This window comes from Oncorhynchus mykiss, chromosome 6, assembly GCF_013265735.2.
Source record: "Oncorhynchus mykiss isolate Arlee chromosome 6, USDA_OmykA_1.1, whole genome shotgun sequence".
Lineage (NCBI taxonomy): Eukaryota > Metazoa > Chordata > Actinopteri > Salmoniformes > Salmonidae > Oncorhynchus > Oncorhynchus mykiss.
This window is the reverse complement of record NC_048570.1, coordinates 29761098-29870675: the sequence shown is the minus strand read 5'-3', so window position 1 is coordinate 29870675 and position 109578 is coordinate 29761098. Positions and strand designations below refer to the sequence as shown.

Sequence of the window (109578 nt, the reverse complement as noted above, 5' to 3'; positions counted from 1 at the left end):
AACAGAAACATGATGTAGCCTACTTGCTTACTGAGATTTTGAATAGATTTGCAATGCACGAATTCGTGTTTTTTTTAATTATCAAGTCAAGGGCAGACTCAAAGAAACTAGATTTGCAATGCACGAATTCGTGTTTTTTTTAATTATCAAGTCAAGGGCAGACTCAAAGAAACTAGATACATTTTGGCTTCTGACGTGTATTTCGCGCCATGCCAATCACATGCTACTAGAGTAGTGTTTAACCAATCAGGGACGCAGTAGCTAGATTTTTAAATAGTTGTTATTGTGGGCACGGTGCGTGGTGGTGACTTGGTTAGTCGGTTTCTGGTTATGCGTTTGTTTGCCAGTGTAACGTAACGAGGAACACGCGAACATTGCAAAAACTTATAACGTAAATTCGTGCATATACTGTCTAGTTTTTGTAGAGTTGAAATGGCGAAAGGTAAGTAGCGAAACAGGCATGTTTTGAGGAAGTTAACTTTAGTCAGTTATCCAACGTTACTTAGTACAGTGGTAGCACGTTATGTCTCTAATTTGACAAAAGTAAGCTAGAGAGAGTCGTTAAATGTATTTTATTTTGATAAAATTGAGAAGTTACATTTGAGATGAATATATATTCATTCGTAAATGTACATTTTCAAGTAACGATGAATTTGTAGTTTTTACTAATAGCTAGTAACAGAGCATTGTGCAGTACAAATAATATTTGATGTATGATGAAATGCGATCTGTCCTCATTTTATTAATATTTTTCTGTATGGTGGTTTTTGTATTAATGTGCTCTGCCTCGGTGCCCTACTTGTTTATTTTTATCCCCAATTTTTGGGGACTAACTAGCTAGCTAAAATAACCCTTGGATATGCTATTGATATGGTTGGCTATATCAAGGTCAACCTAACTAACCTCCAGACATGACTGCCTTCAAAGGGAAGAAAAAAATGCAGACCACCTACAAGAGACCCGAGGGAACCCTTCAGCCCAAACAAATCGAAAAGGAGACAAAGGAAAATAAACCAGAATTTAATGGGGTAACTTGCTATTGTGTTGGAAATATAGCACTAATACAGTCTGGTATTGGTCATCAATACTTCTCAGGTGTTCGCTAGCTAAGTTAGACCAGTGCATGTTGCATACATTCACCCATTATGAAAACATTAATGTGTTGCAGGATGCAGGTAATGGTCAGACCACTTTACCAAGTTTGTGGAGTCCCAGCAAACCCAAATCTCCTCTGTGCAACAACTCAAGTTCTCTCAGCCAAGAGGAAAATGTTCCTGAGAAATTGACTCCACAAACTGAGAAATCAACGCAAGGGAAAGGTAACCCACCATTTGTTATTCCCATCCACCACCAATATTGACAATGGACTTCTACCATCTCGTTTTCTAAACCATGCAATATTGATTATTGTCTGAATAAAACCTTTAAAACCCATCAGATGTCAAAGAAAATAGTCTTGGTCGCATATACGTATTTAGCAGATTTTATAGCAAAATACTTGTTTTGTGTTCCTAGCTTGAACAGTGCAGTAATATTTTTATTTTTTAATTTCACCTTTATTTAACCAGGTAGGCTAGTTGAGAACAAGTTCTCATTTGCAACTGCGACCTGGCCAAGATAAAGCATAGCAGTGTGAACAGACAACACAGAGTTGCACACGGAGTAAACAATTAACAAGTCAATAACACAGTAGGGAAAAAAGAGTGTGTATATATACATTAATACACACATGTAAAATAAATATTCTATCTAAATATTAGAACGAGCAGTGTGTATACACTACATGACCAAAAGTATGTGGACACCTGCTCATCGACCATCTCATTCAAAAATCATGGGCCTTAAATATGCTATTGCCCCCCCCCCCCCCTTCTGCTGCACTATATACAAAAGTATGTGGACATCAGTTCAAATGAGTGGATTTGGACATTTCAGCCACACCTGTTGCTGACAGGTGTTTAAAATTGATCCATGCAATCTGCATAGACAAATATTGGCAGTAGAATACCTTACTGAAGAGCTCAGTGACTTTCAATGTGGCACCATCATAGGATGCCACCTTTCCAACAAGTCAGTCCGGTCAACTGTAAGTGCTGTTATTGTGAAGTGGAAACGTATAGGAGCAACAACTGCACAGCCGCATAGTGGTAGGCCACACAAGCTCACAGAGTGGGACCGCCTAGTGCTGAAGCGTGTAAAATAATAATCTGTCCTCGGTTGCAACACTCACTACTGCATTCCAAACTAACTCTGGATGCAACATCTGCACAATAACTGCTTGTCGGGAGCTTCATGAAATGGGTTTCTGTGGCCGAGCAGCCGTGCACAGCCTAAGATCACCATGAGCAATGCCAAGTGTCGGTTGGAGTGGTGTAAAGCTCGCCGCCATTGAACTCTGGAATAGTGGAAACGCATTCTCTGGAGTGATGACTCGCGCTTCACCATCTCGCAGTCCAACGTACGAATCTGGGTTTGGCGGATGCCAGGAGAACGCTACCTGCCCCAATGCATTGTGCCAACTAAAGTTTGGTGGAGGAATAATGGTCTGGGGCTGTTTTTCAAGGTTCAGGCTAGGTATGCCCCCATGCAGAAAGTGAGGTCCATACAGAAATGGTTTGTCGATCAGTGTGGAAGAACTTGACTGGCCTGCACAGAGCCCTGACCTCAATCCCATCAAACAACTTTGGGATGAATCGGAATGCCGACCGAGCCAGGCCTAACCGCCCAACATCCGTGCCCGACCTCACTAATGATCTTGTGGCTGAATGGAAGCAAGTCCCTGCAGCAATGTTCCAACATCTAGTGGAAAGCCTTCCCAGAAGAGTGGAGGCTGTTATTGCAGCAAAGGGGGGACCAACTCCATATTAACACTTACTTTGGCCGCCTTTCCTTCCAGTTCTCTGCTGCCAATGACTGGAACGAATTGTAAAAATCACTTAAGCTGGAGACATATCTCCCTCTAACTTTAAGCATCAGCTGTCAGAGCAGCTTACCGGTCACTGTACCTGTACACCACCAATCTGTAAATAGCACACCCAACTACCTGATCCCCACATTTATTTATTTTCTTGCTCTTTTGCACCCCAGTGTCTCACTCCAGTGTTAATGCTAAATTGTAATTATTTTGCCTCTATGGCCTATTTATTGCTGTACCTCCCTACTCTTAATACATTTGCACACACTGTACATTTTTTTTTCTATTGTGTTATTGACTGTAGGTTTAACTCTTTTTATTGCTTTGCTTTATCTTGGCCAGGTCACAGTTGTAAAAGAGAACTTGTTCTCAATTGGCCTAACTGGTTAAATAAAGGTGAAATAAAACAATTTGAATGCCCATGATTATGGTATGAGATGTTCGAGCAGGTGTCCACACACTTTTGGTTGTGTGATGGGATGAATAGACTAGGGCTAGAGTATGTAGTATATGTACAGCAGAAGTTATAGGATGGGCCTTGACTAGAATACAGTATATACATATGAAGTGGGTAAAACTGTATGTAAATATTATTTTAATGTGACCAGTGTTCCATGACTATGTACATAGGGCAACAGCCTTTACGGTGCATGGTAGTGTAACCGGGTGGTAGCTGTCTAGTGACAGAAGTTCAGGGCAGGGGCCAACTAGTGGTGACTTTAACAGTCTAATGGCCTTGAGCGAGAGAGAGAAGCTGTTTTTCAGTGTCTTGGTTCCAGCTTTGCTGTATGTGTACTGATCTCGCCTTCTGGATTGTAGCGGGGTGAACAGGCTATGGCTCGGGTGGCTGAGGTCCTTTATCTTCTTGGCCTTCCTGTGACGGCGGGTGCTGTCGACGTCGTCCTGGAGGGCAGAAGTTTGTGGGTCTATGGGCCAAGCCAAATTTCTTTAGCCTCCTGAGGTTGAAGAGCTGCTGTTGCACCTTCACCACCACCCTGTCTGGGTGGACCATTTCAGATTGTCAGTGATGTGTACACTGAGGAACTTGACGCTTTTCACCTTCTCCGCTGCAGCCACGTCGATGGCGCCGTGCTGTCTCCTGAAGTCCACGATCAGCTGTTTTGTTGAGGGAGAGGTTATTTTCATGGCACCACTCTGCCAGGGACTTTACTGTTGTCGTTGGTAATTAGGCTTTCCACTGTTGTCTGCAAACTTGATTGAGTTGGAGATGTCGTGCGTGGCCATGCAGTCATGGGTGTACAGGAGGGGGTGGAGTATGCACCCTTGTTGTTGTTGAGGATCAGCGTAGTGGTGCTGTTGCCTACCTTCACCACCTGAGGGGCAGCCCATCAGGAAGTCCAGGACCCAGTTGCACAGGGCGGAGTTCATACCCAGGACCTCGAGCCATGCAACAATTGCGCTCCATATGTTTTGGTTACCTCTAAATTATTTGTTAGTCAGGAGATCGGCGTTAAGTGACCTTCAGAATAATTTCCTGTGTGTGAATAGCAGCAGTGTCCACTGATCAATGTCTTATGACACTGCCTAAATAAACAATTAGTTGTATGTTTTGCTTATGCAACCAGGTCTGATGTACATTGTGCTTCATTCCAAACTATTCTATTCAGTGAGACCGAATCAAGTTAACTCTCAAGCTGGTGTGTCTCGGCAAGAGGAGAATAAAGCGAAGACCCGCTTGGCTCCTCGAATCAGAGGAACAACTACCTTGAAGGGCGAGGTGGATCCAAAATCGCACCCCAATCCAGGGCTTGCGCAAGATGTCCCCATGCCCAAATCTAAGAGGAGGGCTAGTCAAAAAGCCAAAAAGTAAGTCATGCTGACATGTCAATAAAACATTTGTTTAAATGGAGAACAGTATTTGTTGGTCAGGCCAGCGCTTCATGACCAGATCATCTGACCATTGGCGCATATGCTTTTTTCAGAATGGAATAATGTATTCTCTTTTCATCCAGAGCACAAGGCAGTGCTGCCCAAAACAGGAAGGTCACAGATTATTATCCGATTAGACGGAGTTCCAGAAAAAGCAAAGCTGAATTGAAGGTCAGTATATAATGCCAAAGTGAGTTGTGCTTCAGGATCAACTATACTACCCCCCCCCCCCCCCCCCCCCCCCCCCAAAAAAAAAGTATTGCTCAGAATTGAATAATGTGTAGTAAATGGATGCCTCTTGAACACTAAACTTCCTACAATGATTTTAGTCAGAATTGGACATCCATTCATCTAGTGTGGTGTGTTTTTTTATAATGTAATTCTCAGGTCAAGATTTAAGCAAATGCTCTCAATTCTAGTAGTAGCAGCTTGAACTAGTTAATGTTGGAACATGGTTATGAATAAGTAGCCTAGGCTACATCTAATAGCTAGCTGTATTACATACATGAACTCAGACCTGGCTGATCAGGGATTTTCTTCTGTGGAATTCATAATTGTTGGCCAGGTTTAAATGTTTTCTCCTTATTGTAAACCCTCCAATTTGAACTTGGGAGAGCATCATTTAGAACGGCTGAAGCTTAGACTACTTGTGTGTTCACTCGGGTGTTAAACTTCAAGAACATTGATCCTTTACAATCAAAGCATAGTATGCCTGTAAATGTAACCTTTATTTAACTAGGCAAGTCAGTTATGAACAAATTATTATTTGCAATCACTGCCTACCCTGGCTAAACCTGGACGACGCTGAACAATTGTGCGCTGCCCAATCCGGCGTAATTGTGCGCCAGACTCCCAATCACGGCCGGATGTGATAAAGCCTGGATTCAAACGAGGGACTGTAGTGACACCCCTTGCACTGAGATGCAGTGTCTTGAACCGCTGCGCCACTCGGGAGCAACACAATGCGCTGCTTTTAAAATGGACAAATCTTTCTTTAGGATCTAATTTGAGTAAATTCAAACTACAGAGTCATGTTTTTAATTATCTGTATTGTTTGACAGCCTTAATATTTATTGAGTCACTTTAATTACTCATTAAAAACCACACTCTGCCAACAGAACGAAGAACAACGACAGCTTGATGACCTGATAAAACATGGAGTTGAAGAAGGACTGCAGGTTGGTTTTGAAATGAAAGTCATATTTTACTGACCCTGATCATCTGAACCTGGAATTTGATTTTTACCTACTTAAACCCCAATTAGGTAAAACATATAGAAGGGAAGGGAAGAGGAGTGTTTGCTGTCAGATGTTTCAAGAAGGGTCAGTTTGTAATTGAGTATCACGGTGACTTGTTGCATCTGACTGATGCCAAGAAGAGAGAGGCTCTGTATGCCCAAGACCCTGGGACTGGCTGCTACATGTACTATTTTCACTATCTCAGCAAAACCTACTGGTAAGTCATCTACACACACTTAATTTTCAGTTTATATTAAGTAACCCTGACATACACAGAGTACACAACATTAGAAACACCTTCCTAATATTGAGTTGCACACACACAAATGGTGTGCCTGGCACCTACTACCCTACCCCATTCAAAGGCACCTAAATCTTGTCTTGCCCATTCACCCTCCGAATGGCTTTCGTACACAATCATGTCTCAAGGCTTAAAAATCATTCTTCAACCGGTCTCCTCCCTGTCTACACAGAGGGGTTAAAAAAATATATATAGTGATTTTTGAAGTAGATTTAACAAGTGACCTCAATAAGGGACCATGGTTTTCACCTGGTGTCATAGAAAGAGCAGGTGTTAATGTTTTTGTATACTCAGTGTATGTATTGCCACTATTGTTAGCTAGCTCGTGGATGTTTTCAAATCTTTCATTTCCTCTACAGTGTTGATGCTACAAAAGAATCAACTCGTCTGGGAAGGCTGCTAAACCACAGTAAAAATGGCAACTGCCAGACCAAGCTCCATGACATGGATGGAATACCTCATCTCATACTGGTGGCTTCAAGGGACATTGAGGCAGAGGAAGAACTGGTTTATGACTACGGTGACCGTAGCAAGGAATCAATATGTGCTCACCCATGGCTCAAATACTGATGTTCCACCAGAGTATTCTCTCAAGAGAATGACTAGGTGCAGTCATTTCTTCAAAAAGAGAACCTGTTCTCTTTTTGTTTTTTTAAAAATCCATTCCATTGGTCCTAAGGTGCAAACTGCTTTCCGGTGAGACAAATTAAGTGTGCCTGTTTGGGCAAAACGGTGGCAGTATGAACAAGATGGAAGACAACCTTTTAAGATGGCACATGGGTTAAATTTGTTTTTAAAACTATCAATTTATTGCTGGATTTGGATGGAGTTTTTATACATATTAAGGCCAGTGTGTCCATGATGTGTGAAATATATTTAACATACTAGCTATTGTTTTTAGGTTGCTTTTATATAAGTGATTAATTTATCAAGCTATGTATGGTTCTAGTTGACGCAACAATATGTTGCATAGGAACGTCAATGCTCTCCTGGCTTCGGGGAGAACAGCTTATACTTGATTTGAAAATGTAGCTTTTGTTGCAATGGGTGAAACATCCAAATGAATTTTGAATAAAATGTAAGTTGCTCTTTTTGAACAAATGAACTGTGTACATAGACAAATCTTTTCATAAATCTGGCTAGCATGGAAGCTCATTTTTTTTCAAAGCATAGAAAGGCAAGCTTATTAATATTCAGACGTGCAACAGTCCAGCATCCTTGTATGAGTATTTCACAACGTGCAACAGATTAAATATATTTGGTGTGATTTTATAACAGTAATATTTAAAATTGCTTTCTTTACAGCTGCTCAATTGTTTGAGGTCAAATGGTAGTTCAAAAGCCCTTTGCGCTAGTATAAAAGTTAAGTTCAATCACTCAGTAAATAGCAAAGAAAATGTCTAGAACTTGCATTTAAAAAATTCAGGGTGAACAATGTCAACTCTTTTTATATAGGCTCCTGTGTAGTGTGCTGCCACAGGGGTGCTGGCACATTGACTCCAATGCTTTCCACAGTTGTCAAGTTGGCTGGATGTCCTTTAGGTGGTGGACCATTCTTGATATGAGAAATTATTGAGTGTGGGGGGAAAAACTAGCAGTGTTGCAATTATTTGACACAAACCGGTGCGCTTGGCACCTAATACCATACACTGTTCAACGGTACTGGTCTTGCCCAGTCCCACTCTGAATGGTACACATGCAAAATCCATGTCTCAGAGCTTAAAAATCCTTTAACCTGTCTCCTCCCCTTAATCTACACTGATTTAAGTGGATTTAACAAGTGACACTTATAAGGGATCATAGCTTTCACCTAGTCAGTCTCGTAAGAGCAGGTGTTAATGTTTTGTATACTCAGTGTACATAAAAAGAAAATCCTATTTGCTAAAACATTCCAATGGCAGTAGAGTGCTCATGTAGTCTTGGAGGTCCTGTCTCTACTGGGACTCCTGTTGTAACGCCCGGCTTGAATGTTGGTCTTTGCAAGGTTCCATCTGTCCATCCAGAGTTTGAACCAAGTAGTGATTAATGTTCAACCAAAAAGGAATCCTCTGTTGCAGCTCATTTTTGTACAAAGTTCAAGGAAACATGAGTTGTGTGCATCTACCATGTTATTATACCTAAAGTGCAGAAATAGGAATTTTCCCTTAACTATTAATGACATCTATAAAAACACAATGCTGAGATACTTTTAAAAGGCTTAATTATTCTAGAGTTTAAAATGCCATTCCGTTAAAGTTAAATGATCCTAGTACAAAGGAAGCATAGGAAAAACGTGTGCATAAAAATGTTTGGTTTATCGTTGGTGTTACTGCTTCAGGTCCTTCTCACACCGGTTGTCCTCATTTCCGCCTGAATGAAAACCTACAAATAAAGACATTAGTTCAGAATGCATTTGAGAAAGCTTGCTCTGCAATTTGTTTTTGCCAACACAATTTAGGTCCCTAGAAGTTACTGGTCTTTACAAAGGAGGTGAAGGGGGAGTGCAGACCATAACTGCCAAGCTGGCCTCGAAGTGGTCAGCAACAGTTACATCTGCTTTCTCTCTTCATTCAATCACACAGCATCAGCCCAAACAGCCCGTCGGTCACAAGCAGGTCATAAGGCAGAGATGGACTGTGAAAACAAACTACCCCTGGTTGTCTACCCTGTGATACCATGATGAATGTCTCTGAAATACTTCATGTTTTTTCAGTGTAAATCAACCTCTTCAAACTACATGCTTTTCACACACTTCACTATGGATGTTAAATAGTTATGCAAAGTTCATTTGTGAAAAAAAGCTCATTGCTTACAGCTTTCTGATGGTATTTTCCTCTTTTGGTTCCTCTTCTTTAGTCTCATCTGTTGTGTTAGGAACCGAAGGGGATGGAAATTCCAGGTCAGCCTTTACCATGGCATGCTTGCCCTGTGAGTGCATCCCGCTGCAAGTACAGAGCACTTCATTAAAAGGGGAACAGCAGCAAATTTAGGGAATTTGTCTAACTGCCTAAACTTCTCCGAATTAGTGTTGGACTGTCTCAAAGTGCCTCTCCCCTGAGGAATACAGCAAATCTACTGACAGTAATTACATTCTCTCAGCGAACATACACTGAACAAAAATATAAATGCAACATGTAAAGTGCTGAAATAAAAGATCCCAGAAATGTTCCGCACGCACTAAAAGCTTACTTCTCTCAATTTGTTTAAATCCCTATTAGTGAGCATTTCTCCTTTGCCAAGATAATCCATCCACCTGCCAAGTGTGGCATATCAACAAGCTGATTAGACAGCATGATCATTACACAGGTGAACCTTGTGCTGGGAACAAAAGGCCGCTCTAAAATGTGCAGTTTTGTTACACAACACAGTGCCACAAGTGTCTCAAGTTGAGGGGGCATGCAAATGGCATGCTGATTGCAGGAATGTCCATCAGAGCTGTTGCCAAAGAATTGAATGTTCATTTCGCTACCATAAGCCGCCTTCAATGTTGTTTTAGAGAATTTGTCAGTGAGTCCAACCGGCCTCACAACTGCAGCCCAAATGTAACCACGCCAGCCCAGGACCTCCACATCTGGCTTCTTCACCTGCAGGAATGTCTGAGACCAGCCACCCGGACAGCTGACAACTGGGTTTGTACAACCAAAGAATTTCTGCACAAACTGTCAAATCGTCTCAAGGATGCTCATCTGCGTGCTCGTCGTCCTCACCAGTGTCTTGACCTGACTGCAGTTCACCGTCATAACCAACTTCAGTGGGCAAATGCTCACCTTCGATGGCCACTGGCATGCTGGAGAAGTGTACTCTTTAGGGATTAATCCCGGTTTCAACTGTACCGGGCAGGTGGCAGACAGCGTGTATGGCGTCATGTGGGCGAGTGGTTTGCTGATGTCTACGTTGTGAACAGACTGCCCCATGGTGTCAATGGGGTTATGGTATTGGCAGGCATACGCTATGGACAATGAACACAATTGCATTTTATTGATGGCAATTTGAATGCACAGAGATACCATGACGAGATCCTGAGACCCATTGTCGTGCCTTTCATCCGCCGCAATCACCTCATGTTTCAGCATGATGATGCGTCGCCCTATGTCACGCAGAACTGTACACCATTTCTAGAAGCTGAAAATGTCCCGGTTCTTCCATGGCCTGCATACTCACCAGACATGTCACAGATTGAGCATGTTTGTGATTCTTTGTATCGATGTGTACGACAGCGTTTTCCAGTTCCCTCCAAAATCCAGCAACTTCACACAGCCATTGAAGAGGAGTGGGGCCTAAATAATTTAATTCAATTGACTGATTTCCTTATATGAACTGTAACTAAGTAAAATCTTGAAATTGTTTCATATTGCATTTTTTTGTTCAGTGTAAATTCGGGAAGCCTAATCGATTAAGATACCACAAACATTTACGGGTTCACAACTTTTTACCTTTTCTGAGATCTCTGCCAAGCAAGAGGGGAACAGCAGCCCGACTTTACCACATCACCCAACAAGCCTTTTAATATAGGAGTATTGTCAGAAGCCATTTCTTTCTTTCAATGCCTTTCGCTGTAGCCTAAACCAAGCAGAAAATGCACAAGTCCTGTGCGACACAACACACAACTTTCACTTGAGAAATGTATACTGAAGCAAACATTTCACCTGCCTTTTTAGATAAGAATATATCTGCATACCTTTCTGTCATGTCAACCATCTGCTTGTCTTCATAAATGTTCACTCACGTAGCCTATTATGGGGTAGCAAATCTAGTCCTGTTTCTAGACCAGGGATGAGCGACTGATGGTGGTGGGGGCCACAAAAAATCTGAATGTATCAGTGGGCCGTAGTGGCTCACAGGTCTGAGTACCCACATCCATACCCACACGTGCGGTCAGAACCGGCCATAGCCTTTTGGGGGCCTTAAGTGAAATTTAGTTTTGGGGTCTCCCCTCCACCTTGCGAGCAAAACAGTTTAGCGGCCTTCCTCTCCACAGTGTTTTAAAGTTAATTTCCTGCAAATCTATTTAGCAATTTTATAACTCATTCCATGCAATTCTATACATTTGGCTCAGGGAGATCGTTCAAGATTGACTTCAAAATTGGATGTCTTTCCATGTCCTGAGGACGTCGGGAACTTCCATTAAAACCGGCCACTAGGGGCAACTGTGTGCTATTACCATCAAGTATGCTTGGGTTTGTTACGGAGATGTGTGTAATCCCATGACTCTGGATCAGAAAGTTGGGTGTTCGATCCCAGTTGCAGACACTTTAAAAAAAACTTCATTTTTTTTATCCCCTATCCCAACCCTTACCTTAACCATTTGTGAATGAGTGCATAAACTTAACTTCAAAAGTTGACCTTTGGAGAAATGGAATGATACAGAGCAGCAGCTTCGAAATGTGATGTTTGGAGAAATGGAACGATGCAGAGCAGCAGGAGCAACCCAGGGTGTTAAAAACACTTTAGAATTTGATGTTTGGAGAAACGTGAGATTGTGAGAGCTTGTTAATTTTGCCATAGGGTGGAGAGAAATGTTTGCAGTTTGTAATATGATATCTGAGTGAGTGACTAACAAAGTCAATGGGGGCCCCACAGTAAGTAATTCGACCATGATTACTATAAGTTTAGATAGCTGGCTGCTAGACTAACTTATCAATCTAAAAAATGTTAGCTGACATGGGCTAATTGAGTGACGGTCAGCAGGAAAACTGCTGATGCACAACCAAATTTCTAAATTGCACCTTGTGTATTCTACTATTCTAACTCTCAACAGTAAGTTGAGAACCTGACTGAGTAAATTTGTTTGTCTTGTTAAATTGATCCGCGGGCCTACAAAAGCTGCCAGTTGCCCATCCCTGTTCTAGACAGACATACAAAGTAAATTGAAAGCATGTGAGGGGTTCTGGCGGTTCTGTTATGGCTGTGTGGGGCATTTCCCTGAAAGGTCCAATAGGTCCAATAAACCCCTTAGAGAGCAAGGTAAAAGCCAATAAATACACAGCCCTTCTGAGTGATCACCTTCAACCTATGGTGAAATATTTATATCCTGATGGGAGTGTTCTCTTCCAATGACAATGACCCACTGAATGGCCCACTGAATTGTCACTGAATGGTTTTATGAAAGTTCTAACTGTGTAAGCCATATGCCATGGCCTTCTCAGTCACCAACTCAATATACTTTGTATCCCTCATTTACTCAAGTGTTTCCTTTATTTTGGAAACTGTATATCTGTCTAGAAGCTGGGCTAGATTATCCCATAGTAGGCTATGTGAGTGAAAGTTTATGAAGACAAAAGCTGTGGAATTATTAGACTTTCTTATATAAAAAGGTGGGTGAAATGTTTGCTTCAGTATACATTTCCCGAGCACTAAAGACTCCGGCATTTTCTGCTTGGTTTAGGCTACAGAGAAAGGCCTTGACAGAAAAAAAATGGTTTCTGACAATTATGCCTATAGTAAAAGGCTTGCTTTGTTGGGTGATGTATTTTGAAAAAATCTAGCACACAAAATGTATATGTCGTATCTCACAATTGATTGTGCTTTGGTATGTTCGCTGTAACATAACCTTTTTTCCCTAAAGATTTGCTGTATTCCACAAAGTTACATCTAACTTTGATCTAGCCCTACCTCACTCTCCCTGAGTGAGGTACACACTTTGACAGCCAGTCCAACACTTAAGTCATAGGTTTAGGCACTTCATAGACATGTGTAAATGTTGGTTGGGGGGGGGACTGGCCAGGCCTGGCTCTGTATTCTACCTCTTGTAGAGCTGCAACTCTTCCTGGGCCACCAATAGCTGTGCCTTGAGCTGGTTCCTCTCCTGAAGCACCTCCTTCAGCTCCTGCATTGTGAAGCGTGGTCTGTTGGGATCTTTCATGTCTACCACCAGTTTGTTTGGTCCTAGTGTTTGCTGAGAGAAGATATTGATTAAAGGGATAAACTCATAACAAAAAGGAGTCCACACAACTGTGTTGCAAAGTAGAGTGTATAGCAACCCAGTGAAACGTAAGACAACCTTAACATACCCTGACAGAACCTAGTCCAGTTAGACATGACCACGTTATGGGAAATTAAATGTATCGATTCTGTCCACAACTGTTAAAGATTCCTGGTCTGAAAACATCAAACTCACCGCTTCCTGACTGACAGAACTTTCTCTCACGATTCTATCCAGTTCACTTTTCGAGTTGTCTCGTTCCATTTTCAACTCCTCCAGCGATAGGTTGTGCTTATTCACTAACGTTTCAAACATCTCCAAAACACGCACAATTTTGAATTGCAAATCTGAGACTTCCTCACCTGTACTAATTATTTTCAACAAATCTCTGCCAATGACGTATGAAATGTCTTAAACATCTTCCACTGTCAGCTCAAATGCGTCCTTCTCGAACGCAGAAGCGGGTGAGGACTTGGACTCGTTCAACTCTTCCATTTCTCGTGTTCCAAAAACTCACCGAATTGAGTTGAAAGAAACACGAGTTTGTTTTCTCAACCGGTGGGACCGATTTCTCAAATCCACCGTTATGACATTTAACATAGAATAAACGTATGAACTGTAATACATGTAGTTCCATGCGAGCTACAGTAGCCACTTCAAGTTAGTAACTGAATGGACCATCCTCTTTGAACATGTTTAATGGTTGACCACAGTATAGTGACATACAAATAAGCCAATAGCGATAGCCTTGTAACAAGAGAGCAACGTTTCCATGGCGACCGCGAAGCCATGCGCATAATCGGGTAAACAGCACGTGATGTTTCCCCGTTATTTTCAACTTTGTACTTGGAATTTAAATGTCTGAAGTTAGATTGACATTCCGTCAATCAGGGGTCCTTGTGGGCATCAGAAAGCTTTCAGGAATCCCTGAAAAAGCAGCAATAAAACCATCAGAATTAACAAGGCAAACAAATATGCTAGAACTGACAGGCATTAAAACATTGTGAAATGTTATGTTTGAGTGTCCAACAATTGAGCAAACACTGAGAACAGGTTGAAAACAATATCTATTTGAAAAAATAGCCTGTGATCATAGTCACATCACATTAAAAACACTGTGCATTTTTATATGTTTGAGTGTCGAAAATTGAGCAAACATTGAAAACTGTGTTGAAAACCATATCTATTGAAAAAAATTGCTTCTGATCATATTCACATCACAGGTAGTCAACAATATGCCAGCTTGTAATACAGTCTACTTACTGCTAGTATAAAGCACCATATCTGTACAACAAAACATTTATTGAAAAGGCACAGGATATCTCAGATAGCACATTCTTCTCTCCAGAATGAATCTCTCATTGTCCCATCAGGACAACTTTGTCCTGACAATCGCACTTGGCATAATGCTCTTTATGACTTTCTTCATAGGTTCATCTTACTCACTTTAGGCCTCAAAACACCAAGCTCTCCTGTCAAACTACGCCCTGAATATGAGTCATCTGACTATCCCAGCCCGAGCACATATTTTTGGTACTGTATTCAACCAGTACTCCAATAATTCACCCTCTGGCGCTCCCCTACACCCTCTGGTGGTAACTGGCTGTTGGACATTCCCATGACAATTGTTGGTGCAAGGACTCCCATGACAATTGTTGGTGCACGGACCACAAGCCCATTCCTGTACTGTTTGTACATGGAGACCACCAGCATGGGACATTATAGGTCCCAGCTAATGGATGCTTCAGTGCCTCCTGAGCCTGCTTCATGTGCAAATAATCTCCTCTCTTCCACATATCTGGCACCTCTGGTCGCCTCATGTCTCCGGAGAAGATGCTTATCCTGGAGAGGTGCAATGAGAATAAATGTCCTAGCCAAGCCAATACTACTACTGAGATCAATAGAAATACTTTGGTTACACTTAAGATTGTTCATGAAGTGAGAACAATGAGTTCTCCAGGGAGGACATCATGCATGTGGATTTGAGGCTTGTGGCACATGTGGCCTTCTAAAATGAATGGAAGATGGAGGTAGTAATAGTGAGTTGTGATTAGTATAGTGATAGTGATTAGTATATTGGCAAAGGATATATTGGCAAAGGAGGTGAAAGTATTAATGATCATGGAATTTATTATGATGAGCTGATTAAAGATCTGAATTAAGATCTACACATTATCAGCCAATAAGAATACTCCCACCACACATCATGCAAACATGGTCACAAGGAAGTATTGCATTTCAGATTACATGTGGTACTGTGCTTTGGTACAGTGGAGGTGCTTGGCTCAAGAACAATGACATCAAAAAATGAGAGAAAATACAATTAAAGTTCATACAAAGGACATAATATTCTGATTGGCTGTAACGTTGGATGTCTGCAATCAACCCTGCTGCTACCATCGGCATTACTGCAGTGAATATCCTGTCCAAAGAAGCACAGACGGGGACATAAGTGAAATTACTATTGAGAGTTGTGGTGTAATGTGACTTCTTTTCAGCACTCAGGTTGGCGAGGTAGGCGAGCCAGACCAAGACGAAGTAAGCTACTCAAATAATCATTATCATCCATCACAATTTGTTTGTGGAGTGAGGTAATTTGTCTCCCCTTCGTGAACTTTACAATAATGTTTAATTTACATTCATGAAATTATTATGATAGTTGAAAAATGTCATGTCACAGAAGGGTGCTGAAACGTCATCCCTTCGTCCTGCTACAGGTTCACCCCAAAAAGCATTGTGGAAACCAAGTTTGTTTTATTGGTCAGTAACCACGTTCCCATCCACAGTTTTTTTGCGAGTAGTCATAAAATACAACGACAACTGTGATGGAAACAGGAAGTTTCGGTACAATTTTATAAATGCACACACAAAATATGTTAGTTCGACATAGTAGGATCTTTTTGTGTTGGTAAAATTAAGTGCAAAATGCAAGAAATTGTGGTGGAAACGCCTTTTATGCACAAATATTGATATAATCAATATATAATAATATTGATATAATAACCATCATATCGAAGTACATTTGGAGTCACGCGATGATATGGTGTATGGTCCTCCTCTTAAACTACAGATTAAATAGATTATGATTAATTTGACAGGGTGGTGAAAGTGCATGGTGATGAGTTTGATGCTATTTTCCAATAAATATCGAGGGTCTTATTCTGGCGACATGATTGTTGCACGACTGCCGTTTGGAAAATACAAATATTATCCATAATAATCTCATCATGTAGACTAGCCTACTCGCACTGTATCTGCAAACTGTTGGCTAGAGCTCATGTGCCAAGACCAGAGAAGACGTGCTATTTAACACAACAGTTTTTGTGACAAAACTATTGGTAGAGTTGAAAATGCGACATAAACACATTGAACTTTTGATTTGTATTCGGTACATGAAAATGTAAGCAAAAATAATAATAATCTTGTGTGCATTACGTCATCACACACTGATTTTTATCGGCAACAAGTCAGTTTGATGGAAACACCAATGTTGGGTGTGGAAAGGGCTCTTTCAATTTTTTGGATATGGCTCACCAGGTTACAATCGAAAGAGCAAGTGAAGACTGGTAACCCACCCAAATGGCTGTGACCTGGGGTTTTGGCCTGCTTGTTCCAGTGGGCCTCAAGGTTTTAGGTGGCACATTAAAAGCACGGGCAGCTGCCTTAAAACCCTGCCCATTTTCAATAGCATTCAGGATATAACGAAGCTCATCTTCACCATAGCCATGTACCATGTTTTGTGCTGCTACCATGTTGTGTTGCTACTATGCTGTGTTGCCATGTGATGCTGCCTTGCTATGTTGTTTTGGTCTCTCTTTATGTAGTGTTGTGTTGCCTCTCTTGTCATGATGTGTGTTTTGACCTACAGTGCCTTGCGAAAGTATTCGGCCCCCTTGAACTTTGCGACCTTTTGCCACATTTCAGGCTTCAAACATAAAGATATAAAACTGTATTTTTTTGTGAAGAATCAACAACAAGTGGGACACAATCATGAAGTGGAACAACATTTATTGGATATTTCAAACTTTTTTAACAAATCAAAAACTGAAAAATTGGGCGTGCAAAATTATTCAGCCCCCTTAAGTTAATACTTTGTAGCGCCACCTTTTGCTGCGATTACAGCTGTAAGTCGCTTGGGGTATGTCTCTATCAGTTTTGCACATCGAGAGACTGACATTTTTTCCCATTCCTCCTTGCAAAACAGCTCGAGCTCAGTGAGGTTGGATCGAGAGCATTTGTGAACAGCGGTTTTCAGTTCTTTCCACAGATTCTCGATTGGATTCAGGTCTGGACTTTGACTTGGCCATTCTAACACCTGGATATGTTTATTTTTGAACCATTCCATTGTAGATTTTGCTTTATGTTTTGGATCATTGTCTTGTTGGAAGACAAATCTCCGTCCCAGTATCAGGTCTTTTGCAGACTCCATCAGGTTTTCTTCCAGAATGGTCCTGTATTTGGCTCCATCCATCTTCCCATCAATTTTAACCATCTTCCCTGTCCCTGCTGAAGAAAAGCATGATGCTGCCACCACCATGTTTGACAGTGGGGATGGTGTGTTCAGCTGTGTTGCTTTTACGCCAAACATAACGTTTTGCATTGTTGCCAAAAAGTTCAATTTTGGTTTCAGAGCACCTTCTTCCACATGTTTGGTGTGTCTCCCAGGTGGCTTGTGGCAAACTTTAAACAACACTTTTTATGGATATCTTTAAGAAATGTCTTTCTTCTTGCCACTCTTCCATAAAGGCCAGATTTGTGCAATATACAACTGATTGTTGTCCTATGGACAGAGTCTCCCACCTCAGCTGTAGATCTCTGCAGTTCATCCAGAGTGATCATGGGCCTCTTGGCTGCATCTCTGATCAGTCTTCTCCTTGTATGAGCTGAAAGTTTAGAGGGACGGCCAGGTCTTGGTAGATTTGCAGTGGTCTGATACTCCTTCCATTTCAATATTATCGCTTGCACAGTGCTCCTTGGGATGTTTAAAGCTTGGGAAATCTTTTTGTATCCAAATCCGGCTTTAAACTTCTTCACAACAGTATCTCGGACCTGCCTGGTGTGTTCCTTGTTCTTCATGATGCTCTCTGCGCTTTTAACGGACCTCTGAGACTATCACAGTGCAGATGCATTTATACGGAGACTTGATTACACACAGGTGGATTGTATTTATCATCATTAGTCATTTAGGTCAACATTGGATCATTCAGAGATCCTCACTGAACTTCTGGAGAGAGTTTGCTGCACTGAAAGTAAAGGGGCTGAATAATTTTGCACGCCCAATTTTTCAGTTTTTGATTTGTTAAAAAAGTTTGAAATATCCAATAAATGTCGTTCCACTTCATGATTGTGTCCCACTTGTTGTTGATTCTTAACAAAAAAATACAGTTTTATATCTTTATGTTTGAAGCCTGAAATGTGGCAAAAGGTCGCAAAGTTCAAGGGGGCCGAATACTTTCGCAAGGCACTGTATATTTATATTTTATTTGTTTATTTTTAATTCCAGCCCCCCTACCCGCAGGAGGCCTTTTGCCTTTTGGTAGGCCTTCATTGTAAATAAGAATTTGTTCTTAACTGACTTGCCTAGTTAAATAAAGGTAAAATAAAAATAGCCACCATAATCATATAATTTCTTGTAAACTCTCATCTAAAAATGAAATCTATTTTAGTAATCAAATCAAATTTTATTGGTCACATACACATGGTTAGCATGCAGTAATATGCAGTAATCTATAACTACCTTATACACACAAGTGTAAGGAATGAATAAGATTATGTACATACAAATATATGGATGAGCGATGGCCGAACGGCATAGGCAAGATGCAGTAGATGGTATAGAGTACAGTATATACATATGAGATGAGTAATGTAAGGTATGTAAACATTATATAAAGTGGCATTGTTTAAAGTGTCTAGTGATACATTTACTACATCCCATTTTTAATTATTAAAGTGGCTAGAGATTTGAGTTAGTATGTTGGCAGCAGCCACTCAATGTTAGTGATGGCTGTTTAACAGTCTGATGGCCAATTGTGGAGAATGGTTGAGAATTGACCCCTAATAACTCTAACACCTATTCTGACCCTAACCTAACCCTACACCCTTCTGACCCTAACCTAACCCTATTCTAATCCTAACCGCTATTCTAACCCTAACCCGTATTCTTATCCTAACCCAGCCCCCCATTCTAACTCTGATCCCTAATCCTAATACTAGCCCTGCTAACTGGGGGCTAGTAAGCTATGCTAGCAGACATTAGCTAATACTAAATAGCTGGCTAGCATTTATTTAACTTCATACTTTCTGTTAGTGAGGTTACTAGTTAGTTAACTGGGCTAGCCAGTGCTAGCCCAGTTAGGGTTGCTACCCAAGCCAGCTGGTTAGTTCTATCGGTTTGGTTGCCAGAGACACGACCCAGTCGTTCAGTCTTTTTATTCTGTATCTATGGATGCTTCCCAGTCGTTCATTCTAAATATTGTCTTACTGGCTGGTAAAGTTTTTATCCCTTGCTTGCTAGCTTGCCAACTATGGCTAACTTAAAGTCACGTCAAACAGCAGCTATATTTGCATTTGTTTAAGTAGTTTTCTAGTGACATTTATTTGGATGCATCTATTAACAATGAGCTAATGAGGTGCAATTTCGCCTGGCATCGAAAATGTGCTCTCTCGTCAGGGCACTGTTGTTCAGAGGAGCTAGCCAACAACAACACAACTAACACAATCACTTAAAAACATTTTTTCCCCCAACTTTATTTAACCAGGTAGGCCAGTTGAGAACAAGTTCTCACTTACAACTGTGACCTGGCCAAGATAAAGCAAAGCAGTGCGACAATAAACAACAACACAGAGTTACATGTGGGATAAACAAAAGTACAGTCAATAGCACAATAGAAAAATCTATATACAATGTTTGCAAATGGAGTAAGTAGGTAAGGCAATAAATAAACTGTAGTAGCGAAGTAATTACAATTTAGAAAATGAACACTGGAGTGATAGATGTGCAGATGATGATGTGCAAGTAGAAATACTGGTGTGCAAAAGAGGGGAAAAAAGTAAATAAAAACAATATGGGGATGAGGTAGGTAGTTGGCTGGGATATTTACAGATGGGCTGTGTACAGCTGCAGCGATCGGTAAGCTGCTCAGATAGCTAGCTGATGCTTAAAGTTGGTGAGGGAGATATAAGTCTCCAACTTCAGCGATTTTTGCAATTTGTTCCAGTCATTGGCAGCAGAGAACTGGAAGGAAAGGCGGCCAAATTAGGTGTTGGCTTTAGGGATGACCAGTGAGATATACCTGCTGGTGCTCGTGCTATGGGTGGGTGTTGTTATGGTAACCAGTGAGCTGAGATAAGGCGGAGATTTACCTAGCAAAGACTTATAGATGACCTGGAGCCAGTGGGTCTGGCGACGAATATGTAGCGAGGGCCAGCCGACGAGAGCATAAGGGTCGCAGTGGTGGGTGGTATATGGGGCTTTGGTGACAAAACGCATGGCATTGTGATAGACTGCATCCAGTTTGCTGAGTAGAGTGTTGGAGGCTATTTTGTAAATGACATCGCCGAAGTCGAGGATTGGTAGGATAGTCAGTTTTACGAGGGTATGTTTGGCAGCATGAGTGAAGGTGGCTTTGTTGCGAAATAGGAAGCCGATTCTAGATTTAATTTTGGATTGGTGATGCTTAATATGAGTCTGGAAGGAGAGTTTACAGTCTAGCCAGACACCTAGGTATTTGTAGTTGTTCTCATATTCTCAGTCAGAACCGTCCAGAGTAGTGATGATAGTCGGGCAGGCGGGTGAGGGCAGCGATAGGTTGAAGAGCATGCATTTAGTTTTACTAGCGTTTAAGAGCAGTTGAAGGCCACGGGAGGAGTGTTGTATGGCATTGAAGCTCGTTTGGAGGTTTGTTAACACAGTGTCCAAAGAAGGGCCAGATGTATACAGAATGGTGTCATCTGCGTAGAGGTGGATCAAGGAATCACCCGCAGCAAGAGCGACATCATTGATATATACAGAGAAAAGAGTCAGCCCGAGGCTTGAACCCTGTGGTACCCACATAGAGACTGCCAGAGGTCCGAACAACAGGCCCTCAGATTTGACACACTGAACTCTGTCTGAAAAGTTGTTGGTGAACCAGGCAAGGCAGTCATTTGAGAAACCAAGGTTGTTGAGTCTGCCGATAAGAATACGGTGATTGACAGAGTCGAAAGCCTTGGCCATGTTGATGAAGACGGCTGTACAGTATTGTCTTTTATCGATGGCGTTTATGATATCGTTTATTACATTGAGCGTGGCTGAGGTGCACCCGTAACCAGCTCGGAAACCGGATTGCACAGCGGAGTGGGGAACAGTGGAATTCAAAATGGTCAGTGATCTGTTTGTTAACTTAGCTTTCGGAGACATTGGAAAGGCAGGGCAGGATGTAACAGTTTGGGTCTAGAGTGTCACCCCCTTTGAAGAGTGGGATGAACGTGGCAGCTTTCCAATCTTTAGGAATCTCGGACGATACAAAAGAGAGGTTGAACAGACTAGTAATAGGTGTTGCAACAACGGTGGCAGATAATTTTAGAAAGAGAGGGTCCAGATTGTCTAGCCCAGCTGATTTGTACATGTTTTGCAGCTCTTTCAAAACATCTGATATCTGGATTTAGGGGAAGGAGAAGCTGGGGAGGCTTGGGCAAGTAGCTGCAGGGGGTGCGGAGCTGTTGGCCGGGGTTGGGGTAGCCAGGAGGAAAGCATGGCCAGCCGTAGAGAAATGCTTACTGAAATTCTCGATTATCGTGGATTTATTGGTGTTGACAGTGTTTCCTAGCCTCAGTGCAGTGGGCAGCTGGGAGGAGGTGCTCTTATTCTCCATGGACTTTGCAGTGTCCCAAAACCTTTTGGAGTTAGAGCTACAGGATGCAAATTTCTGTTTGAAAAAGCTAGCCTTTGCTTTCCTAACTGACTGTGTGTATTGGTTCCTGACATCCCTGAAAATGTGGATGTCGCGGGGACTCTTCGATGCTAGTGCAGTCCGCCACAGGATGTTTTTGTGCTGGTCGAGGGCAGTCAGGTCTGGAGTGAACTAAGGGCTATATCTGTTCTTAGTTCTACATTTTTTGAAAGGGCCATGCTCATTTAAGATGGTGAGGAAATGACTTTTAAAGAACAACAAGGCATCCTCTACTGACGGGATGAGGTCAAAAACGGAAGCTGGAAAGACTGCAAACTAGCTGCACTTCGTTTCATTTGACCTTTTTTTAGTTGACATTTCTTTGCATATATCCATAAAAATTATGCCGGTTGATTCATGATTTCGACTGGCTGAGAAAAGCTGCCTGTCTGTCTTGTCCAGACCAACACATTCATTACTATGGGACGGCTGGAGATCGAATTTCAAAATTGAAACTATGTTGCAAATGTCAGAGAGACAGTCTAAAAGAAATGTGAGATAATGTCTAGATACTTTTTATAGTGGAGATCAAGTTTATAAATGCATTAAAGTCCCCTGGCCACTAGGAGCGCCACTTCTGGGTGAGAATTTTATTCTTTGCTTATGCCCTTATATAGTTGGTTGAGAGCAAACTTAAATCAGTTTTACCAATTTTTTTACCAGCATGTCACATGTGCAACCAGGGGGGAAAAAAATCCTAGGCCATTAAAGTCCCCGGCCACTAGGAGCGCAGCTTCTGTTTGAGCAATTTCTTCTTTGCTTATGGCCTTATAGAGTTGGTTGAGTGCGGTCTTAGTGCCAGCTTTGCTTTGTGGTGGTAATTAGACGGCTATGAATAATACAGATGAGAACTCTCTTGGTAGATAGTGTGGTCGATAGCTTATCATGAGGTACTCTACCTCAGACGAGCAATACCTCAAGACTTCTTTAATATTAGACATTGCGCACCTGCTGTTGTTGACAAAAAGACACACACCCCCACCCCTCGTTTTACTGGAGCTAGCGTCTCTGTCCTGCCGGTGCATGGAAAATCCCACCAGCTCTATATTGTCCGTTTCTTCGTTCAGCCACGTCTCGGTGAAACATAAGATGTTACAGTTTTTAATGTGCCGTTAGTAAGATAATCTTAATAGTAGGTCCTACATTTTATTTTCTAACAATTGAACGTTAGCAAGGAGAATGGAAGACATTGGGAGTTTACTCGCTTGCCTCCAGATTCTCCGAAGGATCCCCGATCTGCATTCTCTTTTCCGGCGTCTTTTCTTCATGCAAAAGGCTTGGATCTGGGCCTGTTCCAGTGAAAGCAGGATATCCTTCTCGTCGGACTCGTTAAAGGAAAACGTTTCTTCCAGTCCGCGTTGAGTAATCCCTGTTCTGATGTCCAGAAGTTATTTTCGGTCATAAGAGACGGTAGCAGCAACATTATGTACACAATAAGTAAAAAAAATAAATAAAAAAAAGTTACACAAAATGCAAAAATATAACAAAATTGCACAATTGGTTGGGAGAATGTAAAACGTCAGCCATGTTTTTCGGCACCATCTTTATTTTGACCCCATCCCTCCCGCTAATTGGGCAACTTTTGAAGATTTTTGGTTGTCTGAGTGAGGGAAATTCTGCAAATTAAGAGGACTCTATGTATGTGTAGACGTTTGGGTATTGGCGACCCGTCATTCAGGGCAGCGCGCCACCTATTTTGAGCCCCACCCATTTAGCTAAAAGATATATATTTTTTGCCTCTTTTCCATTTTATTTTGGTATTAATACATGTCACATATCGGTTTGCAAACAATGTAAAAAAATCTAACAATAATTTAATTAATAAAGCTGCATATAAACATGGTGTCTTTTTTGCTTTCTTGAGTAAGGCAGCTCCAAAATGCAGGTGTTTCAGCGTAGCTCAGTGCTTTCTGTGGTGGTGGGGCAGCCAGTAGCAAATACGGAGTGTAGGGGTAATGTTCTCTAGTTGCACTGTAATTGGCTCAGTGTTCTGTCACTCATGGGGAGAGCTCGAAAATTCCAGCCCCTTGGATGCTGCCATAGAATTACATTAGAAGTGCCCATCCACAGTAGCTTTGATTGGACTGATCATGTCAACATTATACTTTCAAAATCTTTGCTAGCAAGCTAGCAGTCATCATCATGAATCAAGTTGACAATCTACTGGCAAATCATTTTCAATCCTTGTCATATGAAGAGAAATAATGAAGAGAAATTATAGATAAAACGTTTCAGTGCTCATCAGCCATTGAACATAAACATAACACACGTTGGAAAACGTAAATTCAACAATGAGTGGTTTGAAAGGAATCAGTGGCTAACTGCAAGCATTGAAAAGCAATTGCTAGCCTGCTATTCAGTGGAGTGGGTGTGTGGTCCAAGACTGGGTTTAAGGGTCTCTTTTCCAAGCTTTAAAGGATAAACATTCAACATTGGCCATGCTGTCAATGAAGCATGACTTCTGCCGTGCTCAAAACAACTGGAAACTCAGAACTGGGAAATCTCAGACTTCAGTGAGTTCAAGACAACTGGGAACATGGAAAAAAACAAGATCCGACTGGGAAAATACATTTTGAAGGGTCATCCAACTTGGAATTGCAAGTCAGAAACTCATGCCTCTTTCTAGAGCTCCGGCCTGAAGATCACTGACGTCGTCATGATTTGACCTTGATTTTTTCAGAGTTCCCAGTTGTCCTGAAAGCACCATAAATCCAGAGAAAGCCAGGCTTTGATGACAACAATGGCCCATGAAGGATCGCCACACCACCTTCCTGTTCAAATGATCACAGTCCAAAAATGTATTGTATGCTGCTGCATAAATTATGTAATATACCACAGAGATATGTATACTGCAGCTAAGAAAGTAATATGAAGTGTATGTTGTGTAGTAAGCTGTTAGTAGCCCATGTGCCTAACCCTAATAATTTGGTCCCTTTTCCCCTCATTATTTAGCCTACTTATCTGACTTGGTGAGGCACATGTAGCCTAAAGCCTGTTTTAGAGAAATATAAATCAATCGTCTGCTTATATGCCCCCTTTATTTATATGGTTCTGAGCATGATTATAATAAATACCGCTTTGATGTCATACAAGCAAGCCAAACACCTGCGAGTCCAAATGTGCATTTCACATTTCCATATCATTAAACTAATATTGTTCCCTGTGCTTGATGTAGCCTACAGTGGGTTGTTCTGAACAGAATGAGCCTTTGCTTGTCTATTGTGAAGAAAATGTGCCACCGCACATACACCTGAATGCACTCCTTTCCCTGAATTGCATTGTGAAAGCCTTACACCTTAATATAATTTTATAATTTAGCTAGTCATGTTGGCAACTGGCTTACAAATGAATTACATCAGTAATTGTGCGATGGCAGGGATGCAGGGTTGTGTTCCAAACAAGTGTGCTTGCTCCAGTTCCACAAAGGCACAGCTAGGAGAGCTCAAAAAGCACCTTATAAACTAGGTTTCCAACCATTTCATGAGGATGAATTACCTGAAGCATGAAAAAAAAGTTATGACTGGGCTGATAAACATGCAATGTTTATCCACAAAAGGCCCGTATGGTTGAAACATCTCTGGTGGGAAAATGCGCAGATTATTTTATGCAGGTTTTAGAATATTTTCATGAAAATCTGTTTTAGATGCAAATCAAGCTAATGTTGAAGACTCTATAAGTCATAAAACTGCATTGAGATTACTTAGGAACTGTACACTTCGGAGAGGTGAATAGCCACTTGGAAACACCAGTTAGTCCTTGTCATTTGTTGTCTCATGTTGCACTACCCCACATTAAGATATTATCATGTTACTGAATGTATCCAGAGTATTTTCCAATTTTGTTATCAACAAATGCGGCAAAGAGTACAGTACATGTAAAGTGCACAAAATCAACAGTGTAATGTTTGGATTCAGTCTAGGTCAGTCAGGTGAACTGTTGTGGCCTCACCTTCGGTATAATAAACTGTTGCCCTGCAATTGCTACCAAATAAACATTTTATTTGTCACATTAGCCGAATACAAAAGGTGTACAAGCCCTTAACCAACAATGCAGTCAAGAAAATATTAACTAAATAAACTAAAATGTTAAAAAAAGTAACAGTAACGAGGCTATATACAGGGGGTACCAGTACAGAGTCAATGTGCAAGAGACAGGTTAGTGGAAGTAATATGTACATGTAGCTAGGGGTAAAGTGACATACTTTTAATATTTCTTCTGTAAGAAACATTTAAAATGTATCCTATCCACAGGTCAAGTCCCATAAGTGTAAAGGATAAAAAAAAAAGTTTAAATAACCTTCTCATGATAACTATTGTGTCCAAAATAAGAGGCACAAACATACACTAACATTTGTTTATTTGCCATGTATAAAGAGGAACCAGAGTAACAGCAGTCTTTACTAAAATATATTACTAGATTTTAATATATAAAACATGTTTAATACAGAGGAAAGAACAGGAAAGCAAGCATTTTATGCTCCCAGAAGCAAAAGAAGGGTTCAACATACTGTACATCCTGTTTAGACCCCTTGTGCCGTCACCCTCTCACATATTCCATCCCTTTTCAGCCTGGGAAAGTAGCAAAAAAGTCCCTTTAAAAAAGGTAGATTTGTTCATTGTCAAGTACAGAGATTTCCTTTGTGTGCCAACATTTTTAACCAATGTCCTGTAACTACATAGCCAGTTTTACATACCCAGTGTTAGAGACATTCAGTGTCTAGGGTGCACATAAGAGATGCAAAGAATACATTTGTGATGTGCAGATTAAATCCCTATTGAGTAAATTTCCTATTGTATATAAAAATACATAATTGTACTTATGTCCATGTGTATAGTTACTGATCGAGCGGTTCTTTGATCTGCGGGTAATGGGTCAAATCCAGAATCAAATGCAGTAACCTAAACAGCGTTGGGAGATCTCTCTAAACACCTCACTCCCTGGTCTTACTGAAGATCATGCATGTAGTGATATGGAAAGGGGTGAGGACGAGACTACAGTCCCAATTACATATAAGGTCAAGCAAAGGAAGTAGCGGGAATAACACCCTGGAACTTATGCAGAGACATTGAATAGGGACTGTGTAAAAATGTGCTTTCCCGCATGATCTGTGTGCCAATGTCTCCCTCCTTCCCCCACACAGCAACCAACATAGAAAAATAACAAACAAAAAAATACAGTGACGCACTCCAGAAAAAGGCTACCAAACAATGTGCACCAAGAGGCTGTCCCAGATACGGCCTAATTCAATACTCTGTCATTTTATGATGTTAAAGTGATCCTGTCCATACTAATACAATTATATGCACAACGGTCTTTTAAAAGTAGCTTGAAGTAAAAAGCTCAGAAACACAAAATTACATTGTTCCATTACAAACGATTTGCATAATTCCATAAAACATTTTCCCTTTCAGTTCTTGATACATTTATGGTCCACAAAAACAAAGAATACCGCCTCGGTGGCACATTGTGGTTTATCTATAAAAGAATAGAGCGTATCTCTTTCACAGGCAGAAAGCACCGAGAGATAAAACCAGGCTGAAGAAGAGGGGAGCACAAGTTCCAGTTTGGCAAAAGAAATAGGCAGAGAGGACAGAGGATTGTCCGGTTGGAGGCAGCTCAAAAGGACCCTGTGTCCACGTCATAAGATGGCTGTGTCTCAGATCAACCCAACCATCCACTATGAAGATGTCCTTCTCTAGCTTGTAGCTGTCTACCTAAACTGCAATGACGAGAGAAAACACACATTTGAAACAAGAATTGACCATTAAATGGTGCAGCATAAGATTATTTTTCAAATGTGGCATTTTGTGGCAGTTCTTTCAGTAAGTACTACCCTAAACATGAACACAAACCCAGCGACTGTTCTCTTACCATATTTTTAGGCGGTAAGTTGGGTTTCTGAGCCAAGTCAGGTTTCCTCATGACACTAGGCTTGGAGGATTTGGGTGAGGAGGGTGCAACAGGGGCAAGCGAGGGGTCCAGTCCGTTGCCCTCTGGGAGGTCTGCTGCTGGAACACCTGCAATATTATAGTGCTTCTTCCTGAGCTCTCCCAGGCGCAGACGCTCATTACCCAGCTGATTCTCCAGCTCCAACACCTTCACCTACTCATACAGTAGAGGAGGGTTACAATCACACAGAAACACATGCATGCAGACAGGCTCAAACAGACACACACACAGTGACTCACCTGTGACTCCATTTCCTCCATTTTTAGCTTGATGAGTGACATTCCAGAGAAGTCCATGGTATCTGCAGAAGAAAGAGAAAGGCAAACATCAAACACAGCCATATGACTTTAGGGCCTGAGGGGATTCACATCTTCTGTTTGGTCAGACACACGCACACACACACTAACCCTTGTCCTCCAGGTGCTCCTGGCCTGTCTTGGTGGAGGCCACCACGTTGGCTGCCATCTCGTTCACATGGCGAGAAGCCTGCTGGAGAGCTGTCAGTTTTGTACTGTTGCGGTCTGCTTTTACCTAAACACAGAGGAGAGAGGGAGGGTGAGAAATAGTGATAGGGGCAGAATTTGAATATATACAGTATCAGTCAAAAGTTAGAACACACCGACTTATTCAAACGTTTTTATTTTTTATTATTTTCTACATTGTAGAATGAACACGTCAAAATTATGAAATAACACATGGAATAATGTTGTAACCAAAAAGGTGTTAAATCAAAATATTAAAATTAGATTCTTCAAAGTAGCCACTCTTTGGTGACACTCAGATCCCTACTCTGCCTTGGCAGCTTTGCACATTCCTGGCATTATTTAACCAGTTTCACATGGAATGCTTTTCCAAGTCTTGAAGGAGTTCCCCCATATGCTAAGCACTTGTTGGCTGCTTCTCCTTCACTCTGCAGTCCAAATTCTCCCAAGCCATCTCAATTGGGTTGAGGTCAAGTAATTGTGGAGGCCAGGTCAAATAAACCTTACACAGCCTGGAGGTGTGTTTTGGGTCATTGTCCTGTTGAAAAACAAATGATAGTCCCACTAAGCACCAACCAGATGGGCTGGCATATCACTGCAGAATGCTGTGGTAGCCATGCTGGTTAAGTGTGCCTTGAATTCTAAATAAACCGCTGAGTGTCACCAACAAAGCACCCCACACCACCACCTCCATGCTTCACGGTGGGAACCACACATACTCTGCATCTCACAAAGACACGTTGGTTGGAACCAAAAATCTCACACCAAAGGACAGATTTCCACCGGTCTAATGTCCATTGCTCATGTTTCTTGGCCCAACCAAGTCTCTTATTATTGGTAGTGGTTTCTTTGCAGCAATTTAAACATGAAGGCCCGATTCACGTAGTCTCCTCTCAACAGTTGATGTTGAGATGTGTTTGTTACTGAACTCTGAAGCATTTATTTGGGCTGCAATCTGAGGCTGGTAACTCTAATGAACTTATCCTCTGCAGCAGAGGTAACTCTGCATCTTCCTTTCCTGTGGCGGTCCTCATGAGAGTCAGTTTCATCATAACGCTTGATGGTTTTTGCGACTGCACTTGAAGAAACAAAGACTGACCTTCATGTCTTAAAGTAATGGACTGTTGTTTCTCTTTGCTTATTTGAGGTGTTCTTGCCATTATATGGACTTGGTCTTTTACCAAATAGGGCTATCTTCTGTATACCACCCCCACCTTTTCACAACACAGTTGATTGGCTCAAACGCATTAGAAAGGAAAGAAATTTCACAAATTCACTTTTAACAAGGCACACCTGTTAATTGAAATGCATTCCAGATGACTACCTCATTAAGCTGGTTGAGAGAATGTGAAGTGTGCAAAGCAAAAGGTGGCTAATTTGAAGATTACTACATTAACACTTATTTTGTTACTACATTATTCCATATGATATTTCAAAAACAGGAAGCAAGCCTTAAACGAAAATAAAAAAAGCAATTTCAGTTTCCTCACAAGACAATGCATATGAAATTTGAACGACAGTTTGTCGTCCAACCATATACCTAGGTATTTGTAGGATGACACTTTTTCAATGGATGTGCCTCCAGATGTGAAAATGCTAACCCTTTTCTAGCTGAGAATGAGATCTGATATAGTCATAATTCATTTTTTTGTGCATTCAAGACCAGTTTGAGACCATATAGGTGGCTCTGCAGTGACTGAAAGGCAGTCGAACTCTTCAACCTCCTGAACCAGAGAAGGATCTTTTGAATAGATGACCATTGCATCTGCATACAGAGATGCAACTTGTCTGGTTGCAGCCCATTTCCCAAGTCATTAATACAAATTAACACAGATGCTAAAATGGAACCCTGAGGGAATACATGAGGGATAGAGGAAAATAAACAGATTATTAAGGGGAAAGGGAGCACTGAGTTCAAACGTTTGTGAGTTTGTTTCCCACCTTGGAGGATGCGACCAACTGTGCCGTGCTGGCAGCGATCTCGTGGGAGCAGACAATGAGCTCCTCATATTTGCCAGTGTGCAGCACCACCTTATCAGCAGACTCACTGTGAGAGAAACCAAGCAAGCAACACATCATCATCACAATACTCTAACATGGGACATTTCTGTATCACTCACAATAACAAGCGGAGACGACCCTCATGATAATGCACTTACACCATCTGCGTGGCTCCCCATCCCACAGCTTTGGAGGCAGAGATGAGTCCCTCAGTCCAACGGGAGTTCCTGGCGTAGAATTCCTTAATAGTGGCTGCACCCTAGAGAGAGAACATCAAGTCCAGCAGTGGTCAGGACGTTCATCTTTTAGCTAATGATAGGATGGATTTCCATGACATTTTGAACATTTAATTCTATATTTCAAGACTCACCCTTCCGCCCTCAACAATCTCCTTCTGTAGGTCGGTGGATGTCAGGACCAACAGGTGGATGGCCTGAGAGTGGGATAGAGGAAAGGAGGGAATGCAAAAAAAGATAACACACTATGGCTTGTAGGCCTCGCAAGGTCTCACACCCACTGTGAAATTTGGTGGAGGATCGGTGATGATCTGGGGGTGCTTCAACAAGGCTGGAATCGGGCAGATGTGTCTTTGTGAAGGACGCATGAATCAAGCCACGAACAAGGTTGTCCTGGAAGAAAACTTGCTTCCTTCTGCTCTGACAATGTTCCCCAACCCTGAGGATTGTTTTTTCCAGTAGGACAATCAAGGTGTGGATGGAGGACCACGTCAAGACCCTGTCATGGCCAGCCCAATCTCCAGACCTGAACCCCATTGAAAACCTCTAATGTGATCAAGAAGAAGATGGATGGTCACAAGCCATCGAACAAAGCCGATCTGCTTGAATTTTTGCGCCAGGCAGGAGTGGCATAAAGTTAACCAACATCAATGTGCAAAACTGGTGGAGAGCATGTCAAGACGCATGAAAGCTGTGATTGAAAATCAGGGTTATTCCACCAAATATTGATGTCTGAACTCTTCTTAAGTTAAAACAGTATAAAAAATGTCTATCAACATATTTTCTTCAATTTTCTTCGCATTATTCGAGGTCTGACAACACTGCACCTTTTTTGTTATTCGACCAGTTGTCATTTTCTGCAAATAAATGCTCTAAATAACAATATTTTTTATTTGGAATTTAGGAGAAATGCTGTCACTAGTTTATAGAATAAAACAAAACATTTTACCCAAACACATTAAATAGATAAATAAATAGTCAAACGGATCATTTTGCTGTAATCTCTTAATTTTTTTCCAGAGCTGTATGTATGTATGTATGTATGTATGTATGTATGTATGTATGTATATATATATATATATTTTTTTAAACGCAGCATTAATAGGATGCCGATCAGACCTTTTGTGTAAGTCAATCGAAAAAGTAATCTTACCTTCATCAGGTCTGTGCAGCTGTAGAGGATTCTATAAAACAAGGAGTAATATCATGGTGAGTGAAAGGGGATGAATGCATAAACAGTGCAAGTAACACATATAGTACTGACCTCTCATTGACCTCAAGTTTGACCCCTGAGGTGTCCATTCGGGCCTGGTTCATCATTTCCTTTAGATACAGAAAGACTGCAAATGAGAGATGTCTAGATACAGAATGACTTACCCACGTTGTAAAACATAGGGTTGAGCTTTATATGGCATTCCTAGATACAGTACGGTGCTCTAGATTCTATATGGCTGTGATCCTCACATCGATTCTGCTCACTGCCTTCTCAATGGCTGCTGATGTGGCTGCCATCTCCTTGTCCACCAGATCTCCCAGCTCATCCTGTCGCACATCCATGCCTTTAGGTCGCAGTTCCTAAACATTGGAAGAGGAGATGAGATTAAGAAGTAGGAAAAGAAGAGTGGGAAAAATGGAGAAGACTGCCCAGTAGCCCCTCACCTCCCCCAGCTTCAGGATCTTTTCAACCACTATGCGAATGGAGGCCGGGTCTGCCCTCTGAAGGGAGGCCTTGGACTTGAGATCCTTCAGGAACTGCAGACTCTGAGTGGCACAGCCCCTGCAATTCTCTGTCAGACCTGAAGAGTGCAAAAGTGCAAGACACACTCTGACACTATAATCACATACCAAATGGATTCAATATCTCATCTAATAAAATCCCAGTAAGATACAACAAGATGCCTGTTTCAAACAATAATTCATTCTACTTGAAGAGAAGAATGTTCTTACGGTCGGCGTGGTCAGTGGGAGCCAAGTGTGCTGTGGCACTGCCGTTGATGATGGTGTCAGCAGCCAGGTGGGAGAAGTTGGTCAGGGCCCTCAGTAGCCCACCAGTATCTAGAGAACAGAAATACGACCAGCGAGAGAAGGTATCACTGCCAATTGCAACACAGCCCAGCTCTGTCACTTATGACTATCACTGTGGTTGCTCAAAGACTACTAATTACAGTATATCAAAAACACGAAGTACCAAGTAATGAGCAACTCACCTCCCATGTTCGTCAGGTAGTCGGAGTGACCTTTTTTCACTTTGTCAATGGAGCCCAAAGTGGCCTCTGCCCGACTGACCAGGTAATCTGTGGTGGTGGAGAGACAAAGGAAACGTTTGAAATGCAATATTGTTCGAGATCCAAAAATAATGAATGGAATGATGAGTAGATATACCGGTTGAATAGATATAAACTGAGATAACCGAATGGATCTCTCACTTTCTATTCTAAGTGACATGAACACCACTACTAGCTAAGGATCCCTAAGCACCCTCTCTGTGAGCATGTTCACTTATTTTAACCTGGGGAGCTGGTGCAGCGGATATGCAAGGGGTCGTCCAGCTTGGCCACAGCGTCCTGAATGATGTACTCAGCCTCAGAGACCGTTCCCTGCAGCAGGGAGAACTGCTCCTCCAGCAGCTTCTGCTGCAACTGCACCTCACGTCTTGACTGCAAAGATGCAACAAGACAGTCAGACCCAGTCACAGGGAAAAATAGATGGCACATACATACTAATGGTTTATCTTATATTGTGCACAGACAGCCAAATAGTTCATCGATTCAAGAAAATCTTTCACTGCACAGTGAGTAATGTGGGACTTGACCAGCAGTGTAGCTTTTACATGTCTATTTTCTCTTCTGCTATCAGCAAATTATATAGACAAGACAAAGCAGCGGACTGAGCTAGTCACTGCTCTGTGCTGTGTTGTCCTAACTCACCTTCTCCTGCAGCTTGCCCTGCAGCTCTCCCAGCTCCCTGGTGCTCTGATCTCTCTCCTGCTGCAGGGAAGACTGCTGCAGCTGTGCAGCCTGGCTCAGGGACGACAGCTCGGCCTCCTTTTCACTCGCAGAGCGCATCAGGCGCTCTTTCTCCGCCTGCAGCGCCAACATAGAGCTGGTCAGCTGTTCCCCCACCTGGCAGAGAGGGAGTGATGGAAGGAGGAGAGAGGAGTGGGGAGAGAAGAGACAGAAAGAGGGAGATTGCATAACAATAGGTGCATTAACTGTTGTGAGGACAAGCCTTTTCGGATGTTTGTGAGACTCATGTTATCACAGAGTGCAGCTTCCTATGGGCTTTTCAGCCAATTATGATTGTCATGACAGGGAAGTGCAGTGATTCTTCTACATGAGGGTGAATCAGATGAGTCACCTGTGCCATTACATAAGCGAGGGAATCCACTTTCTTTATTCAATATTTACTGCATCATCAGCACACACACACACACACACACCTTCTCAGTGCGCTGCAGAGTGCCTTTGACATGTTCCACCTCAGCCTGCTTTTCCTCAAAATCCCTTTTAAGCTTCTTCATCTCAAACTTCTGCTCCTCAAGCTGCAACAAGAAAGAACATATTGTCATTTTAATAAATGGCTAATACAGTACTGAAATATAACATTAACGGTACTAGATCACTATTGTCAATACTCAGAATAAAGTAACCTTCATGTCAGCGTCCAGTTTGATGCGATCCACCTCGAAAGCCAGCTGCTGCTTGGTCCTCTCCACCTCCTCCTGGGTCTGCTGTGTTGCCGACAGAATCTTCACGGTGTCTGCACTCTGCCAGCACAATGTCACATGCACTCTGTTAAACATTCTATTAACATTAAACAGAAAAATAATGCTCTCAGGTGAGTCTACAAGTAGTCACTTTGCACCCAATGAACCACAGAATGACAACAAAAGTGAGGTTCTGTACCTTCCTGAGCAGTTCAGCATGGCTGGACACCAGCTCCGTGTGCTTCTCCTTTAGCTTGGTGTAGCGCTGCTCTGTGGCCTGGGCTCTCGCTGGACAGCACAGAAGGGGTCAGAGACGAGAGAGAGATGTCAGAATGCGTTTTAAATAAAGTGTGACTGAACATGTATGCCAGACTTAGTGAGTGGCCACTTACTCTCGGCCTCTCCGAAGGTGGCCTGCACGATCTCGTGTTCAGCGTTGCGGCGCCGAGTGGCCTCCAGCTCCATGCGCAGCTGTTCATTCTCCACCAGGGCACGCTGTTTCTGCACCCGCTGCTCTTCCAGCTCTGTCTCAAGGCTGTTAATCTGGGACTTGAGCTGTGTGATGTAGCGCTGGGCCTGTAGGAGGGAGGAGGCAGGCAGGCAGACAGTCAGTCACCATAGTAAACCTCCTTTGGATAGATTATCAAGTACCACCATGGCATGGCACTGGTGGATGGGAGCCTCAGACAGGAGAAACATATGTTGAGTGGAACAAAATAATTCTGAAATTAATCAATGTTGGGTTAGGATGGATTGATTCAATAGTGATAGCATCATAGCTAACTACTGTAACATAAAAATATACAAATGCTGAGTAGTTTAACAGGCCACATAAGGAGCCAGCTATTTGCCGAAACCAGGGTAAACAGTACATCTCTCCCCAGGCACTGGTCTTCTCTGAACACAGACAGACGTCATTTCCCATTCTGAGACTAGTTGCCACATTCCACATGTCAAGATCAGTCTTTGCATCCACCCAACACATTTCCTAAATTCCTTTCCCATGTACACAAACAAATGTTCACCAGTCACAACTTTGTTATACATAATTAACATTTAAATAGTGAAGAAAACTATAAAATGCAAACATTTCAAAGATTTCTGAGTTACAGTTCATCAGTCAATTTAAATAAATGAATTAGGCCCTGATCTATGGATTTCAAATAACTGGGAATACAGATGCATCTGTTGGTCACAGGAACCTTTAAAACATTTTTTGTAAAAAATAATAAGTAGGGGCATGGATCAGAAAACCTGTCAGTATCCGGTGTGAAAACTATCGGCCTCAAGCAGCACGACATCTCCTTCGCATAGTTGACTAAGCTGTTGATTGTGGCTCATGGAATGTTGTCCCACTCTTAAACGTCTGTGCGAATTTGCTGGATATTGGCCAGAACTGGAACACGCTGTTGTACACATTGATCCAGAGCATCCCAAACATGCTCAAAGGGTTACATGTCTGGTGAGTATGCAGGCCATGGAAGAACTGGGACATGTTCAGTTCCAGGAATTGTGTACAGATCCTTGCGACATGGTGCCGTGCATTATCATGCTGAAACATGTGATGGCGGCGGGTGAATGGCATGACAATTGGCCTCAAGATCTCACCACAGTATCTCTGTGCATTCAAATTGCCATCTAAAAAACGCAAATTGTGTTTGTTGTCCGTAGCTTATGCCTACCCATACCATAGTGCACTGTGGTGGTGGGGTTTTGTTAACACCTTTGACATCAGTAAACCGCAGGCACACACACTACCCCATACGCGCTATCTGCCCAGTACAGTTGAAATTTGGATTAATCCGCGAAGAGCACATCTTCGGTTGTGCAAAACCACGGTGTAATTAGCGGCCTGGTCTTAGACGATGCACCTGTGTAATGATCATGCTGTTTAATCAGTTTCTTGATATCCCACGCCTGTCAGGTAGATGGATTATCTTGGCAAAGGAGAAATACTCACTAACAGGGACATAAACAAATTTGTGCACAACATTTGATAGTATTAAGCTTTTGGTGCATATAGAACATTTCTGGGATATTTTATTTAAGCTCAAGAAACATGGGACCAACACTTTATATGTTGTGTTTATATTTTTGTTTAGTGTAGTATTATTACAAAGAGGAACAATAGATATCTTTGTGGTCACACGCACATCCTTAAAAATGCATAGGTGCTGAGCTAAAGACTGAATATGCTCCCAATTTACCACCTTTATTGACAATGTTTCAATCAAACATGGATCTTCAGGTATAAAGAACAACAAGTAACTTATTATTGCAACTAATTATGACAAGCATTTAAATCAACAAATGTGTACAACTGTAAAAATATGTTTAAAGGAGTTAAAACATGTCTACTTACCTCTCCTTTGACCCTTTCCAGATCTGCCCTCAACTTCTCCAAGTCCTGCTGGAGGTTCTCAATCTGGATATCCCTGTACACCAGAAGACATTCACTAACCATTAGCATACATAAGCACTGGCACACAAGAAAATATCCAAACATACAGTACCAGACAAAAGTTGACACCTACTCATTCAAGTGTTTTTATTTGTACTATTTTCTACATTGTAGAATAATAGTGAATACATCAAAACTATGAAATAATACATATGGAATCATGTAGTAACCAAAAAAAGTGTTAAACAAATCAAAATATATTTTAGATTCTTCAAAGTAGCCACCCTTTGCCTTGATGACAGCTTTGCACACTCCTGGAATTCTCAACCAGCTTCACCTGGAATGCATTGTCAACAGTCTTGAAGGAGTTCCCACATACGCTGAGCACTTGTTGGCTGCTTTTCCTTCACTCTGTGGTCCAAGTCATCACAAACCATCTCAATTGAGTTGGGTTTTGGTGATTGTGGAAGCCAGGTCATCTGATGCAGCACTCCATCACTCTCCTTCTTAGTCAAATAGCCCTTACACAGCCTGGAGGTGTTTTGGGTCATTGTGAAACACAAATGATAGTCCCACTAAGCCCAAGCCAGATGGGATGGCATATCGCTGCAGAATGCTGTGGTAGCCATGCTGGTTAAGTATACCTTGAATTCTAAATAAATCATAGACCGTGTCACCAGCAAAAAAAACATCACACCTCCTACTGCATGCTTCACAGTGGGAACCACACATGAGATCATCCGTTCACCTCCACTGCGGTTGGAACCAAAAATCTCACATTTGGACTCGGACCAAACGACAGATTTCCACTGGTCTAATGTCCATTGCTCGTGTTTCTTGGCCCAAGCAAGTCTCTTCTTATTGATGTCCTTTAGTAGTGGTTTCTTTGCAGCAATGAAGGCCTGATTCAAGCAGTCTACTCTGAACAGTGATGTTGAGATGTGTCTGTTATTGAACTCTGAAGCATTTATAACTATGGGTCTTCCTTTCCTGTGGTGGTCCTCATGAGAGCCTCATAGAGCTTGATGGTTTTTGCGACTGCACTTGAAGAAACTTTAAAAGTTCTTGAAATTCTGACCTTCATGTCTTAAAGTAATGATGGACTGTCGTTTCTCTTTACTTATTTGAGCAGTTCTTGCCATATGGACTTGGGTCTTCTACCAAATATCTTGTCACAACACAACAGATTGGCTCAAACGCATTAACTTTTAACATGGCACACATGCTCATTGAAATGCATTCCAGGTGACTACTACATGAAGCTAGTTGAGAGAATGCCAAGAGTGTGCAAATCTGTCATCCAGGAAAATGGTGGCTACTTTGAAGAACCTCAAATATGAAATATATTTTGTTAAACACTTTTTGGGTTACTACATGACTCCATATATGTTATTTAATAGTACTACATTCTACAATGTGTCCAAACTTTTGATGGGTACTGTAGGTCAGTTAAATTATTTTTTAATTACCAGGTGAGTTCAACAAGTGTTCTGTTTGCAGCAAACATGTTACTTAAGAACAATTTCAATTATACAATTTGAATGAACTTTCCAAATGTTTGTGAAACATCAAACAGCTACTATTTGTAAGGACTACCATAGATTTTTAGAGCAATAATCAAACTGCAAATTACTTTGCTATTCCTACTACATCTAATGGAAATTCTACATGTCCACATTCTTATTTGTAGTGGCAGTTAAGACCCGAAACAGACACTTACGTTGGCCATACACTACATTCTCAGACTTCAGCTAACGTTAGTGAACGGTCACAGCTAACACAAAACAAATTAAATATGTTAGCTAACTATTTCACTTGTTGAACGCACCCCAGTTTACATATCCTTTATTTTCAAGCACACCAATGCTAAAAGATGACAATGACTAACCTGTCATTGGAAGGTCCGAAAGTCTGATCAAATTTGTCGAAATGCTAAAAGAAAAAGTCAGAGATGATGTATTAATGTTTACACAATCTATAGCCAAAATTAGTGATACCTATATTAATAAGACATGAATATCCAAGGGGCCATAGACCTCAGAGATCATGACCGTGACCTATGAGTCATACCTGTGGCACCATCATGCTGGGCATGGTGACGTCGCTGACATTGATAAGCGGTTCAGGGTCATCATCGTCGTCATCATCCTCCTGCTGCTCGGGCTCATCCTCACTTGGGATGACCACCACTGGCCTCGCATGCTTGGCCAGGGAAGCCGCGTGCAGGAAGTTAGGAGGAGACTGAGGATGAAGACACATACATAAGACAGAGGACTGTAAACACAGATGGCTACGTTATCTAGGAAGTGTAGTTGAGTCCCAATACAGTGTCTTTCCCCTACTGTGTCTGTCTATGCTCTCACCTCTGGCAGCTTGGGGATCTGGATGAGTCTCTTGAAGTACTGCATGTCTCTGGCTTTGTTGAAGAAGGTCTTGAGGCTGTAAGGCAAGGCAAAATATTTCAACCACTGATCCGAATGATGCCTCCAAAACAGGAATGTAACATTTTCTAAACTGCGTCGTTTCATATACAGTATGTGTATAGGACAGAACGCAATAGAATACACTTCAGGTGGTTGCGGCAGGTAGCCTAGTGGTTAGAGCGTTGGACTAGTAACCGAAAGGTTGCAAGATCAAATCCCAGAGCTGACAGGGTACCCTGCTACCCTGTCTTTCTGCCCCTGAACAAGGAAGTTAACCCACTGTTCCTAGGCAATCATTGAAAATAAGAATAGGTTCTTAACTTCTTGGTGACATGGAGGCAGTATTGAGTAGCTTGTAAACTGCCTGCTACTCTGTCCCAGATGCTAATATAGGCATATTAGAAAACACTGAAGTTTCTAAAACTGTTTGAATGATGTCTGAGTATAACAGAACTCATGGCAGGCGAAAACCTGAGAAAAATCCAACCAGGAAGTGGGAAATTTTAACTCAGCCCCTATTATAGATACAGTGGGATATTGGTTATGTTGCACTTCCTAAGGCTTCCACTAGATGTCAACCATCTTTAGAAACTTGTTTGAGGATTCTACTATAAAGGAGGGGCTCATAGGAGCTGTTTGAGTAAGGTCTGGCAGAGTGCCTTGGGCTCATGACGCGCGGTCACGAGACAGTTAGCGCTCGTTCCATTGCTTTTCTACAGACAATGAAATTCTCCGGTTGGAACATTATTGAACATTTATGTTAAAAACATTCTAAAGATTGATTCTATACTTAGTTGGACAAGTTTCTACGGGCTGTAACGGAGCTTTTTGAACTTTTCATCCGACGTTTGGCGGGACCTGAACGCGCTTTTGGATTTGTTTACCAAACGCCCTAACAAAATAAGTTATTTGGACATAAATGGACATTATCGAACAAAACAAACATTTATTGTGGAACTGCGATTCCTGTGAGTGCATTCTGATGAAGATCATAAAAGGTAAGTGAATATTTATAATGCTATTAATGACTAATGCTGACTACCCAATATGGTGGATATCTTTTTGGCTGCTTTTTTGTCTGAACGCTGTACTCAGATTGCATGGTTTGTTTTTTCCATAGTTTAAAGAAAATCTGACACAGCAGTTGCATTAAGGACAAGTTTATCTAAAGTTCCATGTATAATAGTTGAATAATAGTCGTATCTTTATCAATGTGTATTATGAGTATTTATGTAATTTGATGTGGCTCTCTGCACAATCACCGCATGTTTTAGAACTACTGAACGTAACGCGCCAATGTAAAATGAGATTTTTGGATATAAAAATGCACTTTAGCAAACAATACATACATGTATTGTGTAACATGAAGTCCTAGGAGTGTCATCTGATGAAGATCAAAGGTGATTCATTTTATCTCCATTTGTGCTTTTTGTGACTCCTCTCTTTGGCTGGAAAAAAGCTCGATTTTTCTGTGACTTGGTGGTGACGTAAAAATCGTTTGTGGTGCTTTCGCTGTAAAGCATTTTTGAAATCAGACACTGTGGCTGGATTAATGAGAACTCTTTAAAATGGTGTAATATACTTGTATGCTTGAGGAATTTTAATTATGAGATTTTTGTTTTGAATTTTGTTGTTTTGAATTTGATAACCTCACATATCTCAGAGATGTTAACTGACTTTCCTAGTTAAATAAAAAGGTAAAATAAAAATAAATTGATCTGAAGAGAAATTAGTTGGTTCTCTTAGGTACAAGGTACCCACTATCCAGAGGCACTAATACATTAAGCTTCCTCTGCCATCTTTCTGGGCTGATCATCGTGCAGGTTGATAACATTAACATGTCACCTGGTACACTGCTCAGATTCAACCCCTTTTCACTTTCAGAGGTGTGCATAGGATAGTGATGTCATGATGACACATTGAAATGGGTGGAAGTTGGGTGGTAGGGATGAGTATATTTGCATCGGCTCAGGGTAACACAGGCCAGGGATAGGCAAGATTGTGTTGTACTGAGGCTTCCTCCCTCTCTTCCCTAATGCCCTTATATAATAACAGCCCGAGGCGACTTACCTGTGGAACTGGTCATGAAAACGATCACGGTGTCCTTGCAAGGTGTCTGCTGGGAGACCTGAAATCCAGGACATGCAAGAGACAGTCACTAAACAGACTTTGAAACAAGTTTTGTTATCAAGTCAGCAAAGCATAGTATTTCGACTTGCTGAAAACTAAACTACTATTAACTTCAAACATACTGATTTCTGATCTCCAGTTATGTAACTCTCATTGATGTTACAGTACATGTTGAGAAATAGAATCAAGCAGTTAAGTTAGTGGAACTGACAGCGTTTGAACTACTTTGCCGTTGACGTTGTTTAGCTGGCTGGCTGCTGGGAGGATTTCATGTCATTCGAGGAGTGACCAACTTTTTCCCCTCATATCTTTTTTTCCATTGGCTACAGCTATAGATGCTGCAGGTGTCATTTAGTTAGCAAGAAATGTGAATCGCTTTGCTAACTATGTGCAACTTGAACGACTTATCCAGTTAGCATATCGCTTAGTTGTCAAGCAAATGTATTTTGCATGGATCAAATTGGCTGGCAGGCAAATTCCAATTCAGTTGTCAAAACGTAGGTTGTGACCAGGGGTGAAATAGGCAGTACGGTCCGGTATGGCGTGCCAGCAAAATAAATAGTGGTGGTACGCCGTACCGGTAAACCGTGAGCCTATCACAATTAATAGGCTACAACAGGCCAAACAAACTATAGGCTATTAAACATCACTGCATGTCAGCCATATAAAAAAAAATGGTTATGGACTTTAAACCAGGTAGTATACGCTCCAAACTGCGTTGTGGTTTGAGGATTATACTTACATTTTGTCAAGGCGGAGATAAGTGTCAGAGATGCTCGCGGATAAAGCGGAGATGAGTGGCAGAGAGATGCGCGCGTGGACAACTGTGGATACACCAATTCAGGCTACAAGTGTAGGCCTAATGACAATGTCAGAATGTCATAATACATGTAGGTGTTTTGTAACAGATCTCTTTCCATTCACCAAATTGCCGCAGACTTGGGTGTCCCGTACCATTAAGCGATTAAAATGTACTTTCACCTCCGGTTGGGACACGCATGCTATGGCGGGCAAGCTGCAGAAGGAGGAGCATTCCCTGTCGTTTATTAGTGCAATTTTGACAGCCAAATAACTGAAATGTTGAGAGTTGATCTATATGGTTGTTTCATCGATAGGATTGCATTCCCAAATGTAAGAGGACTCCCATTTGCAGAAATTGGCAAATGCTTTCTAATGATCTAAAGTCGCACTGTTGCTACTGCCTGTAAACACACAGTCCACTTCAAAATGAATGATGGCAGGCTTGTGTGGCAAATGGCTTATTTGGATATAGGTCGACTGTTGCTCGGATATGCTATGGCCATCGGTCTCTGGACAGGACAGATGTTTTTATTTACTGCAGTGTCTATTAAATTGTCCAAATGCACAGCCACTTTCCCACTATATTGCTATAGAAATTTTAAAAATGCCTTACTATAGCACATTCCCAAACATTGTATACATTTACAAAAGCATGAAAATTACCATATGGAAACAAATAGATTAAAAACATGTATTCTTCCTGGGGGTGTATATGAATAGATTTGAATAAGATGTCATGTAGCTAAAATGCTGTCAGTTCCCCTTTAAAAGACACATAAGTGGTCAAACGTACAGGCATGCAGTTTGAAAAGCAGCTTGACGGTGAAGTGGTAGAGGTGACTGCAGTCCTGGATGACCTGGATGAGGGGGGACAGGCGACACTGGCCTGACGTCGTCGTAGAGATGGCAATGGACGTGTTGAGCTGCCGGATCACTGCAGATCACAGAAACACACCAATGTAGGAAAAACACATGGCCTCAATTGGCAGGATTTGTAATCGATGGCTTGCCTGGGTGAAACACCTCTGTCACTGGTTCAGAAATACAACACTGAGATAATAGCTCACATATTCATGAATCACCCACTGAGTGGGTGGAAAATAGTTCTCAGCAGATTGCGGTGGGTAGAAGGAAGAAGGCAGTTAGGAGCTCCCATGTTTCCCCAGTACCAAATGTCCAAGTTAGTAAGTCAGGCAGGGTTGTTTACAATTGCAGAGTTTGTTTATGGTTGTTCAGGATGACAGGCTGTGACAACATCCTGCAGGGCATGATGCCATTACAGCCAATCAGAAGAAACATAATTAATGTCCTCTAATTGAAAACATTTAGAACTTATCAATATGGTTTTGGTGAAATTACATCGGAGGGCCCTAGTCATATTAAACAAGTGGTTTAGAAATGTGTTTAATTTACACAAGGTAAACATCCCTTGATAAATTAGTCATTTGGGGCGATTAAGTCACTCCCTCAACAGCAGCACAAGTGTGCTCACAAGTTTTTATTTAGCTGGCTGCTATCCTGTCCCTATTCCATTTCCGAAACATAAACAGTTGATGGAAACCGGCCACTGCCCTGTAGCTCTGGTTACCCATCCTTCGAGAGGTGGAAGTAGGTAAGTAGGGGAGAAGCGGGGGATTCTCACCTGTCTCGGCTAGCCTCAACTCTGCATCCAGGTAATCAAACACTTTCACATTGAGCTGGAACCTACAGGAGGGAAGTCAATACCGCCCTTAGTAACACAAGGCTAATGGCTTTCTTAAGGAAAGAGCAGCAGGCTCGCTCCTCATTCTCCACAGTACTCCAACTAAATGGTATGATAGTTTCCTTTGAATCAGAGAGCATGACATTTGTATCTTATATCAATAATTGACTTCCCTTGAGTTATGCCAATTAAATGTATACGGATTTGTATGATGTCTCTGTATGATATTCTGATAACTCAATAACAGGAGAGTGAGTGAGCCAAGAGTGCCAGGGATGTGTGGAGAGGGAGGAGTAGAGAACACTCACACATTATTGACGTCTGTTCCTGCAACACGCTCTAGAACCTCATCTGTCACCTCTAGGTTGGATCGGATTTCAGAATGCTGCATGGAAGACAAAAGGATGGCAAAAGTGATTCAACATTAAAACTATGTAAATCACATTCATTCAAATTACATACATTGTTTGTTCAACTAGGTGGCATTATGTGAAAGCACTTGTGGCAATGCAATGCATACAATGATAAGATTAGCCAATGTCCCATGGTAAAACATGCCAAAACTATAGAGGGTGTGCTTACCTTCATGTGAAACTCCATCTTTGTGCAAAGGAGCTTACAGTACAGAGCCACCAGCTGTCCATATCTGTCATGGAGGTTGCCCTGGAAACAATAAGAGCAAGCAACAAGCATTAAGCTTTGCTGCAACAAATATTTAGCTTTGCTTTATTTGAAGATGGCAAAAAGAAGCCTTTCCTCTCGTCACACTCCTCTCTTCAAAACATGCTCCGGTACTTTGGCGACTAGTAAGTATTTATTAAACCTCCCACTCTGGGCTGGATGTGTCAATGTGTAGTTCATACATGCATAATCTATGAACAGAATTAATGTCTTAATTACTGCCTCAAATAGCCATGAAATCCCTAGTTTGAAAGCAACTTTTCTGGAAGCTGTGCTACGCCATTTTCCCTACATTTTCCCCCACATGGGCCAGCCCCTCACCATTTGAGTTACTTTCAGAACTACTGGCTAAAAAGTATACCAAAGTACCAGATAAATCTCTAACTGCAGCCAACAGAGATCAACTCTGGCTGCACAAGAAGCACAATTACTGTATGAGGGGAAAAAGAAGATGATTGAAAAGAGGTTTTCAAAACATCTGCATTTTTACCTAAATTAAATAATTAAAGCAAGGGATATTTTTCTCATTTTAAGTAATTTGGCATTCAACCTATTCAAGCACCCCTTGACAAAAACACAGCACAATCCCCACTCACCCATAGTTGCCCCATCTCAACTATGTTACCGTGATGTCTCATGCAGTCCTGAAGGCTCTGGAGGGCAAAAGGGGGAGTGATAATGTCAATTCAATAATAGTACTGTAACTTAAATTATCAATTTAGCAATTATACAATTTCAGCATTAAGCCAATATTACTGGACTAATTAAGGCCATGGAGGTCAGCATAAAAAAAAAAAAAACTGAACGCTTAATTAATACACCATCTATGGAGTTTGAGAGCTCTGCTCAAAGCAATACGGCATAGTTTTTTAAATTTTATGTAGGCTACCAATTAGGCAGGACTTTTAGGCAGGAATTTTTCCACCCAGCACATGTAGGTTCCTTTTCTCTCTACATGTTTTTATTTGCATTTGATTATGTGGAAATAAAAACCCTAATACAGAGTAGAGTGGAGAGCCAGTTTTTACATTATGGTGGCCATCCCGCAGCACTTTGTGAAGCACGTGGCAGAACTTCCAGCTGACGATGGCGTTGCTGGACAAGGGGATGCCCAAGGCGTAGGACCAGAAGGTAAAGGCCCCCTTCTCCCTGTAGGTCCCCAGAATTATCCCTGTAGGGCCCATCAAGGAAGAGCCAACCAGCAAAATACAAAGCCAAAATAATACCTTTACTTGGTCCCTCACATATTCTTTTACTTTCTCTCCCTCATGTGCGATGGAGACAGTAATACAATCACACCATTTCAGCCTCTATTTTACTACATTACCTATAACAAAACACAGTTTAAGAGATTAATGTATTCTGAACACTAAATCATCCCAGGAGCATAAAATACATTGTAAGTTAGCAAGTAATTATTCCATTGTATCGTGTGCACGTGACCAATAAACTTTGTTTTAATTTGATAATAAGCATTGTTGCCATAGAATACATTTAGCAGTAAAATATCCTGGATGAATGCTAGGTTGAAGATAAAAGGTGAAGAAGATAAGTTATACCATGGCATTGATGAATACTCGTTTCGGATTGGCCTGAAGGGCAAACTAGCGTGTGCATTACTTCCCTATAACGCATGGTATATCAGCACGGTAGAATTCAATGGCTATATACTCGGGACTCTATGCGTTCTCTGGAAAACAATTCAATTTCGTGGGAGGTTAGTTCCACTTTGCTAGCGCGCCGTGGAACACACCTTCAACATTGTTTATTATTTTTCATAGAAAGCATAGCCCCTCAATTATTCCTTACGTAATAATTCCATGCAGAAGCGTTAGAAAATATACAAATTCACTGAACCAGCACCAGAGCGAAAATGACGGAGTGAATGGTAGCAGTACAGAAAGTTTGCAATTGTAGTGAATTTCAGATAACTACTAAACAAAATACATGGCTTAACTATTTGTTATTCTATTCATTTAAACTTTTTTTTAATTATTTTCCAGCCGCTGGTTACATTTTAAATGCTAATCCTGCAGAATCAGCAACAGCGCTGGTCCAATGAATGTGTTTATTTCCAAACGCTCTGCATGGAATTATTTTGGTCTTAACCTTCATTATTTTTTATCCTTGAGGTGATGTATAGACTACATGATGGCAAATGTCAGCTCTAAAAACCAATTACCTTTACAGAACACAAACAGAGTTGGGGTTCAACAGTGTAACTCCCCAGTGGTTAAAAACAGCCCAGTTATTCGGCACAGTGGGTTATCAGGCATACAAAGTTTGGAACACATAATAGCAAAAAAGGTTTACTGTTCCCAGTTTGGGGTTATATTGAAGGATACGGCGTGCATGTTTCTCTTTCACAGGCGCCTCGTTGGAGTTGATGGCTTTGCTGATGCTGCTGAGCTGGAAGAGAGAGGAGAGAAAGGACGGGTTGAGGCCATCAGTTACTATGGCTACTGAACTACCACTCAGTGACAAAGCATATTTTAAAGGGATACTTCAGGATTTTGGCAATGAGGCCATTTATCTACTTCCCCAGAGTCAGGTGAACTCGTGGATACCATTTATATGCTTGTGTCCAGTATGAAGGAAGGAAGTTAGAGGTAGTTTTGCGAGTCCAATGCTAACTAGCTTTAGCACAATGACCGAAAGTTTCTAGCTATCTGCTAGTAGATCGTGCAATGACTGGAAGTCTATGGGTATCTACTAGCATGCTAGCAGATAGCTATACATTTTCAGTCATTGCACTAACGCTTATTACAGAGGATTTTTGTAATAAAAGTTAATAATCATTCAATCATCTGGTTGTTTTAGGCTACCGTAAGTAATGGGGACTGAAAAAGCCACTAGTATATCTGTTCTATATATTTGGGTGTGTCCCCCCCAAAAATGTGACCAACTTTTTATTTTGTTTTGTAATTTTATTTTCCATCCTGGCCCCTCAGGCTTCTTGGCCAACAGGTAGAACTAGTCTGAGTGAATGAATGGAGAGAGGAAGTGAGAGAAGCAGATTGCTGAGACCGAGCTCTGACTCTTTCCTCAAAGCGTATGCGTTTCAGTGGCGGTCGGTGCCGTTTAAGCTGAGGGAGGAATTTTGTTCTTTAAATGAGCATGGCCTTATTTCTATTACAGCATATTGGATGACTGTCATTGCTATTCCATTCACCCAGTTTAATATCAATAGGTTTAGGCTACTACATGAAGTTGCTACAACATAGCCTATGAATTCAACATAGTTGCACACAGGTTGAGAGAAAGATGAGGTGAGAGACAGTGACACATTCCATACCACCTTGCACACTCTTGCCTGCCTCTAGCTGACCTAGGGTGTAATCATTAGTCCAACAGTTGCAAAAAGTTATTGGACAAATTCCGGTGTGTTTATCCCAGTTTCCTTCTGTTTAAGAAATGTTTTTCAACAGAATCGGCAGAATGAATACACCCCGATCACACGCAAACAGTTCACTTTCATAGCCACATACAAAACACCTTGCTGTATTCCTTCTCACATCTACATGCTCTCCTTCTATCTCCCTTTTCACGAGCAGGCCCAGTGACAATAAATTAGTAAAACCAAAAGCTTACCTTGACTTGGAAGAGTTCCAGTGTTGGATAGTCATAGCCAGCTAGCTAACATAGCATCCTCTGTTCGAGTAGGCGAAAGGCTCTAGCTAAGTAAGTGAACCAAAAACAAAAATTAAGAGAAATCTCACCCCCTGTCTAAAACTGTTGTCTTTCTATTTGAGTCAACTACTCAGCACATTTTATGCACTGCAGTGCTAGCTAGCTGTAGCTCATGCTTTCAGTACTAAATTCATTCTCTGATCCTTTGATTGGGTGGACAACATGTCCTCAGTTCATGCTGAATGAGCTCTGATAACTTCTGGAGGACATCCTCCAACCTGTCATAATTACTGTGTAAGTCTATGGAAGGGGGAGAGAACCATGAGCCTCCTAGGTTTTGTAGTGAAGTCAAGCTAGCGGTCCTCCGGCTCCACCATGGCACTACCCTACAGAGTGCTGTTGAGGCTACTGTCGACCTTCAGTAAAACTGTGTTTTAATCAATGATTTGGCGACTAATATATTTTGTATAGTTATCTAGGAAGGAGAACTTCTTAATTTTTATTAAATTCACTGAGGATGGTCCTCCCCTTCCTCCTCTGATGAGCCTCCACTGGTGTGTTTGTACAGTACATGGGGTTGCCCAGTCATTGATAAAGGCTTAGTTAGTAACGCCAGAAGATAAGGGGAATATGCTGAATCCCAAACATGACAAGCATATTGTGACCTCTGATACAAATACCAGTCTTTTCAGCCCGTCACCCTTAGTCTGGCTTGTCCCAACATAAGATATGTAATGCATCTTCAACAGTTATGAACATGCAGAGAACAAGCTATTTTCTGAAGAAGATGAATAAATGAGGGAAATATGGGTAACACATAATTCTGTAGCACATGTCCAAATTCTGACTCCAGACTTGAGTGAATAGAGGATCAACAGCACCAAACAATGGACTAACAAAGCATTCCTCACACAACACAGAAGCATTGGCCAATAGAAACTCATTCTGAGGTCACCACCCACTCTCCCTGTGGCCCTGAATGAATGAATGAATGAATGAATGAATACACATCGGGTGAAAAGGACAAGACGTTCAGAGCTCTGGATCCTCTGTACACTCACAGCCTGCTGTTCTATTTAATTTCAATTCATTACATAACCAATTGACTAATCCAGCTTGGAGTAACATGTATGAGCTGTTCATTTATGCAGATTCTCTGCTACTGTCATGGCCTTCAATAACCCACCAGTCCCAAACCACCACAGAAAAGAGAATGGTATGTTACACCGAGCAGCGGAAAATGTAAGTCTGTACTCACACATGCATACATTCTGCCCCACTGAGTCGCTCAATCGCAAAATAATCCCACAAACAGGCTCACACAGACTAACACTTTTCCTTTACCCACAGTCACACAGTTCATTCCCTCACTCGAGAATGCACACATCATACACATAGGAGAGGAGGAATACAATCTCCACACCCGAGATTCGAGGCAGGCCTGGCGAAATTTGCCAGCAATCCCAGAAATGCATAAAGACCTAATTTAGTTAGTGAAACGCCACAGACCACAACCCACCAACCTCCTCCAAAACATTCAGTCACTAAACAAAGCACAGAGGGGCGACTGTGCACCTAAGGGGAGAGTTGGATGGAGAGAGAGAGAGGGAAGTCTTGGTTCATGTGGACCCCTCCTTGTGAAGCTACTGCTAGTGCTAGCTAGCCCCCTGGCTTATAGGGGTCCAGAGCAAGTGGTGGTCTGGAGGGGTGCATAACAATGAGGGGGTTGTGGGAGGAGGAAGGCCCGTCAACTGGGGTAGAAGATTGGGTTGATGAAGGCCACGCTCTGGCACAGAGGCCTTGACAGATCGCCATGGAGCAGCATGAGTGCAGGGAGGCTCCCTAATACATTCAGACTGACTGTCACTCAGAGAGGAGAGGGAGACGTAGAGGGGGAGGGAGGGAAGTAGGGGGGACAGAGAGAGTGAGTGAAAAAGATAGGGAGTGTGAGAGCGAAAGGACACGAGAGGGAAGGGGGAGGAAGGGAGATCCTTGTTACACTAACCTTATCAGAAACTGCATACAGTGCATAATGCAGTGAAGTGTGAGCAATGCAATTTACAGAACTGCTTGAAATCTAGAATTGGAGGTTGGTAATGTCACAAACCAACAAAAGACCTACCCCATCCCCCAACTGACACACTCCCTCACTCATTCATACAAAGAAACAAACATCATTAAAATGTTCAACAGCAATGCCATAAGGTCATAAAAGTTTACATTAATCTGGTTGGAAACAGGAGAAGCTGGTCAACTGTGATTTAAGTAGGCCAGGGACAGTCTGACACCATAACATTGAACCTGGTCCCAAACATAGCTAAATCCCCCAATAGAGGGAGAAGTAGTGAGAAGGGAATGAGGGGGAGATGATCCCAGCCTAATCCCTGAAGACAGTCGGAAGATTCACCACCAGATAAACTCGCCACACACACACACACTCCGCTTCACCCCTCCCATCCCCGATCACTCCCTTCTTACCTTTTCATCTTCTCCCTTCTTGCCTTTAAGCAGCAGTGTGTCTATGTGCTTAGACATCCCTGCCAGGAGGACTATAGCTAGTGGAGACAGCAGAAACACCTATAGTCTACTCCACACTGGGCAGTCAGGTGCCCTGCATTGACTCTAGGTATTGCATTTCTTATCAGCTTAATTCAACAGACTGCTGCTGCAGCTCTGGCTGTCAAGGTCAGACACAGACCCAAGCACTGCACGGCTGCCACTACTAATGCTGTTAAACTATTGTAAACACACTGCTAATGAGGCTGAACAGACTGTCTGGTTATGTGAGCATTAACTAGTCTAGCACTAATTCACTGGCAGTGTTGAGAAGAGTGGAGTAGCGGTCTAATGCACTGCATCTCAGTGCTAGAGGCATCACTACAGACACCCTGGTTCGAATCCAGGCTGTATCACAACCGGCCGTGATTTGGAATCCCATAGGGCGGTGCACAATTGGCCCAGCGTCATTGTAAATAAGAATGTTCTTAACTGAATTGCCTAGTTAAATACAACATTTAATTTCAACAAGCCAGTATCAATTATCATTATCCCAACATCAAATACTAGCTGTTTTCATGGAACAGCCTTTCATGGCCATTATGTAAATTTCCCTGTTGTGTTACATTTCTCCTCGACTCCTGCTTTATTGTATTTTGTCTCCCAGACAGCACAATTGCTGGCTCAGTCTCTTACAGCGATGATACAGACAGAAACCCCAACTAGACTAGCCTTTGATGAAACTATTCTGTCCTCACCCCTGCTGCTGCTTCTCCTAAGCGAGACATCCTACACAGATATATACAGTGCATTCAGAAAGTATTCAGACCCCTTGACTTTTTCCAAATGTTTTTATGTTACAGCCTTATTTTAAAATATATTAAATTGTCCCCCCCACACACAATACCCCATAATGATAAAGCAAAAACAAGTTTAGAAATGTCTGCAAATGTATTAAAAAATAAAAAGCTGAAATATCACATTTACATAAGTATTCAAACCCTTTACTCAGTACTTTGTTGAAGCACCTTTGGCAGCGTTTACAGCCTCAAGTCTTCTTGGGTATGACATTACAAGCTTGGCACACCTGTATTTGGGGGGTTTCTCCCAATCCCTCTGCAGATCCTCTCAAGCTCTGTCAGGTTGTATGGGGAGAGTTGCTGCACAACTATTTTCAAGTCTCGCCAGAGATGTTCGATCTGGGCCACTCATGGACATTCAGATACTTGTCCCGAAGCCACTCCTGCGTTGTCTTGGCTGTGTGCTTAGTGTTGTGTACGTTCTCCCCAGTCTGAGGTCCTGAGCAGGTTTTCATCAAGGATCTCTATACTTTCTCCATTCATCTTTCCCTCGATCCTGACTAGTTTCCCAGTCCTTGCCGCTGAAAAACAACCCCAAGCATGATGCTGCCACCACCATGCTTCACCGTAGGGATGGTGCCAGGTTTCCTCCAGACGTGACGTTTGGCATTCAGGCAAGAGTTCAATCTTGGTTTCATTAAACCGGAGAACCTGGTTTCTCATGGTCTGAGTCTTTCAGTGCCTTTTGGCAAACTCCAAGCAGGCTGTCCTGTGCCTTTTACTGAAGAGTTGCTTCTGTCTGGCCACTCCACCATAAAGGCCTGATTGGTGGAGAGCTACAGAGATGGTTGTCCTTCTGGAAGGTTCTCCCATCTCCACAGAGGAACTCTGGAGCTCTGTCACCTCCTTGACCAAGGCCCTTCTCCCAATTGCTCAGTTTGGTGGGGCAGCCAGCTCTAGAAGAGTCATGGTGGTTCCAAACTTCTTCCAATTAAGAAGGATGGAGGCCACTGTGTTCTTGGGAACTTCAAATCTGCAGACATTTTTTGGTAACCTTCCCCTGATCCGTGACTCGGAACAAACTTGTACAAACTCAATTGTAGGATGTTATATAGACAGGTGAGCCTTTCCAAATCATGTCCAATCATTTGAATTTACCACAGGTGGACTCTTATCAAGTTGTCGAAACATCAATTACAATCAATGGAAACAGGATGCACCTGAGCTCAATTGAGTCTTATCGCAAATTGTCTGAATACTTAAAGTAACAGTCAAAAGTTGACACACCTATTCATTCAAGGGTTTCTTTAGTTTTACTATTTTCTACATTGTAGAATAATAATAGTGAAGACATCAAAACACATATGGAATCATGTAGTAACTGAAAGTGTTATACAAATATATTTGATATTTTTCAAAATAGCCACCCTTTGCCTTGATACAGCTTTGCACACTCTTGGCATTCTCTCAACCAGCTTCACCTGGAATGCTTTTCCAACAGGCTTGAAATAGTTCCCACGAAGGCAAAGAGTGGCTACTTTGAAGAATCTCAAATAAATAAATATAGTTTTGTTTAACATGTTTTTGGTTACTACATGATTCCATGTGTTATTTTATAGTTGTGATGTCTTCACTATTATTCTACAATGTAGAAAATAGTAAAAATAAAGGAAAACCCTGGAATGAGTAGGTGTCCAAACTTTTGACAGGTACTGTATGTAAATATGGTATCGGTTTATTTTTAATACATTTGCCAAAATTTATAAAAACCTGTTTTTTGCTTTGTCATTATGTGGTATTGTGTGTAGATTAAAAAATGTAATACATTTTAGAATAAGGCTGTAACGTAACAAATGTGGAGAAAGTCAAGGGGTCTGAATACTTTCCGAATGCACTGTAGGTGACGCAACAAGGACTTGCCATTGCTTCAAACCATCCTACAATGGTTGGATATAAAGGGGAGTTTGAGAGAGACACACTTCCTCTTCTGGACAACAAGCCTGTGAGATTCTGATAGAACCCAAACATTCCAAGCAACCCGCCTTGCCCACACCCACTCAAGGGAGGCAGAAGTTTACTACTGCTGTGTCACCTTAAAATGGTACTACAGTCATTCCAGTCTCCTCCTCCACCTCTCAAAAATGTTCACATTAGCCCTGTGTGTCAGCACCATGACTATGCTACCGGATGTTTGTGCTTTCACTCCCCTAAGTGTCTAACTCTATGCTGTGCCACACAAAATGGATGATGTCAGCTGTAAATAATAGTAACAAAGCTGACCAAACCACCCACACCATAGCTCCCCTGGCTTCTTCATTGTCCTGTAGATGTTTGGTTTCCATGGACAACCCAGAGAATTGTACACTGGCAAAAAGGATGCGTTGAACTTAAAAGCAACAGGTCAAAACTGAGGTAAATTAGTCATCTAGGTAAGTACTTAAACAGCAAGAAACTGGTTAGAGTAAATGGAAAGAGGGGGCTTGTGTATGTGAGATGTCCAGAGTCAGACTGTTTTAAAAACACTTGTTTTGACCACCAGACACAAGGCAAACGAAAACAGTGACCCAACTGTGGAGTGTGAATATTATGATTTTCCATTGTAGCCAATTTAGTTGCAGTAATTCCATTACTGATTTTTTGTAATTTCGTTACCAATTTGGAACTCCAATGTGAATTGTCCGCATGCAAATTGTGATATTCCAAACGACGAGCTATTGTGGTGAAATATAGCGATGCATAATGTCAGCAGCTGTCTGCCTCTCCATCTAGCCAACTACCGCTGTATCTATATTGCGTTTAGACTTGAAATTTAAATAACACTTTTTTTGGTTGAAACATAATTCGTTTTTCCTCATCTTTCATTGCAGGTGTTGAAAACCAGTACTTTCTGGTGGATGTCATTTTCATGGACAGATGCAACTACTCAACGGTTTCCCAAGCTATTACTAGCCTCCCTCCACAGCAACCATCTGAACCTGAATGATGCCTGGGCAGTGGTCACAGATAATGCCTCCTACAGCCTGAAGGCATACAAGGAGGTTCTGAAAGGAGTGATGCCCAACAGTGTCCATATAACCGGTCTCTGTCATGTCATCAATCTGGTGGGTGAGACCTGGCAGCACAACAAATACTTCTCTGAAGCTGCATCACTTGTGACATGGATGAGATCGGTCTCCTTCAAGAAGCCTGCCAGAAAGAAAAGATGGATGAGCTTCCTCATTATGAAGGAGTTTGTGCAGGCCAAGGCTCCTCCTGAAGCAGTGAGCTCCAGATGGAATAGCTGTTTTGAGGCAGGGAAGTAACATGTTCATCTGTAAAGAGAGTTTGTTGGCAGAAACATCATCCCAGGCAGTCACAAACATCATCAGCCAGCTGGAATCAGAGAAGGTGCAGGCCCTCACTGTTAAGCTAACCTTTATCTCTGAGGGCTGCTCCAAACTGATGACAACTCTGTCAATCCTGGAAGGAACCCACCTTCCCACAGCAGTGTCTGCATACAAATGTCAAAGGATCTGGGCTCTTACCTAGTGAATGGAACTGCAAAAACATGTGGGTATGGTGCCAAGACCGCTCCATGATGCATGCACATCCAGCGGTCTACAGGCAGGCTCCAGCCATGGAAAAGCAGATTGAAGCCTGCACACAACTGAAACCCATGGCAAGCCCATCAACAGAGCTCAGTGAAGAATGGATTGCCTATCAGCACTGTGTGTCCAGTGAGCCCTCACCTGCTTTGGAGCTTGCTGATTACTGGCAGGGCCTGAGTGTGAGATTCCCAAGAATTGCAGAAGTGGCAGTGCCCTACATCTACTTCCCAGTCAGCTCAGTCGACTGTGAGAGGAGTTTCAGCAAATACAAGACTCGCGAGAGGCACTCACCGAGCTCAACACAAATGGAGATGTCTGTGATAGATGGAAAACTTACAATGGACAGACATAGCAGCTCATAAGGTAGTTCCATAGGTTTTGCCTATTGCTGCATTATTGCCTAGATTCTTGCATGAATCTTTTTTTTAAAAATGTATTTATAATGAAACACTTACGTGAAGCACCTTATTTAACAAAAAACTATATATGCTAAGTTTAGTTGTTTTTTTAACATAAAGTATAACTCTATAACAAGCCTATTGCTTGCTGCATTGTTGCCTAGATTCTTGCATTACTTTTTTTCATGTATAATGAGACACTTAGTAGAACTCTGTATTGAAGCACTTGTTTGATTTTTTTTTTTTTTTAAATAGTGCAATGTGTTGCATCATTACAATTGTACGGTTATATCTTATTAAATTGTCAACGTTTTATTCATTCACATTATTAGACACGCTTTCTGATGATAAAATTAGCGTAAATCGTATAACACAGAAATAATTTAAATGGAAAAAACAGAATTTGGAAAAGAAATCTGAGGGATTTCATAGGGCCCTACTGACTAATGGCTAGACTAAAGCCAGCCACGGTTTGGATGTAACATGTCAGGATCTCATGTCTATGGCAGCGCTGAACAAAGACGTGCCAAGGGCATGTGACTGCGCCTCTTACATGATCTGATATGCTAATCTTAAACATCCAGTCAACAATGCAGTCAAAGGGACCACACAATCTCCCTCTCCTTCCATCTAGCAGGCCAAAGGAATGCATTTTCTCTTCCTCATTGATTCAGTTTAGTATCATCACTGCCTAACTTTGTCTGGCTGACCTGGTGTGACTTTTGGTTCTAGTGTTGTCATGAACCCAGTATCGCGATACTATGATACCAGATTTTCCTTGGCAGAGAAGAAAACAAAGCAGACTGAACTCTAAGGTCCTTTAAAACCTACTTTTGTAAATTAGCTTGCAAAATAAACAAATGTGACTCTGGGTTACAACATAAGGCTGTTTTTTTCCAACATTAGGAAAACAGTTCTCAAACTTTGTCCGCTTCATGTTGTTTCTTTTGCTTCCTTACTTCCTAGTATTCTGATACTGGTAGTGTGACAACACTAATAGGTCCTTTATTTTTGCAGCAAATCAATCCAATATATTCAAATGAGGTACTGTAACAAAGGCACAAGGAGAAGGCAGACATTTCTCTTGCCTCATGCCAGGGTCACACAGACTGTTGCCGTTTTGAATTTGCTGGACGTCCAGTCATTCCAGATGGAGCAGTCCAGCAGGTTACTACTGTCCAGTCATTTCAACTTCGGTGATGCATTTGCCATGCGGCAAACCATCCACAGGAACTTGTTTCCAAAGTTACTTTGTACTACTATTTCAATACACTCTATAAAGGATAGCTCTGGGTCTGCTGCCACAGTCTCAATTAACAGGTTTAGGAAAAAGGACAAGGTAGCCAAACAAGAATGATTAGCTGAACATGATAGGCCTTGTATTGAGAGCCAGGACTTCCCTGAGAGGCAGACACTGTGTTGCCAAGTAAATGACACTGAAGGCGAAAATGAAAGCAAAAAGCAAATAAAAATTCTAAAATACTTAAACAAAAAAAGGTCTACAACTGATGACGTCATTAACAAGACCTAGAGTGTAATTTCCTAATAAATTATTTGGAAATAGATGATTAGGCTATTCATTTTGGATGATGGTAATGATACAGTTAAAATGTCTGGACAGTGAGACGTATATATTTTTTTGCGATAACGACATGGCTGATCAATGTAAAGGAATTAGGCCTACATCTCAACCTCAATTATTCATCACAAGCAACCACTACCAGATGCTTGAATGGCATACAGAACGTTCAATTATGCTGGGAATAATGTTTCGCCACGCGGGGTGCCACAGGCCTGCCAAACTAGCAACTCATGTGATGGACCAGGTGCAGATTTTGCATCAAAACGTTCTCGAGCATCATATTACAGTTACACAGTTCACAAGCGCTGTTTTTGGAAACACGCTACCTTGCCTGTGCGCAAATAAAATTAACATTGGAGAAATTAAAGACCTCACGTGCTATTTCAAACACTGGTTTGTCGAAAAGCCGCAAAACAAACAGCTGAGCTGGGCAAATGCATCCACCATCACAAGGTTATTCATATTTACCTGCTTCTTGTCAAAATGATCCCTTTCCGCACCTAAATTGGTTTCGGTCATTTTGGTTTTCACCCTTGAAGGCACCCGTCGTATGGAATTCATCCTCGCGTCTTGGAAGTCGGTTAAACTCTTAAAGGATATTCGACATATGGAGTGTTTGTAACAAATTCCCACTAGAGGAAAATGTTCGGTTATAAAACCAGTGAAACTATTTATCTCCTTCAAGTTTTTGGTAGAAGCAATGCACAAACAACCGGTTCCAGGCGTTAGACATCTACGAGTGACATTTGGAGGCAGCGAACTTAACCAGATGAGGAAAAATCGAAATGAATGTAACGTTTCTTTTTACGTGGGGATCGTCGTCTACGGAGGATACCACAGTAGTTCGCACATAGAATCACGGGGGGAGCCCATGCTACAGGGAGACCGTTTACGTCACTCATGAAGTAGGCTATTAAAATGGCACGGGTTTATTTTTCATCACCTCACAACTGAAATGTTATTATAAGACTACAGAGCTGTTGTGATGATATAGCTGGCGTTTTATCAGCAGCCCCATGGAAGCCCTTTCCCGCCACCCCCCAAAACAAATCTGACTACGCGTTATGAAATAGTAAGTCATAATTATGAGATAATTATGAGATACTAAGTTATAATTATGAGATAGTAAGACATTATTATGAGATAGTAAGTAATTATTATTAGATACGTTTAGACTATCTGTATCACATGAATCCAATGTGCACTTTGCATCAGGCCCTCCAACTTTCAAGGATAACCTTATGTATGTATATATTATCGTCAATCACACGTGTGAGTGCGCATGTGTGTATTAATGGATTGGAGAGTTTTGTTGATGTGTGTTGGTGCCTGTTGGATGACATCAGATTTAATAAATTCATTAATTCCATTAATGGGTCAATCTGGGATTTGTACATCCATTTTTGGACTTATTATTAATATATAGCTATTGATTCTTGAATAAATGCCTCATGAGCAATGGTCTTACCACATCAGAACTCAAAATATAAGCTTGTTTTACTCCGTTATTTGTAAACAATGTCATTGTAAACAAACACTTTATAGTTTCAAAACATGTTTAAAACTATCATTTTGATCTGGAGGATCAGTAATTGCATCCATATGTGAGAGTCCTTGCATCTCTATATTTGGGAGTGGTTACATTTCTCTAGCCCCATTCCTCAGCTGTTTAACAAAATAAGGTGGCGGCGAATGCACTTTGTTATTGTTTGAATACCAGATTGCCCCTTTAAAAGGCTCGCCCTGCAGGACTATTCAAAGATCTTATCTGTCAGGAAGATATCCGTTTGTCTCCGTGGATGGTTTGTCCTCTGACAAATATGTGGTAAGTTTCAGTGTTCCTCAAGGTTCCGTTTTAGGACCACCATTGTTTTCACTATATATTCTACCTCTTGGTGATGTAATTTTGAAACACAATGTCAACTTTCACTGCTATGTAGACGACACACAGCTGTACATTTAGATGAAACATGGTGATGTCCCAAAATTGCCTACCATCGAAGCCTGTGCTTCAGACATAAGGAAGTGGAGGACGGCAGATGTTTTACTTTTAAACTCGGTCAAAACAGAGATGCTAGTTCTAGGTCCAAAGAAACAAAGAGATCTGCTGTTTGATGTGACAATTAATATTGATGGTTGTACAGTCATCTCAAATAAAACTGTGAAGGACCTCGGCGTTACTCTGGACCCTGATCTCTCTTTTGACGAACATATCAAGTATATTTTAAGGACATATTTTTTCCATCTTCGTAACATTGCAAAAAATCTGAAACGTTTTGTAAAAAGAAATATGCAGAAATGCTAATCCATGCTTTTGTCACTTAGACTACTACAATGCTCTACTTTCCGGCTACCTGGATAAAGCACTAAATAAACTTTACTTAGTGCTAAATGCAACTGCGAGTAATATCATTTTATCATATTACTCCAGGCTGATTTCAAGGTTTTACTGCTAACCTACAAAGCATTACATGGACTTGCTCCTACTTATCTCTCCAATTTGGTCCTTCTGTACATACCTACACATATGCTACGGTCTCAAGACGCAGGCCTCATTATGGTCCTTAGAATTTCTAAGCAAACAGCTGGAGGCAGGCCTTTCTCCTAGAGCCCAATTTTTATGGAATTATCTGCCTATCAATGCAAGAGCCGCAGACTCGGTCTTGACCATTATTTATTTACTGAAGACTCATCTCTTCAGTAGGTTCTATGATTGAGTGTAGTCTGGCCCAGGAGTGCGAATGTGAATGGCCAGGCACTGGAGTGACGAACCGCCCTTATTGTCTCTGCCAAGGCGGCTCCCCTCTCTCCACTGGGATTCTCTGCCTCTGACCCTATAATGGGGGTTGAGTCACTACCTCACTAGTGCTCTTACATGCCGTCCCTAGGAGGGGTGCATCACGTCTTGCCAGGATTTCTTCGCTATGCTCGACTTGAGTGGGTTAAGTTACTGACCTGATCTTCCTGTCCGGTCTTGCGCCCTCTCGGGCTCATGCGTTGGGGGAGATCTTCGTGGGCTATACTCAGCCTTGTCTCAGGTAGGTAGGTGGTCTGTTGACATCTCTCTCTCTCTCTCTCTCTCTCTCTCTCGCTTTCTCGCTCTCCCTCTCTCTCCTCCCAGAGAGAGATCTTATTTGAGTCAGAAAATGATGTTCATTTGAGAGGGAAGATATACAGTACAAAACCTTGCAGGGATCCTATCAAACTGACAAACTCTAAGACAAAAAGATAAACTATTGGAACTGATTCTTAAAAATAGCTGATGTTGGCACAAGATTGAAGGAAAGTTGAAGCATAACTAATGAAATTACAGTTAACAAACATGTATGCTTAATCCAGTATAGACTAATGTATAGAATGTATTATACAAGTAAAAATTCACAAATTCTACAGCACAATGGCAGAGTCATGTCTTAAGTGTAAAACGAAAATGATTCACTGATCCATGCTTTCTGGGAATGCTACAAAGTCTGGAAGTTTGAGGTTGAGCTAGAAAGTTGGCTGTCAGAAGTATTATGATGTAAATGTTCTTTTAATCTATCTGTCTACATGTTTCAAGACATGGGATATGGGTGGTGTAGTGACATACCCAATGGGCTGGACGATTCTCTTCTCATCTTGAAAAAACATATACAAAAAATATACTATATATATACAGTGCCTTGCGAAAGTATTCGGCCCCCTTGAACTTTGCGACCTTTTGCCACATTTCAGGCTTCAAACATAAAGATATAAAACTGTATTTTTTTGTGAAGAATCAACAACAAGTGGGACACAATCATGAAGTGGAACGACATTTATTGGATATTTCAAACTTTTTTAACAAATCAAAAACTGAAAAATTGGGCGTGCAAAATTATTCAGCCCCCTTAAGTTAATACTTTGTAGCGCCACCTTTTGCTGCGATTACAGCTGTAAGTCGCTTGGGGTATGTCTCTATCAGTTTTGCACATCGAGAGACTGAAATTTTTTCCCACTGTATACACTACCTGTCAAAAGTTTTTAGAACACCTACTCATTCCAAGGTTTTTGGGTGGGAACCACACATGCAGAGGTCATCAGTTCACCTACTCTCACAAAGACACGCCGGATGGAACCAAAAATCTCAAATTTGGACTCATCAGACCAAAGGACAGATTTCCACTGGTCTAATGTCCATTGCTCGTATTTCTTGGCCCAAGCAAGTCTCTTCTTATTATTGGTGTCCTTTAGTAGTGGGTTCTTTGCAGCAATTCGACCATAAAGGCCTGATTCACGCAGTTTCTCTGACCACTACGGTGCTGTCCATTTATCACTGTCAGAGAATATGTCATTCTGATTCTGTGCTTTGGCCTGTATTACCATAATAACCACAAAGGAGGGGACTTGCAGGTTGGATAATGGGCAACATGACTTAATAAAATGCTTTTTGGCCTCACACGATGTAATGGGCTATTGTAGGTGCTTAGAATAGAGCCAAGAAGGCTTGCTATGCAGCCACCAACTATTTTCAAGCATGGCCACGTCACTGCAAAAGCTAATTCAACCCATCTGACACAGTTAGGTACTTCATTTGCTAATTATAGCCTATAGCCTACCCTTGTAGGCCTGTTCTGTGAGTGCACAGCAGCATATTATGTGGATAGGCCACCTCTCATCCCATTGTTTGAAAACAGCTTGCCTGCTGTTTTCATTGTGGGATCAAATTTAACAGCACCCTCATCACTGCAAGCGAGAAATGACCAGCAAGTTAGATCAAGTGAGCATAAAAGTAAAATAGTCAAGTGTTATTTTGCTGATTTTGTCCTACTTTTATTCTCAAACTCGAATACTATTTGACCCTTAAGCTAAGAATACAATTTTCTCTGTGAAAATAAAAGGGAGGCACTTGTGGAAATCATTGCCTGCTTTTAGGTCAATAGGATTAAAACAGGGAATGGATGTATCAGAAAAGTAAGCTTAGATTAAACCCAGAGAGAAGCAGATGTAAAGGATTAGGCCTACATTAGGACAATTCTGTCACGTTCGTCGTAAGAATGAGTGGACCAAGGCGCAGCGTGAGTAGAGTTCCACATATTTATTACAGTGAAACTTTAAAACAACAAAGAATTAACGAACGTGCAGTACGTAGCGCACATAGGCACGAAACAAAACAATATCCCACAACACAGGTGGGAGAAGGACCACACTAAGCATGATCCCCAATTAGAAGCAATGACCATCAGCTGCCTCCAATTGGGAACCATACTCACATCAACATAGAAAATATAGACTAGAAAAACCCCTAGTCATGCCCTGACCTAAAACACCATAGAGAACCCAGAGGGCTCTCTATTGTCAGGGCGTGACAAATGCACTCAGTGACATGCTTGAGAAAATAAATATGGATAATAGTAGGCCTTAATACTTCATAAAAAGTACACAATTATGTAATAGAAAACAACATCCACCAAACTTAGATTAAAAAACAGCTTTATAAAAAGAGGCTTACAAAGATTACGAAGTTCAGTTTGATCAAGAAAACCAAACACCAGAAAATGTACTGTTACTTTGTTTGTAGTGGGGGAGATATTGTAATAAACAATAGGGGAAACAGAAGGGAATGAAAATTATTTGATGGACGCCATAGGAGAAGGTTATGCAATGCTGAATATGAACCATTCTAGAAATGTATAGTGTCATCCTGTATAGTATGATTTGGACAGTAGGATAATTGCCAGTTATAGTTGACACCTTTTTTTGGAGGAATTAAAAGGACTGAAGGCTTGCTCCTCTGAAAGCATATAAGAGCTTGTTTTGTTCAGTTAGTAGATTTATAGTGACAGTTTATCAGTGTTTAACGGACTCTCTGTTAATCCTTAGTGTGTGCTGCAGAGGTGCAGTGATCTAGCTGCCACTGGACACATGCTCAGACAGTGGCAGCTGGTAGGGTGCACTCACTGTATGGAGGAGCTGCCTATGGGAGCTACAGTTGTAACAAGATAGTTTGGAGCATCATGACCGGTCAGGGGTGGGAAACTTTAATGGGGGTGGGGGGCACAAAAAATCTGAACTCATCTTGAAGGGCCACAGTGGCTCAAGGGTCTGTGTACCAACATCCATACCCACACTTGCAGTCAGAACCAGACATAGCCTTTTGGGGGCCCTAAGCAAAATGTTGTTGGGCACCCCACCTTGCGAGCAAAACATTTTAGTGGCCTTCTCTTGACAGCAGAGAGAAAAAATGTATGTTTTAAAGTACATTTCCTGCAATTCTACACATTTTGCCATGGGGCATATAGAAAATGTTTCAGTTAGAAAGCAAGTTTGCTGAAATTCTACACATTTTGCCTTGGGCAGAGAGAATATTTTGCTATTTTATAACTAATTTCATGCAATTCTTCTCATTTTGCCATGCAGTGGGGAGAAAAATGTGAATTTTTACTGCTAACTTCCTGGAATTCTACACATTTTGCCATAGAATGGAGAGAAAGGTTTTCGTTTATTAATATGATATCAGATGACCGGGGGTCCCCCGGTCGATAATTAGACTATGATTACTACAAGTTTAGATAGCTGGCCGCTAGAATAAATTATCAATCTAAAAAAGGTTAGCTGACATGGGCTAATTGAGTGATTGTCGGTGACTGACAAAGCAAGAGCAAAACTGCTGATGCATTTAGAAATTGCCCCCTGTCAACAGTATGTTTTTGGAAATTGATCCGCCAGTTGCCCATCCCTGCACTAGGTAATGTCTTGCTTCACTATTTGACAAAATTCTTTGAGATGTTGTAAAACAGACAGGTGCACCTGGAGATCTCACTGACTCTACTTGACATGGTGGAAGAATGCAAATGATGACTTTAAGCATTTTGGAATACCAAATTGGGGATCTGAGGGGGTAAATCTTTCCTTCACCACACACTGAGTTGCGTTTTAAAATAGTTTATGAGACATATTATTATTCAAATCTGTCACTAAGCAATCACAGATCATCCCTGGAATGAGACTGCGATCATATGTTTTATTTTATTTTACCAGTGGATTAGGATCTTGATGAGGAGATTGAGATGTTTCAGGGTGAAGGTGACAGAGAATGTAATCATTCCTTTTTGTTGTTTTCCATTCCATAGTTAGAGCCTATCTGCTATTTAAACATCATCATGGTTGCAGGACCTGAATTTCCTGTTCATGGCATCGGGTGGAGCAGCCACTATAACGCTCCGGAGTCAGGTATGCAGGTGTGTGAAACAGGAAAGATTTTGGGACTTCAGGAGCACAGAGAAGAGAGCAAAGGTTTGCTTGCACCACAGGACAAACTGGCTCTCTCACATTCCTCTCCTGCCCTGGTTAGCTATGGGTTCAAACCGCCCAACCTCATCACTGGCATTGTCAGTTCCATTGCTATGGCTATATGAAAGGAAAAGGCCCAGAAAGGCTAGAGCACAAAAATGCAAGCATGAAAGCCTGAGGCTCTGCCAACCCTCAAGAAACTTGTCTGATCTCAACTTCCAATTCAATACTGTAAGCTTCATCTTTAGAAATGGGTCACAAATCACACATTTTTTAAATATTGCTAGTAGATTACATCGACAATGACTTGTAATTCCAAATACAGTAACAGGGTAATTCTTACCACAGAAATTAGAGCTCAATTTGCTCATGGGGATGAATTGTATAGACATAGTGATACACATAGCCAACAGAAGTGCTTAAGTGAAGAGTAAAGATAATCAAACCAAAACACATTTTATTGGTTGCGTACACATATTTTGCTGATGTTATCGCAGGTGCAACGAAATGCTTATGTTTCTAGCTCCAACAGTGTAGTAATACCTAACAATACACAAATAAACAATTATAATAACAATTATGAAATGTATTGAATATAAATATATATAATGGTGTGAAATAGGCAGTATGGACAGTATTTGAATAGAAAAGGTGTGTACAGCTGTAGTTATATAGGATGAGCCTTGAATACAGTATATAAATAGGAAGTGGGTTAAAACAGTATGTAAACATTATTAAAGTGACCAGTGTTCAATGACTATGAACATAGTGCAGTTGTCACGCCCTGACCTTAGAGAACCTTTTATTTCTCTATTTTGGTTCGGTCAGGGTGTGACTAGGGTGGGTAGTCTAGTTTTTTATTTTCTATGTTGGCCTGGTATGGGTCCCAATCAGAGGCAGTTGTTTATCGTTGTCTCTGATTGGAGATCATATTTAGGCAGCCTTTTCCCACCTGTTGTTTGTGGGATCTTGATTTTGTATTGTTGCTTTTTGGTCCAATCCTTCCAAAAACGATCGTTACAGCAGTAGTCTGTGGGGTAGAATACCAGGTGGTAGCCGGCTAGTAACAGTGACTAAGTTTCAGGGCAGGGTACTGGGCCAAGGCCGGCTAGTGGTGACTATTTAACAGTCTGATGGCCTGGAGGTAGAAGCTGTTTTTCATTCTCTCTGTCCACAGCTTTGATGTACCTGCACTGTCTCTGCCTTCTAGATGGAAGTGGGGTGAACAGGCCATGGCTCGGGTGGCTGAGGTCTTTGATGATCTTCTTGGCCTTTCTGTGACACCAGGTGCTGTAGATGTCCTGGAGGTCAGACAGTGTGCCCCCAGTGAAGCGTTGGGCTGACCACACCACCCTCTGGAGAGCCTTGCGTTTGTCAGGATTTCTGAAAAGGAGAGCAGATGGTCCTTCCCACTTCCTCTACTTATTTCTCCAACCACCCTCTTGTGAACAAGCATGTGTCTACAAATCCGTATGTATTTCCCACCAGTAGATGATGCATCCATAGATGATATAAAAAACATTTAATTATTTTCAGTAATTCAAGACTCCAGTCAATCAGTCTCATTGCAGTTCACATGAGTAAATGTACTGTACCCGTCAAAAGTTTGGACACACCTTTTTATTTTGAAAATTTCTACATTGTAGAATAATAGTTAAGACATAAAAACTATGAAATAACACATATGGAATCATGTAGTAACCAAAAAAGTGTTATATTTGAGGGATGTAGTGCTCCGGCAGCACTCCACCCCTGCTCCAGCGGCACCTAGCCTACACCTCACGCGTGATGCAGAAAGTCTTGCTGTTTTATAAAGGTCTGACAATATGTAAAACAAATATATTTGAGATTCTTCAAAGTAGCCATCCTTTGCCTTGATGGCAGCTTTGTACACTCTTGGCATTCTGTCAACCAGCTTGATAAGGTCGTCACCTGGAATGTATTTCAATTAACAGGTGTTCCATGTTAAAAGTTCATTTGTGGAATTTCTTTCCTTCTTAATGCGTTTGAGCCAATCAGTTGTGTTGTGAGAAGGCAGTGGTGGTATACAGAAGATAGCCCTACTTGGTAAAAGTCAATATTGTAAATAAGAATTTGTTCTTAACTGTCCTGCCTAGTTAAATAAAGGTAAAAAAAAGAGAGGCAGAGAGGCTGGCCTGAGAGAGGCTGGACTGAGGGCTTGTAGGCCTGTTGTAGTAAGGCAGGTCCTCACCAGGCATCCCACTGCAACAAAGTCGCCTGTGGGCACAAACCCACCATCGCTGGACCAGACAGGACTGGCAAACAGTGCTCTTCACTGATGAGTCACGGTTTTGTCTCACCAGGGATGATGGTCGGATTTGCGTTTATCGTCGAAGGAATGAGCGTTACACAGAGGCCTGTACTCTGGAGCGGGATCAATTTGGAGGTGGAGGGTCCATCATGGTCTGGGGCGGTGTGTCACAGCATCATCGGACTGAGCTTGTTGTCATTGCAGGCAATCTCAAGCTGTGCGTAACAGGGAAGACATCCTCCTCCTTCATGTGGTACCCTTCCTGCAGGCTCATCCTGACATGACCCTCCAGCATGACAATGCCACCAGCCATACTGCTCATTCTGTGTGTGATTTCTTGCAAGACTGGAATGTCAGTGTTCTGCCATGACCAGCGAAGAGCCTGGATCTCAATCCCATTCAGCACGTCTGTGACCTGTTGGAACGGAGGGTGAGGGCTAGGGGCATTCCCCCCAGGAATATCCGGGTACTTGCAGGTGCCTTGGTGGAAGAGTGGGGTAACATCTCACAGCAAGAACTGGCAAATCTGGTGCAGTCCATGAGGAGGAGATGCACTGCAGTACTTAATGCAGCTGGTGGCCACACCAGATACGGACTGTTACTTTTGATTTTGACTCCCCCCTTTGTTCAGGGACACATTATTCCATTTCTGTTAGTCACATGTCTGTGGAACTTGTTCATTTTATGTCTGTTGTTGAATCTGATGTTCGTGTAAATATTTACATAATATTGCTGAAAATAAACGCAGTTGACAGTGAGAGGACTTTTCTTTTTTGTTTGCCATTTTTATCATGGCAAGCACAGCTCAAATAAGCAAAGAGAAATGACAGTCAAATCAAATTCGATTAGTCACACGCGCCGAACACAACAGGTGTCGTAGACCTTACAGTGAAATGCTTACTTACGAGCCCCTAACCACCAATGCAGTATCAAAGAAATATGGATAAGAACAAGAGAGAAAAGTAACAAGTAAATAAAGAGCAGCAGTAAAATAGCAATAGCAAGACTTTATTCAGGGGGGTGCCGATGCAGAGTCAATGTGCAGGGGCACCGGTTAGTTGAGGTAGTATGTACATGTAGGTAGAGTTATTAAAGTGACAATGAATAGATGACAACAGAGTAGCAGTGGTGTAAAGAGGGGGTGGGCGGTGTGCACTGCACATAGTCTGGGTAGCCATTTTACGAGATGTTCAGGAGTCTTATGGCTTCAAGTAGAAGCGGTTTAGAAGCCTCTTGGACCTAGACTTGGCACTCCGGTACCGGCTGCCGTGCGGTAGCAGAGAGAACAGTCTATGACTAGGGTGGCTGGAGTCTTTGACATTTTTTAGGGCCTTTCTCTGACACTGCCGGGTATAGAGGTCCTGGATGGCAGGAAGCTTGGCCCCAGTTATGTACTGGTCCGTTCGCACTACCCTCTGTAGTGCCTGGTGGTCGGAGGCTGAGCAGTTGCCATATCAGGTAGTGATGCAACCAGTCGGGATGCTCTCGATGGTGCAGCTGTAGAACCTTTTGAGGATCTGAGGACCAATGCCAAATATTTTCAGTCTCCTGAGAGGGAAGAGGTTTTGTCGTGCCCTCTTCACAACTGTCCTGGTGTGCTTGGACCATGTTAGTTTGTTGGTGATGTGGACACCAAGAAACTTGAAGCTCTCAACCTGCTCCACTGCAGCACCGATGATGACAATGGCTATGTGCTCGGTCCTCTTTTTCCTGTAGTCCACAATCATCTCCTTCGTCTTGATCACGTTGAGGGAGAGGTTGTTGTCCTGGCACCACACGGCCAGGTCTCTGACCACCTCCCTGTAGGCTCTCTCATTGTTGTCAGTGATCAGGCCTACCACTGTTGTGTCATTGGAAAATGTAATGATGGTGTTGGAGTCGTGCCTGACTGTGCAGTCATGAGTGAACAGGGAGTACAGGAGGGGACTGAGCACACACTCTTGAGTGGCCCCTGTGTTGTGGATCAGCGTGGCGGATGTGTTGTTACCTACCCTTACCACCTGGGGGCGGCCCGTCAGGAAGTCCAGGATCCAGTTGCAGAGGGAGGTGTTTAGTCCTAGGGTCCTTAGCTTATTGATGAGCTTTGAGGGCACTTTGGTGTTGAATGCCGAGCTGTAGTCAATGAATAGCATTCTCACATAGGTGTTATTTTTGTCCAGGTGAGAAAGGGCCGTGTGGAGTGCAATAGAGATTGCATCATCTGTGGATCTGTTGGGGCGGTATGCAAATTGGAGTGGGTCTAGAGTTTCTGGGATGATGGTGTTGATGTGAGCCATGACCAGCCTTTCAAAGCACTTCATGGCTACAGACGTGAGTGCTACGGGTCGGTAGTCGTTTAGGCAGGTTACCTTAGTGTTCTTGGGCACAGGGACTATGGTGGCCTGCTTAAAATATGTTGGAATTACAGACTTGAACAGAGAGAGGTTGAAAATGTCAGTGAAGACACTTGCCAGTTGGTCAGCGCATGCTCGCAGTACACATCCTGGTAGTCCATCTGGCCCTGCGGCCTTGTGAATGTTGACCTGTTTAAAGGTCTTACTCACATTGGCTGCGGAGAGCGTGATCACACAGTCCTCCGGAACAGCTGGTGCACTCATGCATGTTTCAGTGTTATTTGGCTCGAAGCGAGCATAGAAGTAGTTTAGCTCATCTAGTAGGCTCATGTCACTGGGCAGCTCTCGGCTGTGCTTCCCTTTGTAGTCTGTAATTGTTTGCAAGCCCTGCCACATCCGACAAGCATCAGAGCCAGTGTAGTACGATTCAATCTTAGTCCTGTATTGACGCTTTGCCTGTTTGATGGTTCGTCGGAGGACATAGCGGGATTTCTTATAAGCTTTCTTATAAGTCCCGCTTCTTGAAAGCGGCAGCTTTAACCTTTAGCTCAGTGCGGATGCTGCCTGTAATCTATGGCTTCTTGTTGGGATGTGTACAGTGCCTTGCGAAAGTATTCGACCCCCTTGAACTTTGCGACCTTTTGCCACATTTCAGGCTTCAAACATAAAGATATAAAACTGTATTTTTTTGTGAAGAATCAACAACAAGTGGGACACAATCATGAAGTGGAACGACATTTATTGGATATTTCAAACTGTTTTAACAAATCAAAAACTGAAAAATTGGGCGTGCAAAATTATTCAGCCCCCTTAAGTTAATACTTTGTAGCGCCACTTTTTGCTGCGATTACAGCTGTAAGTCGCTTGGGGTATGTCTCTATCAGTTTTGCACATCGAGAGACTGAAATTTTTTCCCATTCCTCCTTGCAAAACAGCTCGAGCTCAGTGAGGTTGGAGGGAGAACATTTGTGAACAGCAGTTTTTAGTTCTTTCCACAGATTCTCGATTGGATTCAGGTCTGGACTTTGACTTGGCCATTCTAACACCTGGATATGTTTATTTTTGAACCATTCCATTGTAGATTTTGTTTTATGTTTTGGATCATTGTCTTGTTGGAAGACAAATCTCCGTCCCAGTCTCAGGTCTTTTGCAGACTCCATCAGGTTTTCCTCCAGAATGGTCCTGTATTTGGCTCCATCCATCTTCCCATCAATTTTAACCATCTTCCCTGTTCCTGCTGAAGAAAAGCAGGCCCAAACCATGATGCTGCCACCACCATGTTTGACAGTGGGGATGGTGTGTGTTCAGGGTGATGAGCTGTGTTGCTTTTACGCCAAACATAACGTCTTGCATTGTTGCCAAAAAGTTCAATTTTGGTTTCATCTGACCAGAGCACCTTCTTCCACATGTTTGGTGTGTCTCCCAGGTGGCTTGTGGCAAACTTTAAACAACACTTTTTATGGATATCTTTAAGAAATGGCTTTCTTCTTGCCACTCTTCCATAAAGGCCAGATTTGTGCAATATACGACTGATTGTTGTCCTATGGACAGAGTCTCCCACCTCAGCTGTAGATCTCTGCAGTTCATCCAGAGTGATCATGGGCCTCTTGGCTGCATCTCTGATCAGTCTTGAGCTGAATGTTTAGAGGGACGGCCAGGTCTTGGTAGATTTGCAGTGGTCTGATACTCCTTCCATTTCAATATTATCGCTTGCACAGTGCTCCTTGGGATGTTTAAAGCTTGGGAAATCTTTTTGTATCCAAATCCGGCTTTAAACTTCTTCACAACAGTATCTCGGACCTGCCTGGTGTGTTCCTTGTTCTTCATGATGCTCTCTGCGCTTTTAACGGACCTCTGAGACTATCACAGTGCAGGTGCATTTATACAGAGACTTGATTACACACAGGTGGATTGTATTTATCATCATTAGTCATTTAGGTCAACATTGGATCATTCAGAGATCCTCACTGAACTTCTGGAGAGAGTTTGCTGCACTGAAAGTAAAGGGGCTGAATAATTTTGCATGCCCAATTTTTCCGTTTTTGATTTGTTAAAAAAGTTTGAAATATCCAATAAATGTTGTTCCACTTCATGATTGTGTCCCACTTGTTGTTGATTCTTCACAAAAAAATACAGTTTTATATCTTTATGTTTGAAGCCTGAAATGTGGCAAAAGGTCGCAAAGTTCAAGGGGGCCGAATACTTTCGCAAGGTCACTGTGGGGACTAGGTCATCGATGCACTTATTGATGAAGCCATTGACTTATGTGGTGTACTCCTCAATTCCATCGGAGGAATCCCGGAACATATTCCAGTCTGTGCTAGCAAAACAGTCCTGTAGCTTAGCATCTGCTTCCTCTGACAACTTTTTTATTGATCTTTATTGATCTAGTCACTGGTTCTTCCTGCTTAAATTGTTGCTTGTAAGCAGGAATCAGGAGGATAGAATGATGGTCAGATTTGCCAAATGGCGGGTGAGGGAGAGCTTTGTATGTGTCACTGTGTGTGGAGTATAGGTGGTCCAGAATTAATTTTCCTCTGGTTGCACATTTAACATGCTGATAGAAATTTGGTTAAAAGGATTTAAGTTTCCCTGCATGAATTAAAGTGTCTGGCTACTAGGAGCGCCACCTCTGGGTGAGCGTTTTCTTGTTTGCTTAGGGTCGAATACATCTCATTCAATGTTGTCTTAGTGCCAGCCTCTGACTGTGGTGGTATGTAAATAGCTACAAAGCATACAGATTAAAACTCTCGGTAGGTAGTGTGGTCTACAGCTTATCATGAGATACTCTACCTCAGGCGAGCAATAGCTCGAAACCTCCTTAGATATCGTGCACCAGCTGTTGTTTACAAAAATACATAGACTGCCGATATCATTGGATGGGGCCACAGTGTCTCCTGACCCCTCCTGTCTCAGCCTCCAGTATTTATGCTGCAGTAGTTTAAGTGTCTGGGACTAGGGTCAGTTTGTTATATCTGGAGTACTTCTCCTGTCTTATCCGGTGTCCAGTGTGAATTTAAGTATGCTCTCTCTAATTCTCTTTCTCTCTTTCTTTCTCTCTCTCTGAGGACCTGAGCCGTAGGACCATGCCTCAGGACTACCTGGCATGATGACTCCTTGCTGTCCCCAGTCTACCTGGCCGTGCTGCTGCTCCAGTTTCAACTGATCTGCCTAGAAGGCCAGCATCGCGGAGTCGCCTCTTCACTGTTGACGTTGAGACTGGTGTTTTGCGGGTACTATTTAATGAAGCTGCCAGTTGAGGACTTGTGGGGCATCTGTTTCTCAAACTAGATACTCTAATGTACTTATCCTCTTGCTCAGTTGTGCACCGGGGCCTCCCACTCCTCTTTCTATTCGGGTTAGAGCCAGTTAGCGCTGTTCTGTGAAGGGAGGAGTACACAGCGTTGTATGAGATAGTCTAAAGAAGGCCAGTTTTATTTTTTCTGTAATCAGAACAACAGTTTTCAAGTTAATTTTCTTGGTTGTTGGCGCATTGGGGGGATTCTTAGGGGTGGGGAATGGAATGAATTGTATTTTTTAATTTTATTTTTTTATTGGGGGGACTGTGGGCGGGGTCTCGGATGGTTGATGGGCAGCTATTGGGAAACTGTGGGGGGGATCTTGGAGGGTTCGGGTCCCCATTTGTGGCCTTATGGGAGATCTGTCGATATGCCCTTGAGCAGGGCATTGGCCCTGGATACTTCTGTGTGTCGCTCTGAATGGAAGTCTGTTGGATGGCTGGCGTGGTGTAGTTGTTGAGCTGCTTCACTGCAAGTATATTGTATGTTTTGTATTCAATAAAAAAAAGCTGTCATCAAAGGCAAAGGGTGGCTACTTTGAAGAATCTAAAATATATTTTGATTTGTTTAACACTATTTTGGTTACTACATGATTCCATTTGTGTTATTTCATAGTTTTTATGTTTTTACTACAAATAAAGAAAAACCCTTGAATAAGTAGTTGTGTCCAAACTTTTGACTGGTACTGTATGTATTTGTTTCTCCAAATTATATGACTACTAGAATACACTATTGAACAAAAGTACATTTAAAAAAAAATTTGATTGGATTCTGAGAGCCAATGGAACACAACATCCCCTGCTGGGCAGGACGCAGCATGCCATCACCACTGACTTGGCTCATATGCCTCTCATCATTACCACAGAAAGCAGGTCTGTCTATGAAGTAGGAGCAATTCTCATAAACCTACACTCTAATTCCTTGTCATTATGAAATAGGAGCAATTCTCATAAACCGACTCTCTAATTCCTTGTTGTCATTGTAAGCTTTCTCAAAGAAATAACATTTCTTTAAAAAATGGTGACCATCTTCAGTGTTGCAGTGACAAACTACGCTTTCAGTTTGCTCACTAGTAAGCAGTTTAGGTGAACAAAACATGAGAAATGATCTCCCTAGCAGTCTATGACCACACAATATAATGTTTTTTTTTGTATTTTTTCCCAAACGTTGTATTTATTTTTGGGTAATTCTTCAAAAACAAATTGTAATGTAGAATTCCCTTTTAAATATGACATCAAATTTTGGGAGCCAAGCTCGATATAATAAACATAATATCAAATAATACCAGGAACAATGCCACAACACAGACAGTGTTTTTTACGAGTTGTCCTCACAAACAGACTGTTTTACTTAGCAACTGTAGTTTACATATTGCCACGAATCCCGCAGAGGATGATGCCTCTTCCTGTTAGGGCGGCGCTCGGCGGTCGTCGTCGCCGGCTTACTAGCTGCCACCGATCCCCTTTTCTGTTGCATTTAGTGTTGTCTGATTAGTTGCACCTGTTTCTTGTTTAGGTTTTGGGCTATTTAAACCCGGTAGGCCCACCGGCTTTTGTGCGGGCTTGTTTTTCTGTATTTGGTGTGTGTTATTTTGTGAATTTTATTTTCCCGAACCGTTTCGTCCTGTTTGTTTTTGGACTGGGTCTTTTAGCGCCCGTGTGTGTGGCGTTGACCGACACTCTGTTGCTTTGGGAATCAATATATATTTCCACTTATCTACTACCCTGCTCTCTGCGCCTGACTCCTCCACCCACCTCTTCTAGAAGTCCTTACACATATACAAACTAGGTGATGGGGGTAGAACGGTTTTATACAAGGCACACACAAGACAACCGAAAGCATTTGCAGATATTGCTAGTTTGGCAACTTTGAAGTCATACCCCTGTGATCCATCTATCTCTTTACAGACACAGATTTGTGATGACACACTCTACAGCAGATCCCATTAATTTGCTCTGTACACAGAGGGAAATTTAGCATGACACAGTAGCACAAACCACGTAGCCCTGTCTCATCCTGTTAGTCTATCAACCTTAACGGTTTACTTTCCTTTCAGAGACAAACTACTAGCCACCTCTACAAAGCAATTACATCTGCAAGTCTTTTGGGGTATGTCTCTATAAGCTTGGCACATCTAGCCACTGGGATTTTTGCCCATTCTTCAAGGCAAAACCGCTCCAGCTCCTTTAAGTTGGATGGGTTCCGTTGGTGTACAGCAATCTTTGTCATACCACAGATTCTCAATTGGATTGAGGTCTGGGCTTTGACTAGTCTCAAATCTCTGGAAGACTGAAACAGATTTCCCTCAAGACATTCCCTGTATTTAGCACCATCCATCATTCCTTCAATTCTGACCAGTTTCCCAGTCCATACTGATGAAAAACATCCCCACAGCATGATGCTGCCATCACCATGTTGTTCTCGGGGTGATGAGAGGTGTTGGGTTTGTGCCAGACATAGCCTTTTCCTTGATGGCCAAAAAGCTACATTTTAGTCTCATCTGACCAGAGTACCTTCTTCCATTTTGGCAAACACCAAATGTGTTTGCTTATTTTTTCTTTAAGCAATGGCTTTTTTCTGGCCACTCTTCCATAAAGCCCAGCTCTGTGGAGAGTACGGCTTAAAGTGGTCCTATGGACTGATACTCCAATCTCCGCTGTAGAGTTTTGCAGCTCCTTCAGGGTTATCTTTGGTCTCTTTGTTGCCTCTCTGATTAATGCCCTCCTTGCATGCTCTGTGAGTTTTGGTGGGCGGCCCTCTCTTGGCAGGTTTGTTGTGGTGCCATATTCTTTCCATTTTTTAACAATGGATTTAATGGTGCTCCGTGGGATGTTCAAAGTTTCAGACATGTTTTATAACACAACCTTGATCTGTACTTCTCTACAACTTTTTCCCTGACCTGTTTGGAGAGCTCCTTGGTCTTCATAGTGCCGCTTGCTTGGTGGTACCCCTTGCTTAGTAATGTTGCAGACTCTGGGGCCTTTCAGAACAGGTGCATATATACTAAGATCATGTGACAGATCATGTGACACTTAAATTGCACACAGGTGGTCTTTATTTAACTAATCATGTGACATCTGAAGGTAATTGGTTGCACCAGATCTTATTTAGGGGGTTTATAGCAAAGGGGGTGAATACATATGCACACACCACTTTTCTGTTTTTTTATTTATTAGACTTTTTTGATACAAGTTATTTTTTAGTAGTAAGCTGTGTCAGGAGAGGAGATGCTCATTACAGGGATACAAGTCCTTTGTGAAATGGCGTGAGGCCAATTACTTGGACTTGAATGTACTGAAGACCAAGGAGCTAGTGGTAGATTTTAGGAAAAACAAAGATGTTTTAATCCCATTTCTATTAATGGTGAAGAGATTGGCAGTGTTGACTCTAAGTACTTGGGTGTAATAGTGGACAACAAACTGAACTGGAATGAGAGTTCTCAGTGTCAACAAAAAACAACAATCCAGACTGTACTTTTAAAAGAAGCTTAAATCTCTTAATGTATGTGACAAAATGCTTTGTATGTTCTATAGCAGTGTCGTGGCGAGTGTAGTGCCATTGTGTGCTGGAAAGATAATTTATCTAAGGAGGACTTAAACAAGATCAACAAAATCATTAAGAAAGCCAGTGCTACAATTGGCTGTAGACTGGAATCGATGCAGGACATGATCATAAAAAGGCTGCAAGCATATGATCATGGACAATGACACACATACTCCACAGCACTTTAATGCAACGCAGGAGCATTTTCAGTAGCAGGTTCATCCTGCCCTTTATGTTTATGATTAACTGTTTTATAAGTCCTATTGGAAAATGTAGTTGCCCGTTTTTCCCCCAGTGTAGGATAGAAAACAGAACTGGAATCAGACTATTATTTTAGGGATACTATGGCACATATGCCCTTGTGTCTTAATATGTTGTTTTTTATCATGTGTTGGTCATTGTTGCGTGTCCTGTCATTGTAAGTTGTCGTAGAAATTACCACCAGAGACACTTGAAGTCTATATTAAATTAATCATTATTTATTATCAGCAGCTGGAGAGGTTCCAACAAACTCAATGCACCAAGTAGTTTATAGCTGTCAGGAGCTCCGCCCTGGCAGTCCCATTAGTTCTCTTATATACTGCTTACACAGACAAGTTATATTTGCATGATTTAGCTAATTCATTATTCATAATTAATTCATCATTAACATTTGGTTCATGCACGTGACCAACCAATACCTCACAAGGCTTCTTCTTTACAAGCTGAGACCTTGAAACTGAGACACCCCTTTCAGATCTTAAAACAATGTTCTGGGCATACTGCCAAATTGCATTAAACTGATAGTGAGGATTCCTCACAGGCACGATCAATCAATCAGTCACTTGCATGAACCCAGTCGAATTGGATATTAGAAAAGCACAAACACATTTTTCTTCACAAAGTCATTGATGATGCATGCTGTGATAAAACAATTTCCCAAATTGGGATTCATATTTAATACTCTACTCTCTAGCTAACGTAAGCTAACTAACATTAGCAAATAAGAGTAACTCAATCTGGTTGCCATCTATTCCACCCTTGTCTGGAAAACACTGTTACTAAAAATACACTGCTCAAAAAAATAAAGGGAACACTTAAATCAAATCAAATAAAATGTATTTATATAGCCCTTCATACATCAGCTGATATCTCAAAGTGCTGTACAGAAACCCAGCCTAAAACCCCAAACAGCAAGCAATGCAGGTGTAGAAGCACGGTGGCTAGGAAAAACTCCCTAGAAAGGCCAAAACCTAGGAAGAAACCTAGAGAGGAACCAGGCTATGTGGGGTGGCCAGTCCTCTTCTGGCTGTGCCGGGTGGAGATTATAACAGAACATGGCCAAGATGTTTAAATGTTCATAAATGACCAGCATGGTCCAATAATAATAATAAGGCAGAACAGTTGAAACTGGAGCAGCAGCACGGCCAGGTGGACTGGGGACAGCAAGGAGTCATCATGTCAGGTAGTCCTGAGGCATGGTCCTAGGGCTCAGGTCCTCCGAGAGAGAGAAAGAAAGAGAGAAAGAGAGAGCACACTTAAATTCACACAGGACAACGAATAGGACAGGAGAAGTACTCCAGATATAACAAACAGACCCTAGCCCCCCGACACATAAACTACTGCAGCATAAATACTGGAGGCTGAGACAGGAGGGGTCAGGAGACACTGTGGCCCCATCCGAGGACACCCCCGGACAAGGCCAAACCGGAAGGATATAACCCCACCCACTTTGCCAAAGTGCAGCCCCCACACCACTAGAGGGATATCTTCAACCACCAACTTACCATCCTGAGACAAGGCTGAGTTTAGCCCACAAAGATCTCCGCCACGGCACAACCCAAGGGGGGGGGGGGCGCCAACCCAGACAGGATGATCACATCAGTGACTCAACCCACTCAGGTGACGCACCCCTCCCAGGGACGGTATGAGAGAGCCCCAGTAAACCAGTGACTCAGCCCCAGTAATAGGGTTAGGGGCAGAGAATCCCAGTGGAAAGAGGGGAACCGGCCAGGCAGAGACAGCAAGGGCGGTTCGTTGCTCCAGAGCCTTTCCGTTCACCTTCCCACTCCTGGGACAGACTACACTCAATCATATGACCCACTGAAGAGATGAGTCTTCAGTAAAGACTTAAAGGTTGAGACCGAGTTTGCGTCTCTGACATGGGTAGGCAGACCGTTCCATAAAAATTTAGCTCTATAGGAGAAAGCCCTGCCTCCAGCTGTTTGCTTAGAAATTCTAGGGACAATTAGGAGGCCTGCGTCTTGTGACCGTAGCGTACGTGTAGGTATGTACGGCAGGACCAAATCAGAGAGATAGGTAGGAGCAAGCCCATGTAATGCTTTGTAGGTTAGCAGTAAAACCTTGAAATCAGCCCTTGCTTTGACAGGAAGCCAGTGTAGGGAGGCTAGCACTGGAGTAATATGATCAATTTTTTTGGTTCTAGTCAGGATTCTAGCAGCCGTATTTAGCACTAACTGAAGTTTATTTAGTGCTTTAACCGGGTAGCCGGAAAGTAGAGCATTGCAGCAGTCTAACCTAGAAGTGACAAAAGCATGGATTAATTTTTCTGCATCATTTTTGGACAGAAAGTTTCTGATTTTTGCAATGTTACGTAGATGGAAAAAAGCTGTCCTTGAAATGGTCTTGATATGTTCTTCAAAAGAGAGATCAGGGTCCAGAGTAACGCCAAGGTCCTTCACAGTTTTATTTGAGACGACTGTACAACCATTAAGACCATTAAGAGCCATCCACTTCCTTATGTCTGAAACACATGCTTCTAGCGAGGGCAATTTTGGGGCTTCACCATGTTTCATTGAAATGTACAGCTGTGTGTCATCCGCATAGCAGTGAAAGTTAACATTATGTTTTCGAATGACATGCCCAAGAGGTAAAATATATAGCGAAAACAATAGTGGTCCTAAAACGGAACCTTGAGGAACACCGAAATGTACAATTGATTTGTCAGAGGACAAACCATTCACAGAGACAAACTGATATCTTTCCGACAGATAAGATCTAAACCAGACCAATTTGGGTTTCCAATCTCTCCAAAAGAATGTGGTGATCGATGGTATCAAAAGCAGCACTAAGGTCTAGGAGCACGAGGACAGATGCAGAGCCTCGGTCTGATGCCATTAAAAGGTCCTTTACCACCTTCACAAGTGCAGTCTCAGTGCTATGATGGGGTCTAAAACAAGACTGAAGCATTTCGTATACATTGTTTGTCTTCAGGAAGGCAGTGAGTTGCTGCGCAACAGCCTTTTCTAAAATTTTTGAGAGGAATGGAAGATTCGATTTAGGCCGATAGTTTTTTATATTTTCTGGGTCAAGGTTTGGCTTTTTCAAGAGAGGCTTTATTACTGCCACTTTTAGTGAGTTTGGTACACATCCGGTGGATAGAGAGCCGTTTATTATGTTCAACATTGGAGGGCCAAGCACAGGAAGCAGCTCTTTCAGTAGTTTAGTAGTTTAGTTGGAATAGGGTTAAATTAAACAACACAATGTAACTCCAAGTCAATCACACTTCTGTGAAATCAAACTGTCCACTTAGGAAGCAACACTGATTGACAATAAATGTCACATGCTGTTGTGCAAATGGAATAGACAACAGGTGGAAATTATAGGCAATTAGCAAGACACCCCCAATAAAGGAGTGGTTCTGCAGGTGATAACCACAGACCACTTCTCAGTTCCTATGCTTCCTGGCTGATGTTTTGGTCACTTTTGAATGCTGACGGTGCTTTCACTCTAGTGGTAGCATGAGACGGAGTCTACAACCCACACAAGTGGCTCAGGTAGTGCAGCTCATCCAGGATGGCACATCAATGCGAGCTGTGGCAAGAAGGTTTGCTGTGTCTGTCAGCGTAGTGTCCAGAGCATGGAGGCGCTACCAGGAGACAGGCCAGTACATCAGGAGACGTGGAGGAGGCCATAGGAGGGCAACAACCCAGCAGCAGGTCCACTACCTCCGCCTTTGTGCAAGGAGGAGCAGGAGGAGCACTGCCAGAGCCCTGCAAAATGACCTCCAGCAGGCCACAAATGTGCATGTGTCTGCTCAAACGGTCAGAAACAGACTCCATGAGGGTGGTATGAGGGCCCGACGTCCACAGGTGGGGGTTGTGCTTACAGCCCAACACCGTGCAGGACGTTTGGCATTTGCCAGAGAACACCAAGATTGGCAAATTCGCCACTGGCGCCCTGTGCTCTTCACAGATGAAAGCAGGTTCACACTGAGCACATGTGACAGACGTGACAGTCTGGAGACGCCTTGGAGAACGTTCTGCTGCCTGCAACATCCTCCAGCATGACCGGTTTGGCGGTGGGTCAGTCATGGTGTGGGGTGGCATTTCTTTGGGGGGCCGCACAGCCCTCCACGTGCTCGCCAGAGGTAGCCTGACTGCCATTAGGTACCGAGATGAGATCCTCAGACCCCTTGTGAGACCATATGCTGGTGTGGTTGGCCCTGGGTTCCTCCTAATGCAAGACAATGCTAGACCTCATGTGGCTGGAGTGTGTCAGCAGTTCCTGTAAGAGGAAGGCATTGATGCTAGTCCTTCCACAGGCCCTGCTGAAAAATACTCCAAAGCAGCGGTATGAGGGAGGGGACACACCTTGTGGTTATGGAGCACAACAAGATTGTTGGACAAAAACCAGCAAGGGACAAGAAAAGGTTTAAAATCAAGACAATAGTAATGACACAACCACCTCCTTCTTCTCTCTGCAGATTCTCAAAACACAATATAAAGACACGTCTACAAAATTCCCCTGCTACTATTGACGATAATTATCTGTCAAAGTCAATGGGCTGGGGGAGATTTACAGATAGGTCTTTGAGATGAGGAAAGGGGGTTATTTTTAGAGACAGTAAATGTATTGTTGTGTATGAGAACGATTGAAAGGTGCCATTTCTCCTCAATCTCCCATACACAGCAATACATACTGTGTCGGAACTGCCCTCCTAAGACTTTCACACCTTTTGCAGCCCCCCCAGATGTTGACTGATCTTTCTTTTCAAAAGCAGCTCCCAATGTCCCACATTGTCCCTAAATAAATACACTAGTCTGTCTCTAAACACTTAGGTCCCAATCGGTTGACACCTTTATCAAAAAAAGTGTAAAATGGTAACACCACAACCATGTGATTTTTGGTATCCATTACTTGGAGTTACAGGATAGGTACTGTTTGGTGTAGCACAGAGAACTTTCGACCAACATTAGCTTGGCGATGCTGTCTGCGTCCTCAATTTGTAGAAACAGGAGTCTCATAAAATGTATGTGTCCAGCTGCAGGGGGTCATTTTTTATTTAGAAATTTACTACGTGAAGTAATTAACAATGTTTATGCCACCATCTTGTCTATTTCAAGTCTTCTCTCATTGATTGAGACAGGTGTCTGTAATCATGACATGCGGCACTTTGGGGTGGACACTCTATCAATGAGAGAAGACTTGAAATAGATAAGATGGCGGGATACACTGTTGCATTACTTCATGGACAAAAAAGTAGTTATTTTATTAATGGAGCATTTTCTAAATTCAAACCGGTGCTACACCAAACAGTACGTATCCTGTAACTCCCAGTAATGGAACCAAAGATCTTTGGTTAAATCACATTGTCTGGTGTAACAATCTGTAGCGATGAGAACTAGTGATTAGCAGATGATGGAGAGGTGGTCATGATGAAATTGCCATTCCAAAGAAACATACAGTAAGTTCAGGGTACACTTGTACAGCAGTGGGAGGAGTTGTCATGATCAAACTGCCGTTTGGCTCCTCTTGAGTCATCTTCTGCTTGAAATCCAGCAAAATGTCCAATCCATCGAGAGGGATACAGTTCACAGGATACAGTTTTGATACAATGACACACGCAGGCAAAGGAATTATGTTTCTCTCCAAGAATACACGCCAGAAAGAAGTCCATGCACCACACAGTATTGTCTAAGACAAAACTATATAATAAATTATTCTCCATGGCACAGTTTGAAAGAACATTAGGATAGACTAGTTGAACATGCATACATGTGCATAGGCACAGAGATTGCATTTAGAAAAATATCTAGCCTAATAGAAAGAAATATGGCATAACCCTCAACCTTTGCAGTGACCAGACCATGCAAATGCACCTAGGTAGGTAGGCAGACAATATCTAGCTACAGCCATTGTCTAACAGGCATGCTCAGGCAAATATTTTTTGAGTAAATCCAGTTTATCAATTTTAGAGATTTACAACAGTTAAATTGTTGTATTATTGTTTTCGCCTCACTGTTAGCGAGTAAATTTAGCTAGCTAGCTGGCTGGATAGTCAATAATTGTTATTTACATCTGTTTGGAATCCTATCTAGCATCATGTCTATAATTTTGTGATTTAGAAATGTATCCACGGTCATAACCATAACCAATATCAGCCTTTGTCAATTATGTTACATAGCTAGCAAAAATATTTATAGTTGCTGATGTTAAACATTTGCTAAAAAGTTACAAACGGGAGGCCTTTCACATTGTAATAAGTTAGCAGGTGCCAGGCTAACTAGCTAGTCAACTCCAGTCATGTGCTACCGTTTGGTGGTAAACATAGCTTTAGGTGGCTGGTTGAAATGTTATAGCTTGCCGTTTAGTAGCCATATCTATGACTAATAACCAAGGCTGAAGGTATCTCTAGACTAACATATGGCGCTCTATCTTTATATCTTGACAGTAAAATAAGCAAGGAGACAGACCAGATGCTTTTCAACTTTCTTTTGAGAAATCGTACCCATTACATTAGGAAAACTGTTGTAATGAACAATTTTCTGGACTTTACTACATTAAATAATACTTTTAAGATCAGTTGCATAAAACAATTCCTAAGAAGACCCACTTCTATCTGGAATTTTATTCCTCATCATGTCTTCTCTACTTTTGGTGGCCTTAACTTCATGTTGTTTTGCAATTATAATATTGACAAAGTTCCAGTGAAACTTTCTGCTTTTCATCGGCAGGTTTTCTTGTCATGGTCCTTAATTTATAAACATAATTTTTCTCCACACAGATATTATATATGGAATAATCTGGATATATTGTATAAAAATACTTCTTTGTTTTTAGAATATTGGTTCCGAAATAATATCCTATTGGTGAGCCATCTGGTAAATGCAGAGCGTCTTTTACTCAGTTATAAGGAATTCTTATAACTTGACAAGGTCCCTCCCTATAACATCTAAAGATTTTAGATGCCATTCCCTCAGGTGTTGCTTTATTATTCAGGAATGTGTCAAGACCTGACCCTCAGAGCCTACCTTCCATTAACCCTGTTGACTCATCAGTAGGAAAGATTTGTTTCTCCTTTGGTCCATTCAACAACAGAGCAATACAAACCTTGTTTCAGCAGGATGTTGTATCTATCTATTATGTCATGCCTTATTGGAATGGATTTATTGATAATATCTGTTGGGAAAAGTTTGGATGTTGCCACACACATAACTACTTGTTAACAAAATTAAGGAAGTTTCCTTTTAAATTATTCATAAATATTATCTTGCCAACCACTATATGAAGAGGTTTAAGGAAAACATCAACTCAAATTGCTCCTTTTATAATGATCACCCAGAAACAGTGTTGCATCTTTTTTGTCATTGTATTCATGTAAGAAAACTGTGGCAAGACATCAGTAGATGTATAATTGAACACATTTATGAAGATTTTACACTATTGTGAAAAAAATAAAAATAATAAAAGATGCAAAACTCTACTTACTTCCGGAAGCTGTGTAGCGGGACCAAAAAGAGATACGATTATTTAAAATCTCTCTGATAATACTCTAATTAGTTTTACTCATTTTTGGTGACTTTGACGAACTAATATAAGGGTGTTTGTTTATTTATTTGCGCTCTATAGATTCAAATAGCCATTTCCCCAATATTTGTTATGTATGCGCACGCGCAAATGATGATAGTCATCCAGGTTATAGCTAGCGAGTAGAAGAGACTGGAAGAACTGGAATAGCACGTAAAGGAGAACTCCAATCTAATTTTAGGGAGTTCCTCACGTGTACCATGACGGTAAGTGCTTACAAAAGAACACAAAATACATTACCATCGACTTCATATAATAATTTGTTAACTACTGCTATTTTAAAGATGTTGTTTCATCAAGATGGCGTCTCTCTGCCCGTGAATTACAATACTGTAGTGGCAGCCATGTCGATAAGCCAGCGAGTTTAGGTTAGTTAGATAAATTAGCTAGCCATCTACAGATACTTTGGCCTGATAACCGTCATTAGCTAGTTAGGTTGCTTTTACCAGGTTGGCATGTCGTGTTAATTTTGTAAATAAATGGAAATTCTCCTTCATATAGTTATTGATCAAAGTTTGCTTGCACAGCCGTTACTTAAACCTAGCTAGCTAACGTAAGCTACACAACTATCTATGTAATTTAGCAATGCATGAATGAGTGATGTTGTTTTGCCACTTGCAATCTAGCTAATTAATCTCTGTTTAGAACGACCCCCTTCATTCATTAACTGGTTTTGTAGCTCCGGTATTTTGTAGTAGTAGACAATGGACCTGATCGGACAGCTCAGAGCCTCTGCTCTTTTCTGTCCATAAGAAACAATTGGATTAGTGGAAGAGGCAGGGCTACGTCCTCCCCTTTTATAGGTGTGCAACTTTAACAAACCAGCTGGCCATGGCCATCAGGATCTTCATTGGGTGTATTGGTAGGGTTGGAGCAAATACCTGCATTGCCATTACCTGTCCAAGAGGAGGGCTTTTCACTTCTGAAATTGCTTTTAGGGAAACAAAAAAAATATATTTAGTGAATCCATGTTAGTGTAAGGGAGGTACAGTGTGTCCAGTTGCATCGGTGTGACTGAGAGTAACCTTGCCAAAGAAACTTGTTGGGCCTCAGAACTAATGTCTAGATTGCCTAAACATCCCTGTTACCATCGTTACTCTGTGGATATCAGTCTGCAAGTCGCTGTTAAAAAAAAAAAAGTCAGTCTCTACAAGCCAGAATATTGAATACAATGATGACATTTTAAATGCACTTTACCGGTTGTCTGTGTTGTTGGTCCTTTTGGTGGTAGGAAGTGTAGATGGGATAACGACAGGAAAGTGTTGTTTACCTGACTTTTGGCGGCGCCGTTAGGTTCTGTTTGTATTTGCCATCACTTGATACACAATATGTAAACAGCAGCCCAATGTAACAACGTTGTCCTTATGTAGGAGGTAATCTGAGACAAAATTTCAAATGTTATTAACCTAAGCGTATTCCCTCGCAGTCAGTGGAAATGCTTGTGACTTGCTCATTCGTTGAACACAGCACCTGTATAACAAGAACCAGTTAGAAAATAGGAAATTCGTTTCCTACTTCCGACTAGCACTTAAACACTGCAATATTGTGTGAATTGTTGAAAATACAAACCAATTTTCAGACCAGCATACTGAAAGTTGGATTAATAACACACTTGATATTTTGTCCTAGATTACCTCCTATTTGAGGACTATATCAGCGGACAACAAAGTACGTTCAAAATAAGTTTATTCAACAGTCTGACTTGTGATGGGATTGTTCACAAAAAGTGAGCCTACGTGTTAGAGGTGAGAGTGGAGAGTTTTCCACTCTCGGAATTATAGAGGCTAATGTCTAGGCCTTGCTCAATGTGTTAACACAGGCTTGAGTCGTCATTCATTTCCCCTCAAACCTAGTGGAGGGGACACCAATAACTAAGGTTGAATAGTGTGTGTTTTCTTCGATTTAGGCACGTGGCGCCGATTCGACTGATTTACTACCCTTGATGGGCTCTCTTTACACGGATAAAAGGAAACACATTATGGAATCATCCAAATCGCCCAGAAGCTCCAAACACCACCATTCACAATCGAGGTCACGCTCCAGGGACCGAAAGCGCAAATCAAGTAAGTTAAATGCACTGAATTTGATAATGCATAATGTTTGTAGCTTGAGTTAACACATTCAGGTCACTTGGTAGGTCACACATCCATCTTCAGATCCCAGGCCAACTGGTCATGGCATTTGTCTTTTGACATAAGTTTAGGGACAGAGCTGTACCTTGTTGTCAGAAATAGTCAAGTGCAAAAGGTGATTCATCAGGTTCTAGACTGAGTGGAACTCGGGTCTAGTTGTATAACATATACCCAGCTTGCGTGTTATTTCACGACCTGTGACTGTGTTCGGATTGGCAATGCGGCGTTTGCATCACCGAACAGTGCCCAATAAATAATTAAATCCCGTTGTTTGATTGACATCCATATTTGATTTGGGGAGGGGGGAATAGAATCTAGTAACTGGATTTCATAATTTCTTGTGCACTGATAGGTAATGTAAGGGATGCCAGTTTAATAAAACTGTCTTCTGACTATGATATACAGTCATGGCCAAAAGTTTTGAGAATGACACAAATATTAATTCTCACAAAGTCTGCTGCCTCAGTTTGTATGATGGCAATTTGCATATACTCCAGAATGTTATGAAGAGTGATAAGATGAATTGCAATTAATTGCAAAGTCCCTCTTTGCCATGCAAATGAACTAAATCCCCCAAAAAACATTTCCACTGCATTTCAGCCCTGCCACAAAAGGACGAGCTGGCATCTTGTCAGTGATTCTCTCATTAATACAGGTGTAAGTGTTGACGAGGACATGGCTAGAGATCACTCTGTCATGCTAATTGAGTTCGATTAACAGACTGGAAGCTTCAAAAGGAGGTTGGTGCTTGGAATCATTGTTCTTCCTCTGTCAACCATGGTTACCTGCAAGGAAACACGTGCCATCATCATTGCTTTGCACAAAAAGGGCTTCACAGGAAAGGATATTGCTGACAGTAAGATTGCACCTAAATCAACCATATATATCGGATCATCAAGAACTTCAAGGAGAGCGGTTCAATTGTTGTGAAGAAGGCTTCAGGGAGCCAAAGAAAGTCCAGCAAGTGCCAGGACCGTCTCCTAAAGGTGATTCAGCTGCGGGATCAGGGCAGCACCAGTACAGAGCTTGCTCAGGAATGGCAGCAGGCAGGTGTGAGTGCATCTGCACGCACAGTGAGGCGAAGACTTGGAGGATGGCCTGGTGTCAAGAAGGGCAGCAAAGAAGCCACTTTTCTCCAGGAAAAACATCAGGGACAGACTGATATTCTGCAAAAGGTACAGGGATTGGACTGCTGAAGACTGGGGAAAAGTAATTTTCTCTGATGAATCCCCTTTCTGATTGATTGGAAAAAACTTGTCCGGAGAAGACCAGGTGAGCGCTACCATCAGTCCTGTGTCATGCCAACAGTAAAGCATCCTGAGACCATTCATGTGTGGGGTTGCTTCTCAGCCAAGGGTGTGGGCTCACTCACAATTTTGCAGTTTGGTGACGAACAATGCCTTTTCCAGCATTATGGAGCACCTTGCCATAGGGCAAAAGTGATAACTAAGTGGCTCGATATTTTGGGTCCATGGCCAGGAAACTCCCCAGACCTTAATCCCATTGAGAAATTGTGGTCAATCCTCAAGAGGCAGGTAGACAAACAAAAACCCACAAATTCTGACAAACCCCAAGCATTGATTATGCAAGAATGGTCTGCCATCAGGCCCGGAAGTTCATTGACAGCATGCCAGGGCGGATTGCAAAGGTCTTGAAAAAGAATGGTCAACACTGCAAATATTGACTCTTTGCATCAACTTAATGTAGTTGTCAATACAGGTTTGACACTTATGAAATGCTTGTAATTATACTTCAGTATTCCATAGTAACACCTGACAAAAATATCTAAAGACACTGAAGCAGCAAACTTTGGAAATTAATATTTGACTCATTCTCAACTTTTGGCCACGACTACAGTACCAGTCAAAAGATTGGGGACACCTACTCATTCAAGGGTTTTTCTTTATTTGTACTATTTTCTACATTGTAGAATAGTGAAGACATCAAAACTATGAAATAACACATGGAATTATGTAGTAACCAAAAAAGTGTAAAACAAATCTAAATATATTTGAGATTCCTCAAAGTAGCCACATTTTGCCTTGACAGCTTTGCACACTCTTGGCATTCTCTCAACCAGCTTCACCTGGAATGCTTTTCCAACAGTCTTGAAGGAGTTCCCACATGCTGAGCACTTGTTGGCTGCTTTTTTTCACTCTGCAGTCCAACTCATCCCAAACCATATCAATTCAGTTGAGGTTGGGTGATTGTGGAGATGCAGTATGCAAAAATCGCACCACCATTTCCTGGTTGCAAAAATGTATATAGTTGGTCTAATTTCAGTTTGTGACAAACTGAATAGTGTAAAGAATAATTATACCGTCTAAACCGCTGTGAAATATCCTTTCAATAACCCCAAATATTGTATTTTCAGCAGTTTGAAGCTGGTGTACAAAACTGAATGTAAATGGCGCAAAAACTTAATAACTGGATGCATAGAAATAGCGCAGATAGAACAGACCTCATGCTTCTTGGACTTGCTTTCAATGAGTGATGAGTCTCGAACTCGCAATTCTATGTGAATTTGGTCGGGTCACCCCAAAAACTGACATTGCAGCTTTAACTGTGTATATGACGGCGTGCGCTCCAGGGCTTAGGCAACCCTAATTTGAAGGTGCAATATAATTGGTCACTGTTCTCACCAATCCGTTTTGTTACTTTTACAGGTGACAAAAAGCACAGACGAAGTCGGAGCAGGAGCAAAGAGGTAACTAATATTAGTTCATTTTAGTGAACTAAAGTACAGCATTGTCACCATCTTGAATGTCGTTAGTTTTTTTGTCTTAGATCATGGTAAGTACCAAACAACAGTGTAGGCTATTTCACCTGAATCAAAGATTAAGATGGGCATGGAATTAATTCAATTGAAGAAGATAATTTTTAAAATTTACACTAACTTATTCTTCTTGGACATCTGTCACTAAGTGTAGCTGTCCATACTAGATGGTGAAGATTGAATATGTGGGATATTTTTCTTTTGAATAAATCCTGTGTGTAGATCACATGATAACATTTCTACAATAAATCATACTCAGCGTGCTAAAGCACGAAGAGACACTGAACTGAAGACGCTGCTGACATAGCAAAATTATATGTCTACTACTCGGACAGGTAACTATCAGCCATTCAAATTCATACTTGCCTCCTAGAATTAAGAAAATAAAGGAAATTACAGCCTTTTACTGGGTTCAATTCTAGCTGCATTGTTATTACAATTACTCAAAAGACAAACAGTCTGCTGGCAGTAACCTTATTAATCCAATTCATTCTTAGCCTGCCTTTTGAAAGCTGCACTTGTAGATGGGGAAGGGAATGTAGTGTTACATGAACCAAAACAAAGGTATTAAAACTGTCTCTGAGATGATCTACGGTAACCTACATTGTGTTTAAGGCTTATAATACATGTACCTACCATGATATATTTGAAACAAAACTAAGTAGAAGTGGCTGTACTTACTTGGTGCACTTGAGTAGGTGGTGGACATGACAAAACATATGCACTATAAGTTGGATCTACTAGTCTACATACACTGAACAAAAATATAAATGCAACATGTAAAGTGTTGGTTCCATGAGCTGAAATAAAAGATCCCAGAAATGTTCAATGTGCGCGAAAAGTTTATTTCTCTCAAATTTTGTGTACAAATTTGTTTGCTTCCCTGTTAATGAGGATTTCTCCTTTGCCAAGATAATCCATTCACCTGACAGGTGTGGCATGTCAAGATCATTACACAGGTATATCTTCTGCTAGGGACAGTTAAAGGCCGCTCTAAAATGTGCGGTTTTGTCACACAACACAATGCCACAGATGTCTCAAGTTTTGAGGAAGCGTACAATTGTCATGCTGACTGCAGGAATGTCCACCAGTGCTGTTGCCAGAGAATTGAATGTTAATTTCTCTACAATAAGTAGAGAATGTGAATTCACAGAAGTGAATCAGACCCCTTGACTTCTTCACATTTTGTAATGTAAGAGCCTTATTCTAAAGTGTGTGTGGTATTTATGTGTATATATACTCAGCAAAAAAAGAAACGTCCCTTTTTCAGGACCCTGTCTTTCAAAGATAAGTCGTGAAAATCCTAATAACTTCAGATCTTCATTGTAAATGGTTTTAACATGGTTTCCCATGCTTGTTCAATGAACCATAAACAATTAATGAACATGCACCTGTGGAACGGTCATTAAGATACTAACAGCTTACAGACAGACGGTAGGTAATCAAGGTCACAGTTATGAATTCATAGGACACTAAAGAGGCCTTTCTAAACACCAAAAGAAAAATGCCCAGGGTCCCTGCTCATCTGCGTGAATGTGCCTTAGGCATGCTGCAAGGAGGCATGAAGACTGCAGATGTGGCAAGGACAATAAATTGCAATGTCTGTACTGTGAGACACCTAAGACGGCGCTACAGGACAGACATCTGATCGTCCTCACATTGGCAGACCACGTGTAACAACCTGCACAGGATCGGTACATCCGAACATCACACCTGCGGGACAGGTACAGGATGGCAATAGCAACTGCCCGAGTTACACCAGGAACGCACAATCCCTCCTCAGTGCTCAGACTGTCTGAAATAGGCTGAGAGGGGCTGGACTGAGGGCTTGTAGGCCTGTTGTAAGGCAGGTCCTCACCAGACATCACCCGCAACAACGTCGCCTATGGGCACAAACCCACTGTCTCTGGACCAGACAGGACTGGCAAAAAGTCTCTTCACTGACGAGACGCGGTTTTGTCACACCAGGGGTGATGGTCGGATTCGTGTTTATCGTCAAAGGAATGAGCGTCACACCCAGGCCTGTACTCTGGAGCGGCATCGAGATGGAGGGTCCGTCATGGTCTGGGGCGGTGTGTCACAGCATCATCGGACTGAGCTTGTTGTCATTGCAGGCAATCTCAATCTCTGTGCGTTACAGGGAAGACATCCTCCTCCCTCATGTGGTACCCTTCCTGCAGGCTCATCCTGACATGACCCTCCAGCATGACAATTCCACCAGCCATACTGCTCATTCTGTGTGTGATTTCCTGCAAGACAGGAATGTCAGTGTTCTGCCATGGCCAACGAAGAGCCCAGATCTCAATCCCATTCAGCACAACTGGGACCTGCAGGTGCCTTGGTGGAAGAGTGGGGTAACCTCTCGCAGCAAGAACTGGCAAATCTGACGCAGTCCATGAGGAGGAGATGCACTGCAGTACTTAGTATCTGGTGTGGCCACCAGCTGCATTGACTGTTACTTTTGATTTTGACCCCCCCTTTGTTCAGGGACACATTATTCCATTTCTGTTAGTCAAATGTATGTGGAACTTCTTCAGTTTGTCTGTTTATGTCTTAACACATGAAAAAAACATGTTACGTTTGCTGAAAATAAATGCAGTTGACATTGAGGACATTTCTGTTTTTGCTGAGTTTATATATAAATATCATCAATCTACACACAATAAAGCAAAACCAGGTTTTAGACATTTTTAAATGTATTAAGAATTTTTAAATTACATTTTACGTAAGTATTCAGACCCTTTACTCAATACTTTGTTGAATCACGTTTTGGCAGCGATTACAGACTCGAGTCTACTTTGGTATGACTCTACAATCTTGGCACAACTGTATTTGGGGAGTTTCTCCCATTCTTCTCTGCAGATCCTCTCAAGTGCTGTCAGGTTGGATGGGGAGCGTTGCTGAACAGCTATTTTCAGGTCTCTCCAGAGATGTTTGATTGGGTTCAAATCCGGGCTCTGGCTGGGCCACTCATGGACATTGAGACTTTTCCCGAATCTACTCCTGCGTTGTCTTGGCTGTGTGCTTAGGGTTGTTGTCCTGTTGGAAGGTGATCATTTGCCCCAATTTGAGGTCCTGAGTGCTCTGGAGCAGATTTTCATCAAGGATCTCTGTACTTTGCTACGTTCATCTTTCCCTCGATCCTGACTAGTCTCCCTTTCCCTGCCTTTGAAAAACATCCTCATAGCATGATGCTGCCACCACCATTCTTCACCGTAGGTATGGTGCCAGGTTTCTTCCAGATGTGACGCTTGGCATTCATGCCAGAGAATCTTGGTTTCTCATGGTCTGAGAGTCTTTAGGTGCCTTTTAGGCAAACTCCAAGCGGGCTGTCATGTGCCTTTTTTACTGTGGAGTGGCTTTCATCTGGCCACTCTATTGTTAAGGCCTGAGTGCTGCAGCGATGGGAGAACCTTCCAGAAGGACATCCATTGTTGTAGAAAATATTAAACCAAATACTTCTCAGATACAGGAGCTTGTAAATTCAATTAGACTTTATTACAAAAGTAACAGAAGCCTAGCAGTTCCATGGAAAAACTGCCTCATTCTTTGTGCTTGGCTTTTATACAGTTTTACCCTTGCATAACATTGTCACTCCACTTTACGAATCATGTTATCTTACTTAGTTTCCGTTCTCTTATTGGCTCAGATATTGGGGCATAGATTCTATTAGTGGCGTGACATCCCTTAGTTAATGTTCTTGTACTATATTGTCTATGTATGATAACCCATGTGCGTGTCCAGTAGCCTTCACAAGATTAGACATGGCACAGACCAGGCACGTTAGTCTACCTTGCCTCATCTACACAGATTCTGCTTACGTTCTGTTTTTTACGTGTCCAATGGTCAATTCGATGTTGATCCAGCATTGTACACTCACATGGGCTTCAGCCTTCATTCTGCTTACACATGTCTAATATTTAAACTTATATTGCTTTATTCTTTCTATTTCAAAGAGAACAGTATCGGTACTGAGAATCATCAGATGACTGGAAAATCTCCTACACCATCTCCACAGAGGAACTAGAGCACAGTCAGCGTGACCATTGGGTTCTTGGTCACCTCTCTGACCAGGGCCCTTCTCCCCCGATTGCTCTGTTTGACCGGGTGGACCAGCTCTAGGAAGAGTCTTGGTGGTTCCAAACTTCCTCCATTTGAGAATGATGGAGGTCACCTTGGGGACCTTCAATGCTGCAAAAAAAAATGTGGTACCCTTTCCCAGACCTGTGCCTTGACACAATCGTGTCTCTGAGCTCTACGGACAATTCCTACGAACACATGGCTTGGTTTTTGCTCTGACATGCACTGTCGACTACGGGACCTTTTATATAGACAGGTGTGTGCCTTTTCTAAATCATGTCCAATCAATTGAATTCACCACAGGTGGACTCCAAGTTGAAGAAACATCTAAAGAATGATCAATGGAAACAGGATGCACTGGAGCTCAATTTCGACTCATAGCAAATGGTCTGAATACTTATGTAAATGAGGTATTTCAGTTTTAAATTTGCTAAAATGTTCAAGCCTGTTTTTGCTTTGTCATTATAGGGTGTTGTGTGTAGATTGATGATAAAACAAATTATTCAATCAATTTTAGAATAAGGATGTAACATAACAAAATATGGAAAAAGTCAAGGGGTCGGGAATACTTTCTGAAAGGCACTGTATGTTCGGTCGGTTTCTGGTGATCAGTCTAAATCTGTCTGAAATGAGCAAGAGTTCTCAACATGCTTTGGTATTTTCTGTATCAAACCGTTGTACTAACGCTCTTTGTTGCACTATTTTCCTGAAAGAGACAACTTCTTCTTAAAACAGGCACGAAGGAGGGACTCTGAGAAGCCATCAAAATCTCACAGCAAGTCGGATGAGCAGCCGGAGCAGACTGAGAGGGGCAGGGAGAGACTTTCTGCAGAGAATGGGGAGGAGCGACACCGGCGCAAAGACAAGAAGGGGAGGAGCCACTCCAGGTCACTCTCACGGGACAGGTGGGTCTAGGTTAATGGAGATATTTTACATGCTGTCTTGATATGTATTGAGACTAGTAACTGTAAACTGGGGAGCATTTTATTTTCACACTGTTTTAGACGTCATCGCAGCAGAAGTCGGGACAAACGGAGATCGCGGTCCCCGCGGGAGAAGAAGAAGAGGGCCAGCTCCCGGTCGGGTTCAAAGACCAAACACCGCCACAGGAGCAGGAGCAAAAGCAGGTAGGTTTCTCTTGCTACTCTCCCTACTATTCTTTGTTTGTCGTTGATAACTATCTACCGCAGTCCTGACTACCTACCGGTCGGTCGTTACTAGTTACCACAGCCACAAAGTCATAAACCCTGCCCATTTCTACACTTTCTCTTCTGTAATTTTAAATCTAACCACACTGCTGACCTTATGCCTAACACTAACTATAATTTTTGGTTTTATACATTTTTACAATATAGCCCATTTTGACTTTGTCAGTACCATGATGGTATTAATGCTGTTTTAGGTTCTCTGTTGTGTGCCGTGCCTCTATGTTGTCAGTACGTACCTCATGTTCCACTTCTCATCAGTTTGATGGCTCGTTGCGGTGATGTATGACTGCATGCTCTTAGACATCCAACAATCTGTTAATGTCACGTATTGCGGTTGAGAGCTCGCGCTTTGTACTTGCATAGCAATCACCATACAATTTCTCTCTCAGGGCTGTCACGGTTTTTCGACATGGCATCTTGTAGTCTGGTTCTAGATATGTCATTAGGGGGGTTTTGAAGCTGACATCCTCTACCATTGACGATGGCTGCATATCAACAGTAATCATTTCTGTCATCAGCGCTGTTATTTTCTTTCTCATTCCCTAATCACACTGCTACCAGCAACGGGTTGGGTATCATGCTGACTCCCTTTCAACATTGCACCTATTCTGCCACTGTAGCTCCACCACAAAGTTTGCATTTCATCACCTTCTCATTTAACTTCTCAAAATATTGCCATACAGGACTTTGCTGCTGTCACTTCCCTGTCTCACTCTGCCATTTTTCAAAATGTTAACGACGAGGACTTGCAGAGCACTTTATATCCATGGCAAATAATTTAAAAGCTTAATATCTCCTACTAATGTTACAGCATTGTTGCATTAGGTAATTGTTACTTTTTCCAATGATGGTCAGGACCTGTTAGTGGTAGTTTTGTGATGACTTTACTGTGGTTGTCATTTTGTTTAAAATGTTTTTGTTCTATATGTTTACACGTTCACACCCCTATTGGTAACCACTCCTGTGTGCCTAATGTTTGCCCCTCTGTTTGTAACCGTGTGTGTGAGAATGCATATCTTTCTGTGGATCTTGAAATGCTATGATGTCTCTTTAGGGAGCGGAAAAAGAAGACTGATAAGGTGCGCAGAAAAGAGAAGAGTCGTAGCAGGTCTGTGAGCCCCCCGGCTTTCCGGGGCAGAAACACTGCCATGGACGCTCAGGAGGCGCTGGCCAGAAGGTACTGCAGTGGTTTAGAGGAACTGTGACTTGAAGATTTGTTTGTTGAGTGTCTGTTTAATGTCACGTGCACCAGTACAGTGAAATTCCTTTCATAACCTCTCTGGGATATGTGGGATGCTAGTGTCCCAACCTGGCCAAAGCCAGGGAAAATGCAGAGTGCCAAATTAAAATACTATAAAATCTAATTTTCATTAAAGCACACATGTAAGATACCAAATTAAAGCTACACGTGTTGTGAATCCAGCCAACATGTCAGATTTCAAAAAGCCTTTTCGGCTAAAGCAAATTATGCTATTATCTGAGGATAGCACCTGCGACACAAAACACAGAAATAAAAAATATAATTCATGCCTTACCATTGACGAGCTTCTTTTGTTGGCACTCCAATATGTCCCATAAATATCACAAATGTTCCTTTTGTTCGATTAATTCTGTCGATATATATCCAAAATGTCCATTTATTTGGTGCATTTGATCCAGAAAAACACTGGTTCCAACTTGAGCAACGTGACTACAAAATATTTTAAAAGTTACCTGTAAACTTTGCTAAAACATTTCAAACTCCTTTTGTAATACAACTTTAGGCATTTTTTAAATGTAAATAATTGATAAAATTGAAGACTGGATGATCTGTGTTCAATACAGGAAGAAAACAAACTGAAGAATGCTTTCTGGTCACGCGCCTCTAACAGTACACTTCAAGTGACCCTCGTTCAAGATAGCCGTACTTCATTACACAAAGGAATAACCTCAACCAATTTCTAAAGCTGGTTGACATTCAGTGGAAGCGATAGGAACTGCAAGAAGGTCCCTTAGAAATCTGGATTCCCAATGAAAACCAATTGAAAAGAGTGACCTCAAAAACAAACAAAAAATCTGAATGGTTTGTCCTCTGGGTTTCGCCTGCTAAATAAGTTATGTTATACTCACAGACATGATTCAAACAGTTTTAGAAAAACTCTGAAGTTTCTATCAAAATCTACTAATAATATGCATATCTTATTTTCTGGGGATGAGAAGCAGTTAATTGAATTTGGGCATGCATTTCATCCGCATGTGAAAATACTGCCCCCTGTCACCAAGAAGTTAACTCCAAACCCAACAATGCAGTAATCAAAATCAATGTTGCACCAAAAATAACATCAGAACAAAAACACACCAGAAATGGAAATGAATAAGAACACAAGAAGGTAAGTAGCTATATACAGGGTCAGTTCCAATACCATATTTAAAATGTGCAGGGATACTGGAGTGATCGAGGTAGATATTGTACAGTGCATTCGGAAAGTATTCAGACCCCTTCCTCTTTTCAATATTTTGTTATGTTACAGCCTTATTCTAAAATGTATTAAATAAAAATCCTCTATCTACATACAATGCCCCGTAATGACAGTGAAAACAGGTGTTTAGACATTTTTGATCATTTATTAAAAAAAATAAAAACACCTTATTTACATAGGTATTTCGACCCTTTATGCGACTCGGAATTGAGCTCAGGTGCATCCTGTTTCCATTGATTATCCTTGATGTTTCTACAACTTGATTGGAGTCCACCTGTGGTAAATTCAATTGATTGGACATAATTTAGAAAGGCACACACCTGTCTATATAAGGTCCCACAGTTGACGGTGCATGTCAGAGCAAAAACCAAGCCATGAGGTCGAAGGAATTCTCTGTAGAGCTCCTAGACAGGATTGTGTTGTGGCACAGATCTGGGGAAGGGTATCAAAAACATTCTGCAGCATTGAAGGTCCCCAAGAACACAGTAGCCTCCATTCTTAAATGGAAGAAGGTTGGAACCACCAAGACTCTTCCTAGAGCTGGTCGCCTGTTCAAACCGAGCAATCAGGGGGCGAGTGCCTTGGTCGGGAAGGTGACCAAGAATGTGATGGTCACTCTGCCAGAGCTCCAGAGTTCTTCTGTGGAGATGGGAGAACATTCCAGAAGGACAACCTTCTCAACATCCTTGATGTTTCTACAACTTGATTGGAGTCCACCTGTGGTAAATTCAAATAATTGGACATGATTTGGAAAGGCACACCTGTCTATAACACTCCACCAATCATACCTTTATGGTAGAATGACCAGACGGAAGCCACTCCTCATAAGTCACATGACCGACTGCTTGGAGTTTGCCAAAAGGCACCTAAAGGACTCTGGCCATGAGAAACAAGATTGAACTGTTTGGCCTGAATTTCAAGTGTCACATCTGGAAGAAACCTGGCACCATCCCTACGGTGAAGCATGGTGCTGTGGGTATGTTTTTCAGCAATAGGGACTGGGAGACTAGTCAGGATTGAGGGGAAACCTGAACGGAGAAAAGTACAGAGATCCTTGATGGAAAACATGATTGCCCCAGACTGAGGTCCTGAGCAAAGGTTCACCTTCCAACAGGACAACAACCCAAACACGCAGCCAAGACAACGCAGGAGTGGCTTCAAGACAAGTCTCTGAGTGGCCCAGCCAGAGCCCAGACTTCAACCCGATCAAACATCTCTGGAGAGACCTGAAAATAGCTGTGTGGCGACACTCTCCATTCAACCTAACCGCTTGAAAGGATCTGCAGAGAAGAATGGGAGAAACTCCCCAAATACAGGTGTGCCAAGCTTGTAGCGTCATACCTAAGACTCGAAGCTGTAGCTGCTGCCAAAGATGCTTCAATAAAGTAATGAGTAAATGGTCTGAATACTTGTGCAAATGTGATATTTCAGTTTTATTTAATTAGTTTTGCCTTGTCATGGTGTATTGTTTGTAGATGAGGGGGAAAAAATAATTGAACCAATTTTAGAATAAGGCTGTAACATAACAATGTGGAAAAAGTCCAGGGGTCTGAATACTTTCCGAATGCACTGTACATAGGACTAATTTGTTGTATTACTTGTGAGGCACAGCTGAGTGAGCTTAATATTATTAAAAAAATGTACCTGACTGAAGGCCTGCATCTGTTCGGAGTGAGGGAGCAGCGTTGCGGCTGCATCTCATCCGACTCACCGTCCCTCCGCTCTCCCTCCACTGAGAAAAGGGGACACAGACTTCCAGCTGATGGTGCAACTTAAGAGTCACTACATTATTTCTGCCTTGTGCAGCAATTCATGTCACTCCTATGACCAGAGAAAGTGAAATAATCCTTCAAATGGAAAAAAAAACACAACCCGCTAATAATAACAGGGCAAACTTATTGGAACATTTTGCTATACTCGTTCACTGCTGCTGCAGTGCTGGTTGTAGCTTGACTGGAATTAAGGTAGATGCACATTTTTATGGCTTATGAAAGTGTATATAATGCTGAATAACAACTTAGTCAATAAAACAGCAGCTCATTGCTCTATTCGTTGAGACTCGTAGTCATCTCACAGTATTAACTTTGGTGTGTGTTCGAGTCTTCTTTTTACAGTCTATGGCCAGCTGTAGGCCTATAGGTGCATTTTAATAAAAAAAAGAAAGACCTCAAGGCTTTATCGTTGGGTTTTCTACAGAAATGTTTGATCGACCAGGAATGCTTTGGAGATCGACCAGTCGATTGCGATCGACCGGTTGGTGACCACAGGTCTAGGATGATGGAGTTGTGTGCATAACCAGCCTCAAAGCCCTTCATGATTACAGATGTGAGTGCTACAGGGTGGTGGTAGTCATTGTGGCATGAAGCCTTAGTTCTTGGGAACAAACATTATGGTAGTGGGATTTCAGACAGGGGACAAGGAGAGGTTGAAAATTGAACATGAATATGCCCTGCCAGCTGATCTGCACATGCTCCGAGAACGCGCCTTGGAATGCCTTCCAGCCCTGCGGCCTTGAGTGTTGACCTAATTGACCTTACGCATGTCGGCCTCAGAGCGAGCTCTCCCAGTCCTCTGGGTCGATGAGGGTGCTCACGCATGGTATGGTGTTATTGTCTACGCATCCATAAAATGCATTGAGTTCATCTGGAAGAGAGGCATCATTGGGCAGATCACAGTTGGGTCTTCCCCTGCCTCATGCATTGGAACCTTTGTAGTATGATTCCGCCTAATTCCTATATTGCTGCCTGGAGGTCATATCGGGACTTCTTGTACTTAAAGTAGCAGACAATCTGCTCCTAAAGCCTGGCTGACATATGAACACTCTTTACTCGCCTTTATCTCCAGGTTGGAAAGGGCAAAGAAACTGCAAGAGCAGAAAGAAAAGGAGATGTTGGGGAAACAGCAGCATCAGGAGGTACCTGCAGGTGAGACGCTCTCCTCGGCCATCAATTACACCTACAAAAAATGTAATCCGTGAATAAAACCATAGAAACGGGTCACTAACATAGACCCACTTTGTTTTTTGCATTTCTAGTTCCAGCTCCCCTGCTGTCTGACACAGTAGTAGTTGCTGCTGCAGTTGCTACCAACCCTGTCCTCAATGTGGCAGCTCTCCTGGCCTCAGGGACCCAGGTCACGCCCCAGATCGCCATGGCAGCGCAGATGGCAGCCCTACAAGCCAAAACCTTAGCAGAGACTGGCATTGCTGTGCCCAGTTATTACAATCCCTCTGCTGTCAACCCCATGAAGTTTGCAGAGCAGGAGAAGAAAAGGAAGAAGCTCTGGCAGGGAAAGAAGGAAGGGGTAAGATGTTATGCTATGTAGTGCAATATGTAGAGCACTGGTTATTTGATGGAGCAGATTCTTTACTTTGTAACATCCGGAATGTAGAACTAGTCACTTAATGAAAATAAATATTGAGGAAAAACATGCAACTTCGCTTATGGTGGCATGATTGTTGCAAGTTACTAATACATGCAAATTGTTTGTTTTGAAGGACAAGTCACAGACAGCTGAGTTGTGGGAGAAGCTGAACTTCGGAAATAAGGACCAAAATGTTAAATTTCGTAAACTGATGGGCATCAAAGTATGTTTAACGGAGTCCTTTTATTTTCTCATTTGAGTGTGTACCATGCTGCAGAGCCTTGCATTTCTAACACTGTGGTTTCTGTCCTGTCAGGGGGAAGAGGAAGGTGGTGAGACCTCAAAGCCACTCAACGACGAAGGCCTGAAGACCCTGCAGCAGCAGGAGGAGATGTTCCATAACCTGGACGTTCAGTATGAGATGGCCAGGTCCCAGACCCACACTCAAAGAGGCATGGGACTAGGCTTCGGCTCTTCATTCTCACGGGGCATGGACACCATCTAATGCCAAACCATGCACTGGCTTGCCCTTGCTTTCTTTCTCATTGGTCTCTCCACTCACAGCTAGCACTCAAGCTTGCATGGATGTTGTTGCATTGGATCTGTCATTTTATTTAGAAACAATCTCACGTCTTTTAAACATTCTCATGTAAATAGATGCTGAGTTTTCCTCAGTGTACATCTTTTCTGAATTATGCAATAGTTTAATGACAGTCATGCTGGCTGGATTTAGATTTGTTTGAGAAATGTGATTGCATATCTGTTTTTTACAAAAAAATGTATATATTTTGGATTGTTTGAAATGGAACATTATGTAGATCAAGTAAAATTATTCTGTTTACGTTCATTTACCAAGTTTCTTTACAAATTGATCTGAATCCTAATCTCAATATGTAGTGTCATCTTTGTTTCCTTTCTACTGAATGGGAATGTAAAACAGTGGATCATATTACTAAGATGTCTACTAGGCATCTGATGGTTTCATGGAAAGAATGAACAATAAACTTACATATGTTCTTGAAATAAAAGTCCATTTGTGTTGAAGTGGTCCCAGGTGTTTGTTTTGGCCATAAATGCTTTTTACAAAGCAACAAAAATGATGTTGACTGTATTTCCAAGGGTCTTTGCTGAGAGAGGATGCAAACAGCATTGATGAATTAACACTGAAACATGAATGGTAAAATGCACACTTAGGCCTAATTGGGAAATTGAAGTCCATTAACAACAAATTACATGACTGCTCTTGAGGACATGGATCAGGCTCAATTATTGCCAAATAATGCAATAAAATGCCCTTTCACAGTAGCCTGGTGGAATATCGATTGTAAATTATCATTTGGGATCTCAAACCCAGTGGTAAAATTCATCAAGCAGTCCCAAATGTTCTCTAATGTAATTTCTGGTGCAGTTAGGCTTCATATCTCTGGAGCCCACTTTTTGTACCAGGCTAAATTCTACTTGCATATTAGTAAAATGTCAATAAGGTAACAATATTTCTACTTGAGTAGGATATTTCAGTGCTCTTTCCACCCCTGCATGACTCCAACTGCCTGTCTTTACTGTATAAAAAGACCACTTGTGACATCCAGTGAAATCACTCTTTTGGTTCCTGTGAGGGGGGCCTAGTCAAATCAGCTTTAGTGATTCAGAAACAACAGGGAACACTACAGACTATTGAGATGGAATTGGAACAGATTAAATATGAACTGGTCTTTTCATAACCTACATGATCTGTGTATACTGAGGTTAATGTGGAATTATTGGATCTGGAATGACTTAGAACTGTCAGACCCGACTCAGCTTTCATTGTTAAATGAATGTCACCATGTACAGTTATGCATGGTTTTGAAAAATTGCCACAGCTGGTGAATTTAAATGTAGTTCAGTGTATTGTACTGTTGTATATAACTATAGTTTGAGATTAGAGGAGGCAGTCTGCTCAAGATAGATTGTCATTATGGACCATGTCAAATGTAGCCTGAAATCCAGTCTGTCTGTGCTAACATCACACTCCTTGCTAGTCCTGTTTGCCATGACAAGAACTGGCAAGGGGTGGAATGTTAGCACAAACAGACTGGATGTCAGCCTAAACAGAATGGATTTCAAGCTATGTCAAATTGTCCTTGGGTTTCAACTGTACTGTGGCTACATGACAATCCTGCTACTGTCAACCCATGAAGTTTGAACAGCAGGAGAAGAAAGGGAAGAAGCTCTGGCAGGGAAACAAGGAAGGGTAAGATTTTATGCTATAGAGAGAATGTAGAGCACTGGTTATATGTAGAGCACTGGTTATATGTAGAGCACTGGTTATTTGATGGAGCAAATTATCTTTACTTTGAAATTGTCCAGTGTCAACTTAAACAATTATGTTTTATAGCACCAATATGCAAAACAAATCTAAATGTTTAATGTTAGCAGGGTAATTATTAAATGAGATGCCATCAGCCAAAACTTCCAGGGGTGATGCTGTTGGTTGTTTGGAATGAAACAGTCTTCTGTATGTACATAGTTACAATATGGTGACAATGTAATAACATCAAATAGAAAATATCAGCTCAGCCAAAACTTCCAGGGGTGATGCTGTTGGTTGTTTGGAATGAAACAGTCTTCTGTATGTACATAGTTACAATATGGTGACAATGTAATAACATCAAATAGAAAATATCAGCTTGGTAATGTTTCTGTATTGGTGTATGGGACACTTAAAGAAGTGTGTTATGCGTGTATGGTACAACAAAAAAGACATCTGTACACAATGTATTTTTTATTTTTATTTAAAAAAATACATTATATGCAGTGCAATTGTCAGTTATCACGGGTTAACGCTGAAGTGATGGAATCTAGGCCCGTGTAACATAGACCAGCACAGGCTCATTTCGATCATTGTATCCTGTGTTTAAAGTTGTCCAATTTGGATTTGGTATGAAAAGTCTGATGGGATTTCAATCCTTTGTCCTCTCACTGTGTACCGAAACATGCTGTCAACACCGGCCACGCATGTTGACTTTGTCCATCCACACCAGATACGATCATCACCCGCAGCTTAAAATAGCAAAACCAACTGTGAACCAACTATATTAAAGTTGCACTATGCAGAAATCGCCATTTCCTGTTTTCTAAAATTTGAATAGTTCTCGAAGCGCTTCAAGAGCAAAAAACAAACAGGCAATATATATAGTATCATGACAGGTCTACCAATAGAGGCCAAGCCTTTGAATGCTAATTCCTCTGAAGATTGAGAGGGTCCGTTCATGGCTTGAGCAGAGGGGGCTGGTCAGAGGATGGTAGATGATAGTGATAGAGCCTGCAGATGAGCAGAGGGCAAGTCTGGGGACCAGACTGAGTCTTACAGCCACTGGACTTTTCCTCTTCCACTCTGTAGCACCCACTTGGGTGATGCCCCAGCAGCTCGAGTGCCAGAAAACTCACCACACAGTTCAGAATAGTGGCTAGTTGTCCTCATTATGAGCCCTCTGCCTCAGCACTGCTATATTCCTCATTCTCCCATTCCCCCTATGCTTCAAGCCACTCCTGAAATTATGTTATCAAAAGATTAGGAACTGGCAGCCAGGTGAAACAAAAAAGTGTCCAGATGCATTTTTCAAACAAAAACATTACTAGAAAGTATCCTGTCTTCAGAAAGTATTCAGACCCTTGACTTTTTCCACATTTTGTTACGCCTTATTCTAAAATTGATTAAATAAATACAAATCCTCAGCATCCATAATTACAAAGGAAAAACAGGTTTTTAGATTTGTTATTTTTTTACCCCTTTTTCTCCCCAATTTCGTGGTATCCAATTGAAGCCAGCCGCACCAATGTGTTGGAGGATACACCGTGCACCTGGCAACCTTGGCTAGCGTGCACTGCGCCCGGCCCGCCACAGGAGTCACTGGTGCGCGATGAGACAAGGAGATCCCTACTGACCAATCCCTCCCTAACCACGACGCTAGGCCAATTGTGCGTCGCCCCACGGACCTCCCAGTCGCGGCCGGTTACAACAGAGCCTGGGCACGAACCCAGGGACTCTGATGGCACAGCTGGCGCTGCAGTACAGTGCCCTTAACCACTGCGCCACCCGGGAGGCCTCGTTTTTAGAAATTTTAGCAAATGTATAAACCTTGAATAATTTTACAGACCCTTCGCTATATGACTTGAAATAGAGCTCAGGTGCATCTGAGCTCCATTGATCATCCTTGAGATGTTTCTACAACTTGATTGGAGTCCACCTGTGGTAGATTCAATTAATTGGACATGATTTAAAAAGGCACACACCCGTCTATATAAGATCCCACAGTTGACAGTGCATGTCAGAGCAAAAACCAAGCCATGAGGTCGAAGGAATTGTCCTTAGAGCTCCGAGACAGGATTGTGTCAAGTCACAGATCGAGGGAAGGGTACCAAAAAATGTCTGCAGCATTGAAGGTCCCCAAAAACACAGTGACCTCCATCATTCTTAAATGGAAGAAGTTTGGAACCACCAAGACTCTTCCTAAAGCAGGCTGCCATGCACTGACAGTGCTCTAGAGTTCCTCTGTGGAGATGGGAGAACCTTCCAGAAGGACAACCTACTCTGTAGCATTCCACCAATCAGACCTTTATGGTAAAGTGGCCAGACGGAAGCCACTCCTCAGTGAAAGGCTCATGACAGCCCGCTTGGAGTTTGCCAAAAGGCACCTAAAGACTATCCGACCATGAGAAACAAGATTATCTGGTCTGATTACATAGATACAGACAAATTACAGAGATACAGAAAAAAATACTCTACCTCCAGATGAGTATGAGGGGGAGTTTAAATACAATTCTTGCAAGCTTGTTTAGCTGATCTGTAGTTTTAGACTATTCTTTAGATGCTTGGGGCTGCTGGTTAACAATGATGTGCAGGCATAATCAAAGTGCCACTGTACTAGTGCACTTGTCATAGTCTTTAGAGTGTCTATAGCTAGGTTTCCATCCAATTGGAGACAGATTTTCATGCAAATATGTTTTCATCTGCATAAAAACAATATGTGTATTTCAGAGTTTCCTTTAGGAAAATTTGGCTCCTGACAACATGATGGTGAAGATTGAAATTTACTGGACATTTGAGAAATTTACCAGACATCCATATGCATTCAGATGCGCCATCAATAGACTTGGGATTTTGGCCAAAGCAGCCACATTTATGTGTCCTTACAATCAACCTATAACAAATTATAAAAACACTATTCCTTGGGTTTAGACGTGTAGCATATGGAAAACTATATATATATATATATATATATATATATATTTCATTGTCGGATATTTGATCACTAAATGCATCAGGGCATTGTGTCCACTGTATGATATTCAAATAACTAAATATATGGCCTACTGTATATAAAGGAAGAGAAGCTTAGGCCAAGCCCCAGAGAGATAAAGAAATGCATGTCGGTGTCGCAGCATGCCACCAGCATATCGCTATCTCTCTCTCTATGTGAGATGGCTAGTGTGTCTGCTATACAGATATAGACTTACAGAAGGTGATTTTTTAATCAGAATATTTTGTATAAAGATAAGTTCAACTGTCGGAGTCAGTTGGAGCGCCAGTGTGAACTGCCTTCATGTCATAGGCCTGCGGTAGCTAAAGCTTAATAATAGCCACACCATACCAAACCTTAACAAATGTTTTTAAACTTGATTCGGGTAATATCAAAAGTAAGTCAAGCCATTGTTTTTATGGGGCTCCCGAGTGGTTCAGTGGTCTAAGGCACTGCATCTCAGTGCTAGAGGTGTCACTACAGACCCTGGTCCGATTCCAGGCTGTAATACAACCGGCCATGATTGGGAGTTCCATAGGGTGGCGCACAATTAGCCCAGCACCGTCCGGGTTAAGGTTTGGCCGGGCTAGGCTGTCATTGTAAATAAGAATTTGTTCTTAACTGACTTAACTAGTTAAATGAAAGGTGGAAAATATGAGCATGCTATTATATTGTGGCAAACACAGCGTTGGATCTACAGTTGGAACTTAAATTTGGCCAAAGAGAGCACACAATTAAAAGGACAGATCAAATGTAATTTAGCCAATGAAAATGTCTCAACAGAATGAAATAAAACAAGTTTGCATAGGCCTATTTATAGAACTGGTTTTGATTAATAAATAGGCTGACAATGCTATACAATCATGATAAAAACATATAAATAAATGTATGTTTAAAAATGACATCCTATCTGAATAGGAAGTGGCACAGTATCCTACATGTGGCTGCATCAAAGCCAATCATGGACAATATGGCCAGCTACAATTTTAACAGCTGGCTATTAGCTGGCAATTAGACCTACTGGCTAAAGGGAACCCTGGTGCATCAGAATTGCGTTTCCATCAAATTGACTTTACTCTCATAAAAAGGTTGGATGGAAACCTGGTTAATGCCAAGTAATTTTGAGAATGGTGAAATGTATATTTTGGATGAATGTGTTCAGGCCTACAGGAGACTTTTTAAGTACCCTAATCAGATGAAAACATGGTGGCTGGATGTGTTTATGACACATATAAAAGGTAATACAAAGTTAAATTATAAATATTTAGCCTATATTGAAGTGTTGGGTTCCAAATGCGCAAAGAATAGCTGCTCGGATTGAAAAAGAGGCAGAGTGTGTGTTAAGAATTCCCTTATAACTGGGTCTGCTGGGAGCATATGTGGCCACATTTTTGTCTTATTCAAATGACATTTTCAATGTAGCCTAGAGTAGAATTTTGTACTCGCTTGAAAACAATAAAATGCAATTATTCATTGCATTGTGGTATTCTATGTTAGTCTAGGTAGGATAATTGTATTGTCCCTAACAACATCAATAGGGGAGCTTTTTGAGGTGTCTGTCACATGTCTTCAATATTCTTTCATGCTCAATGATGCACCTGGCCTCTCCGCTGCCTATTTGTTCTTGTGGATTCATATTACAATTGATGCAGCTTTAAATGCTTTTATATGTGGCACGATTGCTAGTTAGCCTATTGCAGATCTGGACAAATGATCCACCTACCACAATTGTCACTATGAATGGTGGATGGAGTGCTGGATAGACTGTTAGACTGGTAAACTATAGTGATAAAAGTTAGCACATGGAAAAGCGGAGTGCATAAGGGAAGTACCAAAACACCTTGATATAAGGGCAAGTAGATGAGGAAATGTGTCTAGGAAGAAATAAATTATATAGTAAAACCTGCAAATAGTGAATGTAAACCAGTAGAAAAACAACATGCTACCCTCCCCTGTGCCCAATAAAAAAACACCCATCCCCCCAGTAAATTGCTATCTGTCCCAGGCCATATTATAGTTTCTGACATTTGGTAGGCCATTTGTTTGTCAACTGTTTGATACATGCAGCTTATCTTCTGTTATAACTTGTTGCCCCAGAAGACTATAAAGTAGTGCTCACCAGAATAATGTTTTACATGATAGAATGAATGCATTAGTAATCTACACTGAACAAAAATATAAACGCAAAATGCAACAATGTCAAAGATTTTTCAATTGAAATAAATTCAGTAGGCCCTAATCTATGGATTTCACATGACTGGGAATACAGATAGGCATCTGTTGGTCACAGATACCTATAAAAATGGTAGGGGCGCGAATAAGAAAAGCAGTCCGTATCTGGTGTGACCACCATTTGTCACATGCAGCGCGACACATCTCCTTCGCATAGAGTTCATCAGACTGTTGATTCTGGACTGTGGAATGTTGTCCCACTCCTCTTCAATGGCTGTGTGAAGTTGCTGGATATTGTCGGGAACTGGAACACGCTGTCTTACACGTCCATCCAGACCATTCCAAACATGCGCAAGGGGTGACATATCTGGTGAGTATGCAGGCCATGGAAGAACTGGGACATTTTCAGCTTCCATTAATTGTGTAAAGATTCTTGCGACATGGAGCCATGCTTTATCATGCTGAAACATGAGGTGATGGCGGCGGATGAAGGACACGACAATGGGCCTCAGGATCTCGTCACGGTACTTCTGTGCATTCAAATTGCCATCGATACAATGGAATTGTGTTCGCTGTCCGTAGCTTATGATTGCCCATGACATCTGCCTGGAACAGTTGAACTCGGATTCATCTGTGAAGAGCACACTCTTCTCCAGCGTGCCAGTGGCCATTGAAGGTGAGCACCTGCCCAATGAAGTCGGTTATGACGCCGAACTGCAGTCAGGTCAAGACCCTGGTGAGGACGACAAGCACGCAGATGAGCTTCCCTGAGACGGTTTCTGACAGTTTGTTCAGAAGTTCTTCAGTTGTGCAAACCCACAGTTTCATCAACTCTCAGGGTGGCTGGTCTCACATTATCCCACAGGTGAAGAAGCCTAATGTGGAGGTCCTGGGCTGCCGTTGTAACAGTACAAATTTAGACCGTCCCCTCGCCCATACCCGGGCGCGAACTAGGGACCTTCTGCACACATCAACAGTCACCCTCGAAGCATCGTTACCCATCGCTCCACAAAAGCCGCGGCCCTTGCAGAGCAAGGGGAACTACTACTTCAAGGTCTCAGAGCAAGTGACGTCACTGATTGAAACGCTATTTAGCGCCCACGCTAACTAAGCTAGCCGTTTCACATCTGTTACACTCACCCCCCTTTTGACCTTCCTCCTTTTTCCGCAGCAACCAGTAATCCGGGTCACGGCACCAATGTAACAGTACAAATTTAGACCGTCCCCTCGCCCATACCCGGGCGCGAACTAGGGACCTTCTGCACACATCAACAGTCACCCTCGAAGCATCGTTACCCATCGCTCCACAAAAGCCGCGGCCCTTGCAGAGCAAGGGGAACTACTACTTCAAGGTCTCAGAGCAAGTGACGTCACTGATTGAAACGCTATTTAGCGCCCACGCTAACTAAGCTAGCCGTTTCACATCTGTTACACTCACCCCCCTTTTGACCTTCCTCCTTTTTCCGCAGCAACCAGTAATCCGGGTCACGGCACCAATGTAACAGTACAAATTTAGACCGTCCCCTCGCCCATACCCGGGCGCGAACTAGGGACCTTCTGCACACATCAACAGTCACCCTCGAAGCATCGTTACCCATCGCTCCACAAAAGCCGCGGCCCTTGCAGAGCAAGGGGAACTACTACTTCAAGGTCTCAGAGCAAGTGACGTCACTGATTGAAACGCTATTTAGCGCCCACGCTAACTAAACTAGCCGTTTCACATCTGTTACACTCACCCCCCTTTTGACCTTCCTCCTTTTTCCGCAGCAACCAGTAATCCGGGTCACGGCACCAATGTAACAGTACAAATTTAGACCGTCCCCTCGCCCATACCCGGGCGCGAACTAGGGACCTTCTGCACACATCAACAGTCACCCTCGAAGCATCGTTACCCATCGCTCCACAAAAGCCGCGGCCCTTGCAGAGCAAGGGGAACTACTACTTCAAGGTCTCAGAGCAAGTGACGTCACTGATTGAAACGCTATTTAGCGCCCACGCTAACTAAGCTAGCCGTTTCACATCTGTTACACCGTGGTTACACGTGGTCTGCGGTTGTGTGGCCTGTTGGATTTACTCCCAGATTCTCTAAACATCTTTGGAGGTGGCTAATCGTAGAGAAATTAACATTCAATTATCTGGCAACAGCTCTGGTGGACATTCCTGCAGTCAGCATGTCAATTGCACGCTCCCTCAAAACTTGAGACATCTGTGGCATTGTGTTGTGTGACAAAACTGCACATTTTAGAGTGGCCTTTTATTGTCCTCAGGTGCACCTGTGTAATGATCATGCTGTTTAATCAGCTTCTGGATATGCCACACCTTTCAGGTGGATGGATTATCTTGGCAAAGGAGAAATGCTCACTAACAGGGATGTGAACAAATTTGTGCACAATTTGAAAAAAAAAAGAAGAATTTTG

The 109578-nt window shown here is 41.9% G+C and overlaps 4 protein-coding genes and 1 long non-coding RNA gene across 7 annotated transcripts; 3 read left to right on the top strand and 2 right to left on the bottom strand.

Annotated features, from left to right (window-relative positions):
* The first annotated feature begins 268 nt into the window (after positions 1-268).
* Positions 269-7478, top strand: kmt5ab (lysine methyltransferase 5Ab). Of its 2 annotated transcripts, none has more exons than XM_021606065.2 (8): positions 269-442; positions 928-1028; positions 1169-1319; positions 4543-4741; positions 4888-4975; positions 5923-5982; positions 6069-6259; positions 6703-7478. In XM_021606065.2, exons 1-8 carry the CDS (start codon positions 433-435, stop codon positions 6911-6913), a joined length of 1011 nt encoding a protein of 336 aa, XP_021461740.2. In that variant the 5' UTR covers positions 269-432; the 3' UTR covers positions 6914-7478. The 2 variants fall into 2 exon arrangements, with proteins under 2 accessions (XP_021461740.2, XP_021461739.2); XM_021606064.2 differs by having other exon boundaries at positions 286-442; positions 910-1028; positions 6703-7448.
* A 118-nt stretch (positions 7479-7596) lies between these two features.
* On the bottom strand, positions 7597-13948 carry LOC110525700 (RILP-like protein 2). The gene is given in 5 exon segments (XM_021606067.2): positions 7597-8704; positions 8832-8886; positions 9136-9264; positions 13066-13217; positions 13440-13948. Coding segments are annotated over 5 exon segments (684 nt in total). The 5' UTR covers positions 13740-13948; the 3' UTR covers positions 7597-8656.
* A 12568-nt stretch (positions 13949-26516) lies between these two features.
* On the bottom strand, positions 26517-58064 carry LOC110525698 (huntingtin-interacting protein 1-related protein). The gene is made up of 32 exons (XM_021606063.2): positions 57651-58064; positions 47035-47098; positions 45718-45860; positions 45286-45342; positions 44591-44671; positions 44317-44393; positions 43949-44010; positions 43100-43240; positions 41446-41503; positions 39316-39391; positions 39023-39193; positions 38841-38884; positions 36914-36986; positions 34944-35127; positions 34751-34839; positions 34495-34611; positions 34285-34386; positions 33773-33967; positions 33355-33502; positions 33053-33139; positions 32793-32900; positions 32505-32641; positions 32310-32420; positions 32110-32168; positions 31999-32029; positions 30980-31042; positions 30768-30868; positions 30550-30655; positions 28534-28657; positions 28366-28427; positions 28049-28279; positions 26517-27896 (listed from the first exon to the last, which is right to left on the bottom strand). The coding sequence occupies exons 1-32, from the start codon at positions 57741-57743 to the stop codon at positions 27888-27890; spliced, it is 3204 nt and encodes a 1067-aa protein (XP_021461738.2). The 5' UTR covers positions 57744-58064; the 3' UTR covers positions 26517-27887.
* An 828-nt stretch (positions 58065-58892) lies between these two features.
* On the top strand, positions 58893-72167 carry LOC118965073. Its single transcript, XR_005052406.1, has 3 exons — positions 58893-59007; positions 60071-60220; positions 72107-72167. It is a non-coding gene; the product is annotated as an uncharacterized LOC118965073 (long non-coding RNA).
* Positions 72168-83747: 11580 nt separating this feature from the next.
* Positions 83748-100752, top strand: LOC110525697 (arginine/serine-rich coiled-coil protein 2). 2 transcript variants are annotated; one of them, XM_021606060.2, is made up of 11 exons: positions 83775-83895; positions 85319-85357; positions 85596-85752; positions 88488-88528; positions 93413-93582; positions 93682-93804; positions 94940-95062; positions 99189-99268; positions 99379-99647; positions 99841-99930; positions 100024-100752. In XM_021606060.2, the coding sequence occupies exons 1-11, from the start codon at positions 83890-83892 to the stop codon at positions 100210-100212; spliced, it is 1287 nt and encodes a 428-aa protein (XP_021461735.1). In that variant the 5' UTR covers positions 83775-83889; the 3' UTR covers positions 100213-100752. The 2 variants fall into 2 exon arrangements, with proteins under 2 accessions (XP_021461736.1, XP_021461735.1); XM_021606061.2 differs by lacking the exon at positions 85319-85357 and having other exon boundaries at positions 83748-83895.
* The last annotated feature ends 8826 nt before the right edge of the window (positions 100753-109578 follow it).

What these genes read in the sequence shown, in the direction of transcription:
- LOC110525698 (XM_021606063.2), bottom strand. Translation starts at nt 57,743, where the DNA reads ATGAATTCCATACGACGGGTGCCTTCAAGGGTGAAAACCAAAATGACC. An exon ending in AGATGGAGTTTCACATGAAG is followed by an intron (nt 44,394 to 44,590) that starts GTAAGCACACCC and finishes TCTTCCATGCAG; the next exon opens with CATTCTGAAATCCGATCCAA. An exon ending in AGATCCCCAAGCTGCCAGAG is followed by an intron (nt 39,194 to 39,315) that starts GTGAGAGCATAG and finishes CTTCATCCTCAG; the next exon opens with TCTCCTCCTAACTTCCTGCA.
- LOC110525697 (XM_021606060.2), top strand. An exon ending in GCATCAGGAGGTACCTGCAG is followed by an intron (nt 99,269 to 99,378) that starts GTGAGACGCTCT and finishes TTGCATTTCTAG; the next exon opens with TTCCAGCTCCCCTGCTGTCT. An exon ending in GGCAGGGAAAGAAGGAAGGG is followed by an intron (nt 99,648 to 99,840) that starts GTAAGATGTTAT and finishes TTTGTTTTGAAG; the next exon opens with GACAAGTCACAGACAGCTGA.
- kmt5ab (XM_021606064.2), top strand. An exon ending in AAAGCAAAGCTGAATTGAAG is followed by an intron (nt 4,976 to 5,922) that starts GTCAGTATATAA and finishes CTCTGCCAACAG; the next exon opens with AACGAAGAACAACGACAGCT. An exon ending in GAGTTGAAGAAGGACTGCAG is followed by an intron (nt 5,983 to 6,068) that starts GTTGGTTTTGAA and finishes AACCCCAATTAG; the next exon opens with GTAAAACATATAGAAGGGAA.